This window comes from Jaculus jaculus, chromosome 8 (assembly GCF_020740685.1).
Source record: "Jaculus jaculus isolate mJacJac1 chromosome 8, mJacJac1.mat.Y.cur, whole genome shotgun sequence".
Taxonomy (NCBI): Eukaryota; Metazoa; Chordata; class Mammalia; order Rodentia; family Dipodidae; genus Jaculus; species Jaculus jaculus.
Window position 1 is genome coordinate 43,478,567 of NC_059109.1, and position 121,896 is coordinate 43,600,462.

The 121,896-nt window shown below is 44.5% G+C and overlaps 2 protein-coding genes across 3 annotated transcripts; both read left to right on the forward strand.

The window, feature by feature from the left end:
- Positions 1-184: 184 nt before the first annotated feature.
- Positions 185-4,369, forward strand: LOC123462846 (putative uncharacterized protein DDB_G0282133). The gene has a single exon (XM_045156984.1). It carries the CDS (start codon positions 185-187, stop codon positions 4,367-4,369), a length of 4,185 nt encoding a protein of 1,394 aa, XP_045012919.1.
- A 19,550-nt stretch (positions 4,370-23,919) lies between these two features.
- On the forward strand, positions 23,920-120,470 carry Pamr1 (peptidase domain containing associated with muscle regeneration 1). 2 transcript variants are annotated; one of them, XM_045157508.1, is made up of 11 exons: positions 23,920-24,104; positions 49,620-49,796; positions 54,475-54,603; positions 70,987-71,101; positions 73,262-73,491; positions 76,868-76,975; positions 110,612-110,824; positions 113,106-113,172; positions 116,913-117,145; positions 118,374-118,666; positions 119,392-120,470. In XM_045157508.1, exons 1-11 carry the CDS (start codon positions 24,032-24,034, stop codon positions 119,926-119,928), a joined length of 2,175 nt encoding a protein of 724 aa, XP_045013443.1. In that variant the 5' UTR covers positions 23,920-24,031; the 3' UTR covers positions 119,929-120,470. The 2 variants fall into 2 exon arrangements, with proteins under 2 accessions (XP_045013443.1, XP_004660862.1); XM_004660805.3 differs by having other exon boundaries at positions 23,924-24,104; positions 73,262-73,479.
- Positions 120,471-121,896: the final 1,426 nt, after the last annotated feature.

The window sequence follows — 121,896 nt, forward strand, 5'->3', positions numbered from 1 at the left end:
CCAGCACAGGGAAGAGGGCAGTAAATGACAATAGTGCATGCATGGTACCTGGCACAGAGAAGAGTTCAGTAAGTGACAATAATGCATGCATGGCACCCAGAATGGGGTAGAGTGCAGTAAATGACAATAATGCATGCATGGCGCCCAGCACGGGAAGAGGGCAGTAAATGACAATAATGCATGCATGACGCCCAGCACAGGGCAGAGGGCAGTAAATGACAATAGTGCATTCATGGCGCACGGCATGGGGAAGAGTGCAGTAAATAACAATAATGCATGCATGGCGCCCAGCATGGGGAAGAGGGCAGTAAATGACAATAATGCATTCATGGCGCCCGGCACGGGGAAGAGTTCAGTAAATGACAATAATGCATGCATGGCGCCCAGCACGGGGAAGAGGGCAGTAAATGACAATAATGCATTTATGGCAACTGGCACGGGGAAGAGTTCAGTAAATGACAATAATGCATGCATGGCGCCCGGCACGGGGAAGAGTTCAGTAAATGACAATAATGCATGCATGGCGCCCAGCACGGGGAAGAGTGCAGTAAATAACAATAATGCATGCATGGCGCCCGGCACGGGGAAGAGGGTAGTAAATGTCAATAATGCATTCATGGCGCCCGGCATGGGGGAGAGTTTAGTAAATGACAATAATGCATTCATGGCGCCCGACACGGGGAAGAGTGCAGTAAATGACAATAGTGCATTCATGGTGCCCAGCATGGGGAAGAGTTCAGTAAATGACAATAATGCATGCATGGCGCCCAGCACGGGGAAGAGGGCAGTAAATGACAATAGTGCATTCATGGCGCCCGACACGGGGAAGAGTGCAGTAAATGACAATAGTGCATTCATGGTGCCCAGCATGGGGAAGAGTTCAGTAAATGACAATAATGCATGCATGGCGCCCGGCACGGGGAAGAGGGCAGTAAATGACAATAATGCATGCATGGGGCCCGGCATGGGGAAGAGGGCAGTAAATGACAATAATGCATGCATGGCGCCCAGCACGGGGAGGAGGGCAGTAAATGACAATAATGCATTCATGGCGCACGACACGGGGAAGAGTTCAGTAAATGACAATAATGCATTCATGGCGCCCAACACGGGGAAGAGTGCAGTAAATGACAATAGTGCATTCATGGCGCCCGACACGGGGAAGAGTGCAGTAAATGACAATAGTGCATTCATGGTGCCCAGCATGGGGAAGAGTTCAGTACATGACAATAATGCATGCATGGCGCCCGGCACGGGGAAGAGTTCAGTAAATGACAATAATGCATGCATGGCTCCCGGCATGGGGAAGAGGGCAGTAAATGACAATAATGCATGCATGGCGCCTGACACGGGGAAGAGGACAGTAAATGACAATAATGCATGCATGGCGCACGGCACGGGGAAGAGGGCAGTAAATGACAATAATGCATGCATGGCGCCCGACACGGGGAAGAGGACAGTAAATGACAATAATGCATGCATGGCGCCTGGCACGGGTAAGAGGGCAGTAAATGACAATAATGCATGCATGGGGCCCGGCACAGGGAAGAGGGCAGTAAATGACAATAATGCATGCATGGGGCCCGGCACGGGGAAGAGGGCAGTAAATGACAATAATGCATGCATGGCGCCCATCACGGGGAGGAGGGCAGTAAATGACAATAATGCATTCATGGCGCCCGGCACAGGGAAGAGTTCAGTAAATGACAATAATGCATTCATGGCGCCCAGCACGGGGAAGAGGGCAGTAAATGACAATAATGCATGCATGGCGCCCAGCACGGAGAAGAGTGCAGGAAATGACAATAATGCATGCATGGCTCCCAGCACGGGGAAGAGGGCAGTAAATGACAATAATGCATGCATGGCCCCCGGCCTGGGGAAGAGTTCAGTAAATGACAATAATGCATTCATGGCGCCCGGCACGGGGAAGAGTGCAATAAATGACAATAATGCATTCATGGCGCCCGGCACGGGGAAGAGGGCAGTAAATGACAATAATGCATGCATGGCGCCCGGCACGGGGAAGAGGGCAGTAAATGACAATAATGCATGCATGGCGCCCAGCACGGGGAAGAGTGCAGTAAATGGCAATAATGCATGCATGGCGCCCTGCACGGGGAAGAGGGCAGTAAATGACAATAATGCATCCATGGCGCCCGGCACGGGGAATAGTGCAGTAAATGACAATAATGCATTCATGTCACCCGGCACGGGGAAGAGTGCAGTAAATGACAATAATGCATGCATGGCGCCCGGCACGGGGAAGAGTGCAGTAAATGACAATAATGCATGCATGGCCCCCTGCCTGGGGAAGAGTTCAGTAAATGACAATAATGCATTCATGGCGCCCGGCACGGGGAAGAGTTCAGTAAATGACAATAATGCAGTCATGGTGCCCGGCACGGGGAAGAGTGCAGTAAATGACAATAATGCATTCATGGCGCCCGGCACGGGGAAGAGTGCAATAAATGACAATAATGCATTCATGGCGCCCTGCACGGGGAAGAGTTCAGTAAATGACAATAATGCAGTCATGGTGCCCGGCACGGGGAAGAGTTCAGTAAATGACAATAATGCATTCATGGCGCCCGGCACGGGGAAGAGTGCAGTAAATGACAATAATGCATTCATGGCGCCCGGCACGGGGAAGAGGGCAGTAAATGACAATAATGCATGCATGGCGCCCGGCACGGGGAAGAGGGCAGTAAATGACAATAATGCATGCATGGCGTCCAGCACGGGGAAGAGTGCAGTAAATGGCAATAATGCATGCATGGCGCCCTGCACGGGGAAGAGGGCAGTAAATGACAATAATGCATGCATGGCGCCCGGCACGGGGAATAGTGCAGTAAATGACAATAATGCATTCATGTCACCCGGCACGGGGAAGAGTGCAGTAAATGACAATAATGCATGCATGGCGCCCGGCACGGGGAAGAGGGCAGGAAATGACAATAATGCATGCATGGCTCCCGGCACGGGGAAGAGTGCAGTAAATGACAATAATGCATTCATGGCGCCCGGCACGGGGAAGAGTGCAATAAATGACAATAATGCATTCATGGCGCCCTGCACGGGGAAGAGTTCAGTAAATGACAATAATGCAGTCATGGTGCCCGGCACGGGGAAGAGTGCAGTAAATGACAATAATGCATTCATGGCGCCCGGCACGGGGAAGAGTGCAATAAATGACAATAATGCATTCATGGCGCCCGGCACGGGGAAGAGGGCAGTAAATGACAATAATGCATGCATGGCGCCCGGCACGGGGAAGAGGGCAGTAAATGACAATAATGCATGCATGGCGTCCAGCACGGGGAAGAGTGCAGTAAATGGCAATAATGCATGCATGGCGCCCTGCACGGGGAAGAGGGCAGTAAATGACAATAATGCATGCATGGCGCCCGGCACGGGGAATAGTGCAGTAAATGACAATAATGCATTCATGTCACCCGGCACGGGGAAGAGTGCAGTAAATGACAATAATGCATGCATGGCGCCCGGCACGGGGAAGAGGGCAGGAAATGACAATAATGCATGCATGGCTCCCGGCACGGGGAAGAGTGCAGTAAATGACAATAATGCATTCATGGCGCCCGACACGGGGAAGAGTGCAGGAAATGACAATAATGCATTCATGGCGCCCAGCATGGGGAATAGGGCAGTAAATGACAATAATGCATTCATGGTTCCCGGCATGGGGAAGAGGGCAGTAAATGACAAGAATGCATGCATGGCGCCCAGCACGGGGAAGAGTGCAGGAAATGACAATAATGCATCCATGGCGCCCGGCATGGGGAAGAGGGCAGTAAATGACAATAATGCATACATGGCGCCCAGCACGGGGAAGAGTTCAGTAAATGACAATAATGCATGCATGGTGCCCAGCACCGGGAAGAGGGCAGTAAATGACAATAATGCATGCATGGTGCCCAGCACGGGGAAGAGGGCAGTAAATGACAATAATGCATGCATGGTGCCCAGCACGGGGAAGAGGGCAGTAAATGACAGTAATGCATGCATGGTGCCCAGCACCGGGAAGAGGGCAGTAAATGACAATAATGCATGCATGGTGCCCAGCACGGGGAAGAGTGCAGGAAATGACAATAATTCATGCATGGCGCCTGGCATGGTGAAGAGGGCAGTAATTGACAATAATGCATGCATGGCGCCCAGCACGGGGAAGAGTGCAGTAAATGACAATAATGCATGCATGGCGCCTGGCATGGGGGAGAGTTTAGTAAATGACAATAATGTATACATAGCACCTGGCACGAGACATGAGTCTATAAATGATAGTCTCAGTTCCATCTTGCAGCAGTTTCCATGCATACTGTTGTGTCTTCAGGAACTTAAGACCTACTAATTTCATCTCTTAATCCCTTATTTGGTGGTATGATTCAGACATCTCCATAAACTCATGTGTTCTTAATGCTTGGTTCACAGTTGATGGCAATTTGGGGAGGTGGAGCCTTGGTGCAGGAGGTGTGTTGTTGAGGTGGACTAGGGGTGTTAAAGCCAGCTTCCCCTTGCCAGAACTTGGCTCATTCTCTTGCTGCTATTTTCCACCTGCTGTGGCAGGGGTTATGTCCAGTCTCTGCTCATGCCATGCTTTTCCCTGTCATCATGGAGCTTCCTCTTGAGGCTGTAAGCCAAAATAAAACTTTCTGCCAGGATTGGTGTTGCACACCTTGAATCCCAGGACTTGGGAAGCAGAGGTAGGAGGACTGCTGTGAGTTTGAAGCCAGCCTCAAACTCGAGTGAGATCCAAGACAACCTGAGCTAGAGTGAGACTCTCCCTTGAAATAGCTTAAAAACAAACAAACAAACCACAACTTTCCTCCCATCAGTTCCTTTTGATGGGATACTTTGTCCCAGCAAAGAAAACATTTTCTTAGGCTAAGATTTCATCACCCAAGTCTATTCCCCTTCTTTCCTTTCTTTCTTTATTAGAAAAAGAGAGAGAATTGGCATGCAAGCACCTCAGGTACTGCAATCGAATCCAGATGCTTGTGCCACCTAGTGGGCATGTGCAACCTTGTGCTTGCCTCACCTTTATGCATCTGATTTATGTGGGATCTGGAGAGTTGAACATAGGTCCTTAGGCTTTTCAGGCAAGCACCTTAACTGCTATGCCAGCTCTCCAGCCCCACTCCTTTTATTTCATAGGTTAAAAAAAGAAACAGATGAAATAAAATGCCTTAGACTTATGGTTAAGATGGTGTCACCTAACCTTGCCACACCTTGTGGGGAAGGAAAGGCAATATGTTGAGGGTTAATTGGGTCTTCTAGGGGTGAGCAGACTCTAACAGACCTCCCGTGGGAGGAAACAGAAGAGCAAAGAAGGGAATCGGCTGATTCCCTTGCTCTCAGGTAGCCCACCAGTCCCCCAATCCCCTCAAGCAGCCATCCTAGCCATAGTCCTAGCTGCAAGTTCCTCCTGCACTAACTGCAGGCAAGGGGAACCAGGCCAGCAAGCCAGCCTAGCTCCACATGTACCTCCATGCTTGTGAACATCCTCCCATTTGCTGTCCCCCCCCACCCACATGGACCCAGGCCATTAGGCTAGCATTCCCCCAGGGTACCTCAATGCTCACAAATGCCATACCACTCACCAACACTCCCCATCCCCATGCATGAACCCATGCTAGTAGGCTAGCATTTCCCCGGAAGACCTTCACGCTTGTGAATGCCATGCCACTTGCCGCCACCCCCTACCCCCATACACAGACTCAGGCCAGCAGGCTAGCATTCCCCCAGGGGACCTCCACACGCAAACACCATCCCACTTACTGCCATCCCCCACCCCTCTATTTGGACCCACGTCAGCAGACTACTGCTCCTCCACCACCACCAGGGATCTCCACGCACTACTGCCCCTCTGTGTGAGGACCTAGGCCAGCAGGCTAGGGTTCCTCCCTCCCTAGGCTCTCCCACCACTGGGTGCCTCCACACACCCCCTTCTTGTTACCTGACCCACAGTAGTCCCATATCCTTTCCCTGCCCTGTTACAGGACCTGGCAGTCCCATCCACCCCCTGCTACAGCGTCCCTACAAACCCACTATCTTATCCCTTCACCCTTCAGCATTACAGAACCACCATACATTCCCATCCTCCCCCCCACCAACAGCCCACCCACAATACCAGTCTGCTTTGTCCCATTTCTCCCTACCCCTGTCCCTTCAGGCCACCTGAGCACACAGTCCCATACCCCAAATCACAGAACAACAAGCCCCTACATAAGGTCCCCAGGCCCCCACCAGAGAGAGCCTTGTGGACTCCTTTCCTCTGACCATGCAGACCCAAATGCTATCAGAAGCCTAGTAGAAGCAAACATAAAAGGGAATAATCACTTAAGACACTTCAAGGGTAAACTATAGTTTCCTCCTAAATTAAATAAGACTCCTACATTGTGATGGGCAGACCACAGCACAAAAGGAATAACATGAAAAATCAAATGCAAGTAAATCCAACAAGACTGCCCAGTCCCAAAATGGATGTTTCCAATAAGAATATAGAAGAGGGCTGGAGAGATGGATTAGTGGTTAAGGCACTTGCCTGCAAAGCTAAAGGATCCAGGTTTGATTCCCCAGGACCCATGTAAACCAGATGCACAGTGTTTGGAGTTTGTTTGCAATTGCTAGAGGTCTTGGCATACCCATCCTCTCAATCTCTCTCTCAAATAAAAAAAAATAAAAATAAAATATTAAAAAAAAGAATATAGAAGAGACATTAAGAGAAGAACCCCAAAATGAATATACAAGCTATGTAATCCTGACCAAGCAAATAGCAGGAGTTATAGAAAAGCAACAAAGGGCCAATAATTGTATGAATGCTGTCCTCCCTAGATTATACCTAATTGACAAGAACCATGAAGGGTTCCAAAGACAGTTAAATGATTTGAAGGAGCGCGAGAACAAAAAAAAAAAAAAAAGAAGAGGACCTCAATAACCAGCTGGCTAAGCTCACTGAAGACATAAAGAAATGCAAGGACGAAGTCCAAGAAGCATTTAGAAAATCAGAAAATGATGTTAAAAGGGAACTTAGCAGAGGGATGGACCCTATGCATAAAACAGAAGTCAAAAATACAAACCAAACTGAACAAACCCAAAACTCTATAGAAGCTGTCAAGAATAGAGTCAGTCATGTGGAGGATAGAAATTCAGAACTGGAAGACAAAAAAGAAGAAACAGTTCACGAGTCCCAAAGTTTCAATAAGTTCAAACATTTTGTGAACAGAATACCAGGGAACTGTGGGATTCACTTAATGGTCCAAACATTCGAATCATGGGAATACCAGAAAAGGAAAAAAATCAGACCCAAGACATGGAGAACTTATTCAACAAAATTACTGAAGAAAAGTTTCCTAGTCTCTTAAAAGAAAGTCCCATCAAGTTACAAGAAGCTAATAGAACTCCAAACAGACTGGACCAAAGGAGAAATTCTCCAAGACATATTGTCATTAAGACTCTAAACATAGATGCCAAAGAGAAAGTCCTAAAAGCAGCTAGGGAGAAACAACGCATTGCATATAAAGGTAATCCCATCAGAATTATTTCAAACTTCTCAGTAGAAATCCTGAAAGCCAGAAGGGCCTGGAATGGAACACTGCCAAGTCTAAGAACCTATGGCTTCCAACCCAAACTACTCTTCCCAGCATAAGAATCCCTCATAATAGTTGGTAAAAGAAAAACTGTGTGATGAAACTCAGATTTACAACTTTACAATATGAATACAAAGCCAAACCTGCATAGAGTACTTCAGGGAATTCTCCACAGAGAAGAATCAAATAATCAGCCTCAAGTGCCTACAAGAAGCAGATCACAATAACCAAACCCAGAGAAGGCACAATAAACTACAAAGTCCAAGAAAACACCAAACCATACAAAATACCACAATATGGCAGGGATTAAGTCAAACCTCACAGTTATTAATGGCCTTAATTCACACACCAAGAGATATAAGCTAACAAGGTGGATCAGAAAATTAGACCCCTCAATATGCTGTCAAGAAACCCGCCTCACCACTAAAGACAGACACCTCCCCAGGGTGAAAGGGTGGAAAATGATATTCCAAGCAAATGGAAATAATAAACAAGCAGGCATAGCTATACTAATATCAGATAAAATAGACATCAAACCAAAAGTAATAAAAAAAGACAAAGAATTCCATTTCCTACTTATCAAGGGAATGATCCAACAAGAGGACATCACAATTATCAATCTTTATGAACCAAACACAGGTTCACCACAATTCATAAAACAAAGCTTACTTGTTAACAAAACAGAAATAACCACCAACACTATCATAGTTGGGGACTTCAATACTCCATTATAGCAATAGATAGATCATCCCAACAGAAAATTAACAGGGAAGTGAGAGAGCTCAACAAAACCATAGACCAAGTAGACCTAACTGACATCTACAGAACATTCTACCCAATCCATAGACTACACATTCTTCTCAGCAGCCCATGGAACCTTCTCTGAACTAGATCATATTCTTGGTCATAAAACCTGCTTCCATATATTTAGGAAGATCGATATAATTTCCTGCATGATATCAGATCACAATGCTGTATTGCTAGAAATTAAAACAAAAGAAGTGCCTGGAATCTTATCAGCTTCTGGAAATTGAACAACACAGTTTTAACCAATAAATGGGTAGTGGATGAAATAAAAATTGAATTGTGAAATTTCTAGAAATAAGTGACAATGAGATCACATTATACCAAAACTTATGGAACACAATGAAGACCATCCTCAGGAGAAAATTCATAGCACTAAATGCCTTCATAACAAAGACAGAGAGATCCCAAATTAATAACCTAATCATCCACTGAAAGGCACTGGAAAAGCAAGAAGAATCTAACCCAAAAAGCTCCAGATGGAAAGAGATAATTAAGATCAGAGCAGAAATTAATGAATTGGAAACTAAGAAAACAATTAAGAAAATTGATGAAACAAAGAGCTGGTTCTTTGAAAAAATAAACAAGATTGATAAACTCCTAGCTAATTTGATCAAGAGAAAAAAAACAGATGCTTCAAATTAACAAAATTAGAAATGCAAAAGGAGAGATCACAACAGACATAAGTAAAATTGGGAGAATCATCTGGACTTACTTCAAAAACCTCTACTCCACAAAACTTGGTAATATAGAGGAAATGGATGAATTCCTGGACACATACCACGTACCAAAGCTAAACTCAGAGCAGATTAATCTCCAGAACAAACCTATTACACCCACTGAGATTGAAAAGGTTATCAAAAACTTCCCCAAAAGGAAGAGTCCAGGATTAGATGGCTTCTCAGCTAAATTCTATAAACCTTCATGGACGAACTGAAATCAATTTTTCTCAAACTGTGATACATAATTGGGGAACAGGGAATCTCCCTAACTCCTTCTATGAAGCTACTATTAGCCTAGTACCAAAACCAGGCAGAGATGCTGCAAGAAAAGAAAACTATAGGCTTATTTCCCTGGTGAACTTAGACACAAAGATCCTGAACAAAATCCTCACAAACTGAATTCAACAACACATCAAAATATTATCCACCTTGATCAAGTAGGCTTCATCCCAGGAATGCAGGGGTGGTTCAACATGCAGAAATCTGCCAGTATATTGCACCACATAAATAAGTTTAAACACAAAAACCATGTGATCATTTTGATAGATGCAGAAAAGGCCTTTGACAAAATACAACATCACTTCATGATCAAAACATTGGAGAGAATTGGCATGGACAGTTTTTATCTCAACATAATAAAGGCTATATATATAAAGATCCTAAAGTCCAGGTAATACTTAATGGAGAGAGACTGGAGGAATTCCCATTGAAATCAGGAACAAGACGGGGTGTCTGCTCTCACCTCTGCTCTTCAACACAGTACTGCAAGTCCTAGCTCAAGCAATAAGACAGGAGAAAGAAATAAAAGAGATATAAATTGGAAAGGAAGAAGTTGTTAGCCCTATTCACAGATGACATGATTCTATACATAAGAGATCCAAGAACCTCCATCTCAAAACTCTTAAAGGTGATTAATTCCTTCAGCAAAATAGCAGGAAACAAAATCAATGCACAAAAATCAGTAGCCTTTCTATATGCAAAAAAAACAAAGATATAGAGAAAAAAATAGGTGACATTTCCCATTTTCAAAAGCAACCAAAAAAATATACCTTAGAATAACATTAGCCAAGGATGTGAAAGACCTGTACAATGAAAACATAAAAACACTCAAGAAAGAAATTGAGGAGGACATGAGAAAATGGAAAGACCTCCCATGTTCCTGGATAGGCAGAATTAACATTGTGAATATGGCAGTCATACCAAAGGCAATAAACAGATTTAATGCAATACCAATCAAAATCCCAACAGTATTCTTCATAGAGATAGAAAAAAGTGAGCTCAAAATTCATATGAAAAGGGAAAAGGCCTTGGATACCCAAGCATATTCTCACAAAAGAAACACCTCTGGAGGCATCACCATATCTGATCTAAAGCTATATTACAAGCCACAGTAATAAAAACGCATGGTAATGGCATAAAACAGGAGTATAGACCAATAGAACATAATTGAGGACCCGGATTTTGGGCCAAGTAACTACAGCTACTTGATATTTGACAAAGGCCCTAATAATGTAGGCTGGTAAAAAGACAGCAAATGATGCTGGACAACCTGGATGACCATATGCAGGAAATGAAACTTTATCCACACATCTCATCAGGTACAAAATTACAGTCCAGATGGATCAAAGACCTCAATGTAAGACAGGAAAGTCAGATACTGATGGGATTAAAAATAGGAGGAACTTTTCATGATATAGGAATGGGAAAAGACTTCCTGAACAAAACCCCACTAGCTCAGGAACTTAAACAATCACTCAGTCATTTGGATCTCATGAAGCTGAAAAGTTTTTTTCACAGACAAACATACAATAATCAGAGCCAATAGAGTACCCACAGAATGGGAGAAAACTTTTGCTGTCTATCCAACTGACAGAGGCCTAATTTCTAGAATCTACAGAGAACTCAAAAACCTAAACAATAAAAAGTCAAATAACCCATTTACAAAATGGGGCAAAGAAGTGGACAGGCAGTTTTCAGAGGAAGAAATACAAATGGCAAACACACACTTAAGAAAATGTTCACCATCCCTAATCATCAGGGAAATGCAAATTAAAACAACTATGAGACTCTACCTTACCCCAGTAAGGATAGCAAACATTAAAAAATCAAATGAAAACACATTCTGGTGAGGATGTGGAGAAATAGGAACCCTCATTCACTGTTGGTAGGAATGTAAGATGGTACAACTACTATGGAAAGCAATATGGAGACTCCTAAAAAGGTTGACTATAGAGTTACCAGCACTCCCAGTTTTTCTTGTACTGGGCATTTACCCTAAAAATTCCATGCTTCAGTTCAGAGAGATTTACTCAACCATGTTTTTATCTGCTCAATTCATAATAGCTAACAGCTGGAATCAACCCGCATGTCCATCATTAGACAAATGGATAACTAGGATATGGTACTACACAATGGAATTCTACACAGCAGTAAGGAAAAATGATACATGAAAGTTGAAGAAACATGGTCGAACCTAGAACAGATCATTCTCAGCGAATTCACCCAATCACAGAAAGATAATTGTCACTTGGTCTTACACATCTGTGGCTCCTAACTTGAATGTGCCTGAGATGCTGACATACCTAATAAGCATCTCTCGAGGACCAGCCAATAGGAAGGGTGGGGCGGGAGGGGGGTAAGGGTCAGGGTGAGGGACACAAAACTGGACCCAAATGGCAATGGTACCATAAAATTCTATATCCTAAAATACAGACTAAATGGCTAAACCTTTATCAGATCCTTAGAGGGAACACCTGAATCACAGGACCCTGGAGAGGGTATGATGAAGACTAACCTTAATCTTCTCCCATTTCTCTCTCTCTCTCCCTCTTCTCTCTTTCCTATCTCTTTTATTACCTATCTTTTTCTTGGTGCTGGCCTGTAACTCCCAGTACCATCATATGGTTAACATCCACAATAAGCTGTTGATCAGACAGACCTACAAGGTTTCCTAAAGAAGACAGATTTCTTTCCTTTTTTCTTTTCCTCTCTTTCTTTCTTTTTTGTTTTTTCTAGGTAGGATTTCACTCTAGCTCAGGCTGACCAGGGTGTCCTCAAACTCATGGTAATCCTCTTACCTCTGCTTTTCAAGTCCTGGGATTAAATGTGTGCACTACCATACCCAGCTTAGAAGACAGATTTCTGTCAGAGTACTTGATGACCCACCAAATGTTAGTGGTAAGACCCTACTGCTGAAGACACCATATGCTGTTGGTATGGAACATGGAGTGACCTGGCTGGAATCTGGAAGTGAGTCAGTCCCCAGATAGCTTGTCTAGTGCCAGAAGTTGCTACATGAGATACTGGAGGAAAATGACCAACCTCTGTCCAATTAACTCATGGCCTAAGCTACTCAGCAGCAAACAACCTGACACAATGCTCACACAAGTGCAATAGTGGTACACTGCCATGGTGGGTATCCAACTGCTCTTGATTTGGCTAACTGATCTGCTCAGTGGAATGGAATCCATAACTGGTTCTGGGAAAATGTCCGAACCATATCTAAAAAATGAGCCTGCTCTCCATTACCAAACTCCCACCAGTTGTGGGCTACAAGAGGGCATACTCCTATTAAATTCTCTCTAAAATAATAATGGTTATTCCATTTATCTGGTGCTGACTTCACTCTTCCTTGGAGATTTTGCTTCTCTTTTTCAGATGGACACAGATCTAGAGGAGAGAAGCAGCCCATCACACCTCACCAGGGCTGCAGCTGAAACCATACTGTAAGTGGGGAAATGACCAAGAGTTCTGCTTTCTTGGTGAACCTGGTACCAGCACAAGGGTGAAGGATATAGACACAGAGAATACTCATCTCCTACCAAACTAGATATGCAGAGACACAGAGGCTCCAAAGACCTCATCACTGAAGTGGACCTAAAATGAACCCCATATGGCTCAGAGAAATTTGCAGAAGAGTGGGTGGAAAGACTGTTAGAGCCCCATTTGGGTCATTATGCACAGAAACATTGCCTCTTCCCCATAACTGATGGCTAACCTCACAATGCACGATGTTCCTGCAGAGGGGGGAGGACAGGGAGGAAGCAAATGATCGTACCAACATGACTGAATACACAATATGTACATAACTAATAAAAAAAGAAGAAACTGATGACCTCGAACTTTAGTTCATACTGGTCTTTTTCACGTTCCTTGCAACTACTTCTTCACAGTCTACCTTCCAGGAATTGCTTTCTCCTCACTGCCAGCCTAGAGCTTTTAATTCATCTCTCAGATGATTTTATCAATTCCTCCTCAGCCAACACTTCCTCCAGGAAGCCCTTCTTGATCTCCTAAAACTAGGCATGGCTTCCTGGCCCCATGTGTGGTATTGGTTGTAATCAAATGATCACTACTGAGTGTATGCATCTCTTCTGGGCATCCATGATCTGACTTGTTCTCTCCAGGTCCCTGGCACACAGCAGAGAAGTCAAGGTCCGATTTCAGGTTTTCTCACTCAGAATTCTGGGTTCAGACTCTTAACCACTTCTTACAGCTCATTCCTAGAGAAAGAAAAAAAAATTGCTGTTATTATGCCCTGTCCTTATACAAGGCTCTTTTCATTAGCTCTAAAAATAGTCACATGAATTTTCCAGACTAAGCATCTAGCCTATATCTTTGCTTTCTGGCCTCCTACATTGACCAAAGAGCTTTCTTTACAGTATATTATTTTATTCCCTCACCAAGCTAATAATTTCTTTTTTTTTTTTTTATCAAGTACAAACAAGAGTTTTAAAGGCCACTAACAGCACTACTTGAACTAAGTTTTCTTTGGAAATAGAGACCAGGTTTCAGAACTTGTCGTGAGAAGTAGCTAGAGAAAAGGATCCTTATTTCTGCTTTGTGCTATGATTTGGCGTAGTGACTGAGCTGTTTGGAGTGGAGGTCTCATCCAAGTCCTGTTTTCTTTCACTCAATACATACGTCCAGACACACAAACGCTCACTCACGCACACCAGCCCTCACTCACCACTCGTGCCCTGACTCACTCACACGTGACTTTGATTCATTTGCTGCAGTGATGCAAGCTGCAGGCTCACTGTATATGTGCAAGTATAAATTCTGGTGGGCTGTCGGAATGCTTGAGCTTGGACTAATGGAATTCACATCTGCAGAAGTGATGGAGGACCATCAGGAGGTGATTTGCAAAAGGGATCTCTAACTAACCCAGGAAGAATGGGGGGGGGGGAGAGAAGGAGAGGAGTCCATGAAGTCCTTGCACTGACTCGAGTCCTCTAGAAAGGAGGCTTCTAAGGGAAAGGGTGAGAAGTTAATTTTTGTACAAAAAGCTCTGTGATCCTTGATTGCAAAACGAAGCCTTTTTCAGGTCTGGGTGGCCAATTTCATGTGAAGGAGAAAGACAGTTTCTTCACTCTGAACAGGCAAGAGCAGCCTTCTGGCATCTGGAGGCCCCTGGGAGAAGAGGCATGCAGCACCCTTGCTATGGACACTGGTGCTCTGCGGGTAGGCTGCTGGCAGAAGCAGCTAGGGGCTCACATTGTGAACTCTTGGGGATGTCAGAAGTGGCAGAATTTGCAAGGGGTTTAGGAGATTAAAAACAAAGTGAATGCATGGTGTCCATGGTGACTGACTAGTTAGCACTCCAGAGACACATCCAAGGGGAGATCAGGAGACAAGATACGGGATCTTCTGGGGGTACCTGTGTTCTGTAGGATCCCAGAGAAGAGCTGGTGATATGTGGAATGGCTGTGATAAGTGACAGGCTTCTATCCATAGATTAGAGAAACCCAGAAGGATGTTTTATATACAGAAAAAAAATTCCCTGAAGTGAGAGGTGTAGAAGACTTCAGAGATCTTAATATCCAACCCCTCACCTTTGAGGGAGGAAGCTGGAGCCCAGAGAAGGAGCAGCTGCATTCTCAGGGCAAGCAGTTAGGACAGAGATCTGAGCTCTAGAGATAACTGCTATTTCCTTCAGGCCAGAAACTTAGAGGGTAGATGGGTGCTAAGAAGCAAGCAAGATACCAGGGTGGGTGATTCCTCATCACGTGACAAGAACAGAAGAAAGCCAGTATGTCTGAAATACTTCCCCGAGGTGTACCTTGGCTTCGGGACCATGATCCTCCAGGGCTATCTTTCCGTCTGAAGCTGTACGGTTAGCAAAAATGCTCTTCATGAATCAATTACTCCAGCAAAGAAGAGCAGCTCTGAGAGACCTGGCTCCTCATATGAGTCTGGTTTAGCATGGACAACGGGAGTTGAAGCCTACATCACAAGCAGATATGTCATCGGATTTGAGGTATGGCCGGGCTGCGGGAGGCCCTAAGGGGAGGCCCCTGAGTGTTCCAGGAAAGATGAGCAAAAGCTAAAATGAGGAAAGACAAGGGGACCAGAAGTAGAGGACCTGAGAAAATGGGCCACTTCTAAATTTTACCAGGAGGCCCCCCAGCCAGTTCCTGTGCTTTGTTCAGACACAATACTCTGTACCACAGTTAATCTTAGTTGTCAACTGAATGAGATTGAGAATCACCATGGAAACAAACCTCTGGGCATGTCCTAGTTGAGATTAATGCAGGTTGAATGGCTCATCTTCATTTTGGACAGTCCCAGACTGCGTAGAAAGGAAAGAGCTGACTGAGCAACAGTCACCACTCTTCTTCATGACCTGACTGTGGCCTGTGTGAGCAGACACCTCCCGCTCCTGCTTCCACGGCTCTCCCTCCTTGGACCGCACCCCCTCAAACTGGAAGTCCACATAAGCCCTCCCTCCCTTACCTCGCTTCTTGTCAACTCTCTGGTCGCAGCAACAAGGAAATTAACTAGTGCAGCCTGGACCTAAATGGTGTGATGTGTGCGCATCAATCACAAGACTCTCCCGATCTGACCTCATGGGTAAATTCCTTGTTGCTTTTCTGCCCTAAGGCGTGGGGGAGGGAACAAATGAGCGGAAACAAAGAAAATAAAGGAGGAAGAAAGAAGGGGAAGAGGGGGATGGAGGAGGGGAACAAAGACATGTATTTGACAGAAGATGAGAATCAAACACACACAGAAAGAGAGCTTCTCTGCCTCTTGGAGATCCACACACACAGAGAGAGAGAGAGAGAGAGTGCAGACAAAGGCAGCAACTGTTTCCCAGGGCATAATGAACCAAACACACCCACCTGGAGGGTCTTGTGGGGCCACTGTTTAATAGCAACCAGCCATCTGGCCGCAGGTGGGCCTCTCACCTGACTCCCAGGAGAGCGCCTTGTCTATGGAAAGCAGCATGATTTATGGGCCCCTCTGGGCTCCTGGCCAGACAGCCAGCCCCCCCGCCACCCACCACCTACAGGCTGACCCTGAATCCCCGTCCTTCCTGCACTGGGCTCCAGCAGGTGGATGACTGCAGACACCTGTGCTTCCCTGAAGGGCTTGCTGTGGTGATGGAGAACAGACCTAGTCCATACCTGGCAGGAAGGCTCAGTAGAAGAAACATGAGAGACGGACTTGTTGGAGGCATGAAATGTCGCAGAAAGTGTGGCCTCTGTTAGATTTCATTGACTGTTTACATTTCCCTGGCTGCCTTCCACTGGGTTGGTCACCTGACCAGAAACTGAAATTGGAAACATTAACCTCCAATGAGATCAGATTTTCCAATGAAATATGATAATGAAAAGTGTCCAGAGCCAAATCACAGGTAAATGGGCCCAGACCTCCACAGGGACACTCAAGCAGAGCGTGGTATCAGCGTGGCCCTGGGCCAATGCGACTGATTGATGGTTGTCCTGAGGTTCTGGGGGTGACGTCGGATAGGAAAGTAGGTTTGCAGAGCCCAGGAGAGGCATGTGTAGACTGGGATTTATGGGCCCCCCTGCCATATCCCTCCCAGTCTCGAACACCTTTGGAAGAGTAGCTTCCTTCCCCTCGCAGCAATTTGGTTTTGGGTCATGGAAACTCAAGATTGAAAGCTTAAGACCCACGGTCAGGGCAGCAGGACAGAGGAAACGAGAAGACTGTCTAAATGCAGAATCCTTGGAGATGCAACAGTTCATGCTCACTCCCCTCCCAGACAAAGACCAGTAACTGCTTCATTCCCAGAGGCCTGCCTGGAACACTTCCTAATCCAGACAGGCTATGGGTGCCAGCTGCCAATGTCAAGGTCCTTGTTGCTACTTAAAGAATAAAGAGTTCTCTGCCCAACTTCTTCACGACTCCTTTAGACCCAACGGGAAGAACTCTCCTCTCTGCCCGTATCCCAGTATGGGCCTTAGAAGAGGTAACATCTTCACCTTCTAGTCCTTATTCCCCAAACAGTCCCTGGGGCTGCATCACTGTCAGCACTTGGGACACTCTGTTAGAAATGCAATTTCTCTGGTCCTTGTCCCAGTCCTACTGGGTGTGAACAGTGCTTCTTCAGGACTTAGCCTTGGGCCCTGTTGCTAGTGAGTTGTGTACTCTAAGGGTAGAGTGGCCCTGTGAGCCTCTGAAAGCTAAAGTCTAGGCTCTAACTGCAACATGGGTGTAACCTCCATCTTGACCACCCGAGCTCATTTTGTTTCTGTGTGTGTCATCAGGTCAAACCCTGGCTAGTAGCAACAAGTTGAGTTGCTTTTGTCTGCAAATATCCTTTGACTTACCACAAAGTTACCTCCTAACAACATCATCGTGAGTTAATAATATCATAAATGGAAAATGTGTTTTCATGCATCCAACCTACCAAACACCAGAGCTTAGCAACACAGCACTCTGAGGTAGCAGTTATTACCCCTCATGACCCTGTGGCCAGCCTGGAGGGCTCTGGCCAGCATCACAAGAAAGTATTACGCTACCTATCAGTAGCTCAAGAAAAAGTTCCAGATTCAAAATCTGAAATGCAGTTTCTGTTCTTTGTGCTCCACTTTCTCAACCTCCTAGAGGTGAACAGTCCTAAGTTAAACTATTGCAAATCAGTGACCGTCTGTACATCCAGGGCCTCTACACAGTGAGCATCTGTACGTGCAGGGCCTCTTCCAGGTGGCCGTCACTTTCCAGTCTCGCTTGGTATCCATCCCCGGGTGCCTGTCTCCACACCTCCACTGCAAACCTTTATGCCTTCAACCATTTCGTTCCCGCCATTCCTAGCAAACGAGTTGCTCCGCATGGAACCACATCTCCTGCTACACAAAGCAGATGACAGGGGCATAATCCAAGGCTCTGGCCATGACAAAGACTTTGTGTGTATGTTGTCTTTTGAGTCCACTCCCGAGTGTGACTGCAACACCCACCATCCAGCTTCAGGCGGCTCTTGTCAGGAGACTGCAGGTCCCCTCGAGGTTGCTTGCACATCAGGACAGCTGGCTTCCCTGCCCTCCTCCTCCTCCTCTTCCTTCTTCCTCCCAGAGAGAAGTATGAGAATGTAGGAGAGCATCACATACAAGTCAGCTGTTATATGATCATCAAACTAGCATCTGTGACTGCTCCACACACTAATCACAGGCACTGTCTTTCTCATCTCCTCAGTACGTCTTCTTGAAGTCACTTCTCTTCCCCACTGGAGGTAGGCTACAGACAACTAAGTCTTAGCTGAAATATGATTCAGTCACTGTCTGATCCTCAAGTTGTATCTAATTGTCCTTAGAATAAGGTTTAATTCTTCCAAGGCTTGCCATCTCTATTCTCATCCTTCATTCCTTCATCCTCTACTCCCTTCCTCTCCTTTACATCTGCTGTTCACTTCTTCATGAAAATTTCTGACCCTAAAGTCTGATTAAGCTCTTCCCCCCCACTTCAGGCATATTCCGTCCCCACCTGGGTACCTGCCACACTTGCTCATCGTCTCCTATATGGTCTGAACATCTTTCAGGTGAGGGACCACACAAGTTTTATTCATAGCCTTGCTACCAGGACTGGAAAGTGATGCACACAGCAGACACGCAGTGATGTGTCGACTAAATGAATGAATGGTGTTTACCTAGGAAGTCTTTGAATCGTGTTCATTTCTGTCCGTGGAGGGAGACAGCTTGCTTTATTACAAGCCCTTCTCACTCCAAGGAACACTGTGATGAGAACCCTCCAAGAGACTTTCTGGGCCTTGAGCAGGGTCTAATTAGTACAAGTCTCTCATTTATTTTTAATTTTAGACAGAACAAGAGCAAGAGAGAGAGAGAGAGACTCTCTCTCTCTCTCTCTCTCTCTCTGTGTGTGTGTGTGTGTGTGTGTATGTGTGTGTGACAGAGAGAGTGAGAGAGAGAGAGAGAAAGAGAGAGAGTTGGTGTGACAGGGCCTCAGCCATTAAAATCAAACTCTAGATGCTTGCACCTCCTAGTGTGCCTGTGTGACCTTGAGCTTGCGTCACCTTTGTGCATCTGGTTTACATGGGCTCTGAACGGGGATTGAGCATGGGTCCTTAGGCTTCACAGGCAAGTGCCTCAACTGCTCAGCCATTTCTCCAGCCCAAATCTCTCATTTTTTTTACGTCAATCAAATGCCTATTCTGTCAATAGACCTCCAACTGGAAACATAAATATACAAGAAAACACATTTTTCAAATGTGCATTTGTCTTTAATCAATAGCAACATGGCATAAATTTCATACCTGAGGGAAATAGTCCTACTTTAACTTACTTAACAATTTGAATGGATTTTTTAAAAAATGTATTTTGTTTATTTATTTATTTAGTTGAAAGAGAGAGAAAGAGGGAGAGAGAGAAAGAGAGAGAGAATGGGCCCACCAGGGCCTCCAACCTCTGCAAAAGAACTCCAGATGCATATGCCCCTTGTGCATCTGGCTTACGTGGGTCCTGGTGAATTGAACCCAGATCCTTTGGCTTTGCAGGCAAACACCTTAACCGCTAGGCCAGCTCTCCAGCCCTGAATGGCTGTTTTGAAAGTTCTATCATGAGATGTTCATAGAGAAGAACAGTAACAGTCAACTGTTGTAGTTCCCTTCTCATTGCTGGGGTATGGCACCTGATCCACAGCAGCTGATGGGAGGATTTTTTTTTTTTTTTTGGTCTTGAGGAGAAGCCCTATGATGGCAGAGGAAAGGCATGTCATGAGCAGAGGATGGACATTACCTTGGCCACAGCAAGTGGACAGCAGCAGCAGCAGACTGAGTCAAGTTCTGGCAAGGGGGAGCTGGCTATAACACCCCTAAGCTCATCCCTGTAGACATGTTGAGATCAGAGACCTATGTGCCACTTTGTATCTGGCTTTACATGGGTGCTGAAAATTGAAGCCAGACCAGCAGGCTTGCAAGCAAGCACCTTTAACTGCTGAGCTATCTCCCCAGCCCCCACTTCAGTTTCTTTCTTTTAAATAGACAACTATTTTTTTTTAACTTACTTACTTATGTTTTTGGTCTTTAAAAGTAGGGTCTTGTGCTATCCCAGACTGACCTTGAGTTCACTATGTAGTCTCCGGCTGCCCTTGAACTCACAGCAATCCTCTTACCCATGCCTCTCCAGTGAGTGCTGGGTTAAAGGGTACACCACTATGCCCACCTTTGTTTTTATTAATTTTTATTTACTTGTTTATTTATTTGAAAGAGTAAGAGAGAAAGAGGCAGAGAGAGATAGAGATAGAGAGAGAGAGAGAGGGAATGGGCACACCAGGGCTTCTAGCTACTGTATACGAACTCCAGACGCATGTGCCACCTTGTGCATCTGGCTTACATGGGTCCTGGGGAATCGAACCTGGGTGCTTTGGCTTTTCAGGCAAACACCTTAACCACTAAGCAATCCCTCCAGCACCCCCTACCTTTATTTTTAATTGGCATTTAAAATATACATTTGGAAGACAAGAGCAGGTCTCCTCAGGTGATTCAGGAAAACAAGCACTATGAAACAGGGAAGCTTTCAGCAATTGGCACAAATGACATTGAGCCCGAAGAATGTGGCCAGAGACGGAAGCGCAGACCTAGCCCTTCCCTGGCTCCCAGTGGAAAGAGAATGGAGGAGGCCAGAGCTGGGGGCAGAACATAGCTGCCTGCTGTGTAGGTGAACAGGCATTCAGTGGGCCTGGAGATGTACATGGTTGGACCAGTCACTGCAGGTTCTGGTGGAAAAGCCCTTTATCTGTCCGCAATGCACTCTCTCTCTCTCTTTTCCATCTGTGGCCCTGGTTCACTTGAACTTTGGGTTTTGTGCCATGGATGAAAACCAAAACTCATTTACCAGAAGTCTGGGAAGCCTCTCTCCATTTGCAGAGCTCTTCCCTCAGCCCCTCTTCCCCTGGCTTTTCCAGTGTGTGGTTGGGGCTCAGCTGCTGATTTGTAGAAATTATAGCCTGGAAATTGTGGAACTGTTGGCATTCACATAGACAGCCCTCTCTGTGGTTGGGCCTTGTGTGTCCTTGGGCAACTGGCCTCTGGTGGCACTGAAAAGGAGACAGGTCTTGTTAGGGTACCTCATCCTTTCATGTGGAAATTCGTGGAGATTATGACATTCTAATTGATTGGGTAGACTGACTCCATCTTCTACAAACTGATTGTTGAATCCTGAGTCCTAATTATAAGGAGAAAATTTGTAATCCCACCTACCCATTCCTCCTTCCCAGCATGCCACTCTATCCCGTCCCTTCATAGCCTTTCTTGATGTTCATTCCTCCCTGCAGTGTTGAGGGGGAGGGGAGGAGGTTAGCAACATGGAAATAACTAATATCTCCTGAATACTTATATTTTAGGCACTGTTTGGAGCTCTTTATCCTAGCCCTGTGTTTATTTCCCCCACTCAGCAGACGAGGAAACTAAGGTCACCATAGCTAAAGCCACATGCCCAGATGTACACAGGTCATACAGGACCCACTGAGAGACAGCATTAGGCAGCATGGCCCAGAGCAAGTCTCAGGGTGGCCTTGAACTCACCATGATCCTCCTACCTCTGCCTCCCGAATGCTGGGATTAAAGGCATGTGCCACCACACCCGGCTTCTTCTTCTTCTTTTTTTTTTTTTTTTAACATAGGTTCTGGAGATTGAACTCAGATCTTTGTGCTTGCAAAGCAAGTACTTTATTGTCTGAGCTATCTCCCCATCCCAGAAATGTGTGTGTGTGTGTGTGTGTGTGTGTAGTGTGTAGCATAATGATCTTGCAACAATGCACTGTGCTGTTGACAGCTTATACTCAGCAATTGCTTATATGTGCTATACCACTTTCCTCAAATCCAAAAAATAATTGGTCGGGTTTTCAAACTCGCCTTATGAAGACCAGTGAGTCTAGAATGTTGAGAGTTTTCAGGTGAGATTTCCAAGAAGGCTAGTAAAGTGGTAGGCAAAATATTGTATATAATTTTGAGAGGTTCAAAGTTCCCCTAAAAACCTCTTCTTCCAGGAAACTCCCCAGTGGTGCATGTGGGGAAACCCTGATTTAGGACAATATTAGTTCTACCAATATGAGAACTTAGAATTGATGTAATGGGAACAGATGAAGCTAAACCTGTATAGGAAAACAGACATTCGGTTTAGGTATATGTCCTCAGGTGATCTACTCACTTTTCTATGTGATTGTCACAGTTTCCCTGGTCCTCTCCCAGCTCAGGATTTATTGTGATGTTCCACAAAGGATTAGCTATTTGATCACTGCTTTAGATTCTCCACGTACATGCATTTACTCTTTTGTACAACATCCGATTCAGAGTGCCTTTACAGGTTCCCTAGCCGTAGGAAGTGTATAAACCCAGATTAATGACAAGCTAGACAGCAGAGTTCCCAGTAGCATGGACCAGCTTCAACCTTCCTCATAGAAAGTCCTCCCCCACGACCCTCCATGAATGCAGAGCCACCCTTTCTCACTAGCCCTGGTCTGGAATGACCACCCACGTCTCCTAACTCTGCTCTGTCATCTGACAACGCAGACTAGGGCAGGCATAACCCAGAGCCCCAGTTCTACATTCGACTTGGATGTATCTTGCTTTGCCACTTCCAGCAAGTGATCTTGTGCAAATCATCTAATGTCAGAATCTATCGTTCTGTATCCACAACCTGTAGAAAAATGCTACCCATTGTACCTCTTGATTATGATGGCTAAAGGAAAAATTTAAGTCCATATTCAGAAATTATACAGCGCAGCTACTAGAGCTACAGCCTCTGGATCCTGGAGTCTGTGGTTTGAATACTTGCTCTGATCTTGTAAATTTAGTTAAGGTCGAACTCTCATGGGCCCTGTGGGAAGATGAGGAATTTTCCCAGGGTGAGGAAATAGAGAAAGACAGAGGGGGAGAGAGGGAGAGAGAGAGGGGGGGGGGTTGAGAAGAGAGAGACAAGAGAAGAGACGAGAGAGAGAGCTTGGAGGTAGAGAAGAGCTGAGAGGCTGAAAAGAGGAGAGGAGAGGAGAGGAGAGGAGAGGAGAGGGGAGGGGAGGAGAGGAGAGGAGAGGAGAGGAGAGTTAAGAGAAGAGGAGAGGAGAGGAGAGGAGAGGAGAGGAGAGGAGAGGAGAGGAGAGGAGAGGAGAGTTAAGAGGAGAGGAGAGGAGAGAACAGCTTGGAGGTAGAGAAGTGCTGAGAGGTTGAGAGGAGAGGTACAGTGGTCTTCCTTATCCCCCATCACCAATTTCCCAAGCCACTCTTCAGAGAAAGCACAGCCAACTCTCACCTCAACCTCCCATCCCAGACTGACAGTTGAACTTCCAGTTTCACCTCCCGCGGTGGAAGTGGAGGCTGCTTGCATGGGCACCTTGAGCACCTCTCAAGGCCTCACCTGAGTGGCCCCACAGCCCCGCCTCCAACCCCATCCTCTTCCCCGCGATCTCAGGGCGTGGCTACACCTCGGAGCCCCAGCAAGGGTTAAGGAATCCAGTGGAGAGGTTTGGACTGACGTCGCCTTGGCGCCTTGACTGAAGGTGGTTCCCCTGGCTGAGGGTGGGGGGAGAGCCAGGCTCAGCTGAAACCCGAGCTCCCGCTCAGCTGGGGCTGGGGAGGTCCCTGCAAGAGCCGCCTGCCCAGCGCGTCCCTCCGCGGGCTCCGCAGTCACTTGGGCACCGGGAACGATGGAGCTGGACCGCTGGGCGCAGTTGGGACTCACGTTCCTGCAGCTCCTCCTCATCTCGTCCTTGCCAAGAGGTGCTGTGAGTTGCTTTGGGGGGGGGGGGGAGCGGCTGTCTCCTTCTGGGGGTTGATGGGGAGCGGGACAGGGGTGTTCCCCGTGGTAACCTTGGGCGCTTGGCTGGTGGTTATGGAACGCTTGCTGTCCTCCCTGTGGGATGGGACAAGGCTGTGTCATTCCTAATTTTGGGACATGAACTGTCTCAGGAAGGGGTCGAGGGATTTATTTGTTTATTTAAATTTATAGTAAGCTGAGCGTTAAAGCCTGAGTTACTGCTTCGGATTTGCAAAGCAAAGTTTCATCCAGAAAGCACTCCCGTGGGGAGGTGAGCCAGAGAGAGAGAGAGAGAAAAAAAAGGGGGTGAAAAGCAATTGTGATGGACAACCCTCCGGCGAACTCTGCTTGGTGAAATCTTATATGCAAACCCTTCCGCAGATCCCCAACCTAGGAGCTCTGCCCACTCAGTGGCATATACAATTCTGGGAAGGATGAGAATGAAAAGAGGGCCCATGGTAAAAGGGCATGCTGCTTGTGGAGTTGCAGTGTTTGTTTTGTTTTGAAAGAGTCCTGGTTTTGTTTTTCACATGCCATATATGCGAGTCACAATTCCCAGGTCAATTGGGCTCCTGGAGGCAGTATGGCTGAGACGTGGGCTCCAGGCTGCCTTTTGATTCAGTGGGAACAGACCAGGAGCGAGGGAATGGCAGGTCTCAGCCGGGATCCCTGTCTTAGGTGGCTAGAGGGCTGAGGAGGTGAGGTGGAGTGAGGTGAGAGGTGTGAGGAGGTGAGGTTGGAGGGACGAAGTGGGAGGCAATGAGGCTGGAAGGGGGAAGTGTCAGGTGAGGGAGAGACCCGCATCAGTTAAGCCAGGCTGAGATTTCCCAAAAGGGGAAGCTCTGCCCAGGAGCAGGGTGCCTGTGAGCCTCTCCTGCGTCCCTTCTGTGCTGGCTGCCTGTCCCCTTATGCTTTACCTGACAGGAGGGTGATCTGCTGCCACCCTTGGGGCTGTCAGGTGTCTGGGAAAGAGATCTGAGTGGGGTCTTTCACAGTGCTGGGTGAGTAACTGCTGAGGAAGAGAGGAACATGGTCTGAAAGGACTTCCTTAAGTCAACAAAGAAGCCCGAGAAACACGAGACCTTCCTGTCCCCCAACTTCGGTTAATGATTTCCAATTACCTGGAACCTGCCTGTTGCCCGTTAAATCTTTCTCTGTGACTCACTCCCGAGGGTGTCTGGGCCCTGGGATGAGGCTCTATGGCTTGCTTAAAGAGGGTGAGCACATCTCGTTCGAATTTTGCCTGAAGTATCTGGAGCAGCCCAGAGACATCAACCGAAGAACCTGGCGTGGCGGGAGCAGAGGTTGGAGGGTCCTGTGAGTTTGAGGCCAACTGGGACTACTGAGTGAGTTCCAGCAGTGAGTTCCAGGTCGGCCTTAGCTGGAGAAAAACAAAAACAAAAATGAAGAAGCCCTTTGAAGAGGGTGCTGATAACCCATCAGGATGAGTTGAGGAGTCTACAGTAAGACTCCTCCCCACCCCATCCTTGCCTCCAGGCCTCAAACCTCCAGGGTGTGGTGACCCCAGGGCTCAACACTGTCAGGTCCCCATCTAGCTAGCACCTATGCTCCCTTGCTCTGTTTCTGTAATGTGGCAGGTGAGACAGAGCTACTCTAAAAAATTAGAAAACAAGCTGGGTGTGGTGGTCCACGCCTTTAATCCCAGCACTCACTCGGGAGGCAGAGGTAGGAGGACTACCAAAAGTTCAAGGCCACCCTGAGATTACATAGTGAATTCCAGGTCAGCCTGAGCTAGAGTGAGACCCTACCTCAGAAAACAATCAAAGGAACAAACAAAATATTAGGAAACAAAGCTCTGCTGCCCAGGGTCTGACAAATGTATTTCTTGCTGACCTGAGAATCTCTTTTACCTTTTGCAATGGAAAAGCTAAGGGGGAGGGTGTGTGGTTCACAGGCAGCCAAGTTGCTGACTGAAGCAGACGGCAACTTCATGTGTCTAACACGGATCCTTCAGCTGTTCAAGACAGAAGATGAGTGGAGAAGGAAAATATTTCTTTGTGCATGGAATGAGTCCACTCCCTACCCAGTCAAGAAACACTTGGAGGAACATTTCCTCTAATTGCTTTTCTAAAAAGAGTATCTGAAATGTAAACATCCACTGGGATGGCCTGAGAGGTTGTTGCTCACTGACATGTGACACATGTTGGAAGACCAGAACCCAAACATGGGGCCAAGTGATAAAGCTAACATAAACAGCACACGCGGGGGAAACCCAACTCCACTGACTCCCCCAAATAGCAGGAGCACTGCCAGCAGGACTGTGCCTAAGAGGAAAACCTCATTTAAAATACGGGGCTCTTGGGAAATGAAACCTTGATATGGATCACTTCACAAGTGTCACTTCCAACAGACGCTAGCTTGTGGGGAATGAATACAAGTGCAAGTGGGGAAGATAATTGGAAACACAGCTATTCAGTGGGTAGAAGCAGGCAGCCGAGGAAGGGAATGTGAAAGGCAAGTTAGAGAGAAGGAGTGGCAAGAAAACTGAGAAGGTAGTTTCTGATGGGATGTGTTAGCACATTCCAAGGAGGGCTATGGAAATTGGGCTTCTTGGCTGGGGTGGATTTCTGTGAGGATCCCGGAGAGGGTGTTCCCCTAACATCTACACTGAGGGCCTCCTGGCATCCCAACAGGAAAATAACTTCATGGTGGGATCATGGATTTTGGAGTTGTGTGAGTGGTTTTAGTGGTCATTTTAGGTGGAGTCAGGTTTCTGAGGACAGTGAGATTAGTCTTAGGTTTCATTAGGACAGTGACATCTAGCTCATATTCAGGACACCCTTTTGAGCTCAGTCTTGAAGTCCATGCTTTATGTGTGGTAACTGTCAGACCACTGTAACATAGATGCTTTTTACTGTCTCTGTTTTATAGATGAGGTTGGGAGAAGTCCTGTGATGTGCTCAATGACTCATAGGCACTGCTATTCAAATAATCAAACATAACATTTTCATTTGGTCTATATTACTAGTGGAATTATCAATTTGTGATGTATGCATATTGGAGCTGAAAGCAGAGGCTAAAATAGATATATAGACACCAATGTTCCAAGCAGTGTAACTCTTCAAATTCAAAAGGTGGTAACAACTTAAATGTCCACCATTAGATAAACAAAATTCACTAGACATGTACAATGCAATATTCACTTTTAAAAATGGAGAAACCTCTGTTATATCCAACAATGTGGATGAACCCTGTTGCAGTTTGAATGTGAATGTATGTCTCCAGTAGCCTGAGGTATTTTTGATCAAGATTATAGCTTGTGTTTCCAGCAGCCTGCTGAAGGAAGGGTCTGTCACTTGAGGTAGGGAGGGAGGGGGATTCGTAGTCCAGCCCAAAGGTATGTTCAGGGAGCCCTGGCTGTTGGCGGTGGTGTCCCTCCTCTTGGATTTATGGAAGTAAGCCAGCCTCTTCCACCTTTGATGGTGCTTCCCTGGATTCTGCAAGCCTGAAATAAACCCTTTCCTCCCACAAGCTGCTTCTGGTCAGGCGTTTGTCCTATAACTACAACAAACCCTTAGTGAAAGAAGCTAGATACAAAATAACAAATATGTGATTCCATTCACATGAGGTACCATGGACTGTCAAACTCCTAAAAGAAAAAAGTAATATGATGGCCCCAAGGGGCCTCAGGGAGGAGGGAATGGGATGATATTGTGTAATGAGTGTAGAATTTCAGTTTGATGTAGTGAATATGTCCTGGAGATGTATGTTGGTGATGGTTGTACAATGTGAATGTACTTGACGAGATGGGCAGAAAGGTAAGTTTATGTTACATATACTTTCTCACAATAAAAAAAAATTGCTGGGCATAGTGGGCCATGAATGCCTATAATCACAGTGCTTGTGAGGTGGAAGTGGGAGGCTTGCCAGTTTGAAGCTATCTTTGGCTGTGTGCGGAGACTCTGTCTCAAAAATAAATTGTGGTGGTTTGAATGTGTAATGTCTGCCACAGCCTCATCTGTTTGAATACTTAATCTGCAGTTGGTGCTGCTGTTCCGGGAGGCTGTGGAACCTTTGAGAGGTGGCACCTTGTGTGCCACTGAGGACGGCCTTGAAGTTAACTAGTCCACCCCCTTGCTACACTTAGCTCGCTAGGTCTTGCTCCTTACTCCCTGCTGAAGGGACGATACGACTCCTGGCTGGCTGCTCCTGCCCTACTTTCCCCACCATGATGAAACTTCCCCTCAAAACTGTTAGCTGCAAGCAAATCCTTTTCTTCCATAAGCTGCTTTTGAAAGATCAGGTATTTTGCCCCAGAAACAAAACAAGTAACTTCTACCTAAATAAAAATAAAAGCAAATACCTTCACATGCAAATTGGTGGAGCCTATGGCGAACTATAGGTAATTTCTGAACCCTTGTTCACCTGTTACCTGGCTTCCTTACACTTGCACACATGGCAAAGAGCAGGACACACATAAACAGGGGAGAGAGCCCTTGACTCTCCTGTTTGGAGGGCGCTGTGGCTCTGACTCAGCACGCTGGAGCACAGAGGAGGGCTGCAGAGCCAGGGCTACAAATGGCAGCTCACAGGCCACATGACCCGCACTTAGTGTCACACAGGGCTCAGAGATGCTTGCATCTGAATGCCTTGAGCTAATCTGGACCCTCTGTGCGTACCCCACCTTCTTAAATCTTCTACTTGCTACTGGCACTGGGCTTGTTTGTTTGTGTGTGCATGTTTGTATGTTTGTACAGTGGTCTACGTTTGTGGGACGCACAGTCTGTGCGTGACATCTTGGATGTCTCCCTCGGGTATGCCAGCCACCTGTTAGTAAGACCAGATCTCTCATTGGCCTGGAGCTCATCAACTAGGCTAGATTAGCTATCCAGTGGGCTCCCAGGATCCCCCACGGGTACTGGAAATTGAACTCAGGTCCTTATGCTTGCAATGCAAACGCTTTACCAACTAAGCTGTCCCCACAGACCCACAAGTGGCTTCTTGATCTACATTTTTTGAGAAGGAAAGAACAGAATGGAGAGAGGGAGGGAGGCATGGGCTACCACACCAATGTTTTTTCAAATGTTGTGTGGAGATCAAACCTAGAGCCGTGTACCTTCTAGGCAGGCCACATTCCCAGCTTATGAATATGTTTTAACATACATGTTTCATGGGAGGTGATTCTCTCTTTCTTTCTTTCTCTCATGAATGACCGTTGATCCTAAGGTCATGGTAGAAATTGGGTATATGGTTGGGTACTATGCTTATGTCAATAAGCAGTGAAAGAAAACTTTTGGGCCCCAAACTTCAGAACAAGGTACATTAAAGTAAGTAAGACCCTTATGAGTACTCAGAAGTCTTGGGAAAGCCTTTAGACCATCCCTGACATGAAGTGTGGGTTTAACTTGATGTTGTCTATAACAGATTACACTGGCAAGACAGAACTGGATGAGACAGTAGTTTTGGGGATGGGGCAGAGGTGGGGCAGTAATGACTAGCCTTAAGTCAGAAAATTATTTCTAATGGCCCCATTTGGGGTGGCCAATCTGACAAGAGAACACTTTTCTTTTCTTTTCTTTTCTTTTCTTTTCTTTTCTTTTCTTTTCTTTTCTTTTCTTTTCTTTTCTTTTCTTTTCTTTTCTTTTCTTTTCTTTTCTTTCTTTCTTTCTTTCTTTCTTTCTTTCTTTCTTTCTTTCTTTCTTTTTCTTTCTTTCTTCCTTCCTTTTTTTTTTTTCCTTCAATGTAGGGTCTTACTCTAACTCAGAATTCACTATGTTGTCTCAGGTGGCCTCAAATTTATGGCAGTCCTCCTGCCTCTGTCTCCTGAGTGCTGGGATTAAAGGTGTGTGCCACCACGCCCAGCCCAAGAAGCCGCTTTTCTACCTGCCTCCCCCAAGGCCAACTCTAGAAGTTGCAGTTGATCTGAGGCGTGTACAGATTAAGGAAAAGTACCACTTCCACACTAAATAAAGAAGGTTGTGCCCCCTTTCTCTCACACAGGGAAGAAGCTGTCCAAGGACTTCCAAATACTCCATGGGGTATTTGGAAGTCACAAGCACCTGGCTTCCTTTTCCTCTTCATTTTCAAGGGAAAAGAAATGCAGTGTTTATGTTTTCCAGTTTCAAAATTCCAGAACAAAGAACCCAGCAGTTGGCATGTCAAATGCTACCAGATCAGTGGCAGAAAGTCTACTAGATTCCAAGCCAAGTTCGTATTTTAGGAATTGTATTTGTCAGCCATCATAAGATCTGGCCCAAAGCTGTAGATGCATAATGGACAGAAATAAGTTACAATAAAAAAGTAGGACAAACCAGCCTTCATACCTGTAAACAGACAGACAATTAGAGCTGCCTGGAGTGTTTCTCTCTCTAAATCAGTGTAGCTTATTTCCTGTACCCAAATCCACCCTTTCCACCTATCCAGGTTGCACTTACCCATGAGACAGAGTGGCAGTCCATGTGGGCTGAGAGTAGTATAGACAGGAGGTTCCACATCAAATTCTTCACCCTGGTGACAGAAATACTAAAGGTGGAGGCATCGTTGAATTGGGCTTCTATCATATTACACACAGGAACTTAAATCTCAATGAGTAATTACTGACTACTGACTTGTGATAAATTCTATGCTTTCTTCTCCACATAAAGTATGTTTACTTAATACTTACAACAAACCTAGGAGGTATTAGTATTATGAGGCCCCGTTCATGCACAAAGGCACTTAGACTGTTTCTGTCCATGCCCAGGGTGGTGTTGGGTGTGTGTTTTGAATGCAGTCTGACTCCACCTAACGCCCACCCTGAAATGTTTCAAAACAGTACCTCAGTATGCAGCAGGTCCAATTGTGGTGAGGCTTCTGGATATGCTCTGGCCAAATGATACAAGACCTTAGAGTTAGTGAGGAGGACTGGTTACCCCTGATGTTTCAAGTGTTCACCCTGACCCAAGTGAGACCATCTGCTTACCTCTGCGGAGGGGGAGTAGAAGGACAGAGACCGCTCCTCCATTGGGACCGCATGGATCCTCCAAGGAGCCACTCCGCAGAGGAGATAAGAGTGCTGAACAGATTGCCAAGCCAGCTAGTTTCCTAGACGGCTGTCCACAGTGCCACAGGTCTTGCTCTGATTACACATGGAAGTGGAAATGGCTCTGTCCTATGATCAGCTTTCATAATCCACATCATGTGTGTTTGCAGAGGAACAGAACTGAGGGTGAGGCATGGTTCAAAACTGGCCCTGATGCTCCTTAGCCCTGCTGCTTCCTTAGGGGTTTGTCCTGCCAACTTCATCCATTGTAAGCCAGGGGATGAGAAGAACAGGCCTAGGATGAATGGGGGAAGTGTCTTTTATTTTGGAATAACATAGTTGATGGGTATAACAGAAGATGCAGACTCGATCCTCTTCCATTAATACCAGGGTAGGTTTTAACCAATTCAACACTGAGGATCTACTGCCTGTCAGACACCATTGGCCTGGGCCTTATGTCATAGGCAGGAGCAATGTGCCCCTTTTGACTGGACAGCCAACGAAGACACTGATGTCTGTCACCCATTCCCTGGAGTTGGATAAGTTCTTTACTTCCTTCAGTGTTGGCGGTTTCATCACTGCCCTAGCTGCGGTTCTGGCTGCCTCAGAGGGCTCTGTTAGTGGTTTGGCAGCATAGGTCCTGTGTAAGTACAAGTCTGGTCAGTTGGTTTTGTGATTGAAAAACCAGGGTTGCTGAGGTTGCCAGAACAGAGAGCGGAAGACATTCAGCCAACTTGAGCTCATGGGGAGACGCAGTGCTCGTCCACATACCCTGGATTTAAGTCCGATTAAAAACATCACGACTGCTTTGATGCAAAAGCACTGAGTAGAAGGAGACATCTTGGCCTAGCTTCCTTCAACCAAATGAATTCTTGGAGGATGCTGAGCTACTAAGGGATTCATTCTCAAATCCAATTTCACTTCCATTTACTTCAAAAGATCTCATGAACCAATGAACCCCCTGCATCGTGAGACCCCTCCTGAGGAAGTAACAGTAAATTTGTGGAGGGGGGATTGTCTATACAAACATCAAGTGTCCTAGGACAAGGTGCCTGAACTTAGCTTCTAGCTGAAGCCCTCTATCCCCAAGTTTCTAACATATCCTTGGCTATTCTAACATCAAACACAAGACAACTTGGTTAATAATAAAGAATCTTTGTTCAGAACTTCTGGGCCTGGCTTTGGCCACTAAAAGATGCCCAGCCACCCTTCTGGGAAAACTGGCTCACCCAGTGTGAGCATAGGATGGGCAAGTGTCCCAAGCTCTTGTGGGAATGATATACAATCCTAAATAAACACAGTTGTAGTAGACTGTGATGGTGAAGTTGTGTTGTCAACTTGATCAGATTAGGAATCCACAAACATTCCTCTTGGCTGGGTCTCTAATGTTGTTTCCAGGAAGGATTGACTGGAGGAGGAAGTCCTTTCCCCCAAGTGAACCCTTTCCCCAGAGTGGGGGCTTTGCACAAGGAAGCTCTGGGAGAAAAGAGTTCCTTCCTCCTACCTGGATGCCGAGGCCAGGTGCTGCTTGCTGGTGAGCACTCCACTTGCATGTACCTCTATCCTGTTGGGCAGGGAAGCCAAGCTTCCTCAGTCTCCCCATGTGGACTGAAGACCAGCAGGTCTCCAGGAAGACTTCAGGCTTCCATTGTTGCATGGGAACTGCTGAGGCATCCAGCCACGTGGACTGAGCAACTAGCAGGTTCCTTGATTCTCAAGCCTGCAGACTGCTGTTGTTGAACTGCCATAAACTAATCCAACCAATTTTCCCCTTTTAGTACAATTCATTCTATCAATTTTGTTCCTCGAGAGAACCCTGACTAAGACATGGACCTAATAGGCTGCCCACACTGCACAATGGAGACTCTAGAAAATCACATCCAAAAGAAGAAAGAGAAGATTCTAACATTGGTCTTTGTCACACATAGCTTTCACTCTGAGAATCACATGTGCCTCATTCTGTAATCTTTATCAAGTGCTTGTCAGACACCAGGCATAGGACACCACTATGAGCAAGACAAAGTCCCATTCCTTAAGGCATTGCAATACATTCAGAGAACTTAGGGCTCATCCTAGCATTTCCCTCCTAAAATGGGTTTGATGGATTTCAAATCCCAAGAGATGTTATAAAGGAAATGAGTGTGGGAAATGTGGACAGTACATAAAACATGCTATAGATTTACACAAAGAAAGCCATAATAGGACTAGAGAGCTGGCTTAGCAGTAAAGCATTTGCCTGCAAAGCCAAGGGACCCAGGTTCATTTCCTCAGGACCCATGTTAGCCAGATGTACAAGGTGGCTCATGTGTCTGGAGTTAATTTGCAGTGAATGGAGGCCCTGGCACACCCATTCTCTCTTTCTCTCTTTCTCCCTCTCTCCCCTTTTCTCTCTGTCAAATATATAAAAATATTTTTTTTTAAAAAAGAAAGCCATAATATACATATTACAAAATTGTTTGACCACAGAGCCTTTGGACATAACATCTTATACTGTCCAATACAGATTTATTTCCTTATTTCTTTTCTTTTATTTATTTTTTGATTTTTAGAGGTAGGGTCTCACTCTGGCCCAGGCTGACTATGTAGTGTCAGGGTGGCCTCAAACTCATGGCGATCATCCTACCTCTGCCTCCAGAGTGCTGAGATTAAAGGCGTGCACCACCGTGCCTGGCTTCCAATATAGTTTTAAAACCTTTGGTTTCTCACTCATAGCAAGCAAAACATTGATGACTATCTCACCATTACAGAGGAAAGGGTTGAAAGTCTGTAAAATGGGGGCTTCTCTCCAGACTGTTGCTGAGAGTTATGGGCAGAAAATCTGACATCCTTGCCACTCAATACTGAGACATTGAAAGTACCCTACAGATGATGTACCCATGTTACTGTAAGAAAACTCCTGCAGGCACCAAGATGCATAGGTCATTGAAAAACTCATTTCCCATATTCAAGTTGCTTTAAGCAATGGAATTGGCCTGGGCTCATGGGGCAAGCTGAGATGTGAAACTGATTCATGAATGCTCATAGTGATTTTGTAGTTCTGAGGAGAGGTAAGTGGTGACTCGACTTCTCAATGAGATGTCCCTCCCCTTCAAGAACAAGGAGATATGTGAGCCTCCTTTTAGTCCCTGTGAGCACTGGGTCATAGGTCTGTCCCTCCTTCTGGGACTTATCTCTAATGTCATGCTATGTCCTTTGTCATTTCTGATAGACCTCCACGACTGTGACAGTAACTTCCACAACCCAGTAGTGGTCTGGCTGTTTACACTGGCAGTATATCCCATAGAGAGGGCTTGTATATTTGATCTGTTCATCGACCCTTTCTTTGCTGTTTCTGCAACCTTGTTTTCTGCCTTTAGAAATCATTGCCCTTGTTGTCATGCAACATGATTTTGGTCTTGGCCCTAGCATCTCATCCCTCCTCTCTCTGTCCAAACTTATTTCAGAGAGAATGACTATAGTGGCCATGGGTAAGGAATGGAAAGAGCTGTTCCTATAAAAGCCATTCTGTCTAAGTCGACTGGGGAACCCATGATCTCCTCAGTAAAAACTCAGCCCCTATTAGCCATGTGTATTAGATTCATCTTTACTCTTTTATTTTAGAAAATATTTTTATTTATTTGAGAGAAAGAGTGAGTATGGGCATGCCAAGGCCACGTGCTGCTACAAATAATTTCCAGATGCAGGTGCCACTTTGTGCATCTACCTTTACTGGGCAATTGGACCAGAGCCAGCAGTCTTTTAAAGAAAGCATCTTTGGGTTGGAGAGATGGCTTAGCAGTTAAGCGCTTGCCTGTGAAGCCTAAGGACCCCGGTTCAAGACTTGATTCCCCAGGACCCACGTTAGCCAGATGCACAAGGGGACGCATGTGTCTGGAGTTCATTTGCAGTGGCTGGAAGCCCTGGCGTGCCCATTCTCTCTCTATCTGCCTCTTTCTCTCTTTCTCTCTGTCACTCTCAAATAAATAAATAAAAATGAACAAAAAACGTTAAGAAAAAAAGCGAAATTATCTTTAACCACCAAGCCATTTCCTCCGCCCATGTTCATCTTTAATGTAGATATCTTGATATGGGTATATTTCTCTTCTCATATATACAGAAGAATACAAGTGGAGTTGTAAATACGCATATATTCATGTCTATGTGTTGTATATGTATGCACAGAGAAGTGTCTTATGGTCCAAAATACACATCAGGATCAAATCCTGGCTCCACTGTTTACAGTTAGTTTCCTGTACTAGGTCTGTTTTATCTTTCTTATGTGGCCTATCACCTCCAGACTGAGGTTAGTTCTATCTACATTTCAGGCTAATTGAAAGTATGAAATGAGACCATTTAAAATATTTAACACATTGCCTGGTGGATAAGGAGTCCTTAGGAAAGACAAGTCTACTTCCCCACTGTCTCATTTTATTGGTCCAGCAGTGCAGGTTTCTCGGGCCATGGTAAAGCAGCAGTGAGCAATGCGTTCATCTACAGCAGCAGGGCACTTACACGGTCCCCTTGGGGCTCATTTTATCTGTCCATAGTCTCGTGCTGCTCATTCTTGACCTTGTCAGGAAAGAAAATCCTGAGAGCCTCACCATATTTTATTTCTTGAGACTTGCTCACTGCTCTTGGTTTTCCAGCTTTAGAAGAAAGGCCTTTCACACGCTGTACCTTAATGTCTGTATGAAACAGTGATTGGCAAGTTCTTGAAAGGGTTCATCAGGCAATGTTTAGCATAAGAGGCGGTGCTGGGACAATAATGTTGCAATCCAGACATTGATGCCCTCTTAGCAGTCTGAAGATGAGCTGTGGCTCATGTCTGTTCCAAGGAAGGAGTTAGCCAGACATCCTTAGTTAAAGAAGTTCTCCTCCATCTTGTCACAGCTTGCAGAGCTGGGGGAGCTAACTGTAATGAGAGCTAGGCTGACTGAAGTTGCCATGAGTCCAAGGGCTTAGGAACTGATCAAACTTACCATTGTGATCTCAAATTTCCAGCCCTTTCCATATTAGTTACCTTTGCTAGGGCAAAGTACCTGTATCAGTTTATCAGTTTAAGGGCGAAAGAGTTTATTCTAGCTACAGTTCAAGGTTACACTTCATCATAGCAGGAAAGGCATGGTGTCAGGAGCTTGAAACAGGGATGCTGGTGCCCGGCCAGCTGTCTCCTTTTGTATAGTTTAGGATTCTAGCCCATAGAAAGGTGCCACTCACAGTTAAGGTGAATCTTCCCATCTCAACCTAATCAAAGTGATCCCTCCCTGGAATGCCTAAAGGCCAACCTAATTGAGAGTCCCTCGTAAGTGATTCTAAGTCCTGTCAAATTGGCAATCAATATAAACCATCACCCTTGCTTGTTATCCCCATTCACTTGATTCTGTTGCTGGTCAGCCACCTTTAGTGGAAAGAAAACCTGCTCCTGCTGACATTGGTGACCTTGGATAAATGCCAGTAACACTAACTCTGGAAGGTCTTGGCCATGAGGTAGTTTTTGGTAGACTCTACAGTAGCCCTGATGTATCCAGATCCAGAGGACTTTGAAGTGTAGAAGATTAGGAATAGCTAGAGTAATTTGTAGAATGCCTAGGTCTAGAGAGATCCAGGTTGGAGATCTAAGGCATAGCTTGTTTTACTGTTTTTAGCATATCCATTCTAATTCTTTGGTTGATACAGTATTTACTGGGTCCTATTGCCAAGTGCTTTTAGCTACATTATTCAACTTCTTTTTTTTTTTTAAGTAACCAATACTAGTAAAAATAAAATTGGTACAGCTTATATTCTCACATTCAAAATAACCCAGAAGCAGCTGTCCTTCAAGGATTTCCACATACAGTTGTTGAGGATAATGGCAACTGAGAGATCCTTCAAGATTTGAGACCTTCAGTTTTGTTCCTCTGGGCTACGGACATGGGATTCTCATTTCCAAAGAGAAACAACAGGAGGTAACATTTGTTCAGTAAAAAGGCACATAAACAAAAGATGGTATGGTTTGAATGTGTTCCCCAAATTTCATGTGTTGGAAACCTCATCCCTAAATTCCTATGTTAATTGGAAGTAGGAGTTTTGGAAATTGGTTGGATCATGAAGACTCCACACATGAATGTATTGGTCCTGTCATGGATTAACGGGTTTTAGAAGGTGTGCCTTTGTTATAAAAGTGAGTTTTCTCTGGCTTACTTATGCTGCCTGACTCCTTGATGCCCTCTGTCATGTGATACAGCAAGAAGGCAGCACTGGATGCTTATAGATTCTAACATTGTGCTCTCACACTTTCAAGCCCAGAGCAATGAGATAAATAAGTCTTTTTTTCGTTTTGTTTTGTTTTGTTTTTTGAGGTCAGGTCTCACTGTAGCCCAGGCTGACCTGAAATTCACTATGTAGCCTCAGGATGGCCTTGAACTCACAGCAATCCTCCTACCTCTGCCTCCCGAGTGCTGGGATTAAAGGTGTGTGCCACCACGCCTGGCTTCTTTTTTATTTTTAAAAATATTATTTACTAATTTATTTGGGGGAGAGAGAGAATGGATGCACTAGGGTCTCCAGCCACTGCAAACAAACTCCAGACATATGTGACACCTTGTGCACCTGGCTTATGTGGGTCCTGGGAATCAAACCTGGGTCCTTAGGCTTCCCCAACAAGTGCCTTAATTGCTGAGCCATTATTCTAGCCCTCATTATTCTGTTTTTTGTTTTGTTTTGTTTTTTGTTTTTTGAGGTAAGGTCTTGCTCTAGCTCAGGCTGACCTGGAATTCACTATGTATTCTCAGGTTGGCCTCAAACTCTCAGCAATCCTCCTACCTCTGCCTCCCGAGTGTTGGGATTAAAGGCATGCACCACTACACCCAACCTCATTATTCTTTATAATATCCAGGCTCAAGTATTTTGCTACAGCAACTGAAAACAGACTTAGATAGGAAGTACTGGGCCAAAGGGTGTGAAGGGAGCTCAGTGCAGAGCCACAGCATAGAGCCATGTGCTAATAATGAGGGGGAAAAGCCAATGGCAAAGTGACTTTTGCTCCTCATATCCCCTTTCCCAATGTACATGGTCTTAGACAACAGATTTCCAGGGATCTCAGTGAAAATCCTGATACCCAAGGGTGTGTATGTATGTGGATTTCTAGTAGTCATTATCTTGCTAACAGAGAGGAGGAGAGGAGCTGTGAGAAGGGGAAAGCTGAGTCAGGAGCTGAAGCTAACTGGCATGGCTCACTAATTCCTGCATCCTTTTTTTTCTTCTTCTTCTGCTGCTCTTAGAAGATTTATAAAATGCAATACAGTTTAAAAAAGAACCCTTAGAAATTTTAATTGAATTAGGCTACATGGGAGGGTTCTGGGGGTTCTGATTTACTCCAAGGCAGCTTCTGCTGTCTAGGGGGAGGTGCCAGTTCACGATAAAGGCACCTTTCTTTACCACCTTCTGGGGTGGTCTTGGCTCTGGGTAGTTGCTCTAACCAATGATGCCTCAGTCAGATATGAAACAGGCTAACCCTTGTTTGTATATAGAACCTCAGTCTTTCAGATGATCTTAGTGGCCATCATGTCTAAGCATGTCTTTAATATTGGATGTTGCAAACCTTGTTCTTGAAGGCCATGTTAAGGCAGCGTAATTACTCTTTTGCCTTCTGCGTGGGTAAGTAATCCCCCACTGTGGAGGAGGGGTTCCTTCATCTCATCAGCATAGAAACGGGTCAGGGCTGGCTGGCAATCAAACCAACGTCTAGCATATTCCAGGACAGTTGAAGTGGATGCAGAATGACGATGGTTTCAAAAGTGATGACAGCTAACTGACTTATCTGTTGATTTCACCAAGTAGGTGGAAGCTGTGCCAATTGGCCAGCCACGTGTTGATTGCCTTGGGGTTCTCCCTGGTAAGACAGCACTGAGATGTGAAGTGACTTCAGTTCTTCAAAATGATTCTTGAAGCACCCGGGCTGGACTTCCTACCTGCGTGGGAGACACAGGACAGCTGCTTCTGAACATCAACATGGCGAGAACTGGACCAAGAGGATGAGGCCAAAAATAAGCTTGATATTCATTAACTCTGCTTTTTAAAAATTAACTTTTTTATTGAAAACTTCCATAATTGTAGACAATAACCTGTGATACTTCCCTCTTTCCCCCCACTTTCCCTTTTGAAATTACACTGTCCATCTAAATTAGTCTCTCTTTAATTTTGATGTCATGATCTTTTCCTCCTATTATGATGGTCTTGTGTAGGTAGTGTCAGGCACTGTGAGGTCATGGACATCCAGGCCATTTTGTATCTGGAGGAGCACATTGTAAGGAGTCCTAACCTTTTTTGTCTCTTACATTCTTTCTGCTACCTCTTCTACAATGGACCTTGAGCCTTGGAAGATGTGATGCAGATGTTTCAGTGCTGAGCACTCCTGTCACTTCTTAGCACCATGGTGACTTCTGAGCCATGCCAAGGTCACCACTATCTGAAAAGAAAATCTTCTCTAACCAAAAGTGAGAACATTATTAACATATAGGTATGAACATTAAGAGAAGTGCTTCCTGGGCAGTTTGGTAAGCATAGTATATGCATTCAGCCAGTTTTTAAAATGTGTAGTGTGTGTGGTGTACACACATGTAGGGCTGATGGCTGACGTGGCGCCCTGTGTGCTCACCTGTAGCAGCCAGAGGAAAACATCAGCTGTCCCCCACCAAGGCTCAAGCTTTAAAAAGGAGCCATTTTGCTTCATATTGGTACTAACAAGTACCACATTGTAGGGTTGGGGAGATCTGTCTACCACCAAGAGTGAACCCTGAGGTAAACAATGGACTTTGGGTGATTATTCATTAATTGTAATACATCACCACTCTGGTGAGGAGTCTTTATAAGTGGGGGAGGGCGTGCAGGCATGGGGCAGGCTATAGATGGAGATCTCTGTACTTTCCACTGTGCTTCAAAACATATTGTGGGACTGGAGAGATGGCTTAGCAGTGAAGGCGCTTGCCTGCAAAGCCTAAGGACTCACTTTTGACTCTCCAGGTCCTACGACAGCCAGATGCACCATGACGCAAGCATGCAAGGTCGCACTTGCGCACAAGGGAGCACATATGTCTGGAGTTTGATTGCAATGGCTGGAGGCTCTGGTGCGCCAATTATTTCTCTCTCTCACTCTTGCATAAAAAAAAAGCAGTCTGTTGGACTTGCCTCAAGAAAAACCACATTGTACATGTGTGATATGGGGTGTGTATGTGTGTGGTGGAGGCACAGATGTGTGTGAGGAGAAGAAGGCATGTTCATGTGGAGGCCAGGGCTCTCTTGCTGAATCAAAGTAGACTAGCTAGTCAACAAGCCCAAGATTCCAAACCCTGGGATTACAGGCATGTGTCCCCATGGCCAGCATTTTACACGGGTACTAGGGATCTAAATTCAGGTCCCCATGCTTACACAAAGAGCACTTTATCCACCAAACCAATATCCCAGACTTCCTTCCACTGAATTTTTCATGAATCTACAACTACTTGAAAAATGAAGTCTTAAGTGTTTTATAACAAACAACAACAACAAATACTTTACCCAATAGAAGAATTAGTAATAGGTGGATGTTTGGGTAGACCAGAACCCTGAAAGTTTGGTTCTGCTGTGAGGTCACAGCCAGAGGGTGGGCTTTGGTTGGTTTAGGTTTATCCAGGTGGCAAACTGTGGACCTTTGTCTGTTTGTCACTTTATCCCTGGGGAAAGCCTTTGCACTTCATTTGTTAACTGGAAGCATCCAACTCTTTATTAAATGTGGGGTGCAAAGTGAAATTTACTTGACTGCAGGAATAGTTCCCCTTAGTAGCAAGCTGGCTTCCCTCCCACCAGCCATGCCTAGATGCTTGAATACTGCCTTTCCCTTCAGAAGGAATTCCTTATGCAAGATACGCTGGCATTTCTCTCTGCTCCTGTAAGTAAGGCCAACTCTTCCATAGTTAAGTTGGAGTGGAAGATGTTACCTTAAAAGTTGATGTGATATCAACTTTACTGGGTCATTCAAGATGAAATTGCAGAATGGATATAAAGGATTTCTGGTAATGGAAATACTGAAGTGCTTTAATTTTTATCAGAAAGCATTCACTAACTTCTGCTGCCAATTCTCTCAATCTTGGGTTTCAGAGCTGGCCCTTTGTGCAGTATTGATATTCCCTGAATTTGTACAGCTAAGGCCAAATGGCCATTGTGCCTGTGGTAGTTTGAATGTATGTTCCCCATAGACTTAGGTGTTTTATTAAAGCTTGTAACTTGGATCTCCAGGAACCTGGCGGGAAGAGGTGTTCCCGGGGCCAGATCCTGGGGTCCTGCCCTAAGGTGTGTTTGGGGAGAACCTGATTGCCAGCCCAAAGGTATGCAAAGATGTTTGAACTCTGGTGGGGCCCTGTCTTTTTGCTGGTTGGTTTTTTACTCACTGTTTGGATCTGTGAAAGGGAGCAGCCTCTTCTGCCCTTGATTTGTAAGCTGGAAATAAATCCTCCGCCATAAACTTTGTCTGGATAAGACGTTCATCCCAGCAACATGGAGCTGATTGCTGACTGCTACAGTGCCCTTTCCCAAAATGCAACTCTAGCAAAGGAAGAGCAAAAAAACCCCTGGTGATTATTCTTGTCTGCTTATTGAACTTCTAAATCCCCTTAACTGGTCAGTTTTAATTCTCCTTGGATATGTCATGCATGTACTTCTTTCTTTTGTAACTTAAAATATCTATTTATTTATGTAAATACATGTGTGTGTGTGCCTACCAGAATCTCTGGCCACTGAAAATGAACTCAGGATGCATACACTGCTTTACATCTATCTTTACATGGGTGCATGAGAACTGAACCCCAGTTGACAGGTTTTGCAAGCAAGCATGTTTAACCACTGAGAAATATCCCCGGCCTCTTAGCTACTTGTTTTTTTTAACACATCTATTTCAGAGTTTTCTTTATCTCCGTTGAAGCTGAGGGAGTCAGAAGGGTGGTGGGCTTGCCAGACCACAAGGAAACAAGACCTTCAGGAAACCTTTGAGATCATCACTTCCATCCATCACCTCCCTACAAGTAGATCAGTTTCTTTTTGTGATTTTAACATCACTAATCCTGTGAGGTCTCTAGATTTAACTTTCTGACCATGTATTCTCCCAAGTTGCTCCTACCACAGATTGTGATCTTGCAGGGTCATTTGACCCATGGCTGCTCCTCTTACTTCAATGTGAGTTCCTCAAGGTCAGGGACGGTGTCTGTTTTTCTCTGTTGAGTTCGACAGCCAGCCTGCATCCTGGGACATAGCTGACACTCGGTACCTGCTCTGGAATGAAAGCATGAATTCATCAGTTTGACCATGCTCTTGGCAGTATACCCGGGCGGTGGGGGGGGGGGGGATAAAAACAGGGCAGTTTAGCGGCTACCTGTGGGGAAGCCTGTCTCCAAGAAGACAGTGAGTTAGTCTTCTATTGATGATCAAACAAATCACTACACATTTGTTGGCTTGAAACAAGGGGCACATCAGTTGCTGTCCACTTCTGGAGGACAGATAAGCCTAGAATGCATCTTATAGGCTAAGTAAGGGTGCTGGTAGGGTAGCATTATTTGTGGGGGCTCCTGGAAGGATACATTGTCCTACCTTTTCCAGTCTAAGAGGCTGCCACATTCCTGCATCATGATGCCTGCTTATACTGTCAAATCTCATCACTTCAAACTCTGCTGTTCATCTGTTCATCTCCTTTGCTGACTTTGACCCTCTGATTCCCCCATAGAAGATTCTTATGATTGCATCAGTCACCCCTGGACTACCCAGTACCCTTCTGCCATCCAAGGATTCTTAAATGAATCTGCAAAACCCATGCTGCCAGGTTCTCCTGGGGTCATTTCCTGAGGCTGGGCAGGATCATTCCTGTGAAGTTAATATAATAGGCTAACAGGGCAGAGGTGGCTTTACTCACTGAAGTAGAGATGTGCCAGTGAAAGTATTTCAGGGAATTAATTGTTGGATTAAAAGGAGGCTGTCAGTGTGATAGCCAATTTTTCCTTTGGGTTCCTGTCTTTCCACCACGAAGAAAGAAGTGGACAGACATGAAATGGTGAACAAATAAAAGAGGGTTTTATTCACATGGGAGTGACAACTCAAAAGCAGAAGTGACAGCTCAAATGGAAAAGAAAGTTATTAGCAGTGGCAGGATGCTGACCTAGCGTGGGTCTTGCTGGAAATAAAAATGTGAGTGCCACATCTGAGTTTTCAGTGACTATGGGAGACCAGCCAGAAGTACAACACATGTAACCTGCATGTGTTACATCTGGTGGTGGCTTGGATGTGAAATGTTCCCCCAGAGACTCTGCGTTTGAATACTTGATGTCTAGTTGGTGGTTCTCTTGGGGAAGTTTATGGAACCGTTAGGAGGTTAAGTCTTGCTGGAGGGAGCGTGCCACTGGGGGTGTCTTGAGGTTTTGTAGCCCAACCCTCCTTGGTGCTCTTTCTACTCCCTTCCTGTCAATGTGAAGATGTGACCAGGGCTGTCTGGTCCTGCCATGTTTACCCCACCGTGGCAGACTTTGTCGATAGACGTAAGCCGAAATAAACCCTTTCCTTCCATAAGCTGCTTCTGGTTGGGTGTTCAGGCCTAGCAATGAGAAGGCTCTAAACCTTTGCCAGGTCATGGGACGTCAGCCAAAAGATCATGAAGGCAGAAGCAACAGCCCTTAGCTCTCTATGGGGTTGGGTCTGTCAAAGCCGAAGCTGGTCTTGTCAGGGCGAGGGATGGGACTATGGTCTCTTTCCAGGGCAGCCGTGAATCTGTTGCTGGAAGCAGGAGCCAAGGCAGGGCACAGGGCTGGGCAGTGAGAGTGGGAACAGGTCTACCACTGCTAGCGGGTACCATGGCTGGAACATAAAGTGTCTCTAGATGCCAGGAGCTGAGCCCATCCGACGCAGAAGCTGTGCAGTGGTTTCAATAGACTTGGGCAGGGTTGAACAGTTTTGAACAAGAAACCAACATGATACATACTTAAAAAAAAAAAAAAGATCTGCCAGGCATGGTGGTGCATGCCTTTAATCCGAGCATTTGGAAGGCAGAGGTAGGAGGATCATCATGAGTTTGAGGCTAGCCTGAGACTGCATAGTAAATTCCTGGTCAGCCTGGACTATAGTGAGACCCTACCTCAAAAACAAATAAAAATGGTGTGTGAGAAGTGTATACTTTTTTTTCTCCCTTACCGTTCTTCTCTTTAAACTATTATTTATCAGATGCTTATAATACACCCGGAACTGTATTAAGCTCCTTAAGTATATTATCTTGTCTAGTTCTTTCCATAGACAAGAGTTGGATAAAATTGATTACTTTACTGGGCAGAAAACTGAGGCTGAGAGGGTGAAATACGTTAGCTAAGGTCATTTACCCAGTTATCAGCTGGGAAAGAATTCCAAACAGACACATCTGGCTCCAATTTAGTTTTTTCTTTCTCTCCAGTTCCTATTTCTTTCTCTCTCCTTTTCTTCCTTCCTTCCTTTCTCTCTCTCTCTCTCTCTCTCTCTCTTTTTGAAGTAGAGTCTTGCTCTAGCCCAGGTAGACCTGGAATTCACTATGTAGTCTGAGGATGCCTCGAACTCACAGCGATTTTCCTACCTCTGCCTCCTGAGTTTTGGGATTAAAAGCATGTGCCATCATGCCCAGCCAATCCCTATCTTTTTAACAATAAAAAATATGTGTGAGGGGCTGGAGAGATGGTTTAGTGGTTAAGGCACTTGCTTGTGAAGTCTAAGAACCCATGTTCAACTATCCAGATCCCACATAAGCCAGACTTACAAAGGTAAGGCAAGGGCAATGTTGCACATGCCCACTAGGTGGCACAAGTGTTTGGCGTTCAATTGCAGTGGCTGAGACCCTGGTGCACCAATTCTCTCTCTCTGTCTTTCTCTCTCTAAAAATAAAACATTAAAAAATTAAATAAAAATATAGTGTGTGAGGGGCTGGTGAGATGATTCAGTGGTTAATGCACTTGCTTGTAGAGCCTAATGACTGGAGTTCAATTCCCGAGTGCCCATGTAAAGCCAGATGCACAGGGTGGCACATGCATCTGGAGTTTAGTTTCAGTGGCTAGAGGCCCTGGTGCACCCATTCTCTCTCTCTCTCTCTTTCTCCTCTATCTCTCTGTCTTTGCTGGGTGTGGTGGTACACACATTTAACCCCAGCATCCTGGAGGCAGAGGTAGTTAAGATTTCTGTGAGTTTGAGGCCAGCCTGAGTCTATATACATAGTAAATTCCAGGTTAGCCTGGCCTAGAGCAAGACACTACCTTGAAAAACGAACGAACAAACAAAAGAAGAAAGAATAAGAATTGTGTGTGTATGTTCGTATATATATGCACAAATGAACTCAGCACTTGCCATTTTTCCCACTTTAAGTGTGCAGGCCAGTGACATTCATCCCATTCACACTGTTGTACATACATTGCATCTAATTCCCAAACTTTTCATTGCCCCAAATAGAAACTCTATTAAGCAATAACTCTGCCAGCTCTCCCCGTATTCTTGGTAACTTCCTCTCTGTTCTCTGTTGCTATGAAGTTACCTGTTATAGGCATTTCATCTAAAGAGCAAGACAATATTTGCCTTTTTGTGCCTGGCTTCTTGGATGTGGCATAATGCTTTCCAGGTCATGAGTGGTGTAGCACATGTAAACACTTCGTTCCTTGTCACAGTGAATGATACTCCATACGCACCTGTACTGGAGCTGTGTGCTCATCCATCTCTTGAGGGACAGTTGGCATGTTCTTACCTTTTGGCTGTTGTGAATGAATATTGGAATAACAGTATCTTTTTTAAAAAAAAATTTATTTATTTATTTGACAGAGAGAAAGAGAAGAGGGGGAGAGAGAGAGAATGGGTGTGCCAGGGCCTCTAGTCACTGCAAACGAACTCCAGACACATGTGCCCCCTTGTGCATCTGGCTAACATGGGTCCTGGGGAATAGAACCTGGGTCCTTTGGCTTTGCAGACAGACACCTTAACTGCTAAGTCATCCCTCCAGCCCAAAAGTATCTTTTAAATATTTATTTGCAAGGAGAGAGAGAAAATGGGCACACCAGGACCTCTTGCCACTGCAAACACACTCTAGGCACATGTGCCACGTTGTTCATCTGGCTTATGTGAGTACTGGGGAATTGAACCTAGGTTGTCAGGCCCTGCAAGCAAGGACATTTATCTGCTGGGCCATCTTCTCCAGCCTAGAATAAAAGTATCTTTGAGATGCTGTTTTCAGGTTTTAGATTGTACCTTGGAATAGAGTTGCTTGTAATAATTCTGTTTGCTTTTTGAGGAACTGCCCCCTACAGCAGCTGCATGGCGTCATGTTCTTAGCAGGAATGTGTGAGGTTCTAATTCCTCTATACCTTTGCCAACATGGTTTCCTTTTAAAATACAGATGGTAGCAATCCTGATCGTGGTATCATGTTGTGGTTTTGATTTTTATTTCCTAATTGCTTTGTGTTGTTGAGCATTTTTTATATGCTTGCTGACATTTATAACTTGATTTTTGAGGAATGCCCATTTAGGTTATTTTCCCATGATTTAAATCAGTTTATTTGTCTCTTTATGGTTGAGATGTAGGAGGATGTTCTTAAAGCTCTGACTGTTAAACTTTATCAGATATACAACTTGACAGTATTTTCCATTTCGTGGGTTGACTTTTCACTTTCTTGATAATGTCCTTTGATTCGCAAAGTGTTTGAGCAACAAAGTCCACCTTATCTATTCTTTTGTCACTGGCTTTCGGATCATATCTAGAATCCATTATCAAGCCCCAAATTGCAGAGCTTTCCACCATGCTGCCTCCTGCTCTCAGTACCAGTTCCCTCAGTTCCCTTTAAGTCAGGCTCCTTACCCCACAACAGCAGAAGCCTGCCAGGTGAGGCTCAGTCCCTCACGGCGTCACTGGAAAGTGCTAGGAGGTTCAGCTCAGTCCTTCACGGTGTCACTGTACAGGTGCCGGCAGAGCAGAGAGGAAAGCAAAGTCTCACGATGCCAACATAACACCACAGTGTGGCTCCTTTCCTGAGCGCCAGTTTTTCCTAACACTCTAATGACCCAGTCATACACATAGCTCTTAATATGTGAGTGGTTTCTCTGCATCATTTGCATGACCCCAGGATGTTCTTATAACCTGAGGCTGAGGGTAGATTCCAAATTGCAGGAAGGAAAATGGAAGCCTGGACTATGAAATTCAAATGTCTCAAAGCCACCATCGACACTAGGCTTGATTTTCACGAGATCCCTGCCTCCAGCTGCCGGCGAAGGCTTCACCGGTCTTTGCCCACAGTCACTTTCTGCCTAAATATCTGATCCACTTCTGCCTTCATGGTCACTTCCAGGCAACATTTTTAGAAATGGAAAATGGGAGGAAGAGCAAATAAAAGCTACCAGGCCCATTTCTAGCTGGTTTTCTGCATGGCCTCCAACTGATTCCCCTATGGATTCAGCCATGTGGTTCTCTTTATACTTAAGGTATATTTGAATGCAGAATGAAGAAAAAAAAAAAGGAGGGGGGAACTGTCTTGCCCAGAAAGAGACATGTTTCTCATGGAAAAAAAAATTGCTTAGGGGGCTGGGTAGATTGCTTAGTGGTTAAGGCACTTGTCTGCAAAACCTAACAACTCATGTTCAGTTCCCCAGTGCCCATGTAAAGCCAGATGCACAGAGTGGCACATGCATCTGGAGTTTGTATGCAGCGGCTGGAGGTCCTGGCATGCCCATTCTCTCTCTCTTTCTCTCTTTGCTTGCAAATAAATAACTATTATGGAAAGAATACTTGGAGACTCAGTAACGTTGGACTTGTAAGTTCTCCCATGAAGTTCTCCCCCCCACCCCCACAACCATACTAATAAAGGTGCTTTTTGTCTGTTCCATGAGTTTTATCTTTGAAGATCCTACGAACAATGGATGCTGCGAAATTGTGGAGCCAAATTTGGAAGCAATGACATAGCATCCACTCAGGGACCAGCTTTATACTTGTGGGGCCTCCCCTCTCAAGGGTGCTCTCCCGCGGCTGAATAGTTATGCAGTAGAATGCTTCCGCTTGGCCGGGTACAGTCCATGCACAAACAGTGGCCCGAGGCAGCCCAAGAGAAACAGAAATGCCCACTGGTGCTGTGCCTCAGTTTGCTAATAGATCCGTATGGAACCTGAGATACGCTCACGTCACAAACTCCCTGCGTGTTCCACTGCCAGCCCATTTCCATTACTTACTGCAAATGTACTGCCTGCCTTGACAGTGCCCCCAGTAGATTTCTGAATTTCATCTTATGCGTTGACGATTTTCATGCATCCATGTCATTAATATATTCTCACCATAATTCCCTCTTGCCCTTCCCCCCCCTCCCCGAACCCCTTCTTCTTCATAACTGTGCTCTTCTGCTTTGATGTTTCTGGTGCTTGTGGGTTGTGTGAAGCACTGAATTTAACTAGGGTTGCCTGCATGAGCATGGGAGGGGATGGTTTGCTAGAGGATGTGCCATTGAGCAGAGCCTGCACCACTGTGGGACATGTCTCCTGCTCCAACAACCATTCACTTCCAGTAACTACTCAGGGATGTGTGGAAACCTCATGTCCCCCTCCAACACCAAGCATGATGGTTTTTTTTTGGGGGGGGGTTTCTTTAAAATTTTTTTTTGTTTGGTTTTTCAAGGTAGGGTCTCTCTGTAGCCCAGGCTGACCTGGGATTCACTATGGAGTCTCATGGTGATCCTCCTACTTCTGCCTCCCGAGTGCTGGGATTAAAGGTGTGCACCACCATGCCCGGCCCTTTTTAAATCTTTTAACTTTATTTTTATTTATTTATTTGAGAGACAGAGACAGAGACAGAGAGAGAGAGAGAGAGAGAGAGGGAGAGATATTGGGCATGCCAGGTCCTCAAGCTCCTGCAAATGAACACCAGATCCATGTGCCACCTCGTGCATCTGGCTTATGTGGGTCCTGGGGAATCGAACCAAGGTCCTTTGGCTCTGCATGCAAATGCCTTAACCACTAAGCCATCTCTCCAGCCCCCCCACTTTTTTTGAGGTAGGGTCTCACTGTAGCCTAGGCTGACCTGGAATTCACTATGTCATCTCAGGGTGGCCTAGAACTCATAGTGATCCTCCTACCTCTGCCTCCTGAGTGCTGAGATTAAAGGTGTGTGTCACCACTCCTGGCTCAAAAAAAAACCCCTTTAAAATATCTATTTACTTATTTGAGGCAGAGACAGGGCAAGAGAGGGAGGCAGATAGAGAGAGAGAGAATGGGAGTGCCAAGGGCCTCCAGCCACTGCAAATGAACTCCAGACGCAAGTTTTCCATTGTGCATTTGGCTTACATGGCTGCTGGGGAATGGAACCTGGGTCCTTCGGCTTCACAGGAAACCACCTTAACCACTGATCCATCTGTCCAATTCCACACAGGCTTCTCTTATTCAGGCAGGAGAGCACTCTCACAGGGCAATATAGCGTCCTACCAGCAAAGCGTCCACAGGTTTTCCCCTGCCACCAGGCCCTTTTCTCACGTGCGATTCTCCACTGCAGAATACACAGTCATTAACGAAGCCTGCCCCGGAGCCGAATGGAACATCATGTGTCGAGAGTGTTGTGAATACGATCAGATTGAATGTGTCTGTCCCGGAAAGAAGGAAGTCGTGGGCTACACCATCCCATGTTGCAGGAATGAGGACAACGAATGTGACTCCTGCCTGATTCACCCGGGTGAGTGTGGAAGGGGACCCCCAGGTTCTTCTCTGCATCTCACATTGTCTGTGGTCATGAACAGGCATGGTGTGAATGCCTGAAGCCATGGGGTACTGCAGTGCCATGGTTGTTAAGGTTGATGCAATTCAGCCAAGCCCCTCTGCAGGCAAAGGACTGGTAAGAGTTAGCACTCTTCAGTACTCAGGTGGTAAATCTGAGCGTTCGTCTGTTCATGCTGGGCAGCTCCTATGCACCGTGTCAGCCATGAGGATGAGGATTTATGAAAATTGCCAGCACTGCCAGGGCTTCAGAACCTGATGGGGCAATGGGAAACGGACCACTCCAATCCGAGCTACGGAAGTGCTGTGACAGAGATGCCCAGGGCACCACAGCCACAGGAGTGGGGAGGGAGGGGGCAGGGGGGTGATCTGTGGATTCTTGGTAATGGAGGGGATGGACGCTCTGAAGATGGAAGTGCAATCTGAAAAGGGTCTATGGGTTTGGGTGGAAGGGTCCAGCTGTAGATGATGGCATGTGCCAAGTCCTGCATCATGAGGTTTTGAGGATTCCAAGGAGCTCAGTCTAACAGGGAAAAAAAAAACAAAAACAAAAACAAAACAAAACAAAACAAAAAAACCACTGGACATGAGGCATTGAGGAAGGAAAGCAGACAGACAAGAGGAGGTTAAGGCAGAGCAATCTGAAGAAAGAGCCAGAGCCAGGTCTGGAAAAGACTTAGTTCAGCTATAAATTTCAGGCTATTTAGAGATCTTTTTAGCAAAGGGCTTAGCTACGGATGAAGAAGGGTGATGGAGAAGGGTGTGACTGGAGGAGGCAGGAGAATGGTAACGAAAGAGCCTGGTGGGCTGGAGAGATGGCTTAGCGGTTAAGCGCTTGCCTGTGAAGCCTAAGGACCCCGGTTCGAGGCTCGGTTCCCCAGGTCCCACGTTAGCCAGATGCACAAGGGGGCGCACGCGTCTGGAGTTCGTTTGCAGAGGCTGGAAGCCCTGGCGCGCCCATTCTCTCTTTCTCCCTCTATCTGTCTTTCTCTCTGTGTCTGTCGCTCTCAAATAAATAAAGAAAGAAAGAAAGAAAGAAAGAAAGAAATAAATAAATAAAAGAAAAGAAAAAGCGTGGTGGATAGAGATAGATAGAGGGTGCTAAGGTGTTAGCAGAAGTGAGCGGGCTGGATGCTCATGCCGGATGGCTGGAGGGAGAAGCAGAGCAAAGGCTGGGGGAGCAGCCGTCAAGGGTGACGCTGTAGTTCCTGAGCGGGATGCTAGGGATGTTGTCCTAACAATGGAAGAGTGTTTTGGGTGAGATGAGACATTCCCAGCTATTGTAGCTCTTGTTTTTTTTTTTAAATTATTTATTTATTGTGGGGGGGGGGAGAGGAGAGAGAGCGAAAAAAATGGGTACACCAGGGCCTCCAGCCACTGGAAACGAACTCCAGACATATGTGCCACCTTGGGCATCTGGCTTATGTGGGCCCTGGGGAATGGTACGTGGGTCCTTAGGCTTCATAGGCAATCAACTTAATTACTAAGGCATCTCTCCAGCCCTAAATATCTACAATTATTTTTTTTTTCAAGGTAGGATCTCACTGTAGCCCAGGCTGACCTAGAATTCACTACGTAGTCTCAGGCTGGCCTTGAACTCACGGCAATCCTCCTACCTGTGCCTCCTGAGTGCTGGGATTAAAGATATGTGCCACCACGCCCAGCTTGGTTTTTGTCTTTGTAGGTCACACACTCACACTTGCAGTGCTAAGCAAGTGCTCTACCAATCCCCAGCTCCTTGCTCCCCTGAAAGCCTGTCAGCTACTAGTGTCTTTCTCATGGTCTTGTTCATTGTCTTCACCAGGCCAGTTTCTGTGGGTTGAACCCAAGGACCCTGATGTGACTGTGCCAAGAAAGAGTTGGCAGGGCTGTTGAGGCCAGGCTCTTAGTCCATTTGTCTTCTTGGTTGCACAGGAAATTGGCACAGGAGTGAGGCTGGCCTTTGGAAGTTACAGCGACCCCACTATGGTTATGGGACGCCTGACAGACCTTCTGGATTAATCATATTAGCAATTTATCTTCTTTGGTAGGAGGGAAGGCAAAGCCAGAAAGGTTTACAAAGAGGGCTTTGAGTTTCCTATAGAAATCATGCACGTGCGCATGCACACACACAGTGAAAATTTTATTTTAACTTTAAATTTTTGTTTATTTGCAAGCAGAGAGAGAGGTAGAGAGAAGAGATACAGACACAGTGAGAATGGGCATGCCAGGGCTTCCAGCCACGGCAAACAAACTCCAAACACATGTGCCCCTTGTGTAGCTGGCTAACGTGGGCCTTGAGGAACTGAACCTGGGTCCTTTGGCTTTGCAGGCAAATGCCTTAATCTCTAAAGCTATCTCTCCAGCCCCTGAAAATTTTATTTTTTGAGTGTATGTGTATGCAGAGTAATGTATGTATTGTGTGTTGTGTGTAAATTGTATGTGTGTTGTGTGTGTGTGTGTGTGTGTGTGTGCGTAGATATACATGCCCCATGCATGTGTATGAGGAGGCCAGAAAAGAATGTCAGGTGTCCTTTGATCACTCATCCACGTACTTCCTTGAGACGGAGTCCTTCCCTCCACTCAATGCTGCTGTCCATCAGGGAGCCCCAGTGATGCGTTACCCTCTGGCCCCTGCAGACTGGAGTTGCAGGCATGTATGGCCTCAACCAGATTTTTACATGTATGCTCGGGACTTAAACTTGGTGGTCTCAGGCTAAGAGTCTTTCAGGCTTAAATGTCAAGCACTTTAAACCACTGAGCCATCTCCCTAGTTAGGAAACCTATTTTTAAAATTACACACACACACACACACACACACACACACACACACACACGAGAGAGAGAGAGAGAGAGAGAGAGAGAGAAAGAGAGAGGCAGAGGTAGATAGATAGAGTGTGTGAGACAGAAAGGGCACACCATGACCTCCAGCCACTGCAAACGAACTGCAGGTGCATGAACCACCTGTGTACCTAGCTTTATGTAGGTACTGGGGAATTGAACTTGAGTCCTTAGTCTTTGCAGGCAAGCACCTTAACTGCTGAGCCATCTCTCCAGCCCCCAGGAACCCACCCCCTTTTAAAAACAGGAAGCAAAGAAGCATGCTATCAACTTGGAGAAACAGGGGTCATCTCAGCAGCTTGTCAACCATTCAGTCACTCAAATGATATTTACCGCGCACTTCCTATGTGTCAGCACAAGATTGGGTTTGGAGGACATACTACAGACCAAGAGAGTCTCTTTTTCTTGAGTCTGTTACAGGAAAACAGGCAGCAAGCAGTTGGAATTAAGCATGAACTATGCAATGATAGGGGTAGGCCTGGTGATATCATGGGGAAGCAGAATAACAGTAGGTCACGTTTTAGGAGTGCTCAGTATGGGTCCGGCACTCTGCCTGTGTTCATTTAAGTTGTAAAGAGTTCATCACTCAAGCATAGAGACTTAAGCAGTCGACTCAAGGACATCCAAACTGGAAATAGCAGAGCCAGAACTTAGTTCTGTTTTAATAAACAGGAAGGAATTATTCCTACCTGTTTTTACTATTCCCTGTCACCTTGAGAAACGTTGTTTTTGAAACACTCCATACCTGAACGTGGCATAGTTCTCTCTCGCATGGTTTGCTGGTCAGGTACCACCTGCCTGATACCTTCCAGGGTGAGCCTATCAGCATTGGGCTGTTTCTAAAGGGCGTATTTCAGCTATTGAAGTATATGGTATGGATGAATGTTCACTAGAACAGTACTGTTAGTACATAAAATTAATTATAAGAACACAATGTATACTATATAGGAGAAGACTGGTTTTTAAAAAATACTTGTATGAAAATGTTTTTATGTAGCAAAGTACAATGTTAAATGAGTATACACAATGAAAAAGAAACAAAATGTAAAAGCTAAAACACACACACGCACACACACACGTGCACGCGCACGCACACACACACACACACACACACACACACACGCGATAGGACAGTAGAGGAGAGTATTTGAGAAGAGGAAGGGGAGTGGCAGAGGAACATGAGAATAATTGGTGAAGGAGGATAAATATGATCAAAGTAAATTATAATGAGATTATTATATCTAATATGTGTTAATGTATCCATACAAAATATGTTCTTAATAAAAAAAAAAACTAGTAAAGGAAGCTGTAGAGGTAGCTTAGTGGTTTAGGCACTTCTCTGTGAAATGTGGGACCCAGGTTCAACTCCCCAATACAAGGTGGCACATATATGTGGAGTTCATTTGGAGTGGCTGGAGGCCCTGACACACCTATTCTCTCTCTCTCTCACACACACAAATAAATAGATAAAAATTTGAAAACTAAAACTAATAAAAGGGAGAAAAATGAGACTCATATGAAAAAGCAGCAAATATTTTAAAAAATAGATCCATATTGCCAGATTCTGCCTTTCATTATCAGCTGCTTCCTATTATTTTAAAACACTAGCTACTAACCAGGAACTCTCCCAACCTCGGTACCCAAACCCTGGTGACTCTCTTGTGTTTTTTGGGTGAGCAATTTCTCTTAAGAGTATTGACATCTTCCCAGGTCCAGAAGCCCTGAGCAGAGAGAGTGGCGAAGGTCAACATTTGTCTCAAGAAGGATGCTAAACCCCACAAGCACGTGAACTAACATCTTTCTTGCAAACGTTTCAGGTTGCACCATCTTTGAAAACTGCAAGAGCTGCCGGAATGGCTCGTGGGGGGGCACGCTGGACGACTTCTACGTGAAGGGGTTCTACTGTGCCGAGTGCAGAGCTGGCTGGTATGGGGGAGATTGTATGAGTAAGTACACAACCTCTGTGGGCCCAGGCTCTGGCCCTGGGACGTGTGGCCTGAGAGTCTCAGTTCACTTCAAACAGAAGGTTACTCTGTTGGAATCTGAGTTTTGGAAAGCTTGCTGCCAGGGGGCTTTGTAAGTAAGGCTAGAAAAACCAAGATTCATTTCCCTCTGCTGGGAAACTGCAGTGCTTGGAATTGTTGGTTCCAGGAGTTTTCTTAAGTGCTCGTCAAGTTTGCTGCTCTCCCGAGGGAAGCCAAGATGTCCTGCATGCAACATGCCTGGTGTCCACTCTAGAAGCATTTGTGTGGTGGCGCTGGTCATCAGTGAATAAGGTTCTTCCGATATTTTCTGTAGTGCATTCAAAATATGAATTTCTGGGCTGGAGAGATGGCTTAGCGGTTAAGCGCTTGCCTGTGAAGCCTAAGGACCCTGGTTCGAGGCTCGGTTCCCCAGGTCCCACGTTAGCCAGATGCACAAGGGGGCGCACACATCTGGAGTTCGTTTGCAGAGGCTGGAAGCCCTGGCGTGCCCATTCTCTCTCTCTCCCTCTATCTGTCTTTCTCTCTGTGTCTGTCACTCTCAAATAAATAAATAAATAAATAAATAAATAATTAAATAATTAAAAAAAAAAGAGGGACTGGAGAGATGGCTTAGCGGTTAAGCGCTTGCCTGTGAAGCCTAAGAACCCCAGTTCGAGGCTCGGTTCCCCAGGTCCCATGTTAGCCAGATGCACAAGGGGGCACACACATCTGGAGTTCGTTTGCAGAGGCTGGAAGCCCTGGTGCGCCCATTCTCTCTCTCCCCCTCTATCTGTCTTTCTCTCTGTGTCTGTCGCTCTCAAGTAAATAAAAATAAAAAAAAATTAAAAAAAAAAGAGTACGATGGGCCCCTGAAAATCAATATTTTAAAAAAAAATATGAATGTCTGTTAATCAACTTATTGACTCCTGAGTTAACTTCCTGGAACCACGGCAAATTGCCAGCACATCAATTTTCCCAGGAAAGGGGTTCTTTCTAATAGCTTTGTTTACCCTAGAAAGAAGGAAGTGAGATTTCTACCAATAGTTACAGTGGAGTGAGCCTGGGTCTGGAGAGTCTCATGTATGGACCCCGCCATGTAGGGAGCAGGAAAAGGGACCACCAGTGGTATGCGAAGGCTTAGGCAAGCAACACAGGACCCTGCTGCAGCTGGACTTCCTACATAGCTGGCACGGATAGCTGTGTGATGGTTCACAACTGCATGGGAGCCGAATTCAGTCATTGTTGGTTTGGTTCATTCAAGACATGGCTGAGCAGGGCCTAGGGATGGGAAGGCCATGAAACCAGAAAGTGCCCCGACAGAGGCAGAGTGGGAACCGTAGGCTATCACAGGCTGGGAAATCTGGTCTGGTGATGATAAAACAGAGGGAGATGTAGAGGGAAGGGATGTAATGGTCAAAGCACAGTATTGTAGCTTCCTGGTGTTGGTGCTGGTTCGCTTACTCGCTGGCCCATCAAGCTTCAGGCTGCAGACTGTGGAAAAAGTCACATGGCTAAGCTGCAGCTCAGTGAAGTAGGCAAGTGTGAACCCCATACTCACAGGGACGGGTGGCTCTTGGACAGGACTCCAGTTACCCCATGTGAGTAAGTGGGTTTATTTGGGGGACAGGGGAAACAAGGGGTGTTTGCACACCGTGGTCAGGAAGGCACAGTTGCAAGACAGAAGGCTAGCAGTAACTCCCCATATTCCATGCTCATGCCTTTCCAGAAAGCATTGATCTGTTGGGTTCTGGAGTGAGCCTCCGTGCGAGAGTCTGGTTGGTCAGGCTGGTGACAACGCCCTGTGTAGGAACAAGGACTTCTGGAAGACTAGAACTGACTGAGGGCAGTCAGCCATTGTCACTAGACAAGCCAAGCGGGGAGCCCATGTGTTGATTTATCAGTTTATAGACTCGATTTAAAATAAAATCCTCCTGAATGGAGACTCCTTGGGTGCTGGACATGCAATGATCAGCAGACTGACATGATCCTTGCCATTGTAGATCTTGCCAATTACAGAAGGGAGACAAAAACAAAATGTGGGAGGGGGCGGGTGTGGTGGTGCACGCCTTTAATCTCAGGACTTGGGAGGAAGAGGTGGGAGGATCACCATGAGTTTGAGGCCACCCTGAAACTACATAGTGAATTCCAGGTCAACCTAGACTAGAATAAAACCTTAGCTCAAAAAAAAAAAAATTAAATTAAAAAAAAATAATAAAAGCAAAGAAAAACCCAAAAAAGGTCAGCAAAAAAGCTAGGTTCCTACCTACTTCCGATCCTATCTTGGTCTACATGGATGCTTGACTCCATTCTGCTGGTTCTGAAAGCCTCATTCCACACAGAGTATGTTGTCGGTCGCAGCTACAGGCATGTGTGGAACATTTTCTCCTTCTCTTTCTCCTTTTCTTCTTCTTCTTCTTCTTCTTCTTTCTTTTTGTATGTGTGTGGAGACCAGAGGACAACCTCAAGTACCATCTGCAGGAGTACCATCCACTTCCTTTGAGACAATCTCTCTCATTGGTCTGAAGCGGATCAATTAAGTTAGGATAGCTATTCAGCAAGCCCCCGTGACCCTCTTTTTTTGTATTGTGAGAGGAATGGGTTTATTTTGGTTTACAAACTTGGGGTGAAGCTCCATGATGGTAGGGGAAAATGGTGGTATAATCAGAGGATGGACATCACCTATTGGCCAATAGCATGGGGACCATAGCAACAGGAGAGTGTGCAGAACACTGGCAAGGGGAAGCTGGATATAACACCCATAAACCTGCCCTAACAATACAGTAGCTCCAGGATGCTCCAATTCCCAAACCTCTACCAGCTATTCCTATTCCTTTCCTTGCTCTTCCCCTAGAAGTAACTTTTCTTTGTGGTGGTTGTAGTTAGCTCTGCCTTGAGGAAGTGAACTTCCAAACAGATGCAGTTCATGGGAGGAAGGGATTTATTTCAAGCTTACTGATCCTGGGGAAGTTGCATCAGTGGTGGAGGAAGCTGCTTAGTTCCATCCATCCAGACAGAGAAAAAAACAACTGCAGCAAGCAAAACACAACACCAGCACCAACACACAGCATGAATCCTGCCAGAGGCCCCGTGACCCTCTTGTGTCTACCTCTCCAGTACTGAGATCACAGACACGCAACATAGTTTTTAAATTTCTTTTGTTTACTTTTACTTATTTGAGAGTGACAGACAGAGAGAAAGAGGCAGATAGAGAGAGAGAGAGAGAATGGGCGTGCCAGGGCCTCCAGCCACTGCAAACGAACTCCAGACGCGTGCACCCCCTTGTGCATCTGGCTAACGTGGGTCCTGGGGAATCGAGCCTTGAACCCAGGTCCTTAGGCTTCACAGGCAAGCGCTTAACCGCTAAGCCATCTCTCCAGCCCCGCAACATATTTATAAAACAGTATGTTATTTACTTACTTGAAAGAGGCAGATCGGGAGATAATGGGTACACCAGGGCCTCTAGCCACTGCAAACAAACTCCAGACACATGTGCCACTTTGTGCATCTGGCTTTATGTGGGTACTGGGGAATTAAACCTGGGTCCTTAGGCTTTGCAGGCAAGCGCCTTAACCACTAGTCCATCTCTCCAGTCTTGCAACAGAATTTTTACATGAGTCTTAGGGATCAAACACAGGCCCCTGTGCACTTTATCAATTGAGCGATCTCCCCAGGCATTTCTTGCATTTACTGTGGAGAACTGGGCTAGCCACTGCAGAGTACACTCAGCACTCAAGAAGTGCACAGTCCATCTATGGAAACAAGGTTGACCCTAAGAAGACATCAGTACCATGCTATTAGGTTCTTATCAGCCACAGGTCACATTATCACTAATCAATGTGAAATGAACTCAAGGAAATAAGTGAAAGTGATTTATTTCTCTGTCTTTTGAATGCCCACCTGGTGCTGGGCACTGTGCTGCCTACCTATGGTAAGGGGAACAGAACCCTTGGGTGGCTGCGTCATGGCTGGGGTACAGAGCAGGAACTATATGGCAGTATAAGAGTTTTCCCAGTAGATGGCGCCCAAGCGATCTTTTCAGCTTGTCCTTTATTCTGAAGGGTTTAGCTTCGTGTAGGCTATCTTCTGTAAGGCTTTGGTGATTTTTGCTCTCTGGGTATGAAATAGAGACTCCAGAGGAAGGACAAAAGGCAAGCAAACACCAGACAGGATCGGAATGGTCATCCTGAAGCATCCGGGCATTCAGCACAGACAGATTCAACAGCACTTTAATTTGCTGACTCCTCCTAACAATGTTTACATTAGTGTCAGAACACCTCATGGCAGTCTTAAAGCCCGGTGTGTGGCTGGTTCATTCATAAGTACACACTACCAGAAGAATGGGAGGAATGCCCGAGGCCGGGACACAGAGCCAACTCAATCTGGTCTTCTTGCTCAAAGAGGCAGGGTTTGGTAATCTCAAATGATTCATGCTAGAAGCCAGGGTTGCTTTATGACCATAGGAAAAGAATTGTTTCTTACTTTATTCTCCAAATTTTTAGATACCATTTCAAATCCACAGAGGTTAAAAAAAACTACTGAACATCTATGTATGCTCCTGAGGTCTCCCAATTATCGTTTCTGACATCTGATATGCTTTCTCTTTCTCACACTGTGGACTCATACATTTTAATAACTTCTTTTGCTGCAGAATGCTAGTGTAATATTTTTCATTCTTTTAAAAATATTTTAATGTATTTATTTCAAACAGAGAGAGATAGAAGATAGAGACAGAGAGAATGGGCACACCAGGGCCTCCAGCCACTGCAAATGAACACCAGATGCATGCACCACTTTGTGCATCTGTCTTTACATGGGCACTAGGGAATTGAAATCAGGTCATCATTAGGCTTTGTAAGCAAGTGCTTAACTGCTAAGCCATCTCTCCAACCCTCATTTTCATTCTTTCTTTCACCTTCTTCCCCTCTTCCTTTGACAAGGTCTCACTGTGAAGTGCAGCTGGGTCTGGAAGTAGTGTAGTATCTGGCTGCAGCCTCCCTAATGGTGGGGTGCATCATGCCAACTTTCTCTTTTTTTTGAGGTAGCATCTCATTCTACCCCAGGCTGACCTGGAACTCATTAATCCCAGGCTAGGCAAGAACTCACAGGGATCCTCCTACCTCTGCCTCCTAAGTGATGGGATTAAAGGCATGCATCACCAAGCCTGGCTTAGTTTTCTTTTTGATGCTAATATGCTTCCAGTTTCGCCCAGGTAGACCCTTCAATCTGTCTCTACATATTATTTTTAGAGTAATTTCTCACCTTCTTATCCTCCAGAAACATTTCAGGTTCACCTGTACTTCTGATGCCAGGATCCTGAACCCATCACTTTTCAACCATCACCCTGGGTTTCTGTTAGTGGTGTGTGGTGCTGGGGTGCTATGATATGTTTCTGGATATTTGAGGTGCTTGGAAACTGTGATGTGTTGCTGGATATTTGAGGTGCTGGCATCACATGTCAAAACCAAGGGGGTTGGTGGGGAGATAGATGGTTCAGTGAATAAAACATTTGTTGTTCAACTTGGAGTGCCCAAATTCCTTCCCCATATCCCATGTAAACAACCTGGAAGCCTTGGTGGGCTTCTGTAATCCCAGCACACTGACACTAATGGCCAGCAAGATGGGTGACGTAGGCAGAAGAATCTACTGGAAAGCACAGCAAGGAACAGCAGAGCAAGAAACTCTGCCTCAAATGAGGTGGACAGGATAGAAAAGACCCAAGTGTTGCCCTCTGACCTTCACATGAGCTTTGTGGCACATGAATAAGCGTGCATACACACACACACACACACACACACACACTAAATAAAAGTCATGCTAAAACCAAGGCTGCCTTCAAAGCTTCTTCAACTAGAGGGTTCCATCCTGCCAAGCAGAACTACTAACTTCTGCAGTGGTATTTGACTTGGCCCTCAGGCTGTTCCTTAGTCATCCAAAAAGATGAGCAGTGAGAGGTGCTGGAGACACAAGGATGTTATTCTGTTTGCCGGCATCACAGTGATCCCGCCATTCAGCCCCTGAAGGATACTGGGATCTAAGACGGTTAGGAAAGCAGCCCAGATGAGAAGGGATTTATGGGGGGAGATTATAGGTCCTTAATACGTTTATCTTCTTACTCATGTTTTGGATAGAGGCAGAGGAGCAGAGGATCTGGCCGTGAGCCATGCCCCAAAATGTTTGAGGACTGGAACATGAGGGCTAGATGCTTTGTGCAGGCAGGCACCTGAGTCATAGCCAGGAATGATTACGAGAAAATTTGAGGGAGAAAGCAGAAGTGGGAAGGAGAGAAGGAAAGGAAAGAAGACAGGGACAGAGAGATCACCTGGAGCAGTCACTTAAACCTGGCCCACCTTGCTGTGGCTTTCTGTGTCTTGATGTTTCCAGGAAAAGAACAATGTCCAGTTATGTCCAAATTAGAGGGGGTAGAATGTGGTGGCAGATCTAAGAGGGCTTGGATTTGAAGCTCTGCTACTTCTGTGACCTTGAGCAAAGTCACCAGGTTTGTAAATCGCAGTTTCTCTTTTATAAAATTGAGATAATAACATTGGTCCTTAGAGAGTTTATGTGAAGGTTACATTGAGTGCTGGCCATAAATCCCTTCGTCTGAGCTAGAGTAAGAGCTTAATAAATTGTTAATGTTATTCCTAATACTAAATCAGAATCATGGAATGACCTTCTTATTGTTATTTGTGTGTGTGTTTGACTGGGAAAGAAATTACTATAGAAGAAATATAGCAAAAGAGAATTCCCTGAAAGAAAAAAGAACAACATAGTAGTTGTGGTAGTTTGAATGAATGCTCCCCAATATAGTCAAGATTTTATCATAGCTTGGAATTTAGATCTGCAGCCACTTGGCTGGAGGAGGGGTTCACTGGGCTGATCATAGGGCCCATCCCTTAAGTGTGCTGGTGCATTTGGAATTCCAGTCTAGAGATATGCAAAGTGGTAGAGCTTAGCCTGGATTCCTGAAGAGTGCTTGCTTGTGCTGGTGATGGTGTTGGTTTCCTTTCTCTGTGTTTGGGCCTGTGAAAATGGGCCAGCTTATTATGCCATTATGGACCTTCTCCTAGATCTTTAAGCTTCAGATAAATCCCCTTCTTTCATAACTGCCAGTTTGGAAGTTTATCTCAGCAACCTGACATTTTCTAATTACAGAATTTGTACCAGGAGTGAGGTGAGAGAATCTGACCACGTGGATTTTGGTCCTTGAATTTTTTTTTTTGTTTTGGAGGAAAGAGCATGGACTTGGTACTTGCAACTGAAGGTGACTTCTGGAGCAGTGAGCCAGGTATTATGGACTATTATGATGAAAATATAAAAATTCTAAGTACAACAAGAATTGAACTTGGAGGCTTGGCTATGAACTTTCTAAGGGGAAGGAAAGGCAACAGAAAACCTTGTTGGTACTGATCTATTGACATAAGGGCTGGCTGCATTCTGCTTTCCAGGCCCAGAGAGTTTGATTAAGTTTAAATTTTTAATCAACTGATGTGCTTGGCTAAAGATATGAGACTGAGAGATTTAAGATTTTAAGTTGGATAAAACTTGAAAGCTTAAAATTTACTGGCACAGAGACTGGTTTTACGTTAATAAAGCTGTTATTGTCAAATACATTAACAATCTTAAGAAAGACTGCCCAACTGCTTTACATTAAAACAATGGAAAGGATGCCTGAGAAAAGACTATGATAGAAATACAAATTCTTTGAGAAAGAGCTGACTGGAGAAGGATCTCTATCTTCAAGATCACAATTTATTTTGCCAAAAAATTAAGAATGTGGCTGAGTTCTGCACAACTGGCAATGGTTTGGGAAGCATGACAAATGTGTGAAGTAGTCATGAAGTGCACATGGTCCCAAGAGCCGCTGCTGAGATGCAACATATAGACGGTGTGATGATCCTGATCGGCTGACAAAGCCATTGGAAGATGGACTGTGGTTTCTATGGAGACCTGAAGATATTTTGGATATAGCAGTACTGTACAAGAGCTACCTGGGAGGCTGTTGGCTAGGGATGGAAGTTTTGCCTGGCTATTCAACCCAGCTGAAGGGGTAGAATTAAATAATCCAGAGACTCCATACTGGTCACTGGCTATGATAATTAGAATTAAACTACAGAAGTTTGATGTTTGCTTGTTGGTTATTGAGTTTGCATTGTTCTAGTCTCTCCTTGCTATGTCTTATAGCAGTTGAAAATGTTTACTCTGTGAATTTATATGTTAAAAGTATATAGCTTGTTTAATTTTACAGTACTCAAAGCTAAGAGACAATCTTAAATCTCCAATGAGACTAAGGACTTTGGAATTATCCTAAATTGGCAAAGACTGTGGAGACCTTTAAAATTGACAATATACATTTGAGATGGTTATAAATCTATTGGGGCAGGGGAAGAATGTGGTAGTTTGAATGGATGGCCTCCAATATATTCAGGATTTCATGAAAGCTTGTAATTTGGATCTCCAGCCGCCTGGCTGGAGGTGGTGTCACTGGACTGATCATAGGGTCCAACCCTAAAGTGTAGGGGTGCATTTGGAATTTCAGTCTAAAGATATGTAAAGTTTTGAGCTTAGCCTGGGGTTATTGAAGTGTGCTTGCTTGTTCTAGTGATGGTGTTGGTTTCTTTTCTCTGTGTTCGGGCCTGTGAGAGTGGGCCAGCTTTTTCTGCCATTATGGAACTTCTCCTGGATCTGTAAACTTCAAATAAATCCCCTTCTTCTATAACTGTGCCTAGTTTGGAAGTTCATTTCAGCAACCTGAAGCTGTCTACTACAGTAGTCTACCCAGGACTCATATTATGTTGTAGATAGCATTTTCCATTTTTTTTTTTTAAGAGAGAGAAAGAGATTGAATTGGTGTGCCAGGGCCTCAGACACTGTAATCGAACTCCAGATGCTTGTGATACCTAGTGTACACATGAGACCTTGCATTTGCATCATCTTTGTGCATCTGGCTTAAGTGGGATTTGGAGAGAGATCAAACATGGGTCCTTAGGCTTCACAGGCAAGTGCCTTAACTGCTAAGCCATTGCTCCAGTCTGCATTTTACATATTCTGTCTAAGATGTTCTTGACTCTAGAGAGTTAATGTTTAGACCATTACATACACTTTTCTGCTGACAAAGAACTTATCAGTGATAGCTCCATTTTCAGGAAGGGTATAGAAGGTAAGAAAGACCCAACTACTCAAACAATAAGAAATCACAAATAGCCGGGCGTGGTGGCGCACGCCTTTAATCCCAGCACTCGGGAGGCAGAGGTAGGAGGATCACCGAGAGTTCGAGGCCACCCTGAGACTCCATGGCGAATTCCAGGTCAGCCTGAGCCAGAGTGAGACCCTACCTCGGAAAAAAAAAAAAAGAAATCAAAGACCAAACACAAAAATAAAATAAAATTGTGATTTTCTTTAAGGCCATCAGGTATCTGTGAGAATAGAATCTAAAAGATCTAACCTCAAGGGGGAAGAGTTCTTGCCAGGTAGAGAATCCAGCATCTTTGTCCCTTGGTCTAGCTGCTAGGGCTGGTACCTGGTAGGAGGCAGGTAAAGGTGATGCTTTCCTGAGGAGGATGAGAAGCCAGGATTTGCCGGAACCTTGGGCCAACCTGTTGGACTGGAAACCCAAAGCAATTCTTCTCTACTGAGTATCTTCTGAAATAAATTTTGATGAGCGAATAGAGGTTAGGGTAAGGTTAGTAGAAGATCTTGACAGAAACCTGTGGTATTACAGCCCTGGAAACTCATTTTTCCCAAGCGTGTAGTTTTGGAAGCACAGAAAGTTGGAAGAGGGAGGAGTTGAAAAACAGAGGGAGAGAGACTTCTAAAGGTGCTGGAATTTCTAGGCCTTCCTAGTAGGATTCCTGTCCTAATAATTTACCTCCTAATTGGATCAAATTGATCAAGTCCCCCATGCTATCTAATAGAGAAGGTGTTCCTAATCAAAAGAAATGAGGTATTTTCTGTTGTGAAGAAGCAAGCCAGTAAGGTGCTTGCTATGCCAGTACAAAGACCTGAGTTCAAAACCCAGGACCCATGTTAAAAGAAACCAGAGAGAGTTGGGCTGGAGAGATGGCGTAGCGGTTAAGCGCTTGCCTGTGAAGCCTAAGGACCCCGGTTCGAGGCTCGGTTCCCCAGGTCCCACGTTAGCCAGATGCACAAGGGGGCGCACGCGTCTGGAGTTCGTTTGCAGAGGCTGGAAGCCCTGGCGCGCCCATTCTCTCTCTCCCTCTACCTGTCTTTCTCTCTGTGTCTGTCGCTCTCAAATAAGTAAATAAATAAATAAAATTAAAAAAAAAAAGAAACCAGAGAGCATGTTGACCCAGCACTCAAGGAGAGAGAGACAGGCAGACATCCAGTGCTTGCTGGCTAGCCAGTCTAGCCTAATGGGTTAGCTCCAAGCCAATGAAGACCTCTGCTTCCCAGAGAGGTCAATGGTATTCTTGAGGAACAACTCCAAGGTTGTCCTCTGGCCTCCACATACAGGGTCACATATGCCGACTCACACAAAACCAACAAGCCCAAAGAAGCAAGCCATAGATGGCCAAGTAGAACTTTTGAATAGCTTTAAAGCAACTATATTGATGTAGCTGTAGGTAAAGATGGATATAATGGATACAGCAATATAAGAAATCTCAGGTGAGACTTAGAAAATATAAAGAACTAAAACAATCCTAGATCTGAAAACTACACTATTTGAAGTAAACAATGAGAAGGAGGGAATGGACTACCTATTGTTTACAGCAGGGCTACCGTAGAAGAGCGATGACAAAAGATCAACCAGATGGAGGTGTAGAGAACACACTGAACATGTCCTCAATCTCACTTCCACTTTTATGCTGTAACGGACTTCACTGTGACATTCCCATGCATGCGTGAAGAAGGGAATGTGGACAAGAGAGGGCAATGGAGGGTAGAGATGATCAATCCAATTTTCCTTGCCCTACCCTAGTCCACATCCTGTCTTTTTGACTGGTCTGGCAAGGTTAGCTTGTTGTTTTTTTAATGAAAGTTTGGCAGGTTGGGGGAGGGAATGTTTTCTGCTCCAGAGTGGCAGATACTATCTTGGCTGGACAGTCATTTCAGTTGCATGCACAGCCTATTTGGTATAGGGAGCAGAGGCCTTAACATTGTTTGATTGTGCTGGGAGCTGTTTTCTTGTTTGGACCATCATTCATTCAGTTAACCAACCTGCAGACAGCAACTGCATACAAACAAAGGTGTCAATGAAACAGGTGCCCTTGCTCTCACTGAACGATGATGCTATGAAGAAATAAACCACTTCATTCTGGGATCATAATAAAGTTCTCGGTTGACTGAAGTTTTAGGCTGAACCACAGATGACTGCTGTAGTCGCTCCTGGATCCTGAGTTGTTCCAGATGAAACCCAGAGCCCCCAAATCAAAGCACTTAACACTTGCCAAGAGCCAAGCATTTCTCTAGGAGGCTTCATGTACTGACTTAGCCCTCATTAGCGTCACTTGACGGGTCAGGACCTTAATGCCAGGGGTATTGGTAGAGGTAAGTGAGTCTTCTGTTGTCACATAGTAAGCGGCAGGGATGACAAGTGAGCCCAGAAGCTTGACCCCAGGCCTGTCTCTGACCCTCTTGATGGAACCACACATCCAGATTTGAACGCCTGTGAAGAGGCTTGGCAGGTCATGGTGGGAAATAGAAACCACATGGAAGGTGCAGACAAGATTCAAGAGAAAGAACAGTATTTGTCGCCTAGTGAGCCTTTTTAAAAATTTTATTTATTTATTTATTTGAGAGCAACAGACACAGAGAGAAAGACAGATAGAGGGAGAGAGAGAGAATGGGCGCCCCAGGGCTTCCAGCCTCTGCAAACGAACTCCAGACGCGTGCGCCCCCTTGTGCATCTGGTTAACATGGGACCTGGGGAACCGAGCCTCGAACCGGAGTCCTTAGGCTTCACAGGCAAGCGCTTAACCGCTAAGCCATCTCTCCAGCCCCTAGTGAGCCTTTTAAGGAAGTAGCTACTGAGCTGAATGCTTTCTATACAATGTCTTGTTTAGTCCTTAAAACAAGCAATTAAGCGAAGCTATGTTAATAGTATGACTATTATCCTCATCCTGGAATGGGTAATATTGGCTCAGAAAATAGTGAATTTGCCTCCGGTCATAGGAAAGGCCTGAGCTCAGAGTCGGAGGACCCAGGCTGGTTTCATGGACTTGAGTCAGCTGGCAAAAGTGTCTCTTTGTCTAAAAGTTTTTTCCCCCCCAAGAGGAAAGATTGAAAGATCAATGAGAGCTAGGGCCCTGTCTCAGAAGCGGTGTTGTTGTTGGATTGGTCTGGAGCAATGAGCATGCAGGGGGGTGAGGCGAGAGTTCGAGAGCCCAGGGAATGGTCTGGATACACGTACACACACACACACACACACACATACACAGCTTCTCTCAACAGGATAGCATTAGTGAATCCAAGCACAACTTCTGGGCCTGGGGCCCACTCTGGCCTTTCAATTCAGGACCACCTGCTTGCTTGGCCAGTGGTACTTCCTTGGCAGGGATACTAGCTGCGTTCACTGTTCGGTCCTGGACAGAGAGGTGTGTGAGTCTGCCTCTGCACCCATACCAGCCAGTCTCAAGTACAGGCAGGAGCGAGAAGGAGCGAAGACCCCTCACAGGGGCACAGGAGGGGGGTTCCTTCTCTCCCTTTTGCCTAGTTCCCCTTCCTTCAAGTGCATTTCCCAGTAGTGGCCTTGTGTATGGTTGGTTGGGAGTTGTGCCACATCCTACAGTCAAACCTGTCCTCCTCTTTGGAGTGAGCAGAGCACATGAAGAGCTAGACCCCAGCATGCACTTTGCCATTATGGCCGGCACTAAAACAGCCCTGGACCTACAGGTACAGGTGCCCCAGCCTTCCCTGACTGAAGCTGGGGCTGGGCCTCTAAACCCTCCAGAGGCTGCTTGACACCCCGGAGCTGGCCTAAACATCAGTGGACTCACCGAGGCGGTAGAAATGGGGAAGGACCTATCTGATTCCAGCTTCCACATGGAGGGAAGGAACCGGAAGCAGGCTTGGCAGGCTTCATGCTGGTTCTAACTTTGGGCTTCCAGCAGGAGGTGTGGAGAGGGTGCTGGGATTTAACACCTTGCAGGCTGGGAGGCTGCCAGTTCCCAGAGGGGTGGAGGCTGTGGAGAAAAGCTTCTTTTTTCGTCTCTCACACCAAGTGTAGCACTTCCGTAGCCCTGCAACAGATGGGCAGATGTGGGCGAGGAAAAGTGTGAGGTGTGCAGGAAGGAAGAATGTGAGCTTCTGGGTGGTTCGGCGGGGAGATGATTTCACTCATGACTTTTTGAAAGAAGAGGCAAAAGCAGAGTTTCCTAATGCAGTGAGAGAGGGCTGGGCCAGACATCTTTAAGGTACCAGCCAAGACCCAGTGCCCAGACTAGACAGATCCAAGTTCATGTCCGTACTGTGTCACTCAGTCATGATAGCTGACAGGTACTGATTTTTCTGCCATGGGTTTTCACTGCATCATCTCTTTGGAGTCTTAAGAGCCCTAGGTGCCAGTTTCTTCAATCTTACTGAGGGTCAGAGAGTTAACGTAAGTTACCAAGGCTACAAGCTAGTGAAGGCAAGGCTGATTCAAACCAAGGAAAGGTAGACCCAAGTTTCTGTGCTAAATGTGATGGTCAGACAGAGATTTACAGGGTCTTCTGGTTGATTGGCTGTCTGAACTTGGGACGGTCTCTTTCTTCATTCTTAGTGGTTTGCATCCAGGAAGTGGGAAGGTGCTGTGTTATGAGGATCAAATGAATTAGTAGCTTTGTAAAGTTTGTAGCCAGAACCTGGCTTATGATAATACTTATAATTCATTCAGTCAATAAATATCGGTTGAATGCCTGTTATAGTCCAGGTATCATTCTAAGCGGATAAACTAGAAAAGGTTCTAGTTTTACAAAAGGAGGTAAAAAAATAAGTCCAGGGCTACGAGATGGCTCAGTGGGTAAGAATGCTTGCTGCACAAGCATGAGAACCTTGAGTTCGATCCCCAGCACCCAGTTAAAAAGCCAGGGACAGCCTTGCGTGCCCGTAAACGGGAGACAGCTGGGGCTACCTTGTCAGCTGCTCTGGCCAAAAGGTGGGAAGCTCCAGGTTCAGTGGGAGACGTGGTCTCAGGGAAATAAGGCAGAAGAGTGATTAACACTCAGCTTCCTCCTCTGGCTTCTGCAACCATGTGTGCTGGGGGTGAGGGGGAGCGCTCATCTGGACACACACACATACACTTGTACTTCAGGAAATGGTGTGAAAACACACACACACACACATACACACACACGCAGAGAGAAAGAAAAAGTTCAAAGAATTTCAAGTTGTCATGCGTTCCATGAGGAAATCCAAATAAAATCAGGAGCACCTATGGGGGTACCTATTTCAGCTTGATGAAGAGCTCTTTGAATGAGTGGCAACTGAGCTTAATTCACAGACAAAGGGGAGAATGAGCCTTCTGGGTTAAAGGAAAAGCAAGAGCAAGGTCTCACGCAGGGGCCAGCCAGAAGGCGACAGAGTGGAGTGAGCAAGCGTGGGAGTGGGATTAAGGAAGCAGGTCCCGTCGTCGTCAACGAGGCAGGGCTGAGAACACCGTGAGAAGCCATTCACATGGGGTGATAGCCTTTGGGGGTGCTTGAATCAACAGAGTCATGCCATGGATTTATTTTTCAGGGTAAGTAGCCCTAGGTCTGGCTACTGCCTGGAGAGTGGCTGTGGGACTTCCGGGGAGAAATGTGTTGGGGTAGCATAAGGACCGAGGTGGATGGCAAGTGGGTGATGCCTCCCCCAGGGTAGAAGCAGCCCGACCTGGTAGGAAGATCAATTATCCACCCGGGCGGTGGTTTTTACAAAAGTTCCAAGCTTTGGGCCTCATAGCTTGTCAAAGGTAGAGCTTGGACTCTTTTCCTAATATTAGCTACATGTTACCACCATTGCAGTGCCCTCTGCCATCAAGATTTTTTTTCTTATATTCTATGGGATTGTATGCTTTTTCAAGGGTTTTAGACCATAACTGCATGCCTAGAGTTAATGATGTCTGGGTTTCTGTATAACTGGGGTAGCTGAACTTGTGCTGTGAAGGTTTCAATAGTAAATATTGTCATTTGTGCGTGTCCCACTGTCTCTTGGCTTTTAATGGCTATAGTGTAGAAGTCACCATAGAGAACAGATGTGAAGGTGGCCATGTTCCCCTTGCCTTATTCTTCCTGAATGCTGGATCACAGGTGTGCGTCACACAATAAAACTTTATTTACTGAAACAGGGAGTAGGCTTAATGTTGCAAGTCCAGGAAAGGAATAATTTTTTTTTTTGTAATAAAATCACTTGATGACATTTTCCTTAAACTCTTTTTCAAAAATAAGGTGTACCTTCACACTAAGAAATAATGGGAAGGTGACTCTGTCTGGTGGTTTTTGCATCTTGGGGATTCCTTTGAAAATAATTAAGGTGGCCAGGAAAGCATGCCCCCCACACACTTTTTTAAAGGTGTTAGTTTTCAGAAGAGTTTGAATAAGACTTGGAAGCAAGAAAAACAGGAAAACCATCAATCCAGTCCAACTGGTTGGGTCATTTCCCCCATCTAGTGTCATCATTAAAGAGGTAATTGTGGGACTGAGAGATAGCTTAGCAGTTGAAGGCATTTACTTGAAAAGCCTGTGGGCCTAGGTTCGATTCCCTAGGACCCCCATAAATCTAGATGTAAAGTGGCACTATCTGTGATCCCATCAGGCCTATGATAGTGGGAGACAGAGTCAGGAGAATCAGGAGCTCTTGGGCCAGATTTATTTGCATCAACAAAAGACCCTGTCTCATAGAAAGTGGAGCACAGATATCTGAAGTTTGTCTATTGATCTCCACACATGTTGCTAAGGTATGAGTGTGCCCATATATTCATACATGCATGCATACATATATGCATATAATTGGTCACAGAACAGATTAGTGCCTGTATTTCCTAATTGGATAGGAAGGAGAGGAAAGTGTGGCGGGAAGGTCTTCCCTTTGCACCTTGGGCAGGAGGCAGCAGAAGATTGCATGGAGTCACGGACGCTTGAGAGCTCCATTTGAGCCTCCTCTTAATGAGCCTTTCAGTCGCTAGAGGAATTATTCATCCAGCTCTGATTGTCTTTCTCCCGAGTTGTAAAACTGGAATGGTACCACTCTATCCCACACTCCTGGGTAGATGAAATGAATTAATTTAGGTAAACTGTCCGGTACCTCGCCAGGTGCCTAAGGAATAGTATTCCTTTCTTCTGTTCTGTTCTCAGGGGTATGGTGGAAGCTGGAGGGCTCTGTCAGATTTTCTTCCAGCTCTTTTGTACTAACTCCCAATTCCCTTGTCCACACCTTTTCTTCTCTTCTCAGGGTGTGGCCAGGTTCTTCGAGCTCCAAAGGGTCAGATTCTATTGGAGAGCTACCCCTTAAATGCTCACTGTGAGTGGACCATTCACGCCAGACCTGGATTTATCATCCAGCTGAGGTAAGGGGCTGGGGCAAAAGTAAGGGATTCAAGAGTATAAGGAAACCGGTGGGATGGAGGCCCTGGGTCGTGGTGACTGTCCTTCTTCACTCCAGTGTTCTTTCCCTCTGGGAAATACCTGCCTTGCTCCTCTCCACGGGATCAGAGTGGCTCCATCAAGTCTATGAGTTTCAGGGTAATCAGTCCTTCTCTAACCTGTGCTGAACGGGGAGGTGATTGAGGTCCCTGGTCCCAGGGCTGGGGAGGTGGCTCCGCACTTGCCATGCAAGTATAGGCACTGGAGTGCGGGTCTGCAGACTCCACGTAAAGGTTGTGCCAGGCTTCTGTGATCTCAGCACGCCTAAGGCAAGATGGGAGATAGGACAGAAGAATTCATTTCCCTGAGGCTCATGGATCAGCAATGAACAGGAGACCCTACCTCATTTTGAGGCTGAAGGCAAGGACCAACACCCCAAAAGGTATCTTCTGACCTCCACACGTGCTCTGTGGTGCTCACACATGAACATGCACACACACACACACACACGCACACGTGCGCGCGCACACACACACACACACACACACACACACACACACACACACGAAGAAAGCCAGCCCTGGCTCTCTAGCTTACAGGTTTTCTGTAAGCATTTCTCAGTGGACTAATTTGCTTCAGCATTGCCACATGTTGCCTGATTTCCAGACTCAAGGAGACGCACCACGCTATCCCAGTACAGTGGGATCTGGCTGAGCAGGTTCGCTTTGCAATCTTCATCCAAACTGGCTTTTGGTAGCTGCTGCCCTCACACCCTGAGAGTCCACACACTCCTGCCCAGTGGACACTGGGCTGGGTCTGTGGGGTGAGAAGCAGGTGTCAAATGCTGGCCATTCATATTTCAGCAGCTCAGACACCAAAAAGAATGGTCACAACCAAGTCCTTGTGTCCCCCAAAGGTGGAGGATCAAGAGGCACGTTAGCTGCCCAGGAATTCAAGCTCTGGGGCAGATGGAGATTGATCTCACCCCATGCATTTTAGCCTGGGCCTTCTGGACAGAGAAAAAATAGTGATGGGCACTATGTGGAAGCAGATGTACAATGTTTAGTTCCAAATTTCCACAGTCATCCCAAAAGCGCCCCCCCCTTTTTCAAAATTATTTTTAATTATTTACTTATTTGCCAGGAGAGGGAGAGAGAGAGTGTATGTGTGAGTATGCCAGGGCCTCTGCCTCTGTGAATGAACTCCAGGCACGTTGTACATCTGGCCCGAAGCCCCCTTTCATCGCCTGCTACATCCACACTGCCATAAAATCTATTTTCTTGCCTTTAAACTGATCTCAAGGCCACCCACATCCCACTGCTACCATTTACTGCACCCTGTCACCACCTCTCCCAGGGAGGCCGCCCGCGAGGTCTGCGGTTTCCTCAGAGTGACTACAGTGGTCCCTTAGAATCTGACATCCTATCATGTGCCTCCTATTTAAACCTCTCCATGCTAGGTGCAATGGCTCACACCTTTAATCCCAGCACTTGGGAGGCAGAGGTAGGAGGATCGTTGTGAGGCTGGCCTGAGACAACATATTGAATTCCAGGTCAGCCTGGGCTAGAGTGAGACCCTACCTTGAACCCCCCCCCCCAAAAAAATAAATAAATAAAATAAAAAAAAATAAAAACCACCACCAACAAAAAACTCTCTCCATGCATGCAGTATGTGACTCTGGCTCTCCGCCTTACTTTCAGTTCTCACCTCCTCCCTTCACAGCCTTGCAGATCCTGGCCTTTCAGACCCTCAGACAAACTAAGCTCAGTACTGCTCATGACCTTGACACTGGCATGTTCCTCTTTCTCCTCAGAACACTTCTGCCCATCACTTTCACGGAACTGGCTTCAATGAATGATTTAAATCTCTGCCCAGGGGTCAGACTCACGGAGAGCTCTCCCTTAACCTCTGGCCTGTCCTTCCCTTCACGATTCATTCTGGGCTCTTATCTGATTTATTTTATTCACATTACTTAGCACTCTCTAAGATTACCTTTTGGTTTGGTTTGGTTTCGGTCTCTTTGCTGGTTAGCTGTTTTCCAACTCAGAGTTCATCCGTAAGTTTATCACCTGACCTTGCTCAGGCCCCTTGGATCTCAGGAAGAACCAGGGCCTGTCTGCTTCTGCCGCCCTCTCCCCATGCAGGTTTGGCATGCTGAGCCTGGAGTTTGACTACATGTGCCAGTATGACTATGTTGAAATTCGTGATGGGGACAACAGCGACAGTCCCATTATCAAGCGTTTCTGTGGCAATGAGAGGCCAGCTCCCATCCGTAGCACGGGCTCTTCACTCCATGTCCTCTTCCACTCTGATGGCTCCAAGAATTTTGATGGTTTCCATGCCATCTTCGAGGAGATCACAGGTAAAGGCCACGGTGTGTATGCATGGCTTGCTTCATAAAATTATCTTTCTGTTCCTCCCTCCCTCCCTTCCTTCCTTCTTGCTCAGGCATCTGCAAATCTAAGATGCTGGATTCTCAGAAGTAACCTACCCACTGAGAAAAACGAGAGCCATGGTAAGATATATGTTCAGAGAAGCTTACCTTGATTTGGAACTAGGAACTGTATCTCCCTCATACAGAGGAGATGGCCGACCACAGAGCAGCTGGAGCATGTGTCCAGTGTCACAGGGGTCTAAAGGTGGAATCTGGGATTTGCATGCAAGTACTTTGTTCTAGGGTTCACATGAAGGGGCCTCATGGTTAAAGAGTACTGCCTTCAGGTCCTTGGTGTTCCCAGCTGTGTGACATAGGAAATCTCTTCTGCCTTTCTGGGCCTTAGTTCCTTAGCCTGATATGGGAAAGAAGGTGTGTGCTGTGTTAAAAAGACAGAGCAGACGGAAGACCAGCAGAGCCTCGTCCACAGTGAGCTCATGCCCACCCAAACCAGACCCTTCTCAAACACGTATCAGGACGCACTTCATTTATTGGATGAGCAAGGCCAAGTTCAACTTTAATTTTCACCCCCTTTGGCCATATTTGGAGGTAGGATTAGACCAAAGGTGAGCAAAACGGTCAGTTCTAAGGAATTGCCCTAGCTCTCCTTGTTTTGAGCCTGAACTGCACCAGGCTTTATCAATGAAGGCTGGCTTGAAGATCACTTCTTTAAAAACCCTAAATAATAGTATTAGGAGCAAAGAATAAGTGTGCAAAGGTATTCTGATATCATTGAGACCCCATGAGGAGGAAGGTCTAATGTGAGAGTCTTAGGGAAGGAGGTGAGTGGTCATCTGGTCAGTCTTCCATCTGAGTCATTCTTCTAGAAAGCCTGCCTGGTCTTCTCCCTGAAGACGGTACTCACAGAAACACTGGGCAATTGCTTCTTAGCATCTGAGTGCCTGGCTCCTTCCCTTCCCTTGTTGCCTCTACCTCATGGGATTGGGTAGGAATGGGCTTTGCTGCTGGAGTGCAGACAGTCTGTGGCCACATCCTTGGTCCTATGATGATACCTTGCCATCAGCCAGAGCTGTCTGGGGTAGCCAGCTCATTAGCTGTAGCTTTGACTGAATAAGGATCTTATTCCTTTGCAGTGGGCTTCTGGGTCTTCTCTGGAGAACTCTGAGAAGTACAGATGGTGCAAATTCTTGCTCTTTGTGCAAACTCGTCTGCTTGCACTCAAGTTATTTCCTCTGGCTAAGGTCACCTGTCCCAAGCCTGCACACCAAAACCCACCTTGCAGGGCCTGAATCACATTCTCCCTCCAGTGTGTCTTTTCTCTTGCTGCACTGAGCTATGACTACCCGATTTTTTTTTTTTTGAGGCAAGCCCACCAGACTGCCCCCCCCTTTTTTTTAATGAAAGAGAAAGAATTGACATGCCAGGGCCTCCAGCCACTGCAATGGAACTCCAGATGCGTGCACCACCTTGTGCGTATGTGTGACCTTGTGTGCTTGCAGCACTTTGTGCGTTGGCTTACAGGGAACCTGAAGAGTTGAACCTGGGTCCTTAGACCTTGCAGGCAAGCTCCATAACTGCTAAGCTATCTCTCTAGCCCTCTACTCGAGTTTTGACTGCGTGTAGCACTTTATTGGCTCCCACCCACGATACACTAACTGAATTATGCTTCAGGTTATAGTAACAGTATCATTTTCTTCATATAGCCTTAATTTAGTAAATAGGATATCCTGTTTAATCTTTGTATCCCCCAGGGCCTTTCACAGAGAAGCACTCAATACTGATTCATTGAACTGAGCCAAGGGATATATTCTATATTAGCATAAGTGAATTTAAGAATGTTAGATAACATGCATACCAATGTTTCCCAGTGGTTTTCTTTTTATAATAGAAAAGAGCCTCTAATATGCTGTGCAAACCTCAGATCTGAGCTCTGGTAAGATTTGAGAAGACTGCATCGTGTTTTCCTTCTTGGAAATACATTATTAGGACATTGAAGCGGGAGGTTCTGCAGCAAAAGATACCTGATCCATTTCCTGCTGTGGCATTTCCTGGGGAGTCTATTTCTGTTCCCCAGCTTGATGAACCAATATTCTTATTGAGGTTATTTCCAGGAACCTGGTTGGCTCAGGCATCTGTAGCCCCTAGGAAGCCCACCCAGCATGGATGATGAGGCCCCCAGCTGAATCTCTAGATCTCCCTGTGCAGCTAGGGGGCAACTACACCACTGAGTTTCCTCTTCCCCAGCTTATGACCATAGGAAGGGGCCTCCTAAGTCTTATAAATTTTGTGAGATTTCTGTAAGTTTTTTGGAAACTTTTTTGTAAGTTTCTTATGAGTTTCATAAGCCTCCCCACTTGTTCTTCTAGGAAAAAAATTTCAACCAGAGGAAATAGCTGTATGATGTTAGCATTGAATGCCACCGAATTCCCAGCATGACTGAGCCTGGAACTCCTATTGAGTTGAAAGCATAGCAAGGACTAATTTTTACAGAATACATATTTGGAAATTCCTCAGTCCATCTTTAAGTGCCATGATGATATTTTTCAGTGGCTGTCTGTTGGGATGCTTAGCTTTCTCGAAAAAAAAAAAAAAACAAACAAACCAAAAAACAAAAAAAAACCCACAGATGTTATAAAGATGTTTCTGTGGTCCCTGTATGAGAGCTGTGAGCACACAGCTACTTTCATCATATACTGATGTTTGCCGTACACTTCCAATTGTAGGTACCTTGAGTGGACTTTTTTAAAATTTATTTTTATTTTTATTTATTTATTTGACAGAAAGAGAGAGAGAGAGAGAGAGAGAGAGAAAGAGAGAGAGAGAGAGAGAGAGAATGGGTGCTCCAGGGCCTCCAGCCACTGCAAACGAACTCCAGACATGTGCACCCCCTTGTGCATCTGTCTAATATAGGTCCTGGGGAGTAGAACCTGGGTCCTCTGGCTTTGTAAGAAAATGTCTTAACCGCTAAGCCATCCCTCCAGCCCCCTTGAGGGGACTTCTGAAGGCTTTGAAAAAAGTCAGATCATATCAGTACATTTGAAGTTTATTGGTGCTTCTTTAGGGATTTCAAATGGAAGTGTGATTGCAGTCATAGTGACAAGAACGTTGAGAACAAAAACATCAAGAAAAACATGTTGAGCCAGGTGTGGTGGCGCACGCCTTTAATTCCAGCACTCGGGAGGCAGAGGTAGGAGGATTGCTGTGAGTTTGAGGCCACCCTGAGACTCCATAGCCTGGGCCAGAGTGAGATGCTACCTCAAACACCCCCCCCAAAAAAAAGAAAAGAAAAACATGTTGGTTTCCACTATGTTATTGGGGAGATGGGATGCCTGAAAGGAATGCCTTTCTCTTCCAGCATGTTCTTCAGCCCCTTGTTTCCACGATGGCACCTGTGTCCTTGATGCAGCTGGGTCTTACAGGTGTGCGTGCCTGGCCGGCTATACGGGGCAGCACTGTGAAAACCGTGAGTATGCTTCCTGAGGGGAGCTAAGGTGTCAAGGGCCATGCTAAGGGCATTGAGAGCCTGTAAGGCTCTCCAGCGATCTGTGCAGGGCCATGCTTGTGTGGTCCTCACGGTCTGTGGGCTCAGAAGAACAGGGCTTCTTCTGGGTCAGTTTGTCTGAGTCAATGTGTGCCCATTCCATTTCCAGCCCACACCTGCTGCTAATGTCGCCCAGAAAGACCCAATGTTCTCAATTCATACCCTGAACTCAAAAACCTGAGGAAGAAAGCCACTATAATAATCATCTCTCCTGGGGCCCAGAGTCTAAACTACTTTTTTGTCCCAAAGTCTGGATATTAGAGTTGGACTTCCTCCAATGAGTTATTGTACAGTCTGAAGCTCTTTACTGCATGTGGTAAAAATAGAGGGTGACCATGAGCCCTGGTTTCCCAGGGACATTCTCTCCACTTATGCATTTTTTAATTATTTATTTATTTTTTGAAAGATAGATTGAGAGAAAGAGATAGAGATAGATAGATAGAGACACACAGAGAGAGAATAGGTGCACCAGGGCCTCTAGCCACTGCAAATGTGCAAGTGCTACCTAATGTATCTGGCCTTTAGGTCTTGGGAAATCCAACCTGGGTTCTTAGGCATTTTATCTGTGCATAATTATTCTTTATTTCTGAAGTATCTCTGCATGTGTGAGCGCATGCATGCTCTGTGCAGGGGTATGCACACCCTAGTATGTGTATGGAGGCCAGAAGACAATGTCACATGTGGGTTCTCATCGTCCTCCTTATTTGAGGCAGAGGCTGTCTTGTTTGCCACTGCAAACTCCAGATAAGCTGGCCCACAGGCTTCCCGAGGCTGTTGTCTTGCCCTCCCATCTTACCAAAAGTTCGATGGGGTTGGAGGTGCGCGGTACCATGCCTGGTTTTATGTGGGTTCACACACCGGCACAGCACCTCCTCAGCGCTGTGTAGAAATATTAATAGAAGCCTTTCTTTCATGCTCTGAGCTCCTGAATTGGATGACAAATTATATGCTAATTCTTTTAAAATAAAATGAGTTAAGATGAGCTGTGTGGGCAATCAAACCAACATTGATTAAGGGCTACTATATAGTGGATTGTGGGAAACTGCAAGAAAATGAGAATAACTTTTGTTTCTCATAAATAACCGATCCTGAAGTGGCGAGTCAGGCTCTTCATACTTCCTGAGTAGACCTGGAGTAAGATCGGGAGGAGGTGGATGGAAGAGAGGAATTATATCAGAAAGCGTTCTTTCAACTATGCCATGCTGCAGTTATCTGTCTCTAGGGCAGCTTTCCTAGTTCTCAAACCATGCAAGTCCCACCTCCCACACCTCCTGTCTGAGCCCCTCTCATTCCCTCCCTTTTTCACTTCTTCTCTTCCACTTTTCCTTCTCCCTCTTTCCCTCCATCTTCTTCACACTCTCCTTCCTTCCCTCATCCTCCCTTCTTTTTTTTCCCTTCTTTCTTCACCTCTTCCTGTTTCCTCCTTTATCATGTTCCTTTTCCCTCTCTTTCATTCTCTCTCACTGGAGATTGAACCTAGGACTTTGTGCATACTAAGCACATGATAAACACTGAGCCTTATCTTGACCATCCCCATGACATAACATGTTTTCCACTTATGAGGGGTTACATCAAAAACAGAACAATAATAGTCTTCAGAAACATGGGGCTGTCTAAACAGGGGCAACCAACCGAGACAAATGTTTCATTCTAAAACCAGCAGGAGATTTTACATTATGTTCTTGAAAGGGCAGGGCACGATTCTCCTCTGACATTGGATTCAAGATGTGGTCAGAGGAGTGAGAAATTCAAACCTGCCGAACCTAAACATGCATCTAAGTGGGCACATCCTCTGCCCACGGGAAGCACTGTGCTGGCCGCTGCATTTGGTGGTACCACAACTGCCCATCCCTGCTTCATGATGCCAAGAACTGCGCCATTGGCAGAGAGGAGCTTCACCACTGGAAGTCATTTGTCACAAGTGTCTGGTAACTCAGGCCTTCTGCATGACATGTATCCTAGCCAACACTTGAGACCCCAGACAGGTGCATGAATTTTTACTAGTATTCATTGCAAACAATGCAGATGGAAAGTGTAGCTTCAATCAGGAGTTTGCCATGGTATTCTGTTAAAAGCTTGCCTGTGTCTGGCTTGGTACAGCTGATTCGAGTGTCTCTGTGGAGCGGCTTAGAAAATGATATTCTTCTTCGAGGATTCTACCTCATTAGAGCCTGCTGTGCTGGGTACAAAATAGGCAAGAGAAATGTGACTTTCTCTTTGTTTTGTACAACAATTTGTACGTGGAGTCATTGCAGCATCTCAACCATGGCAAATACCAAGCTTGACTATTTAGATTTCGGAAGGGGAAACAATAAAGGCAGGCTTCATTTCTTGATGAGCTCGCTACACAATTGTAGAGCGTTGATAAACAAGAGGTGAAATTGGAAAGAAGTAAAACAGCACTGCATGAGCCCAAATTCCCGTAAAAAGCTGTTTCAAATTAGGAGAGAAAAGTAAAATTTTTCCAGTTATGATTCAAATAGGTGTGTGTAGCTTGTGACTTTGCCCTTCATCTCTACCTGCAGATGGCACTTAGCAGTATCTGAAGATAGCAATTGCAGGGGAGAACTTGGTATTGCTGCACCTAGTGGTACCTACTTGGGATAGAAGCCTGAGGTGGTGGCATATATCCTATATGACACAAAACAGCCCGTGAGCCATTACCAAGCCCCAGCAGCTGCAGTGCGTGCTTGAGGAATCTCATTCTAAGTAGAGGGTTACTAAGACGCATATACCTTTTTAACTTGTCAGTGCCAAGGGCATGGATATATTTATATTTTTTTCTAGACAGATCCATGTTGGGCTGCCTGATTTGAAACCTGATTGCAATACTCCCTGAACCTTGGGACAAAAGAGGATAATAAGAAAGGGAAGATGATCAAATTCTGTAGGTTAATATATTAAGGTTCTCAGTATAAAAAAAAAATTCAAAAGAAAAGTGAAGAACTGATTGCTTGCTATTCCCTTGTGAATGTCAAAAAATATGCATTCACCCAATTCTTCAAGATGGACTCGATATTGTTTTGATGTTTTTTTTGTGTTATGTAGAGGCTTATAATAAATAGGCTTCCATTATTTTTGTTCCTATATAAGATTAATTCCTAGATGTTGACCTGTTTGTTCAAAGACTATACTTATTTAAACTTTTAAGAGCTAAGGCACTAAGGAAATTTTTACCAATGGCCAACAGCACTTTTAATATAAACACCAGTCTTCAGAATAAAAACTGGGACCTGCATGTGCATAGGAACTATTCTTGTCACACTGGAGATGGATTTCTTTTTTGAAGGAATTCCAGTGGTGTGAGGAGAATTCTGGTCTGGCAGTTGTATGGTGTGTATATACTTTTGTGTTTTGACTTAGTTCCCCTTGTCAAGGGGGTGTGAGAGCCCCCAAAGGACAGTCTACAAGTGACAGTTTCAGGCCTCACCTTCTCCAAATCATTTCGGAAGGAGGAAGAAATCCCCTCTGCTCTTGACTGACCCCCTCAGCCTCAAGGCCCAGCTAGCCCTCCTTGCTAGCACCCTCGGTGACCTCCAGCCTCCCCGGGCCACCATGTAAGGAACTGGGGCCCCCTTTTTTCCTCTGAAGTTTCCTGTTTCATTGTATGGAACACAACGACCAAGTAAGTCCTCTACTAAATGGTGGGAATCCTGTTTTGAAAGAGTGGAGGGCGAGGGATTCAGTGACTGCTCCAATTTCCATGTGGCCTTTGTTCCTCTGGCCCAGTTGACTGAGCTGGGCTTTCTCCCTGCATCCTAATGAAGACCAGTGAACTGGGCTGAATCTTCGGGCACAATACTCACCCCGCAGGCTCTGACGCGCCTTGGAACCAAACAAACCAGTCCCCACCAATTAAAGAAACACTGTGAATCTGGACTGTGGGCTTGGGAGTCTCAGAGCGTTTCCCACTGGTCTGTCCCAAGGGCTGGAAAGAAAAGAGCAGGATAAGAAGTACAAGGTTCCCTTGAACTTCAGAGTGGCAGCCTGCTCTTCCTCATCAGAGTCAGCTGTTAGGAACTTTGGGGATTTCATGGAAACATTAATGAGGACAAAGGGGAAGGTGGGAGACCCCTGAGTGAGTGAGTCATCTCTGCCACCCAGGCAGGTAAATAAACACAGTGGGATTGATGCCAATTATCCTGAGATCTTTGAGGTGAAGAAGTTGCTTTTTTTAAAAAATTTTTCATTTATTTTTATTTATTTATTTGAGAGCAACAGACAGAGAGAGAAAGAGGCAGAGAGAGAGAGAGAGAGAGAGAGAGAGAGGGAGAATAGGCATGCCAGGGCCTCCAGCCACTACAAACGAACTCCAGATGCATGCGCCCTCTTGTGCATCTGGCTAACGTGGGTCCTGGGGAACCGAGCCTAGAACCGGGGTTCTTAGGCTTCACAGGCAAGTGCTTAACCGCTAAGCCATCTCTCCAGCCCTGTTTTTTTTTTTTTTTTAAATGGAATTACTTGCAGCCTTTCTGGGTCCCAGAGACCTCTCTTATCCCAGATGTTTGAAAGACAGGGGTGCTCCTTTGCTGTGACAAGGTACTCCTCATGGTGAAGAGCTTGGAGTCTGTTTGGAAGTCTTTAGATTGACCCCCAAGTCTGCAGTTCATAAGCCAGGTCTTGAGTAAGGGCTTAACTTCCATGAGCCTCCTCCTCAGAAGAAAGCAGGGAAAATAATGACAGCTAGCCTTCAGGGTGTCTGTGGGGAAGAAATGCAGTGATCCTCATAAGGCTCGATTGGCTAATAGGAATTTTTACTCTTCCTTGAATGGTAGTTATCAATGCATACTCACTGCATTTAATGGGATTTACTGTGCTCTCTCTAGACATGAATATGCCATGCGCTGATCATGTCTATCCACTTCGGTCCCACCTCTCTTCTGCCCCCTTTTCTTCCATGCCCCCTTTCCCAGTCCCTAATAGTCTTCTCTCAGTCAAGTTATCTTCTACTTTCATATCATGGAAACCAAAAAAAAAAAAAAAAAAAAAATTCACGTATAAGAACAAACACATGATACTTGTCTTTCTGTGTTTAGGGAACTATTATTCTTGTCACTGCCCTGACTTTATGTGATGATCATTTAAAAGGCTGACGTAAAGCAAAGGATTCTCCAGATAAGGCATTTGGGCAACTACACTAATGTTTACAACCCTAAAAGTCACGAGAAACCCTTTTCAGGGTGCCAGGGACTAACAAAATTCTTTCAAGAGTTTTTATACTCTCTCTGTGAGCTGATCTTTCCCGATCATGGTTGAACCCCAAGTATTGCCACCATTGCACCAGAATACTGACAAGAAAGATCTGGTAGATATTGCCAGTGTCCTTGTCATACAGAAACATGCAGGGTCCCTGGGGACAAGCAGGAATCTCAGTGGCTGGGGCAGCCAGCAGAGGGACTCTCAGAAACTGGGTAATGTCTTGGAAGAAATGGATTCAGATGCCCCCAAGTGTCTGCTGGCTGGCCAGTCTCCCTTCTCATTGGATTTCAGGAATCATGCAGTTAACATTTGGTGGGCTTCATGGCCATCCCCTAGTGGTCATTATGGAAATATAGGCTTGAGAACACCTTTTTTTTGTGTGTGTGTTTGTTTGTTTTTTGAGGTAGGATCTTGCTCTAGCCCAGGAATTCACTATATCGTCTCAGGGTGGCCTCGAACTCTCAGAAATCCTCCTGCCTCTGCCTCCCAAGTGCTGGCATTAAAGGCGTGTGCCACCACACCTGGCATATTTTTGTATTTTTCTTTTTTAAGTTAAACAGGTATGGGAGAAGGGAGAGCAACCTGACTTAAAAGGATACGAAGGATTTTTAGGTACAATTCAATGGAGTTCACAGAATCCACAGTTCTTACCCACAGGTACTTAGTAAATTTAGTCCTAGGTTAGGAAGTAATCCGTTTGAGCTAGGATGAGCTGTGTTTCCACTAAGAGCAAAGGAAACTGAGCTGAATGTGTGGGAAAACAGCAAGAGCACAGCAGCATTAACCCCTGGTTGGAAACAGGCATCCCTTCTGTTGTACCACGAGATACGTTTCAACCCTTGACAGAAGCTCCAGGAGAGCTGTTAGCAGACTGTTCAGTTTTTATCCATTTCCTGTGCAGAGCTCCCACCTCCCTAACTAGAGCAAATCTGACAACCTTTCTATGGTGTTCAGGGGAACACTATCCATTTAGATTAGATAGAAAGCCAAAATCTGTCACTGAATACTTTGGAAGTTGTCCTTGTGTAGTTGTGAAGGGGTGTATGTGAGTAAAAGGAGTTTCATTGTTGTTGATTTCCATGTGGCTCAATCTTTGTTGAGTGACTCTGAATCCACATAGGCCAAGTGATATCTTAGCATGAATGCTATCAGGCTCCATGAGCCCTGTGGCCTCTTACCAAAGCCCTGCGATTTCATCCTGGGTAAGCGCTTAGAGTCATCATGTAAGTGGGCATAGTTTGCTAGTCAGAGGTTATTTTAGCTTCATGAATAGCATTCCCCCCAATAATAAGGAACTAGATGAGGCCATGAACAAGGAAGCCTTTCTTCCTGACTGTGTCCACGTGGGTGGGATGCAGCAGCCACCGCATGAAGGGACATAATCTGTGCAGTGCTCTGGCTTGACAGCCACCTTTTTGCTCCTTGTCCGGGTGCTCTTGGCTTTCGTTTTGGAAGATGAGGTCACCGAGACAGGATGTAATGCGGGAAGCAGATTTTACCGGAGTCCTGGGTTAGGAGGTAATCCATTAAAGCTGGGATAGGCCTTGTGCCCACTAAGAACAGGGAAAAGTGAGCGGAAAGCATGGAAAAGCAGCAAGGGCGCAGCAGGATTAACAATTCCCAGTGGAAACAAGCATCCTTACTGCCATACCATGAGATACGTTCCAAACCTTGACAGAAGCACCAGAGCTCTTTCTTCAAGGACCTGCCTTGAACCTAATTCCTTAACTGTCTTTCCTTTCAGGAGATGAAAACTTCCTTTTTGTAACTTCTATGATATTCTTGTTGGTGTACACACACTAAACCCAGTTTCTTTTTTCTGTTCTGCTTGCATTTCTTGAGGCAGGGTTTTGTTCCGTCATCCTAGGTTGCCCCCAAACTTGCAGTCTTCCTGCCTCACCTTCCTAAGTCCTGATGTTCCAGGCATGTGCTATGGTACTCAGCTTCTCTATGCTTAATTTATTTTTTTTTAAATATTGTATTAATTTATTTATTTCTGAGAGAGGCAGAGAGAGAGAATGGGCATGCCAGGGCCTCTAGCCACTGCAACTGAATTCCAGACACATGTGCTACCTTGTGGCTTACATAGGTCCTGAGGAATCAAACCTGGGTCCTTAGGCTTCATAGACAAACACCTTAGCCTCTAAGTCATCTCTTCTTAATTTAGTTTTTGAGACAGGGTCTCATTCTATAGTACAGAGTTCCCTAGAACTCACAATGTAATCCAGGCTGGCATCAAACTCACAATTGTTTTAGCTTCTGAGATTTTGGGATTGCAGGCATGTGGCTTGCCTATCATTCATATAGGCCAGGCGGTGAGCTTTATGTAACATTATCCCCTTAATTTATCCAATTAATTCCAATATGGTAGGTACTTTGACCATTTCCACTTCACAGATGCATCCAACCAACCATGATTAAGTGCCCATTAACTACTAGACTCCACAAAATAAAGCAGAGCTCTATGATGTATATTTTCTCTTGTTTTTGGCAAAGTCATAAAACAATCCCAATTAGCCCTTTTCTAGTGTGCATGGGAGAAAGTCACAGATTGTATCATTCCCGGTGATAACTTTCTCTGGTCTGGCCTTTGGTGATAGTGATAAAGATTCCTGAATGTTTGCATTTGCCTATGACAGGGGCTCACTGTGTAGACTATTAGGAACTCATGGTCTTCTGAGATCCACCTTCCCAGTGCTGGGATGATCAGTGTGCATCACCACACTGGGCACTGAAGTCTTCTTATATGACAGGGGCTGGATGAGATCTTCTGGGACTCCAATGTGCTCAGCCTCTCAGGACCTTCCTATAAGGTCGCCTTCTTCATTTTATGGCTAAAACAATAGGATTGTCCAGGTCTGGACATAGTCTTAATCTTAGTGAGCCTTTCTTACACTTCAAAAGTTGACTCTGTTAAACACTGGCAATATTTTGCTAAGCAGTTTGGTGTTACTACACATCTTGATGCTGCCTTAGGAACCTCTTGAGATTTGAGGGAATCTCACAAACACTATTATTACCAAGCAGATCCAGGCAGGGCTCCACTGGGTTTCTCACACTCATACAGGTGACCCACTTACTACCAAATGTTGATTGCAGGATCGATTCTGAAGGCAAAACGAAATGATGAGAGCTTTCTGAAAGATTGTCTATGTTGTTGACCTATCTCTTGGACACAGGCAGTTTTAAATAGGCCATCCAAACACCGGAAAGTAGTGTTTGAAAGACACAGTGTACCAGGGACCCAAGACAATGCTGATTAAGATCAAATAGCTAATTAAGCCTCAGTCTCCAAATTGCTGCCGGATGAATAAGTAGCAGTGTGTGCAATCCAAGCATAATTTCACATGGATAGTGTCTCATTCACACCCACAGAGGGCTGGGAAACCTCAGAGAGGCAGAATGCCATTGGCTGGAAAGGGATAAAAGAGATTTGGGAGGGGGGAGTTATGTCACAGCTGGTGTCATTACTTCTGGTTGGTGATGACCTTTATGGAAGTACAACCATTTGGTTTAATCCAGAAACACCAAATTCAAATATGAACTGGACAAGGAAAAGTGAGGAACAGATGAGAGGCCTTCGGATGGCTCTTTCTGAGTGTTGGCTTTGTGTTAGGTCGGGTTCCAGGATGAACAAAGCCCCAGTGAGTAAGTTAATGCCTTTTCCAAACAGAACCAGAATTCTGTCACAACTTGTTTCCTTGCTTTTGGTGATGAGTGATAATGGGGAGATACCAAGAGTATGCTAAGATTTGACACTAATACCCCTCTAGGCCCTAATCACTACCACAGCAAAATCATTGGGTGTTGAGCTTTGTTGACTCTGGACTCTGTCTTTGCTGTAACTCTCAAGAACTCTTACAGGTCTGAAACCTAGCTCTTATTAAAAACATAAATTAGTGCCAGGTGTGGTGGTGTATGCCTTTAATCCCAGCATGAGGGAGGCAGAAGTAGGAGGATTGTGGTGAGTTGGAGGCCACCCTGAGACTACATAGTGAATTCCAGGTCAGCCTGGGCTAGAGTGAGACCCTACCTCAAAAAACCAAAAACACAAGAAAAAGTAGATTAGTAATCTGGCCTTTGCTTTTTGCTGGTTATCTGGATTTTACAAATATTTCTCAATAAAATATGCTGTTTATGCATTGTTTTGTAATTCACTACATACTAGTAAATAATAAGTTAAAAAGTAAGAACTGAAGCAAAAACAATAAAGAGAAGATTAGTAGATGGTATGGAGATTAAAGATCTATCTCAAGATGAAAACATTGAATTATTTCTTATTCTGATCCCAACTCTTTTCTCCTATATCTAAGGATGGGTTCTGCAGAAATGTACACCTCAACTTTGTAAATTAAATGAGATCTTTCCCCATCCCCTGAAACAAAAGGCAGCTGGAATTGTGTGTGCACTCACCGCTCCTGTGTGTCCCTCTGTACAAGCCACTGCAGCTGATTTTAACCTTTTCTTCAGACCTGCCTGAGGGCTTTCTGGGGCTCCTCTCTGTAATCAACCTGGAGGTGTGAGGAGCTACGTTCATTCGGTCATTCTTCAGTGAAAGGCTGATGATGGTTGGTGGGTAATAACTCCCACCTCTTGTTCCTTGGGAAGGGTAACAATGAGACATGTTTCACAGTTTCTAATAGTTGCCAGGTGGCAAGGGGACTCATACGTTTCCCCTGAAAACATGCTTAATGACAGTTTTAAAATTCCATGTCTTATTGCCCTTCTTCTACTGTAAATCTTTCCTGGGGTTGTCACGTAAATAATCTGCTTAGCTGAAAACCTTTAGCTCACAGTCTGTTTCTGTGAGAACCAAACATGAGACAGCTCATGAAAGAACTTCTTGAAGATCTAACTTAATAGAGGTACAGAGCTCTGTATTATCCCACACTGTCTAGACAAATAGAAACAACAAGAGACTACCATCTTATCTAGCCATCCATCCATCCATCCATCCATCCATCCATATCTATAGACTAACATTTATATCCTATGTGAGCAAAGGGCTGCTTTCTCCAATGTGGGGTGGTGTCACCCCAACTATGGAGGGTCTGAATGAGAATGAATGGAAACCAACAATGACCCTTTACTCATTCTTCCAAATTTAAATGCTGATTTCTTCTGGAAACACCTTCTTCACAGTTACATCCAGATAGAATGTTCACTTAGGCAATTTGGTGGTTATCTACATTGTCAACTTAGGCTGGATTGAGAATCTCCTGGAAAATTGAGGCACAGCTGTGGCATGTCTGTGAGGATGTTTCCAGAGAGGATTAATTAAGGGAGAGGAGATAAAACCTGAATGTGAGCATCACTATTCCATGGGCTGGAAGTTTAGATGGAATAAAAAGGGGGAGAGGAGAAAGCCAAGTACAGACTTCCTGCTCTGTGCTGCTTCTCCTCCATGATGGGAGCTGCTCTGTCAAGCCTTTTCATGATACACTGAAATCATGAGCTAAAATAAATGATTTCTCCCTTGAATTATTTATTTCAGGTTATTTTGTCACAGAGGTATGAAAAAATAGTCATTAATAAAGAAAATTGGTACCAGACAAATGGGGCTGTTATGACTAAGCCTATGTGAGTCATAGACTTTTGGAACTGGTTAATAGTAGAAATTTGGGATCCCTAAAATTCCATAAGCAAAGCTTATTGGAAGATTTTGGTGGGAGTTCAAAAAACCAGAATGCAGGCAGGAATGCAGATAGTCAAGATTGCACCCATAACAATTTAGATGGGAACATGGACACTGTTGAAAACTGGACAAGATACCATGTGTGTTATGACAAAGCATATATAAACATTTTGTCAGGATCTAAAACCTCAGTGACAGGGCTGGAGAGATAGCTTAGCAGTTAAGGCACTTGCCTGCAAAGCCTAAGGACCCATGTTAGACTCTCTAGATCCCACATAAGCCAAATATGAGGCAAGCTCATGGTCGCTCATGCCCACTAGGTGGTGCAAGCATCTGTAGTTCGATTTCAATGTCTGAGGCCCAATGTCTGAGGCCTTGGCACACCATTTCTTTCTCCCTCTCTCTTGCACTCTCTAAAATAAAAAATAAATAAATAAAAGTAAAAGTAAGCTCAGTGATAGACTAAATGGTTTGGCAAAGAAAATTTCTGGGTAGCATAGCAATTAGGCTAAGGCCTGATCATTGCTGAATACTTTTAGCCAGATTTATAGTGCTAATTGGGAGCAAGAAGCATTACAGAAGGAATGCAGAGTGGCTAGAAAATGAGTGAGCTGAAAGTTGGGGATGGGGATATGGCTGTTAAAGAGATAGTCACCAAAAACAAACAAACAAACACCAATCACATCTCACTGGGACAGTAGAAAAGATGCCTGGTCTAAGGAGGCTCAGCTACCACTTGAATGGGTAGAAGAACTTGGTATTGTCCATATGATGCTGGTTTTGTGTGAGGGAGGATACATGCGTGTGTGTGTGCATGTAGAGGCATGTGTAGTATGAGTGTCCCTGTGTGTGCATGTGAAGGCCACAGGTCAATGCCAGTTACCTTCTTTGACTTTTTCACCTTATTTTTATGAGGCAGAGTCTCTTACTGAATCTAGAGCTCACTGATTCAAGTAGACAAGTTAATCAGCAAGGCCTAGCAATCCTCCTGTCTTTACCTCTCCAGTTCGTGGATTGCAGTTCTGTTTCTCAATGCCTCATATTTTTACATGGGTGCTGGAGATTTGCACCCAGGTCCTTATGCATGTGGAGCAAGCACATTATCCACCGAGCTCATGATGCTGGTTTGTCAGGTATACAGAATGCAAATGTTCTGGAGTCATGAAGGCCTCCACACATATTTTTAAGGAAGTCCTGGGAGACAAGATAATGTGTCACAGGACTAGATTACCTACAGGGGACCTATGAGAAGGTGACACATGAGGCTGAAGCATAAATTACAATAGAAACCCTCAGGATGTTGGAGATGGCATGGATATGGAAGATCTCCCAAGGAAAGCTGCACACGATGAATAGGGCCAGACCAGAAGACAGGCCATGTGGACTACAAACAGCAAGGCCACTGGGGTGGGGCTACCCAAGCTTATTGAAGCTCACTTGGGACTCAACACTCCCCAGATGCTGGGCATGAAGCAAAACAGTATTTAATGTTCTCCACGTTGAGATTTTGGTCATGCTTTGGCCCCATCCCTCTTTTCTATGTCCACATTCTTCCCTTTGGGAATGGAGGGGTTTACGCTGTGCCATTGTTTGTAGGAAAGATGTCACTCCAGCTAAGAGTTTGCTTTGTGTCTCAGAAGACACTTTTGACTTTTGGACAATATTGACACTGTTAAGATTATTTTGTGTTATGAGATCAACATGATTTAAAGGGGATGTATTTGGATACAAAGGGTAGACTGGCAATGGTTAATTGTCATTGTCAACATGACTAGATTTAGAATCACCTATGAGATAGGTAAGATGCATCTCTACATGATGGCACCTGCCTGTAATCCTAGTACTGGGGAAGTGGAAATAGGAAGATCAGGAGTTCAAAACCATTCTTAGGAACATATTGAGTTCAAGGCCAGCCAGGTTTACATAAAACTGGCATAAATTAAAAAATAATAAATAATTTTTTTCAATTGCAAATTTAAAAAAACCCTGCTAGACTCAAGAATTTATATTTTACATACATACATACACACACACACACACACACACACAGCTGAGGGAAGCGTGCACAAAACTCAGTACCTTCGTGACACACTGGACTTTGGAAAGACACAGAGCAAGTCAATTCTTTGTTCCTGAGGGTTTGTTTTACAGCTGTTCTTCCCATAAAAACCTAAGACTTAGAGATCTAAGCAAAAGGAAAAAGACAGATGTTCATGGGAGTCTAATGCTTTATATTAAAATCCTAGAGTCATTCAGAAGTTTATTACTCTGTGGACAGAAAAATGAAGCCTACTGTCTTCCCAAGCTGGGACCTTCCCTAGGCATTTGTAATTATCAGAGTGTAGGATGCAGTTCTATCCCCTAGGTTAAGCGTGAACAGACTTCATTTTAGCATAGTCAATATTACTGATCTAACCAGAAGGTTCAGGAAAGCAGAATTATTTATACATACCTAGGAACCACTTTTCCTGAATATACAATTATAATATCCTGTTATGCTATATAATGTCTCCATCTTCATCTCTATTTATCCCAGACCTCTGGTCCTAGTCATCTCAGCCTCCAGTATTTCAGTTACTGTACCAATCAGATGGAGGGAAAAAAGATGTAACTTTATTAGCTTTCTACAATCAGTTTAAGTCCAGCTCTAACACCTATAATTCAGATGTGTAAGAAATTCAGTTTCATTTATTTTTGGTGCCTCCTTTATGCCCCAAGGTTGTATAGAATCATGTTATGTAGACGGTATCAGAGCATCCAAGAGAACCCTCGGGGGTAGATTCTAGGTCTCCACTCTTCATCTTGAGGAGTCCTGTTGTCTACACCACTTGATCACTTCAAACTCAACAGCTTGGCTGGTATGAGTCTGGAACCCGAGAGTGTTTATGGAAGCTGGAGCTCTCTTCTAAGGATTTGCCTCGAGTTTCCTGGCTGGAAAGTCTTCCTCCTCACAATCTCACCACACAAGAGTGATAAAAGACATGTAGCATGCAATGTTCAGGGCTTATACCACTGCTTCTCTGGAATCTACTGTGCTCAGTGAGCCCACCAGGGGAAGATAGGAGAGGTCTTGGTGGCCAGGAAAACATCAGGATAGTTTTTCCCTCAAAACATTTGGGACTAAGTGATTATGAAAGGAAGAATTCTAGGATCAGCCTGAAAAGGAGTTGGAGGAGCCCAATGACAAAGAGGAAGACATCAAGCAAGAGTGTTTTCACTGAACTTCTAGATGCAATCTGATCCCACAGGGTTCTGGAGAGCATATATTAGACTTCAATATATCCACCAGACATTAGCTACAGGGAGTTCTTGGATGGACAAAGGGGGAAATCAAGGTGAATTTTAGCTTTCCAGCTGGGAAAGAAAGCTGGTGCTCCTGCTGCTGGACGGTCCTCTGAAGGACAGTGGACTTCAGCAGCAAAGTACACCTGGAAGAGTGGAGGTACAGGGGAAGGATAAGAGGGGCCGGGTGGGAGCTCCAGTGGCATTCAGGACAAGAACAATCACAAAACCATCTCATCCGTGAAGTGGAATCCCAGTGAGCTTCCTCATACAGTTCCCTGAAGTGGAGATAAGTAGCAAAAAAAAAAAAAAAAAAAAAAAAAAGCCTTTGAAAGTTTACATAAAACAATATCCCAGAGAAATGCACCTCTGAAGACTGCTTTTGTTGATGCAATAGCATGCTAAACTTAGTGTGCTTATGTCCTCAGGTTGAGCCCCAAAAGTAACAGGATAATATGCTATCTAGCATCAGTCATGGAATGTTTCACTTAACAAAGCAGGAGCTTGATGCTCCTTTGGACCAGAGATGCAGATGTTTTAAACTCTCTATTGGCTTGGTTCAAAAAATATTCATCCCACTGAGGAGAAATGAGACATAAAGCCCTTGAAAAAAAAATCAAGTTGAAAAGGATCATGGATCTGTCCACTGTGGCGATGTAAGAGTTTCTAAAATGAGAACACATTGTGTGGGGCGGAGATCACTTTGAAATCTGTAGGAAGCAGCTGATGAGATGCATATGGTGTATGTACCCACCAGTCGATGTCTAAACTGGGAGGGAGAGCTGATGATGGAGGAAGTCTTAGAATCCTCTTCAAAAGCACCATAAGAGGTATGTTACTTTGCAAAATATAAAAAGGAGACTATAATATCCAGTGGTTATTTGACATAGGAATATAATTTTAAGGTTGTTAGTATATAGAATTTATGAATGTACAAAATAGGTTGTTCACGGTCCAGGTAAGCCCATCCTCAAGGCCCATTCAGTCCCTTAGTTATAAACCAACACCCCCCCAACACCCCCCCCCACAATCAGATTAGGGATCAGACCAGACCCATTTGGGGCTGACCTAACTCCTCTGCCTGCCGGCCTTGCCCTAAGTAGGGATATCCAACCTGGTCATATCCTCAGCCTCATTCCCTAGCTCCAACACAAAGTAGGCTACCCAGGGTCCAGATGAGCTCTCTCTGCACCCATTCAGTACCAGGTACAACCCCATTCCCCACACACTCAGATTGGAAATTAGGCTCATTTGGTGCTGACCTCCCTCCCTGGCCTGCCCACCTGTGCAGCCATGAGCAGGGACTTCAGAGGTGCTCATACTCCACAGCCCAGATCCCCATAGAGCCTTCACATACAAGGAGGACCCTGGTCAACTTCCAATGTGCCCAGCCCAGACCTGGGGATAGACTGCTATCCTATTTCCACTGGATCAAGGCTAGTGAGGCCACTCAACACAGGCTTCACAAGAGCTGCTATTGCTTCATTCCCAGCAAGACAAATGAATTATCTCCAGATGGGCAAGCCCCATTGCAAAAAAATAATACAAGAAACCAAGGCAAGGTATCCCCACCATAAATGCCTAGCCCCGTAATGGAAGACTCCAGTGAAAATTACTTAAAGGAGACTCCAGACAAAGAATTCCAAAAACACAGTAGCAATAGTCATATTCAACAAACTTGACGAGGCCATGAACAAATGACTGAATGAAATAAAAGAGAATCAACAACAACAAAAACCTCTCAATAGATGGCTGAATAACATAGATGACAATCAAGAAAACAGACTACAATAGATGGCCAAGTAAAATGGAAGAAAATAAAATGGGAATCAATAGATGGCTGAAGGGCTGAAGGAAATAGATGAGAATTAACAAAAAGAAATCAATGGATATAGTGGAATGAACTCAAAGAGGACATAGCCAAATGCAGGGATGAATTCCAAGAGCCAATAAGAAACTCAAACCAAGAAAAGAAAGATGGAATTCAATAAAGAGATGGAGATGCTAGAGAAAAACCTAACAACAAACAAAAATGGAATAACTCATTTAAAAGGCTCCCAAGAAGAGGATATGATGGAGAGTGGAGTTGTAAAGGGGAAAGTGGAGGGGAGGGAGGGAATTACCATGTTTTATTGTGTATCATTATAGAAGTTGTCAATTAGAAAAGTTTATGTAGAATGCAATGTGAAGAACTTCTGAAATAGTGTATAAATAAAAGAAGTAATCAAAAAGAAAAAAAAATACACATTATTGTTTGAAAAACAAAAAGGTTCCCAAGAAAGACTCACCAGTAGAATGGGTTATGTGGAGGACAAACTATCAGAACTTAAGGACAAGACAGAGGAAATATATTGAGAGGGCCAAATCAATGACAAGTTTAAAACAACATGATCAGAGCATGAGGGACAACTTAAAAAGACCAAACATTTGAATCATTGGCATACAAAAAGGGGAAGAACTACAGGCCAAAGGCATAGAGAATATCTTCAATAAAATTATGGAAGAAAAAATTTTTAATCTTACAAAAGAGAGGCCCACCCAGGTACAGGAGGCACACAGAACACCAAATACATAGGACCAGAGAAGAAATTCCCCACATCCCATTATAGTTAAAGCAGTAAACAAGATCAGGGCAGAAATCAATAAATTAGAAATAAAGAAAATAATTTTAATAATTGATTAGATGATGATTCAGTTTTTTTAAAAATATGCTTAATAAACTAGCTAAATAGACCAAAAGCAAAAGAGAGAAGACTAGTCGACAGGATTAAAGGTTTTTAAAAAAGGAGATGTTATAATAGATACCAGTGAAATTGGAAGAATTATTAAAACATATTTCAAAGACCTATATTCCACAAAACTGGAAAATCTGGAAGAAGTGGATGAACGTCTTGATTCATGTGATCCATCAAAACTAAACCTGGAAGAGATAAAGTACCTGAGTGGGGTTATAACTGCTGACTGGATTGAAGGAGTAATTAAAGGCCTCCCAACCAAACATTCCAGGACCAGATGAATTCACTGCCTATTTCTGTCAAACTCTTGTAGAAGAGCTGATTCTCAAGTTATTTAACAAAATTACAGGGAAGACTTTCTGGCTTCTCATATGAATCCAGCATTACATTAATACAAGAATTACACAGAGATACAACAAGAAAAGAAAATTATAGCCTGGTGTGGTGGCTCACGCCTTAAAATCCCAGCACTTGGGAGGCAGAGGTAGGAGGATCACCACGAGTTTGAGGCCATCCTGAGACTACAGAATGAATTCCAGGTCAGCCTATGCTAGAGTGAGACCCTACCTCAAAATTAAAAAAAAAAAAAAGAAAAAGATAAACAAAAAGAAAATTATAGACCAATATCCATGATGAGCTTAGGTGCAAAAATTCTCAATAAAATTCTTGCAAACGAAATCCAAGAACACACCAAACGTATCATTCACGTCAATTAAGTAGGTTCATGCCAGGGGTGCAGGGATGGTTCAACATAAGAAAAATCAACAAACATAACACATCATATAAATAGACTTGAGGATAGAAATCACATGATTTTTTCATAGATGTATAAAAGGCCTTTGACAAATACAACATCCCTAAATGATTGAAACACTGGAGAAACCAGGGGTAAAAGGATCATATCTCAACACAATCAGGGCTATAAATAGCAGGCCTAGGGCCCCTATCATACTACATGGAAAAAACAAACTTGAAGCATTCCCACTAAGATCTGGAGCAAGACAGGGGTGCTCACTCTCACCACAGTCTTATTATAATTGCCACACACACAAAAAATAAATATCTTGTACTATTCCTATCAAAACAAGTGAAAGACCTCTACAATAAAAATATTAAAATCCTGAAGAAAGAAACTTAGGTAAGACTACATAGTGAATTCCAGGTCAGCCTGAGCTAGAGTGAGACCCTACCTCAGAAAATGAAAAAAAAAAAAAAATTGAGAGAAGTGCACCAAAGAGGGAACCAGCTTTATACTCAACATAAGTGAGGCAGAAAGTCACCCCAAAAGGTAACTGGACTACATTGTGCTAAGGCCATGTATACTGCAAAGCAGGGAGTATAGGCTTGCCCTGGAACTGTCCATCACACCTTCCATAGCAGGGCATGTTCCTAAAGAAAAAGAATCCCAGGGAGGGGAAAAATTAAAAACCTAGCCACTAAGAAGAAAAAAAAAATTACTGATGTATTAGATCTGATGTAAATTTAGTGTACTTTGCCATTGTCAAATAAGTTGTGTTTTAAGATTAACTTTTGTCACTTTTGATATGTCTTAATTTATGGTGCCTTCTTTTCTTCGTCTGCTTTTCTTAGGGGCAGGGTCTTACTCAGGTTCAGGCTGACCTGGAGCCCTTTGCAGTCCAGGAATCTCAGCTTCTCAATTGGCAAGATTAAAGGTGGGAGCCACCACATCTGGCTAGTTTAGAGCCTTTGGTTTCATTACTTTGCCTATTTGGTTTAATTCCCATTCATGCATAAGTATTCCATGCTAGTTTTGTTTGTGTGTTTTTTCTTTTTTCTTTTTTTTTTGGTTTTTCGAGGTAGGGTCTCACTGTAGCTCAGGCTGACCTGGAATTCACTATGCAGTCTCAGGGTGGCCTCAAACTCTCGGCAATCCTCCTACCGCTGCCTCCCGAGTGCTGGGATTAAAGGTGTGTGCCACCACGCCTGGCCCAATTGTTTGTGTTTTTTATATAGCTCATTTGGATTTGAGGATTGTTCTGTATTTTTCTCCACCGAGACTATTATTGGAATCTTTTACTACTCTTCCCACTCACAACTTGTTTATTTTCCCTCTCTTTTCAAGCCCTTTCCCACATTCTCTCCAACTTATTTCCTTCTCCTCATTTACCATAATTACGACCTTCCACAGCACCAACAACCTCTAAAATTGGTGGGAACTAGCAGTACCCCAAACTTCCCTCTCCCAGATACCTATGCCACCTTTAAGTTTTCAAAGTTACACTAACCTTTACACTAACTCGCCCTACACTACTCCAAGTTCTAAGAAACAAAACCCTGTCATACTCCTGTGAGTTTTGTTCTTGTACTCATCAGAAACTATTGAAATCCAAAGGAGCATTATTAGTTTTATTCGAGGACATTTGCAGAGCAGGCATATCCAACAGCTCAGGCCACCCCTGCTGTCACCTTGGAGTAATAATGCAGAAGCCACATCTGGTACCTCAAGCTCCTACCCTGAGGATAAGACTTTTATGTGTCTAAGAGTACAGTAGGTAGCTAGGAAACCCAAGCATTAAAATAACTTGAGATGTAAAAGTCTCTATGAAGTAATATAAGAAACAAAAAGTCAAGACAACATAATTTATCCAAAAATTATAAATCCAACAGAAATGGCCTCCAGTGAGACTGAATTAGATGAAATTCTACACAGAAAATTCAAAAGAATGATTATCAGTATGCTCAATGACAGCGAAGAAGAGCTGGAGAGATGACGCAGCAGTTAAAGTCACTTGCTTGCAAATCCTGATGACCCTGGTTTGGTTTCCTAGTACCCGCATGAAGCCAGATGCACAAAATGGACCATGTGTCTGGAGCTCATTTATAGTGGCTAGAGGCCCGGAGGCTCCCATTTTCTCTCTTTCTCTCTCTCTACTTCTCTCTATCTCTGTTTTTCACTCTCATAAATAAAATCTTTTTAAGGGAAGAAATCAAACAAATCAAAGGAAAAAACAAACTCCTGAAGGGGAACATAGAAAATCAACTTAGCAAAATAAGGAGGTCTATACAAAATATGAGTACGGAGATAGAAATTCTGAAGAAATGGCAATATGAAGTACTAGAAATGAAATATATACATATGGTAAGTTGAATAAAAAAACTCTATAGAAAGTCTCACTAATAGAATGGATCAAGGAGAGGACAAAATATCTGAGCTACAAGACAAGGTGGCAGATCAAGATCACCCCAACAAAGAGAAAGACAAACTAATAGGAAGATTTGAGTGGGAATTTCAAGACATTCCCTCCAAGGCTCAGAGTACATTACCTAAGAGGGAGCACAAAGAATGTAAGAGCCACAGGGTGGGCAGTTATTTATTTATTTATTTGAGAGAGAGAAAGACAAAGGGAGAGAGAATGTGCACACCAGGGCCTCTAGCCATTGCGAACCAAATGAACTCCAGATGCATGCAACAACCTTGTGCATTTGGCTTATGTGGGCACTGGGGAATGGAATCTGGATCCTTAGGTTTCACAAGTAAGCACCTTAATCACTAAGCCATCTCTCCAGCCTGGCAGGTGTATTTTTTTTTTAATTTTTTATTTATTTATTTGAGAGCGACACACACAGAGAGAAAGACAGATAGAGGGAGAGAGAGAGAATGGGCGCGCCAGGGCTTCCAGCCTCTGCAAACGAACTCCAGACATGTGCACCCCCTTGTGCATCTGGCTAACGTGGGACCTGGGGAACCGAGCCTCGAACCGGGTCCTTAGGCTTCACAGGCAAGCGCTTAACCACTAAGCCATCTCTCCAGCCCATGGCAGGTGTATTTTGTCACAGCGTCTCTACCACAGAGACTGGTGCATTCATGACCCCACAGCGGTTACTAATAAGCCTGCTGGGAAGGGCCCTCTGTGGAATGGGGTCTGGGGAGAAGGAACATAAGAGTATACAACATGATGACAATGTTAGAGATTTATAATATGTTCATATTATCAAAGTTCTCAGAATGAATATACGAATGTGCAGATATACTGTCTGAGTTAACTCAAGTTTTGAAGCTCATCAAGGGTAAACTACTGAAAACGGAGGGGAGTGTTGCATTAGGGTTTAGTACACCTATTAATGGCATGAAGATTTCTCTCAGGGAACTAATTAATAAAAAAAAGATATCTCTCAAGGGTCTTCTGTAAAGTGAAGTAACTTGGGGGAATGGGATTTTTTTTTTTAATTTTTTTAAAAATTTTTTTATTTGAGAGCGACAGACAGAGAGAGAAAGACAGATAGAGAGAGAGAGAGAGAATGGGCGCGCCAGGGCTTCCGGCCACTGCAAACGAACTCCAGATGCGTGCGCCCCCTTGTGCATCTGGCTAACGTGGGACCTGGGGAACGAAGCCTCGAACCGGGGTCCTTAGGCTTCACAGGCGAGCGCTTACCGCTAAGCCATCTCTCCAGCCCGGGAATGGGATTTTAAAGATAGTTGAGTGCTTTATCAGTTACTTTCCTTGTTATTGTAACAAAATACCTGACAAGAAGCAACTGGAGAGAGGAAGGGTTTATTTTGGCTTACGGTTTGAGGAGATATAGCCCGTTATGGTAGAAAAGGAGTGGGGACAGGGCATGGAGCAGCTAGTCACATGGTATCTAAAGTCAGGGAGCGGAGTTGGTGCTCAGTTACCATTCTCCTTTTGTATTCAATCCAGGACCCCATCCTATAGGATGCTACTGCCCACATTTAGGGTGGCTCTTCCCACCGCATTGAGCCAAATCTAGACATCCTCTCAAAGACACGCCCACACATTTGTCTCCTAGGTGATTCTAGACTCCATCAAGTTAACAATCCAGACTGTCACAAGTGCTTTGCAAAGACAAACATGGGGAAAAAAAAAACCAAAACCAAAAAACAACTTTAGTTAACTCCCTAAAGCCAGCTTAGCCAGGGAAGGACTATTATCTTGCTTTCCTTTGAAGAATGAAATGATTATTTCAATTTACATCTGTCTGAGGCCCCAGGCCATTTTTAACAATTTTGTATATACACACACACACACCCACACACACATATACATATATATATATATGTATATATACATATATGTGTATATATGTGTGTATATATGTGTATATATATATATATATATATATATAAAATGTATTTTGATCATATTCACACCCATCACTCTATCTTGCCCCCTCCCACTCCTGTGGAACATTGAACTCCTTCCTCTTTCCAACTAGCTGCTCTGTCTTCTATTTTCTTGTGTGTGTGTGTGTGTGTGTCCTATAGAGTTTAATTAGGATTTCTTTCATGAACGTGGATCAAGAGTTTGCTAGATCATGGGCAACTTACCAGTACACCACTGAAAACAACAAAAAGGTGTTATGATAAAATTTTTATAAATATTTTATTTTTACTATTTGATGTTTTTTGAGATAAGCCCATCAGACTGGCCTTATTTTTATTGAAGAGAGAGAGGAGAGAGAGAGGGAGAGGATTGGTATTCCAGGGCCTCTGGCTACTATAATTGGACTCCAGATGCATGCATTCTCTCGTGAACGTGTGCAAACTTGAGTACTTGTGTCACGTTATGCATCTGGCTTACGTGGAACCTGGAGAGTCCAACATGGGTCCTAAGGCAAGTGCCTTAACTGCTAAGCCATCTCTCCAGCCCTTTATTTTTATTTTTGACTTATTTATTTATGAGACAGAGAGAAAAAGAGAGATGGGCATGCTAGGGCCTCTAGATACTGCAGACAAACTCCAGACTCATGTGCCACCATATGCATCTGGCTTATATGGGTACTGGGGAATTGAACCTGGGTCCTTAGGCTTTGCAGACAAGTACCTTAACTGTTAAGCCATAGCGCTAGCCCTGTTATGGTGAGGTTTGATGATTGCAAAACTTGAAAACAAAGTATAAAGAAGCAAACCTTATTTTTAATAAGCCAGAGATAATGGCCATTTTTTTTCTCATCTTCCCATACCACCCTACTACTCATTTAAATATACACTTAATGTGTAAGTTTCTTCATACTTTTCAGCCTTGGGACTATGTTACTCTGTAGGAAAATTTTCAGTTGCTATCTCCTAGCACATTGCTTCTGTTGTTCCATTCTCTTTTTTCCTTGTGAGGTTCTGGGAATGAATGTATTTGCCTTTTTTAGTGTACCCTCCTGTGTCTTTTAGGCTTCATTCTGAACTTTTTATTTTAAGCTCTCATGATGCCTATTAATACTCTCCAGCGTTGTTGAATTTGCTATTAAAATATTTATTGCATTTTTAATTTCAACATTATGCTTTTTCACTTTTAGATTTTTTTCCTCTGTGGTTATCTTTCAAGGTTTATAGAGTTTGGTTTTTTTTCTGAAGTTATCCATCACATGTTTGATTTCCTTGAACATATCCAGCATAGTTGTTATAGGTGGTTTCAGATAACTATATTATCAGGATCCTTTACAAATATGCTTCTTTGGTCTGTATTTCTCTTGATTTTAAGCTATATCATCTTGCCTTCTATCCCCATCAGTTGAGGCTGCTGTAACAGACTCCCATAGACAGAATGACTTAACAACATTTATTTCTCACATTTTTAGAGGTTAAAAAGTCCAAGATTAAGGGACTTCCGGTTAAGATGGCGGCGTAGGTACCACGCCAAAACAGCCTGGGGGGGGGAAGACCAAAAAAAACTCAGCAAAATACACACTTTTACTAAAAAGTGAGGTGTATAGGAAGTTGAGGCCGCAGCGGAGAAGTAGAAGAGTTCCAGAGCATCCAGAGCCTGCACAGGCGGGAACAGCGGCTCCGGGCCACTCGGCTACCCGCCGCAACCGCGGAGCGGCAGAAAAACCGCCGGTCTCTCGGCTCGAGCCGCAGGACAAGCCAGGTGCGGGATTCTCCCCTCACACCGCGCTCTCCGCAACTCGGGAAACGTGAGGGGAGAGCGGCAGCGAGCAACGGAGGGAGGAGCAGACCGCGAAGTAAAAGCACACGTGGAGAAACGATACAACCAGAACAGCGCGGCTCCCTCCCCTCCCCTGCCGCCTGAACCCAGCTCCAGCTAACACAGCAGCGGCCCGGGACCCGGCCACGCCAACTTGGGCTGACGGCGGGACCCAAGCAGGAGCAGAATTTGGCAGCAACTTCAGCGGCTCCAGCACCGGTACCAGTGGCCCCAGCAGCAGCGGACCCAGGAGTGGCAGCGGTGACATATCCCGCAGCAGTGGCTTCGGGGACACGGCAACGGCAGCTTCAGCAGCGGTGGGGGCTCCGGGGGTGGCGCATACAACAGCTGCAGAGGCGGCGGCAGCAGCTCAGTTTGCCCTGTAGGAAAAGCAAGTGCCCAGCTCTAGAAATCAGAACAGCAGCCCGACGACCCAGGCAGCAACTTGACTGAGACCACAATCACCCAAGGTAACTGGGATTGCACCAGGGAAGGGTCTCACTTGGTCACAAGCTGACTTGGATACCTCAACAGACCAGAAATCTAAACCTCTTTGTTGATAGAGGATCTGGTCATTATAATAACTACTCTTGCATACATACTCGGGGCTGTTTTTGATGGAATGGGTACAGTGTTTAGCTAAATTTTAGAATCTACCAGTATATTATTCCACTCAGCCTGCTTGAATACTCCTATAGCAGGGAAACTCAACCCCTAAGAACATCTTTGTAGATACTCTGAAAGTCTTAAGAGCCACACCTAATACCTTAAGGTCCTACCCTGAAAATATATTACACCAAATCAATTGATACAGCTAAGAATACACAGCTAGCTAGAAAATCCAAGCATTAACTTAATCCAAGATGCAAAAATATATACATTATAACACAAGAAACACTAAAAAGCAAGACGATATAAATCCACCTAAAAGTATTAATGCATCAGAAATGTCCTCCAGTGAGAAAGAGTTAGAGGAAATGCCTGAGAAAGAGTTCAAAAGAATAATTATAAATATGTTCAAAGAGGTCAAAGAACACATGAAAACAATCAAAGAAGAAATCAAAGAGGAAATCAAAGAGGAAATCAAAGGAATCAAAGAAGAGGCAGGACACCAATTTAATGAAATAAAGAAGGCAATACAAGACATAAATAGAGAAATAGAAATAATAAAGAAAAACCAGTCAGAATTACTAGCAATGAAGAACACAGTTAATGAAATAAAAAACTCTGTAGAAAATCTCACCAGTAGGATGGATGAGGGAGAAGACAGAATATCTAAACTAGAAGATCAGGTGGCAGACCTAATGCAGTCCAACAAAGAGAAAGACAAACTTATAGAAAAGTATGAGTGGGAATTTCAAGATATTCGGGACACTATGAAAAGATCCAATATAAGAATTCAGGGCATAGTAGAAGGAGAAGAATTCCACTCCAGAGGCATAGTAGGCATCTTCAACAAAATCATAGAGGAAAATTTTCCCCAAATTGGGAAAGAGGTGCCAATACAGATACAGGAAGCCTTTAGAACCCCAGCCAGACAAAACCCAGAAAGAAACTCTCCTCGCCACATTATACTCAAACTTCCAAACACACAAACCAAAGAAAAAATATTGAAAGCAGTTAGAGAGAAAAATCAAGTTACCTACAAAAGCAAGCCCATCAGGATTACAGCAGATTATTCAACACAAACTTTTAAAGCCAGAAGGGCCTGGAGTGATATATTCCAAGTTCTGAAAGATAACAACTGTCAACCAAGGTTACTTTATCCTGCAAAGTTATCCATCCAAATAGATGGAGAAATAAAGACATTCCATGACAAAAGCAGGTTAAAGGAATATCTGAAGACAAAACCAGCTCTACAGAAAATACTTGATAGAATCCTCCATGCTGAACAAAAGGAAAAGCACACATATAAGGAACCTAGAAAAAACCAGCCATACTCAAATACCAGTTAACAGAAGAGAGCACAGGTAGAACAAGTAACACACACACACACACACAAATGGCAAACATAAATACACACCTTTCAATAATATCTCTTAATATCAACGGTCTCAATGCCCCAACGAAAAGACATAGATTTGCAGACTGGGTTAAAAAGCAGGATCCTACAATTTGTTGTCTTCAAGAAACTCACCTTTCTACAAAGGATAGACATTATCTTAGGGTGAAAGGTTGGAAGACGGTGTTTCAAGCAAATGGGCCTAGAAAACAAGCAGGGGTTGCTATCCTAATATCAGACAGGGTGGACTTTAGTCCGAAGTTAGTCAAAAAAGATAAGGAAGGTCACTTTATATTGATTAAGGGCACACTACAACAGGAGGACATTACAATCCTAAACATATATGCACCTAACATGGGGGCTCCCAAATTTGTCAAACAAACACTATTAGAACTAAGGTCACAGATAACACCAAACACGGTGGTGGTGGGTGACTTTAACACCCCACTCTCATCAATTGACAGGTCATCCAGGGAAAGAATAAACAGAGAGGCATCTGGACTAAATGAGGTCATAGAGGGAATGGACCTAACAGATATATACAGGACATTTCATCCAAAGGCTGCAGAATATACATTCTTTTCAGCAGCACATGGAACATTCTCTAAAATAGACCATATATTAGGACACAAAGCAAATCTTAACAAATTCAGGAAAATTGAAATAATTCCTTGCATTCTATCTGACCACAATGGAATTAAACTACAAATCAGTAGCAAGAAAGGCTACAGAGCATACACAAAATCATGGAAGCTAAACAATACACTACTAAATGATGAGTGGGTCAATGAAGAAATCAAAAAGGAAATCAAAAAATTTATAGAGTCAAATGATAATGAGAACACAACATACCAAAATCTCTGGGACACAATGAAGGCAGTTCTAAGAGGTAAATTTATAGCCTTAAGTGCCTATATTAAGAAATTAGAAAGGTCGCAAGTAAACGACCTAATGCTTCGCCTTAAAGCCTTGGAAAAAGAAGAACAAGGCAAACCAAAAAGTAGTAGACGGGAAGAAATAATAAAGATTAGGGCAGAAATTAATGAAATAGAAACAAAAAGAACAATCCAAAGAATTAATGAAACAAAGAGTTGGTTCTTTGAAAGGATAAACAAGATTGATAAACCCTTAGCAAATCTGACCAAAAGAAAGAGAGAAGAGACACAAATTAATAAAATCAGAGATGAACAAGGTAACATCACAACAGATTCCAGAGAAATTCAAAAAATTATAGGGACATACTATAAAAGCATATACTCCACAAAGTATGAAAATCTGAAAGAAATGGATGATTTCCTTGATCTATATGACCTACCTAAATTAAATCAAAATGAGATTAATCACTTAAATAGACCTATAACAAACATGGAGATCCGAGCAGTTATCAATAATCTCCCAACTAAAAAAAGCCCAGGCCCGGATGGATTCACTGCTGAATTTTACCAGACTTTTAAGGAAGAGCTAACACCATTGCTTCTTAAGCTTTTCCAGGAAATAGAAAAAGAAGGAATCCTACCAAACTCCTTCTATGAGGCCAGCATCACACTGATACCAAAACCAGGCAAAGATAGAACAAAAAAAGAAAATTACAGACCAATCTCCCTCATGAACATAGATGCAAAAATTCTCAACAAAATATTGGCAAACAGAATACAAGAGTATATCAAAAAGATCATTCACCCTGACCAAGTAGGCTTTATCCCAGAGATGCAGGGATGGTTCAACATACGCAAATCTATAAATGTAATACATTACATAAATGGGTTGAAGGACAAAAACCACATGATCATCTCATTAGATGCAGAGAAAGCATTTGACAAAATCCAACATCCCTTCATGATAAAAGTCCTACAGAGACTGGGAATAGAAGGAACATATCTCAATATAATAAAGGCTATTTATGACAAGCCTACAGCCAACATATTACTAAATGGGGAAAAACTGGAAGCTTTTCCACTAAAATCAGGAACAAGACAAGGGTGTCCACTGTCTCCACTTCTATTTAATATAGTTTTGGAAGTCTTAGCCATAGCAATAAGGCAAGAGACACACATAAAAGGGATACAAATTGGAAAGGAAGAAATCAAGTTATCACTATTTGCAGATGACATGATTCTATACATAAAGGACCCTAAAGACTCTACTAGCAAGCTGTTAGAGCTAATCAAAACCTACAGCAATGTAGCAGGATACAAAATAAATACACAGAAATCAGTAGCCTTCGTATATGCTAACAACAAACACACAGAGGATGAAATCAGAGAATCACTCCCATTCACAATTGCATCAAAAAAAATAAAATACCTTGGAATAAACCTAACTAAGGAAGTAAAGAATCTATACAATGAGAACTTTAAGACACTCAAGCGAGAAATTGCAGAAGACACTAGAAAGTGGAGAAACATCCCTTGTTCCTGGCTTGGAAGAATCAATATCGTGAAAATGGCAATCTTACCTAAAGCAATCTACACATTTAATGCAATCCCTATCAAAATTCCAAAGGCTTTCTTCATGGAAATAGAAAAAACAATCCAAAAATTCATTTGGAATCATAAAAAACCTCGAATATCTAAAATAATACTGAGCAACAAAAAAGAGGCTGGTGGTATCACCATACCTGATTTTAACCTATACTACAGAGCCATAGTAACAAAAACAGCATGGTACTGGCACAAAAACAGACATGTAGATCAGTGGAACAGAATAGAGGACCCAGATGTAAGCCCAAGTAGCTATAGCCACCTGATATTCGATAAAAATGCCAAAAATACTCAATGGAGAAGAGACAGCCTCTTCAGCAAATGGTGTTTTGAAAACTGGATAAATATCTGCAGAAGGATGAAAATAGATTCTTCTCTCTCGCCATGCACAAGAATTAAGTCCAAATGGATTAAAGACCTTAACATCAGACCGGAAACTTTGAAACTGCTAGAGGAAAAAGTAGGGGAAACCCTCCAACATATTGGTCTTGGCAAAGACTTTCTAAATACAACCCCAATTGCTCAGGCAATAAAACCACAGATTAACCACTGGGACCTAATGAAATTACAAAGATTTTGCACCGCAAAGAACACAGTGAAAAAAGCAAAGAGGCAACCTACAGAATGGGAAAAAATCTTCGCCAGCTATATATCTGATAAAGGATTAATATCTAGGATATACAAAGAACTCAAAAAGTTAACTAATAAGGAATCAAACAGGCCAATCAAAAAATGGGCTAAGGAGCTAAATAGAGAGTTCTCAAAGGAAGAAATACGAATGGCATATAAGCACCTAAAAAAATGTTCTACGTCACTAGTCATCAGGGAAATGCAGATTAAAACTACATTGAGATTCCATCTCACTCCTGTCAGATTGGCCACCATCATGAAAACAAATGATCATAAATGTTGGCGGGGATGTGGAAAAAAAGGAACCCTTCTGCACTGCTGGTGGGAATGCAATCTGGTCCAGCCATTGTGGAAAACAGTGTGGAGGTTCCTAAAGCAGCTAGAGATTGATCTACCATATGACCCAGCTATAGCACTCCTAGGCATATATCCAAAGGACTCATCTCATTTCCTTAGAAGTACATGCTCAACCATGTTTATTGCTGCTCAATTTATAATAGCTGGGAAATGGAACCAGCCTAGATGTCCCTCATCAGATGAGTGGATAATGAAGATGTGGTACATTTATACAATGGAGTTCTACTCAGCGGTAAAGAAAAATAAAGTTATGAAATTTGCAGAAAAATGGATGGACCTGGAAAGTATTATACTAAGTCAGATAACCCAGGCCCAGAAAGCCAAGCGCCACATGTTCTCCCTCATATGGGGATCCTAGCTACAGATGACTGGGCTTCTGTGTGAGAATGAAAATACTTAGTAGCAGAGGCCAGTAAGTTGAAAAGGAGACATAAAGGGTGGAGAAAGGAAGGGAAGAGGATACTTAATAGGTTGATATTGTATATATGTAATTACAATGATTGTAATGGGGAGGTAATATGATTGAGAATGGAATTTCAAACGGGAAAGTGTGGGGGTGGGGAGGGAGGGAATTACCATGGGATATATTTTATAATCATGGAAAATGTTAATAAAAATTTAAAAAAAAAAATAAAAATAAATAAAATAAAATAAAATAAAATAAAAATAAAAAAAAAAAAAAAAAAAAAAAAGTCCAAGATTAAGATGCTGGAAGGTTTGTTGTTTAATAGTTCAAAGGCTCCCATCTTGCTGTGTCCTCACATGTAGGAAGGAGAGCAAGAGAGCTCTCTAGCTTCCCTTTTATGAGGCCAGTAGTCCCATTCGTGATGGCTCCATGTTTATGACCTGACCTTCCCCCAGACACTCCACCTTCTAATACCATATGACTGGGGTAAGATTTCAACCTATGACTTTCATAGAGACACAGCATTCAGTCTGTTGCACATTGGATCCTAGCATCGAAATATACTTGGCTTTATCCTAGGACATCATCTCAACAATAACTTAACACCAAGTAATGGTTCTCTATCCTAAGATCTCACTAAGTTTCAATTGCTATTGATTTAAGTATGACTTCCCTCAGGTCAGAAATAAGAAATATTCTATGAAAAGTATACATGTGGGTTGGAGGGATGGTTTAGTGGTTAAGGCACATGCCGGCGAAGACCAACAACCCCAGTTAGATTCTCCAGGTCCCATGTAAGCCAGATGCACATGATAGTACATGTGTCTGGAGTTTGTTCGCAGTAGCTAGAGGCCTTGGTGTGCCCATTCCCCCCCTCTCTCTAATAAATAAATAAATAAAAATAAAATCTTAAAAAAAAGAGCAACTGCCAGGCATGGTGGCAAATCCTTCAATTCCAGCACTTGGGAGGCAGAGGTAGGAGGATCACCATGAATTCAAGGCCAGCCTGAGACTACATAGTGAATTCCAGGTCAGCCTGGGCTAGAGTGAGACCCTGCCTCAAAAAACAACAAAATAGCCGAGTGTGGTAGTGCACGTCTTTAACTTTAGCACTCAGGAGGCAGAGGTAGGAGGATCTCCATGAGGTCAAGGCCACCCTGAGACTCTAGTGAATTCCAGGTCAGCCTGAGAGCTAGAGCCTACCTCAAAGAAACAAACAATCAAAAAAAAAAAAAAGTATACCTGTGACTGACTTGACAAATGTCAGATTATAAAATGTGCACATCTAAGCATGGTGAGATGTGATTATATCCTTCAGCCTTGAGCAGAAGTGGCTGTGTATTCCAAGTTATTTCTCTTTAAGTCTTCTTATAAAGCTTCTTCAGTGAAAGAAAAGACGGGCCTTGAATATTTTTAATTTTATTTTTTCCAAAGGCTCAAGAATTCTCCAAAGCTTTAGACCCATGTAAAATACAGTGGAAATGAACCCTGAGAACATTGACTGTGGCAAGTCCCAGTGTGGGAGTCTAGCACACTATGAAAATACCTCCTTCCAGGGGGAAATCCAACCATCAAATTTACCTGTCCGAACTACCAGCAGAAAGGGTTTCCTCTCTCTTTCTGAGAAAACAAAAAATGAACCATTATTTCTGAGAAATAATGAGTTCATTATTTCTCAGTATTTCAGGACTGGCCTTAAAGACTACCCCATCTCTCTTGGCCACGAGCATTAGCAAAGTTCAAAGTGAATGAAGGACTATCCTTGAAGTACATCAACCACACCCCTTTGAAAGACTAGATGAGCCAGGCAGTGTGGTGGGGGCATGGCTAAGTGAAAAAATCTGCCTTATGTAGGCAGAGACCCAGTTATGAACTCCAAACTCTAGTTGGTTGTGGTCGTGGGGGACTACGGGCCCAGACATTCCAGTTCTGAATTGTGTTAGGAGGCAATAACTTGGCTAAAAATCTCCAAGGGACATGCAGACATGCAACCCATAATTTTTATGTTGACGAACAATGTCATTGTTTTAAGCTTGTAGGTAGAGTACACTGTAATTTTTAATTCAGTCAGCAGGTCCTCATGGTTGCCTTTGGGCTGTATGTTCAGAATGGAATCTACTAGATGGCAGCTCCCCTCCCAATAGCCATCACAGAGCACCATGCACTGCTTTCCCTGCCTCTGCCTCCCCTATCACAGTCATTCCTGAAGACATAGCACTAGGGTTTTCTGAGTCCACTTAAAGTGACAAAAAAAAAAAAAAGCATTGCCTTGTTAAGGCCATCCCAGTATTTTTGTTTTGTTTTTGTTTTTGTTTTTGTTTTTGAACAGCTTGCTCAGGAGATCCCTCTTTGTAAAGTTAAAATAAGTTTTGGAGTTACTCACTCATGAAATCGTTTATATTGCGTAACCTCAAAGCACACAGAGTATAACCTGATTTAACACATGATCTATTGACAGGCCAGTCATTTTGGCTCACCATAACACTCTTGCCAATTGCACATAGACACTGAGATGGCTTACATTGGTTATCAACTTGACAGGCCCTGGAATCACCTGCACATGATGTGCGTGTCCGTGAGGGGTTATCTTGATGTGGGAAGATCCCTCTTAGCTGTGAGCGGCACAGTCCCGTGGCCAGGGTCCTGGACTGTTTAAACACAGCCACATTCATGGCTTTCTATTCCTTGATTGCAGACGTCACTGGGCTGGCTTTGCTTCGTGCTTCTGCAGCCGTGTCTTCTCTCCCATGATGGGCTGGAACCTGGGAATGTGCACTAAGATAAACCTTCCTCCTTTGATCTGAATATTGTCAGGCATTTTGTCCCAGCAACAAGAATAGCTAATACAGGAACATTATTTATTTTTCATTCATACATATTTAGAGGTATTCTCTGAGCACAGACTTTTTTTTTTCTTGCCTGGAGGCAAATACGTAGTGACTTGAAAGGTAATTGGGACAGTGACAGGAAAAACGTCTTGTTAAATACATAATTACATTACACAGTGGTGTGTCTCATAGAGAGGAGTCTGTGTCTGAGAAGAAATGATTAGGAAAGAAATCCAGAAAGGTTAATAAAGTGATTGACACCCAAATCAATAATTAAAGGTTGAATTTTTCTGGATACTCACTCTCTTTCCTTAGGCTAGTATTAGGTAATATTCAGGACTGTACCATACCTGCTTGAGAAAATTGTGTTACCTACATATAAGATTTCTGGGCTACAGCTAAATTTCTGTTCAGTGTTCAGAATAGCTGCTGATGACATTTCTAATTTAAATCTCTGCCCAAGAGGGATCACAGAATAGAAATTCCTTTGTCATGAATATTAAATGTGAATCTGTAAAGCTATATTGGGGGATCAGAGGAAATATTTGCATCTCTGCAATCATACTATCCTCTAGTATTTTTAACTAATACTTTTCTTTTTGGAGAGGAAATATAAAATTTAAATTCATTTTATAATTGCCATCTTGTTTTAGGCCAGTCCTTTCTGGATATAGTATGAATGGGAAGCTGAGAAGTCTAGTTTAATTGCTAAATGCTAGGGAATGGGACAGACAGCACAGTGACATCCACCTCCCCTCCCCCCTTGTTACTTATTGTGAAATCTAGCAGAAATAGTTTGTCCAGGCCTGCCCAGTTTCCACAGCTTGAGAAAGATCATATGGGAGCCAGATTTGGTGTCAAATTTATTTATATTTAGAATGAAATATTTCTCAATTTCAAGAATAAGTCATTAAAACAAGAGGAAGGCATGTCTAACACATGTCTTTTCTATTATGAGTTTTCTCTTCTGAGCACCATTGTGAGCGAGCTCTGCATCACTGTATTTGTAATTCAATGAAAAGTGGAAAGATGCTATTCTAAAGCTGGATGACTCAGACTTTTAACAGTTGTGTTTTCTTCTTCTTCTTTTTTTTTTTACTTTTAGTCCTTGAAGAAAAAAATTGCTCAGACCTGGGGGGACCAGTCAATGGGTACAAGAAAATAACAGGAGGCCCTGGACTTCTCAATGGGCACCATGTGAAACTTGGCACAGTTGTGTCATTCTTTTGCAACAACTCCTATGTTCTTAGTGGCAGTGAGAAGAGAACTTGCCAACAGAACGGACAGTGGTCAGGGAAACAGCCTGTCTGCATCAAAGGTAACCGAAAGATGTTTTGGGATTCTGAAGATGGAGATGGAGTAAATGGACTTGATAGCTCTCATGCATGCTTAAGTACCAGAAAAAAATACCTTTCTTCAAATTCTCCTTTGAACCACATGTAACTCTTAGATCAAAAACTATCCCTAAAATATTTGCGTATTTTTTTCTAGCCCTCAAGAGGACCTGCTCATTCTTATTGTATCTTGAGGTGCTGGAGAAAAGTGATACATATGTCAGAACAATTTAGGCAAAAGGACAGAAATGAATTTTTTACATGCAAATCCAAGGACAGAATTTATATGCATTTGCATTACAACATTTATGTACCCTCTCTGTTAAGTTAATGCAAGAAACAAAAGATCCACATTCTGAGATCCTAAGTGGAGGAAGACTAGAGATGTTAAAATGGCTAAAAACAGACAGCGAGCCTTTGAACACTCAAAGGACACAGAGGCAGTTCAGAGAGAGAGAGAGAGAGAGAGGGAGGGAGAGAGAGGTCAGTGTTCCATGAAACAGAGAGAGAAGCAGGTAGGCTGGAGATCCGCCAGGAAAGCCAAAAAGGATTTAAAGATGGAAAGAGGAATTGGGACGGTATTCCAGACAAAAGACACAGGGCAGGAAAGTAGGTGTGGGCAGACTCAGAGGCCACTCAAGGCAAGACAATGTAGGAAGTACACTTGAAACTGTGAGTTGGAAGCAGGAAGCTGACCTGCTGAGTGGAGAGGCCACTGCAGAGGAGATGTAGTTGCTTCCTGCCTTCATCCTCCAGCCCCTCAGGCTCACAGCTCCTGTCCTTGGGGACCAGGTCACAATGACCTCTCGCTGTTTACTGGGAAGAAGAAAGGCATGTCCATGTGCTAGATTGGCAAGACCATTGCCTCCACCTTGCACTTTCCCTTCTGGGTGTTTGTCAACAACCCGAATCATGGGGAAAGGAATGAAAGAGAAGAAAGGAATAAATGTGAAAGGGAGAAATCACTTTAGACTTTAGCCAGCAGCAACTTGCATCCCCACCAGCCCAGATTCTGATGTTTTCATTTCATTAAGCATGGGCACGGTGTTGCATATGTCCTTGGAGATTTTTGTCAGCTCTTCTCTTACAAATTAATACAACCCAAGTACTCTAAGTTGCTAATTAGACAAATGTTGGCCGCTTGATTGGGAAAGTGAGATGGGAAGCATTCGTTTTTTTCCCTTGAAGAAGAAAAGAAAGACTTCAGTGAATTTCAACTGGGCTTTGAGCAGAGTGTTCCGGTGACCGTTGGGGGCTTTCATTTCAGAGACAGGGCAAGGAACAATTGGCTAGTCAGGACTTACATCTGAGGGCTGGGGAGATGGCTCAGTGGCTACAGGGCTTTTTGTGCAAGCATGAGGACCTGAGTGTGAATCCCTAGGACCTGTGTAAAAGCTAGGTGTAGTGGTGTGTACCTAGAATCCCGGCATTTGGAAGGCAGAGTGAGACCCTGGAGTTTTCTGGCTAGTATAACTGAATTGGTGAGCTTCAGGTTCAGCAAGAGACCCTTTCTTAAAAGAAAATTAAGGGGTTGGAGAGATGGCTTAGTGGTTAAGGTGTTTTCCTGCAAAGCCAAAGGATCCTGGTTCGATTCCCCAGCACCCACGTAAGCCAGATACACAAGGAGGCACATGCATCTGGAGTTCATTTGCAGTGACTAGAGGCCCTGGTATGCCCATTCTCTCCCTCTCTCTCTCAAAAAATAAATAAATAAAATATTTTTAAAAAATTTTAAAAACATAGAAAAGAAAATTAAGAGAGAGTGTGACTGAGAAAGACACCGGACATTGATCTTTACTCTCTACATGCATCTACACACATATATGCCAACCCCATGTATATATGTGTGCCCACACAGTTATGAACGTTCATATGCTCACACATACATATTATAAAAGATATTTATTATGGGTATTGCTGTGCAGTTTTAAATGAGAACTTTATAATTTTATTCCATTGTGATCCAGTCTGCTGACACTACACACATGAGACGATGTTCCTAAACTGTTAACTGGCAGTGTCCCAAATCACCTAGGTAAGAGCAGTCTTTCAGAGGCGTCTGTTGAATTCTTCAGAGCAACTGTCAATTCAGGTGAAGGACAGCTCTGCTTTTGCTCAGTGAACTGTTGACGTTTAACTGAGTTTTCTATGAGACTGGAGAATCAGCACTGGTATCTGGAAGAGGTGCCAGGTATGGATCTGAATGGAGTGGGGCTAACAGTGAAAGAGAGAAAAGATGATGCAGTGTTGTCTGTCTTTTTACAGCCTGCCGAGAACCAAGGGTCTCAGACTTGGTGAGAAGGAGAGTTCTCCCGACGCAGGTTCAGTCAAGGTGAGACCAAACACCTGAACTCTGCTCTAAACACTAATGACGATTTCCCCTTCCATCCCCGTCTCCACTTTCATTTGGCCAAAGACAGCCTGGTGTTTCTTGAGGACACGGAGTGCTGACTGCTCAGGAAAGAATAGGGCTTGTTAGATGGAGGTTCATTAGCCAGATGCCTTTGGCTAAGGGGTAGCAACTGTTGGAAGATGTACAAGTTTTACTGGATCGTGGGAAAGCAGATGGCTGGTGAGAAGCAAGTCTTTCTGATGACCTTTGGGGAGTGAGAATTTTTTAATACTTGAGTCTTCCTGCAATGACTGCTTATGGCATTGGGTGCTAAATGCAGCAGCCAGCTATGTATTAAGAAGATGTTCTTGGTGGCAACCAACCTGATGAGGCAGGCTAGTGGAGTCCCAGGAGCTAGAGATAAGTGGCTGCTCATGTAAGAGACATGAACTCTTGGACATGTCCAGCATCAATCGTAGGCAGGTGAGGACCACCTGGAGGTGTAAGAACAGGCCATTTCTGCTCTTCTCCTCCACCTTCTTCCTCACTCTCTCTACTCCAGGTGAACAGGTGTATAGCGCCCCCTTTTGTTCTCTCACTACAGGCCCAGCTCTGCTTCCAAACCTTTACAGTCACAGCTCTTTAGGTCTACAATTAACTGCTTCTACCTGATACCATCAAGGGTTAAGCCTCACTTCTGTCACTGCTATGTTCAGTTTTCATCCAAAAGAGAGGCCTCCCATGGCTATTCTTTTACTGTTATTTCTCAAATAGTTTGTTTACTTTTTATTTATTTATTTATTTTTGCTTTTCGAGGTAGGGTCTCACTCTGGCTCAGGCTGACCTGGAATTCACTATGTAGTCTCAGGGTGGCCTCCAACTCATGGCGATCCTCCTACCTCTGCCTCCTGAGTGCTGGGATTAAAGGCGTGTGCCACCATGCCTGGCTTGTTTGTTTATTTTTTTCAGTGCTAGGTATTGAATCTAGTGTTGTGCATGGTAGATATATGCTCTACCACTGAGTTACACCCCCAGCTCTCAACTGTCCTTTCAAGGTCGTCACCTCACTCATACACTGACATCTGGCTGATTATCCTGTGTTCCCTGACCTTTACCACATTTCCGATTCCATCTTGGCATTCCTCCCCACCCCCCTCTTTCTCTCTTTCTCACACATACACACATAGTTTCTTTACTCAATTTTTTTTTCTCCTCACCACTTCCAATGTAAAGATTACAAGTAAAAACACATTGTCGGCTTGCTCTGTTGTTGCTAAAGTTCTGCAGCTGAAACCACACAATACCACATTAAAAACCACACAATAAAGACTTCCTGAGTAAATGAATTTTGGATTGACAACCCAGTACTCAAGACCTAGTTCTGACTTTCCTTAGTCCTGAGTATGATGAGGCAATTTTCTGAATTTGCTGAATCTCAGATGCCTCATTTAGCCAACCAGGGGTAATTCATAACCTTATCTGGGGATTGCTGTGAGGATTAAATACCACACTAGCAGTACCTGTTTGCAATATTCCAACTCTTGTTCTGAACACTTTGCATGGATTAGTTCATTTAACCCTCACTATCGCCTCTGAGGGTGGGTCTTATTATTTGATGTTTATTAACATTTTGTTGCATGAATAAACTGAAGCTTGAAAAAGTTAAGTATCTTGCCCAAGGCCACATTACTAGAACAAATTGCAAAGCCAGGAGCTAAATCCAGTATCCAGCTTCAGAGCCTCCTTCCCACGTACCAGACCTTAAGCCTTAAAAGAAAAGCCTGGGCTGGAGAGCTGCCTTAGCAGTTAAGGCATTGGCTTGCAAAGCCTAAGGACCCAGGTTTGATGTCCCAGTGCCCATGTAAGCCAGATGCACAATGTGGCACAGACATGTGGAGTTCATTTGTAGTGGCTAGAGGTCCTGCTGCACCCATTTTCTCTCTCTCTCTCTCTGCAATAAATAAAATTTTTTCTTTTTTTAAATATTTTTTTGTTCATTTTTTATTTATTTATTTGAGAGCGACAGACATAGAGAGAAAGACAGATAGAGGGAGAGAGAGAGAATGGGCGCGCCAGGGCTTCCAGCCTCTGCAAACGAACTCCAGACGCGTGCGCCCCCTTGTGCATCTGGCTAACATGGGACCTGGGGAACCGAGCCTTGAACCGGGGTCCTTAGGCTTCACAGGCAAGCGCTTAACCACTAAGCCATCTCTCCAGCCCAAATAAAATTTTTTAAAGGGCCTGAGCAAAATGCCTTGCTAAGGCAAAACTGATCTGGAATATTCTTCAGCAAATATACCCATCCCTATTTTCCTTCCACTTTTCAGGCAGGGCATTTTCTTGGGAGAATGCAGACTCCGATGCATTTCTGCTCTTAGTGGTTTCCCCTGGGGGGCTCTCCACTAAGAATTCTCCTGTTCATCCCACGGAGAATCTCCGCTGCTTAGTCTGGCCTGCTAATGCCTTCCAGAGGAATTCTGAGATATGCAAACAGACCACAGGGCTTTCTCATAGTATAGCAGTTGTAATGGGAGATTAGGTGGCAAGGTGCCAGATGGCTTACGTCAATGAGAAGGCAAGCCAAAAATTTGGTTTAAGTGTCTTCCCAGAAGACAGGCTGCTGAAGTTGGGGATTGCCTATCTCCAGCAGCCAGACTCACCCAGAAACCCCTCAAAACAATTCCCACCTGCCCGGGCCAAGAGGTGAATTAGTTTGCATGTTCAGAAGCTTCTAGAATTACAGACAGGGCTAGAGACATGATAAAAAAAAATACATTGAATGAAATCAGTATGGACAATGTTTTCTCAATAGAGACATAGTAAATTGATTTTTTTCAAAACACCTTATCAAATTGGTGGGACAGTGAGACAGGAGAGTAAAATGGTGACAGCTCAGTGCTGTCTTCCTTACCGCGTCCCTGAGCACTCCTGCATTCCTTCCTGACTTCCTTTCTCCATGTGTTCCTAATGGATGAAGACTTAGATTCCTAAAGGAATCCCAGCGCCCCAGCTGACAGTCATTACACCCCAATGTACAACAATTGTAAATGATGCAGTGTGTGCGCCTCTCCCTAAGGAACCCCTCAGTGTCTCTGGGGCTTCAACTCCAGGGCTAACTCAGTTCCCCAGTGCACCGCTACACAAAACGCTTCATATTTCTCCCAATCAGTGTGCCCTGGGAGCAAGTTCTGTTCCCTCAGATGAACTCACTTCATCTGCTAATTATTAAATCAGGCTACTGGATCAACACAGTTTAGTTCAAGGCAGTTTCTAATATTGCCCCATTATGATAATGTTTAGAGGAGAAAAATGTGCCTGGGCTTCTCTCATTCAAATTAACTCCCTTTTCTGTTTAATTTTCCAATTAAGTGTGTGTGCGTGTGTGTGTGCGTGCGTGCGTGTGGGCACACACACACACACGTGCTCACACAAAGCATGTCTCCAAATAGCAGCTATTATGTCAGATGTTATTTTCTTTGGATAAAAACCTAGGAAGTTGGAATCATGCCAGTAATGGAAGCATAAAATATTGAGGCATGTAAGCGGATTTGCTCAGTAGTAGATGTAAAATGTTGTGTGTGTGTGTGTGTGTGTGTGTGTGTGTGTGTGTGCAGAGAAAGAAAGAGAGAGAGAATGAATGAAGCAACTCTCTCTTCTGTAACCCCATCAGCATATGGGTTGGCATAGATTCTAAAGTTACTCGCCTTGCTCTTTCTCTGGTCCCGTGTGTCCTAATCCAGGGAGACACCGTTACACCAGCTTTACTCCACAGCCCTCAGCAAGCAGAAACTGCAGGACACCCCTGTCAAGAAGCCAGCCCTTCCCTTTGGAGACCTGCCCACCGGGTACCAGCATCTGCACGCACAGCTCCAGTACGAGTGCATCTCGCCCTTCTACCGCCGCCTGGGCAGCAGCCGGAGGACGTGCCTGCGGACTGGGAAGTGGAGTGGGCGGGCCCCGTCCTGCATCCCCAGTGAGTCAGGGCTCATCTTTCCTTTTCGAAGGTTGCCTGTAACCAACTATTGTTAACCTTGTCGAAGACTTTCTGTGGCAAAGTTTTGCTGTCAAAGGGAATGGTCTTCCATTACTTTCCCTAGTTGGGAAGTGCCTACACTCCACAGTGAGAGGTCCCTCCCTGTGGCTTAAACTTACTCTCCAGGAGAAACTGATATAGGGTGTTTTGTTTTATTTTACTTTTGGTGGACGATTCATATTTATTTGGACAAAAAGAAGAGATCAGTGATTAAGCATCAGGAGACGAGCATGGCTGGTTTCACTGTGGTCAGGTTGACGGTAGCCATGGCATTTCTGTCTGTTTCTACACAATATCCGCAAGTTTCCTCAGGAATTCTATGAGTCTATTGCTGCTGCTCTGCACATTTATACGTAAGGGAGATGAGCCCCCAAAGTGATTAGGCAACTTATCCAAAGTTGTGTTGGTAAGTAAGTGCCTTGCATTAGATCCACATTCTATTTCGCTTCAAAGCCTCTAATTTTAACTCTAGGCTTTATAGACAACCTCATCTAGTATAGTTTGTTGGTGTGTGTGTGTGTGTGTGTGTGGCAGAGGAGACCTAAGGTGTCATTCTTCAGGCAATATCTACCTTTTATTGTGACAAGATTTCTCACTGTCTTGGAACTTGCCAAGTAGACTAGACTGTCTGTCCAGTGAGCCCCAGGGATCCTCCTGTCTCTGTCTATATTCAGCAATGGAATGACAACCTTGAATTACCATACCTGGCTTAAAAATATAGCTTGTTGGGCTGGAGAGATGGCTTAGCGGTTAAGCGCTTGCCTGTGAAGCCTAAGGACCCCGGTTCGAGGCTCGGTTCCCCAGGTCCCACGTTAGCCAGATGCACAAGGGGGCGCACGCGTCTGGAGTTCATTTGCAGAGGCTGGAAGCCCTGGTGTGCCCATTCTCTCTCTCTCCCTCTTGTCTTTCTCTCTATGTCTGTCGCTCTCAAATAAATAAATAAATTTTTTTAAAAAAATATAGCTTGTTCAGGGCATCAAACTCAGGTCCTCAGGCTTACCACGTAACTACTTTACCCACCAACAGAGCTGTCTCCCCAGCTCTGTCTGGATGGCATAGTGGTCGTCACTGCCTTGTCCAGTCCGGACCCTCTCCTGCTTGAGCATCCCTTCCTTTCCCGATGGGGAAAGTCTAAGTGCGTCTTACTGAACTGATGCTTTCTCCACAGTCTGTGGGAAAATCGAGAATGTTGCTTCTCCAAAGACCCAAGGCACGGGCTGGCCGTGGCAGGCAGCCATCTACCGGAGGACCAGTGGTGGGCACGATGGCAGCCTGCACAAAGGCGCCTGGTTCTTGGTCTGCAGTGGTGCCCTGGTGAATGAACGCACCGTGGTGGTGGCTGCCCACTGTGTTACTGATTTGGGAAAGGTCGCCATCATTAAGACAGCAGACCTGAAGGTCGTCTTGGGGAAGTTCTATCGGGATGAGGACCGAGATGAGAAGACCATCCAGAGCTTACGGGTGAGACAGGGCTCCGCCTGGAAGTTTGGGCTGAGCTTAACCAGCTCCAGCAGGAACTGTGCCCTTCCTTTTACCATGGCATGTCAGTGCCATCCAGAGCTTGGCATGCAGCAGTGTTTTTACACTGATAGACACTGAAAAAGGGAGGGTAGCTTGTAGGGTTTGTGCTTAGCCAGTAACTTACCGACGTTAAGAAACTGAGATGCTTCAGATGAAGATCTGGAGTCAGTTCTCTGGCCAAACCAGAACGCTGGTCCCATTTCTGCATGACAACAGTTAGCTGGAACTAAGTTCCTCTGCTCACTTTAGACAGATGTACACTCCCATTTTCTTTAGCCTCACTTACTTAATGCTTTGTTTGTTTGGTTTTTCAAGGTAGAGTCTCACTCTAGCCCAGACTGGCCTGGAATTCACTATGGAGCCTCAGGCTGGCCTCGAATTCATAGCGATCCTCCTACTTTGCCTCCCGAGTGCTGGGATTAAAGGTGTGGTCACCATACCCAGCTTCCACTTACTTAATTTTTACCTGCCAGAGCTTTGTGGGCATTTGAGAATGGAACCTTAGAAACATATTACGGCCTGTGGTTCCTTAAGCAAAGCATCTCCAAATAATTGTAGCTGTCACTTAGGCAATGTCTCCCAATCGTTTGGCCCTGCAGCATGTCTATTCTTTTCCACAGTGGTGCTGGCCCTTCATTATCACTCTCTGTTCTTCGCATTTGTAGGTATCTGCCATCATACTGCATCCCAACTACGACCCTATCCTGCTTGATGCTGACATTGCCGTTCTGAAGCTCCTGGACAAGGCTCGCATCAGCAGCCGGGTGCAGCCCATTTGCCTGGCTGCTGCCCGGGACCTCAGCACCTCCTTCCAGGAGTCTCACATCACCGTGTCTGGCTGGAACATCCTGGCCGATGTGAGGAGCTCTGGTTTCAAGAATGACACGCTGCACTCCGGAATGGTCAGGGTGGTGGACTCGCTGCTGTGCGAGGAGCAGCATGAAGACTACGGCATCCCCGTTAGCGTCACTGACAACATGTTCTGTGCCAGCCAGGACCTGAGCACCCCTTCTGATATCTGCACTGCCCAGACAGGGGGTATTGCTGCTATGCCCTTTCCAGGTCGAGCATCCCCCGAGCCTCACTGGCATCTGGTGGGGCTGGTCAGCTGGAGTTATGACAAAAGCTGTAGCCATAGCCTAGCCACAGCCTTCACCAAGGTACTGCCTTTCAAAGACTGGATTGAGAGAAACATGAAATGAGCTAGCCACAGGCTCCCAGAGAAGCTTTCTCCAGCAGCCATCTGTCCTTGTGCTGTAGACACAGTGCAGACCTGAAGTTGATTTGACCCATGAACTTGGCTATGACAAAGCTTCTGATTTCAGGGACAGAACTCAGTGGAAGGTGAGTGGAACTTGCTTTCTGCTTCTCTGACTGCCTGGAAACCATCTGAAAGATGCCAGGGCTTGCAAGAACTGTGTTTCTTCAAAGACCATGTGAATAGAAAAGAAAACCTCCCCAACCTTCTCTGCCTTTGAATGAGGTGGATGTCATGGTCAGCTCTCATCGAGAGGGTTGACCTAAGGAGGGCTGGACTCTTTTGAGGCTCTAGTCAAGCCAAGTTCCAAAGAGCCACCTGCAGAACAGCTCAGGGCAGCAGGGTAGGGGGAGCGGGGACAGTAGATGTGGCCCGTGCTTTGTGCACATTGTCACTTTTTTTTTTTTTCTGGTCCTTTCCCTTTCCAGTCTCTTGTACACATTTTAATAAAACAAAGGTTAGATTCTGACCTACAAAACAATAGTACCACTGCCTCATTCTTTGCATGTTATTTCCCTAAGCCACATGGATCTGGGCTAATGACTTGTTGATGGTCCTTTAATAAAGGTGCTCGCCTTTAACCCCAGCTCTCAGGAGGCAGAGGTAGAAGGATCGCCATGAGTTCGAGGCCACCCTGAGACTATATAGGGAATTCCAGGTCACCCTGGGCTAGAGTGAGACTGTACCTCAAAAAACCAAAAAAAAAAAAAAAAAAAAAAAAGCCATCATTTAAGTTAAAAAAAAAGAGAGAAAGAGAGAGAGACAGATAAACACACCAGGGGTGCGATGGCTAATCTTAACTGTCTGCTTAACTGGATGGAGAAGGGCCTAGGAGATTAGCAAAAGCATACCACTTGGTGACTTAAGAGAATACATATTTTTATCGTCTCATAGTTTTAGTGGATTGGGAATCAGAGAGTGGTTTAATCGGAGATTGCAGTCAACTAAAGCCTTGACTGAGGGTTTAGGATTTGATTCTACAGGTATTTATTAGGTAAGAATCAATGTTTAGGCCTAGATCTCGGAAAGTGTGATGGAACTTGGATCAAAGAGATCTGAATCCAAATTCCTGTCATTACATTTGTTTTCTGAGTGATCTTGGGCAAGTTATTTAACCTCTAAACCTCAGCTTCCTCATGGGGTAAAAGCTATAAAATATTGGAACCTTTTTTGGATTATGACAATGAACTCACACATTATTCTGGTTTGGATCTTAAATGTTCTCCCCAAAGTTTCATGGTGGCCAGCCTGAGGGTCCAAGGAGACAGGACTTAGTAGAAGGAAATTAGATTATTGAGTGGGGGGGGGGAGCTTTACCTTGAAGGAGCTATCTGGAACTTAGCACCCCCACCCCTCCCCCTCCCCCTCTTCTTCTCAACTTCCACGAGGCAGCAGCTTACCCACCATGTGCCCCCCCCCCCGTCATGACACGCCGATCCACCACAGGCCCAAGGCAACAGGACCAAGTGACCACACCCTGACCTTCCTGACACCATGAGCCAGAAAAAAATCATCCCAACCTGTGAGTTATTCATCTCAGACATTCTGCCACAGCAAAGGAGAACTGCCTAAACAAGTGGCATGTGATCTGGTGCCCATACTGCCTGGCAGGATCTGGGCCGTCCAGCAGGACACAGCTTCACATCTGCTTCGGTGGGTACCCATTTTCCCACTCCCCATGACTTGACCCCTCCCATCTGAACCATCCTGTTCCCCCACTCTTCTGATACCCACTTTACTGCATGGTATCATTTTCTCATTTTCACCGATCGTTTGTGTCTTGGTTGTGACTGATGCTCTCAGAAGCATGAGGGACTGAGACGGCTGGATTTGTCCTGATTTCAATCCCCTGGTCCCCACAACCACAAAAGGAGTACGTGCACACACCTGTAACCCCAGTACTGTGCAGAGC

Bases quoted from the DNA above. Each gene is read 5' to 3' on its own strand.
- LOC123462846 (XM_045156984.1), top strand. From the start codon at position 185: ATGACGCCCAGCACAGGGCAGAGGGCAGTAAATGACAATAGTGCATTC.
- Pamr1 (XM_045157508.1), top strand. From the start codon at position 24,032: ATGGAGCTGGACCGCTGGGCGCAGTTGGGACTCACGTTCCTGCAGCTC. The intron at 54,604-70,986 runs GTAAGTACACAA...TTCTCTTCTCAG, and splicing joins GTATGGGGGAGATTGTATGA to GGTGTGGCCAGGTTCTTCGA. The intron at 71,102-73,261 runs GTAAGGGGCTGG...CTCCCCATGCAG, and splicing joins GGATTTATCATCCAGCTGAG to GTTTGGCATGCTGAGCCTGG.